Consider the following 140,865-nt stretch of genomic DNA (forward strand, 5'->3'; position numbering starts at 1 on the left):
AATGCTTCAGTCTTAAGTCAGGATTGGTCACTGGAATAATCAGAATTCCTGAAGTGATTTCTTCTGAGCTCCACCCAGAAAGGATGATCCGATTTAGGAAGGCCTACTCCTTAGAGGACTTGAAAAATTTACCTAAGTGAGAAGGGGCCTCCAAAGATAAACTACAAGAAAGGAGAAGAAATCAGCACATAAGCGATTATCAAAAGCCTCAAATGGACTTTCCTTCCTTAGCCTAGAAATAGATATCTTTGTTGGGACAGCTTCATTTAGGCAGCTAAGGATTTTAGCAGGAGCGTCTGTTGTTGCAACAGGAGGTTGACATTTCATGAATTTAATAAAAATATTAGTGAACTCTAATAACACCATAGAGGCTAGAATTTTAAAATGAACCAAGGAGATCAGATTTAAGATACACTGTTATTTTTGGTAACAATATTGCCTATGGTCTAAATAAGTTCATTTCCCATTGAGGAATTGAAATAGCCACTGAATACGTTTTGTATACTTGGCAACAGAAATATTATTCATCCTTTAGGGGAGAATAAGGGATAATCCTAAAGATATAGAGCAGCACTTCCTAACCCACCTCCAGCACCTCTGAATGTTATTTTGATTTCAGCATGGATATTCTTTACATCAAGAATAGCTTCTCATGATGACAAGTTTCTGTTTAACCTAGATGACAAAACTAGGGGCATAATTTTAAGCAATGATAACTTCAGAGAATTTGACTGAATCAGCATCTTGCATTTTTTCAAAAGCTGTTTAAATATACATTTGTTGGAGACATTTAATTTATGGTTCCTCATTATTCTTTGGGAAGAAGTGGACATAGATTAGAGGAATTTCTCTGTAAAAAAATTAAACAACCTGACCCATTATGCCCAGAATATTGGCTATGAATGGACAAAAGTACCTCCCAGGATTATTGTATAGATAAAATGAAATAATATTTGTAAAGCCCTTTGCAACCCTGAAAACACTTTTATTACTATTACAGTTGGTGCTGCTACTACTTTTACTACAAGCACTTGATGATACAGTGGATAATACACTGTATGATACTTGATGATACAGCTGGGCCTAAAGTCAGGAAGGCTTGAGCATAAATCTGGTCTCAGACACTAACCAGTTGCGTGACCCTAGGCAACTCACTTAACTTCTGTATGCCTCAGTTTCCTCAATTGTAAAATGGGGATAATAGCACCTACCTCCCAAGGTTGTGGTAAGGATCAGATGAGATATCTGTAAAACACTGAGCACTGTACCTGGCACACAGTAGGCACTATATAAATGCTTATTCCCTTTACTACCTGTGTGACCTTGGGTAAGTGACTTCACTTCTTTGGGCCTGTTTTCTCATTTTTTTTTTAACCTTAGTCACACAACTTTTATTTAATTTTTGTTCTGCTATTTTCTCAAATATAAAAAGTCAAAATTCTTACACCAATCTTCAAAAGAAAACCATGCAGAACAATTAAAAATGTTTACAGCCTTTTGTTTCCTTAGTTTGCTTCTTTATACTAGGTTATTGTCAACAGAACAGACTTTTCTTGAAAATTCCACACTGTTAGGTCAACTGTGGTCATGGTCCATCTACATGGCCCCAAGATGACTGCCTTAGTGGGCTGGGCACCCCAAGTTCTTAAGTGTTAACAAGCATGGCACTTACCAGTTGGGAAACTTCAACTGTAGTTTACAAAAGGGGCAGAAAAAAATCTTTCTCCTAATGTCAACAAGTCAAAATTACTAACGGTCTTATTCTGTTATCTTTGTTTTTAATCATAAGTAGGTATCTTGCCCACTCCAAGATAATTTAGGGTACAAGAAATCAAAGTCACTTGTGAACTTTCAAGGAAAAGGACCACAAGTAATGTTAACAATGAGTAACTGGCCTACTATCTGATGACAATGTTTAGAAAACAGGATTGAGTTCAGGGGATGGGAAAGAGAGAACACTTGGCCACTTCACTGAAGCTCATCTATTTGGGCTGAACGGGTCTTCAGTCTCCTTTCTACACAGACCTGTTTTCTCACTGTAAAAAGAAGAGGTGGGACTAGTGAGCTTTTCAAGTCCCTTCTGGCTCTAAATTCACAGTTCCATGCTTCTTACCTATCCATATAAAATTTTCACAAGTATTTTCATGCATTAGTCACAGGATCTGACCTTCTATTGCAGACATCTTTAAGATTCTACAATTGACTGAAAGATGTAGAGAATACAACCTCTACTGTACTTGCTGTTTGTGGACTATAAAAAAAGCATTTGATTTATTAGAGCTAAGCACTGCCTCCGAGAAGTGTATTTCAATGCTGCCTGACACTTTCCTCCAAGAAGTGGCCTCCTGTGCACATAAGGTCACACAGGATTTCTGAAAGATACAACAGAAGAACCATGTTCAATGACTCTCTGATCATTAATATCAGATAAGGCAGAAAATAGGAAAATGTCACTAGTCAAAAGATTTTACCATTGTTATGATCTAGGCCAGAGTTCGAGTTGAGAAGGGATTCTTTGTATAGAGTGAGGTCCTCCAGATGCTGCTGGTTTTAGATGACACTGCCTGGAACACTGCAGAGGGAGAGGTACATAACCACTCCAAAGAGGGTGGCCTAATTATCTAAGCAGGGAAAACCATGTGGATGAAGAATACCTATTGTCTGGGACAAGATATGTAGTTCAATGGACAACTTATGGAGCTTACCAGTTTATGTATTCTGAACAGATAACTGCAAACAGATGACATGATGGACCTAGAATAAACAAGAGAAGGAGTAGATTGCATTGTCTTATGGAAGTTGCAAAGTTCATTTCTTGATTACAAACTTCTCCCAAAAACAAAATCTCATCTACTTCACACTAATATTCTATGACTGTGAGACTTGGAATACTACAGTCTCCAAAAAACTGAAAATTATTATCACCCAGAAGGTAATGGAAAGGTACCTGGCATGAGTGAAAAAGACAGGATGGTCTCCTGTTAAGATGGAGGGATAACTAATGAACACCCTGTGTGCTCCAACGGTATCCTCATAACATCAAGAGAAAGCAAGGAAGTACTCTAGCATGTTAGGTAGCTCTCCTAAGGTAAACTTACAGGAGGGCATATATAAGACTGGCACAGAATAAACAGGGTTGGATAGGTTGTGACCTGCACTGTTGGAAATTCCCACACTGATGAAATCAGGCCTATTTTAGTGATCTGGTGGAAATTCCATTTAATGCAAAACTTTTTATTAAGAGAGTACTATGATATGTAGAGCCTATATCAGATTGTATGCTGCCTTGGGGATGGAGGTGGGAAGGGAAGGGGAGAAAATTTAAAACTCAAAAGCTTATGGAAGCGAATGTTGAAAACTAAAAATAAATTTTAAAAAAATGAGGAAAAAAAAAGAGAGTACGATGGGAAAAGCATTGTGACTTTAGTCAGGAAACCAGTGGTCTATGTGTGAGGTGACAAAGGTCTGGACAAGAGAATAAAAAGGTCATAAATAATTTTAGAGGAAGATGGATATGACCTGGTAATGGATATGGAGGGAAGGAGGAAGAGTACAAGACAGCCTCAGGATGTGTAATTTTACTTTTGAGGACTTCCTGTACTAATGCAAATCATAATCCTTCCCTAACTTCTCGTCATTTGTAATTACTGCTCATGCTTTATCACGAATTCTCCATAGTGTCCCAATATAAAAGAGGCTTTCCTCTGGTGCTTTAGTATTGTGAGAACATCAATATATTTCCTATTCAAGCTTTTCTTCTATTGTCTCTCATTCTTAATAAGTGACCACATCAAGTTTTCTGGTCATTCATATCCTTGATATTCTCCCTTAGACATTTTCTTGCAACACAATAACTAAGGACATTCTTTCCACTGTCCTATGGATTTAGTTGTAATTTTAATTCTTTCAAGATTGACACTCTCTGAATCAGTTATACAGTATGACTAGGGAAACAGAGGTGTTAAAGAGATGGACTTCTTCAAACGTCAGCAGTTTGAGATCAGTGAATGCACTGACTTCCCAAACAAAAGCAAGTTTTATCTCCCCCTTCCACTCAAGTCTATCCCCAGCTAATTCTCCACCTGCAAAAAAGCAAGCAACAAACACTTCTCAAAGATACACGTTTGACTGATTTAATTCAGTGAGCTTGCTACTGTTTCCATTCTATGATCTGAGCAATGAGGTTTTTTGTCCACTTAAAAGTTTTTCTTTTCTTTTCTTTTTTTTTTGGTGAGGCAATTGGGGTTAAGTGACTTGCCCAGGGTCACACAGCTAGTAAGTGTCAAGTGTCTGAGGCCAGATTTGAAGTCAGGTCCTCCTGACTCCAGGGCTGGTGCTCTATCCACTGTGCCACCTAGTTGCCTCCACTTAGTTTTTCTAATGTGGATGGTTGGATCATCCTTCATTGCATTACTATGGATTTTATTTTACTTAAGAGGTTCTGCTGTGTGTTCTGGGGGTTTGATTCAATGAGTACAATTCCATTTGCAAATACCAATATTTAGAAATCAATAAAAAGTCATTATTTTCTTTGGCCATTATGCAGAACATATTTTGCATATGTTGAGAAATAACCTTTAGTTAACATATATCTATCGTCTTTAGCATCCTCCTTGATGCCAATGCTCAGATTATATACATTTATCTCTTTTGTCATGTCTACCATGAAATTTTCTATAATTCTGAGTCACATGTGACATACCTTGAGGATAGTTTTCAAGACTGCATTTCAATCTCCCAAATGAAATGTTTTCTTAAAATGAACAACTAGAGGGAATTTATATTCCCTAATCAACCATGTGACCATAAAGCTATTATCTGCTATAAAAAATGATTTATGAATGTTTTCTCTTATGTTTTTGTTGATAATACCCTCAAAATTTTAATACACTAAGTAAATATGTAGGCCAGTAGTTGCCAGCATCTCCTATTTTTTCTGTTGATGGCATAAAAACAATATTTGTTTTATTTTCCACTAAAAAATTTCTCCTCCTTAAGATATCTTTAAAATTAATAACTGGTTCTTTCAAATATAAATGCTCTCTGGCACAGATTTTTCCCATATGTATTTGCTCAGAGTCAGTTGTTCTGTCTGCATTCATCTTAAAGGAAATGGAAAAATTATTAAAAAAAAAAATTACCATTTTGATGTTCTGTAGATTTCCCCCAACCTGCTGGAGCTCTTGACTTTGTCCATAGGGATCATTCAAACAGCTAGAACTCATAAAACCCCCTCCTCTATTTCCTGGCAGGAAAGGAACAGTTGGGAAAGGACAGTCCTTGTTCCAATGGCTAGGGTTGTTGAGATAGGGGAGGTGGGCAAAGATGCTTAAATTCTTAATTGACACTCTGAATGCATTTTTAAAATGTAGAAATGTTGTTATTCATGACTGTTAATAATCAACAATCATTTATTAAGTAACTACTATGTGACCAAGCACGTATTAGGTGCTGGGAATAAAAATATAAAACAGTCTCTGTCCTCAAGAAGCTTAAATTTTATATGGGGAGATAATATGCATATATAAAGCATATACAAGACATATAAAATATGTACAAGGCACTTTTTTGGTATGTGTGAGGGAGAGGTTCTATCCTCCTATTGTTGTTTAGTTATGTCCAACTCTCTGTGACCCCATTTGGGTTTTTTTTGGCAAAGTCACTGAAGTGGTTTGCCTTCCTTCTCCAGGTCATTTTACAGATGAAGAACTGAGACAAATGAGGTGAAGTGACTTGCCTAGGGTCACACACCTAGTAATTTTGTGAGGTCAGATTTGAACTCAGAAAGAGGAGTGTCCCTGACTCCAATCCCAGCACTGTCTACTTTACCACCTAGCTGCCCACCAATCCTCCTATTAGTATAGTAGTATTCTTGAGCTCAATGGATTTAAAGACTGGCCAGGAAACGTGACCACTGTATTGTTTTATGGGAAAATTAACTCAGGCATCTAAACAACCAATTTAGAGATGAACATTTGGAACACAACCTGTTTTTAAGGTATGGCCTTTGTGAATGTAAGACTCGATTCTTCGATTAAGTAAGCTCTAGAAGCAGCAGACAGCAAGATGGATAGAATGCTGAGCCTGGAGTCAGGAAAATCTGAGCTCAAATTCAATTTTAATTATGAGCTGAATGACCTTAGCAAGACAATTAACCTCAGTTTGCTTCAATTGTAAAATGGGGCTAATAATAGCACCTACTTTGTAGGGGTGTTGTGAGGATCAAATGTGATTAATATTTGTAAAAGCACTTAAGACAGTGCCTGGCACCTAGTAGGTGCTATATAAACGTTTATTCCCTTCCTATCTTAAGGATAGTGACAATACTATGTATTTCTTTTAAAAAAAATTTAAATTTTATTGATATATTTTTTTATTCATCAAAATTTCTCTTATCCCTCTCCCTTTTCCTCTTGCAGGGACTCATCATATATATATATATATATCAATATCAATCACGTTTCTTTGTATTTATCATAATAATTTCTTATTTCACAGTAATCATATAGCATAATTTGTTTAACCATTTTCCAGTCAATGGGCATGTACTTTGTCATTTATTTCTTTTGTATTTCTTAGAATCTCTACCACAGTGCTATGTGGTTAACAGAATATCAGGGGCCAGAGAGGGTTCTAGAAGGCCCCATTGGCCTCAAGGCCCCAGCTTCCCCACCCCTCGTCTAGGCAATCTATGACTAATCATCAATAGTTGAATTGATGTTTTAAGTTCTTTCTCCAGAAGTAACATTACTTACTTCACAGAGTTGGTATGAAAAATGTACTTTGAAATCAGAAAGCACTATATAAATGTGAGCTATAATATCATCTCTACTTCATCCATCCATACTCTTTTGATCTTCTCCTGCCTTCGATTTTTAATAACAGCAAGGGACATAGACAAAATGGCACTCAGCTAGTATTCAGCAAAGGCAGTTCTAACAGTAATTTGCTCAATGGTCCTTGGCATATCATTTAACCTTTTTGGTCCAGTTTAAATCAGAAATTTTTATTCAGGTAACTGAATGGGTACAGGTAGGTAACTCCAGGTACACAGGTCAGTAAATGTGAGCCGAGGTTTGGAGGTAATGCAGCCCTATTAAAAGCACCATTTGACTGGAACCTAGCAGCTAGAGTCATAGACCTTTTAGAGCTGTAAAGATCCATATATTCATATCTCAGTCCGGTCAATATTTCCTTAGCGCTATCAAATCATCAAATAATAATGAGGGGCAAATATTCTCATTCAAGTTAATACATTTTCACTATGCATCTATTACCTATGTAAGCCCAGATTTAGCATGTCACTATTACTCTGAGCTTCATTTTCCCTTTCTAAAAAATGAGGGTCTTGAACTACAACATCCCCAAGAATTCTCTCTGACCCTGACATTTTGTTAATCACATAGCACTGTGGTAGATATTCTAAGAGATACAAAAGAAATAAATGCAAAGTACATGCCCACTGATTGGGAAATGGTTAAACAAATTGTGGTCCATGAATGTAATGGAATATATTACTGTGAAATAAATTATTAATATGATGAATACAGAGAAACATGGAGTTACACAATCTGATGCAGAGTGAAGGAAGTCTATGCCAAAGATCCTTTCCCTGACTATGAAACTCTCCCTCATACTCATCTACGTCACCATATCTTTTCCATCTCCAAATCCCATCCTACCATGCCTTTTGGAATCCCCATTCTATTGTTAATTTACTCTTCACATTAGACATATGCCCTTCTTTTGGAAGTTACTTTGTATATTTTTTACATTTAATTTTTCAGTTACATGTTATTTATTTTCAATGGAATGTAAGCTCCTGGAGCTGTTTCTTTTTTTGTCTTTGTATTTCCAGCACCTAGCACATTATCTGGCGTATTTGTTCGGCTGTTTTTCAGTTTTGTCTGACTCTTCATGATCCCATGTGGGGTTTTCGTGGCAAAGATACTGGAATGGTTTGCCATTTCCTCCTCCAGCTCATTTTACAGATGAGGAAACTGAGGCAAATAGTGTTAAGTGATTTGCTCAGGGTTACACAGCTAGTAAGTGTCCCAGGCTGGATTTGAACTCAGGAGTCTTTCTGACTCCAGGACTGGCACTCTATCCCCTGCCACCTAGCTTTAGTAGGTACTTAATAAATACCTGTTGAGTTGAAATGGATGATGGTATTATCTTTGTATACCCTGGTAGGAGTCCTTAAAAACAAAACAAAACAAAACAACTAGCCATCAAGAGTTAAATAATTGGGCAGCTAGGTGGCACAGTAGATAGAGCACCAGCCCTGGAGTCAGGAGGACCTGACTTCAAATCCGGCCTCAGACCGAACACCTGACACTTACTAGCTGTGTGACCCTGGGCAAGTCACTTAACCCTAACTGTCTCACCAAAAACAAGCTGACTAGTTGTTTTAAGTTCTTTTTTTAAAATCAGTTTTTAAAAATTCTAAACTTACCAAATAAAATGAACATTTTTATATATATTGGGGAACAGGAGAGAGTTGTACACGAAACAGTGAATACTGAGAGCTATTTTCCAACAGATAAATGGTCAAAGGATTTGAAAAGATGTCAAAAGAAGAAAGGCATCGGTAAGTTCTTTCTTCAGAAGTAGCATTACCTAATTCACAGCTGGAATGAAAAATGTACTTTGTAAACTGTAAAGTACCATATTAACGTGAGCGATTGATTCATATCCTCCATTTTAGCTCTTCTCTGACACTTTATCAAGGTATGGAGGTTGTTACTTCTGAGTTTTCCAAGGCTCTTTTTTTTTAGACAAGTAAAAATTCTAGGAAAATAAACTTCCAAATATAAAATCTAAAAGTGCTTTCTGTGTGGGTCTTTCCTATGGAAAACAAGAGAGACTCCTCTCACCAGAAGAGAATTCCTTCGGGCCTTAGGAACTCTTTCGGACAATTTGCAAAGAGGCAGGAGGTGCTGTGACTGGCGGGGAGGCCGCCCACAGCGGGGAGAGTCTGGGTTCCCCGGAGTCTGTACACATTTTTCGTCCCCCCCCTTCTTTCCCCCCAATACCTACAGAGTCCTAGGCGGGAGAAAGGCGGCCTTCATCCCGGGGGCTCGTATCCCGGGGGCTCATCATCCCGGGGCTCATCCCGCCTGATTTGCTCCGGGCCCCGGGCAGGCTGCCTTTCCGGCAGGGGTGGGGGGCGCGGAGAGAAAAGTGAAATGTCCCGGAAGCCCAGCCGGAACCCCGGCCGCTTCCGCTCGCCTCTCTTCCCCCAGTTTCCGTAGGCCGGTCCCCGGCTTAGTTTATGGTCCTGGGAAAACGAACGTCACTTCCTGGTCATCCGGTCACCGCGGGGAGGCTGGACTTGCGCGCTCGGCCTCCTAGCTCCCCGACCCCGGGGCGCCCGAGATCTAGCAGCACACGTCCGGGTCCAAACACCTGCTGGCGGCCAGTACTGTGCGGGCCGTGCGGATGACATCACCGCGCCCGCGTCGCCGCGCGCCATGACGCCAGGCGCCGGCCGGGGCGGTCTGCAGGCAGGGCCCGGAGCTGGAGGGACGGTAACCCGCCCGCCGCGGCCCGGAGCGGGGACATGAGGAAGAGGCGGCGGAGGGAGGCAGACGGAGGCGGGGCCGCCCAGCGGCGGTAGCAGCGCCCCCGGGGGGGAGGGGCAGGTGTAGCTCCAGGGCAGGAGCGTCACCTCCTAGCCCCCCATTTCCAGTCAGTGGCCGCGTTCGGGGCTAGTGGCGGCGGCGCCTCCCTTAGTCCGCCACCATGTTCCGGAGGGCGCGACTCAGCGTAAAGCCCAACGTGAGACCCGGGGCTGGCGGCAGGGGCCCGGCTGCTCCCGAGCCCCCGCGCGGCCAGCAGGCTCCGAGAGAGCCCGAGCCGGTCGCGCCGCCGCCAGCGCCCGAAGCAGCCGAGACCCCGCCGGCGCCCCCGCTGGGTCCCGGGGGAGCCGAGCCCCGGGAGGTGGAGGCGGCCGAGTGTGGGTAAGAGCCGGCCGAGCCGCTTCTCTGATTCTTGCCGCCCCTCCCCGAACCCCCTCCCGCCGCTGCTCCAGACGCGGGGCGGGGGAAGGCCGGCACGAGTCCGGGAGCATTTAGTGAGCGCCGCGTGCAGGGGGTGAGCGGGGCAGAGCGCCGGGGTTACACCTGCCCTGGGGGCTCCCGGTGCAGTGTGGGGGGGATGGAGAGAGAGAGAGGCAGAGAGAGGAAACAGCTCTGTCTGCAAGAGAGTGACCCAAAAGGGGCAGTGCAGCTTTGAGCTATTATACCTCAAGACTTTTGGGACGCAATCTAGGATAAAATGGTGGTAATCATCCAAGGGAAGGATTGCGAATGACTTCTTTCGGAATGTGGGATTTTAACTGGGTGTTGAAGGGAGCCAGGAGGCAGTGAGGAGAGAATTTCAGGCGAGGAGTTGGGATGTGTAGTATCTTGTGGGAGGAACATCAGCTCCCCAGCATGTGGTGATTCACTCATCTCCTTATCCAGCCCTAACCTACTCCATACACGTCTTCAGCTGCCTGTTGGACATCTCCAGTGGAGGGCTCTTAGAATATCAGCATGCCCAGAACTGAACTCATCTTTCTCCCCAAAGCCTCCTCTCTTCCTAATTTATCTATTACTGTTGAGGGTACCGCTTGTCACCTAGACTCACAACTTAAGTGTCAACACAGCTCAGTGCCCCCTTATCTTCCCATCCCATCTGTTGCTAAATACTGTGGCTTTTACCTTCATAATACCTACTGTATATACCTGCTCTGCCACTGCTGCTGCCTTAGAGTAGGCCCCATCATCTCACACCTGGACAGTTGCAGTAGCACTGGATTATTGCAGTAGTAGCCTTCTGATTAGTCTCCTTGCCTTAGTCTTTCCCCACTCCAGTCTATCCACTTAGCTGTCAGATTAATGTTCACAAAGCAGGAGTCTGACCATGTCACCCTCCTCTTCCTCTGATTCCAGTGCCTTCTTATTAATTCCAGAATTCAATATAAAATTCTCAGTTTTGCTTTTAAAGCCTTTGGTAACCTGGTCCCATCCTACTTTTGCACTTTTCTGAAACTTTACTGTCCTCCATGTACTCTTACATCCAATGACACTGGCCTCGTTGCTGTTCATAGTGAAAGGCACTCCATCTCCATGTCTGGAATTCACTCTCTCCTCATTTCTACCTCCTGATTTCCCTGTCTTCCTTCAGGTCTCAACTAAAATTTCACCTGTGCCTTTTCTAATCCCACTTAATGCTAGTACCTTTCCTCTGCTGGCTGTCTCCAATTTATCAAGTATATAGCTTGTTTATACGCAGTTGTTTTCATGTCGTCTCACTCATTAGACTGTGAGCCCTTTGAGAGCAGGGCATGTTTTTTGTTTTTTTTTTTTGCCTTTGTATTCCCAGCACTTAGAGTGCCTGGTGAATAGTAGGCACATAAGAAGTACTTGTTGACTTAGGAACAACAAGGAGGCCAATGTCAGAAGAGTATGTGAAGGGAGAGTAAAGTGTCAGAAGACTGGAAAGGTAGAATGGTAGCTTTTGAGATGCTTTGACAACTAAACTGAAGCTTTTTAATTTTATCCCAATAGGGAGCCACTGGAATTCATTGGGTAGATCAGTGATGTGGACAGACTTGTGTTTGAAGATCAGTTTAACTGAGTACAGAATATATGGAAGTGGGGAGAAACTTGTGGCAGGAAGACCAACCAGTGTACTATTGCAGTAATCTAAGTGTTAGATGAAAAGGCCCTGCACTAGGGTAATGGTGGTGGTGATATATGGCAGGGACCATATAGAAGAGATATTACAAAGATGGAAATAACAGGACTTGACCTCTGATTGGATATTGGGGAGGGGAGAGGGTGAGGTGTCAAGGTTGACACCTACGTTGTAGGCCTGAGTGACTTAGAAGATGATATCATCAACAATAATAGTGAGGTAGGAAGAGGGGAATGTTTAGGGGAAAGATAATGTTCAGTTTTGGACATGCTGAGTTTAAGATACCATGGAATATCCATTTCAAGATGTCTAATAGGCAGTTGGATATTGAAGATTGTAGGACCAGTGAGAGGTTAGGGTTGGACAAATAGATCTGACAGTTACCTACATAGAGATGATAATTGAAACCAAGTGAAATAGTACAGAGGGAGAATAAGGCCCAGGACAGAGCCTTGGGTGACCCAAGCCAAGGAGATTGAGGAATAATAGATAGGTTGTGAAAACCTAGAGAAAAGTCAGATTCTCAAGGAAAAGAGGATGGTCAACAGTGTTAAAGGCTGTAGAAGGATGAGAATTGAGAAAAAAGCCATTAGAATTGAGTGTTAAGAGATCATTAGTAACTTGTGAGAGAGCAGTTTCATTTCAGTGATGAAGTTGGAAGCCACACTGCAAAGAGTTAAGAGAATGAGAGGAATGAAAATGGAGGCATCTTTTGTAAATGGCCTGCTCAATGAGTTTAGCCACAAAAGGTAGGAGAGATGAAAGGATGATAACTAGCACTGATGGATGATCAGATAAAAGTTCTTTTGAGGATGGAGTAGACGTGGTCATGTTTGTTGGCAGTAGATGAGCAGCCCATAGAGAACAAGTGAAGATTAGAGAGAAAGTAGGCCTAATAGAGGGGTGTTCTGCTTGAGGAGATGGTTATTTGTACATGTAGCAGGGTTTGCCTTGTTGAGGAGAAAGGCCATCTTTTCCTGTGAAACAGGGATATAGGATGGATGAGATAGTGGAAGAAGGCATCTCAGTGATATAAGATGAGGAATAGAGAGAAAAGGGAGTTCTTAGTGAGTGGCCTCAATTTTTTAGTGAAATATGAGGCAAAGTTCTCAGTTGAGGGGGTAGGTAGAGTAAGGGGAGCTTTAAGAGATTTGAAGATAAATTTAGAAATTTGGAACATCTGCTGTGGTGAGTGGGCTGATAAAAGATAATCTGACAAAAGAATTTTGGAATTCATTAACATGGAAGTGCAACACTTAGGGGTGATTAAGGTTAAGGGTATGACTGTTGTCTGTAGTTGAGGTGGAATGGAGGAGTAGGTCAGGTGAGTTGAATAGATTGAGGAACTGGTAAGTTAGGGTATTTTAGAGAGCCTTAGTATGTTGAAGTATTCTCATATGAGGGGAAATGAGGAAGAAAGACTGAGGTAGTGAGCTCACTGAGGAAGGGAAGACAATGTCCTGAAGGACAGGTAATAACCACAGAGATTCTGATGGGGAGGTAATTCTGTATGTCTTGAACCTCAAAGGAAGAGATGATGTTTGGTAAAGGAGAGCTGGAGGAAGTACTTTAAGGTTGACAGGTGCTTTCCACGTGTTATCTCTTTTGAGCTTCACAATACCCCTATGAAGTGGGTGCTGTTAATGTCATTTTATAGGTGGGAAAACTGAAGCAGGTAGAGGTTAAGAGATTTGCTCAGTTAGTAGATGTCTTGAGGCAGTATTTGGAATCAGGTCCAAGAGACTCCCAAGACTGAGTGACTCAAAGTCCAAGGGACCAGTGAGGGGTGGAGACAGAAAATTAAAGCAAAAAAATAACATTTATGCAATTCTAAGGTGCCTTAATTATCATTTATAGAAGAAACTCAAAATAACTTTATTAATTTCCAACTAATTAACATTAATTAATTAATATCCTGACTTGAACACTTGTGCTGTCTTAAAAAAGAGCAGCTCCCTGGTACATCTTAGATTGATGCAGAATTTACAGTTTTTTTAAATCTATTTTTTTTATTTTTTTTTTTTGCTTTTAGGCAATTGGGGTTAGGTGACTTGCCCAGGGTCACACAGCTAGTAAGTGTCAAGTGTTTGCTCTGAGGTCCGATTTGAACTCAGGTCCTCCTGACTTCTGGGCTGGTACTCTATCCACTGCGCCACCTAGCTGCCCCTCAGAATTTCCACTCTTGCTTGTTGTCCCATGGCTGCCTAGAAAAACATGATGAAATTCATTGAGAGTATAGCTCCTGAAGCACACAACAGATTATTCCTATACTTTCAAAAAGAATAGATCTTTTTTAACCAAACTTTAATGGAACCATTGCAGACATCCTTTGTCTTACTCAAATCTATGCCACACTTGCAAGGAAAAACTCCAGGTTCTAGAGAATGAATTCCAAGAACAGGCAAGATTCTTTGATGAACAGGATCAATTTCAGTTATTCCTGAGTCTCTGCCAAGGCTGGTAGAGCTTCAGCCTGCTCTATTCCCATCAACTATTGAAGCCACATCCACTGAGCCTTCATAATTAAGGTGACTTTGGAGCAAACTTAACACTAATCATACCCTCCATGCATTTAGTAGCACTTAGTAGCTCTCACAAGGCATTAGCTGTGGCTGGCTTAAAGGAGCTTCTACAAGAACCATGGCACCATAGGGCAGCCTCATTCTGAGTGCTGGACTTGTCCTTCAGTCTCTCTTAACTGGATTCTCACTGTGGCAAGGCAGTCTCTGCATACCCTTCTCATTGTTTCACCATCTCACTCATCACAGTAGCTTTTCTAAATCTTTTCTTTCCTCCTCAAACTTCCCTTGGCTTTCCCCCCATTACTTTCCTAGCTGAGCACCTTGTCTCATATTTTATTGGAAAATTGTGACTATTCACAGAGAGCTCCCTCTTCTTCTGTTCCTCATCTCACGTCACTTGGATGCCTTCAGCTACTATTTCCTCCTTCACTCCTATCTGACATGAAAAGGTGGCTCTTCTCTTTGCCAAGGCAGATAGACCCCTTTACATGCTGTACAGTGATCCCATTCTATCCTGTCTTCTCCAGCTAATTGCCCCCCTTCCTACTGCATCATCTCCACCCTGTCACTGGCTTCACTGACTTTCTCAAGCCTCAGCAAAAGGCCCACCTTTTTCATAAAACCTTTGCTGGCCCACCCTTTACAGCTAGCAAGTTACATCTGAGGTTCTCTCCAATTTCTCTTGTATATATCTTGTTTGTATATAATTGCTTGCATGTTGTCTCCCCCTTTAGTCTGTGAGAAGAGGGATTGTTTTTTGCCAGTGCTTGGCAGAAAAGCCTGGTACATAGTAGGTGTTTAATGAATGCCTATTGACTTGACAGCTGCTTCATTTGACATTATTGATTATCTCCTTCAGGATATCCTGTCTTCTCTGGGTTTTCATGACAGCTGTCTCCTGGTTTTCTACCTGTCTGTCCAGCTGCTTTGATCAGTTTCCTTTGTGGTTCTTCATCCATGTCAAAACTGTTAACTGTGGGCTTCTCCCACAGCTTTGTCCTGGGTCTTTTTGTATGCTCTATTATTTGGCTTGATGATTCATAAGCTTTCATTGGTTTCATTGTGATTTCTATACAGATGATTCCCAGGTGTCTGTTTCTAGCCCTAATCTCTCTTCTGAACTAATGGCATCTGAATGAGTAAGATTATACCACATTTATCTTAGTACTTGTTTGTAGTTTTAACTGAAATAAGTTTTAAAATTAGAAAATAAATGTTTGTGGTAAATATTTTAAGATAGCTCATGATACATTTTTTGATATTTCAACAGGGATGAAACGCCCGCTGGGAATGATGCTGGACAATCCAGTAAATCTTCACCGGCTGTTTTACAGAGAAGAAAGCGAATATCAACTGTGCCTAGTCCCACTAAACCTAGTGTCCCTGCTCCGTCAGTTCCCCAGGCCTTGTGCACTGTTCAACAGGAAGCACCTCAACTAAGTCACCTTCCAGCAAAAGAGAAACAGCCGTGCTCAGATCGTCACAGGATACTCAAAGCTCAAAAGCTGAGAGAAATGCTAAGAGACGAAATGACAAAAAGAAGGGTAAGGACCTCCATTAAGAATGGGATAGGGAGAAAGAGTGGAATTTTGATTCTATAATTCTTCTGGAATTCTGTTCAAGTGTCAGTAAACTATATCTTAGGAATTGTTACCTGGCAAAAAAAATCCATGGAGTCTTGGACCCATGCAAATATATCTCTCTTGATTCTTTTGTGGGAGACTGTAATGAAAGACAGCATGGTTTGTTATATAGATTCTGTTTCTTTTTGTAAAAGGCTTTTTTTCTTTTAAAAATGCTTTACTAGTTTTTTTTTTTTTTTTTAACTTCATTGTCACTTCTTGGTACTAATTTGTATAGAACCTTCCCTTGTAACAAATAGTACAACTAAGCAAATCAAACTTACTTGTTGATAATTTCTAAATGGATATACCTCATTTGATAATATACCACCCCTCCTCCATGAGGATTTATTAAACTAATTTGAATTCTTATAGCTTTTAAGCGTTGTTTTCCATTATACTATCATGGTAGTTGTGTCTATTGTTCTTTTGGTTCTGCTCGCTTCATTATGTATCATTTCAGACAACTTCCCAGGTTTCTTAGAATCCCTCATTTTTATCATTTCTTATGGCAAAATAATATTAAATTTATATGGTACAATTCAGTCACTTTCTAATAAACGTGAACCTACTTTGTTTCCAGGTTTTATTTTTTTGCTACCATAAAAAGTACTGCTATACATATTTTGGTACATGTAGGCTCTTTCCATCTGTCTTTATCCTACTTGGGGTATATGCCAGAAACTCTTGTTGCTGGATCAAAAGGGTATGAACTACTTAGTCACTTTTCTCTCATAGTTTCAAATTGTTTTCCATAATGATTGAAACAATTTGCAACTTTTATTAAGTTTAATTTGAAAGATTTTTGTATACTTTCATATGTAATACTTTGTTTTTAAAATATTAGGCCAAAGCAGTCATTTTCAAATAAAGATTTCCAAGTGATATGAGGATTTATTTAATTTAAGGAATATGTAGTGTTCTGTATGAGAAGCTGCTGTACTCTTGAGGGAATGAAAGATGATAAAACTCATTTTTCAGTGAGAGTAAAATTGATAAAATTGTGGGAATAGCAAATGTGTAGATGTTTAGGCTTTTAGGATGTGAGTGTATGGCAGATATTCTAATTTTAAAAGTAGTTGAATTCATACTTTTAATAGAAATTTTAAATGTTTTCTGTGGTATAGTGAGGATCTACTTAGAACTTCATCTGGGTGATAGTTTGTCTGGTTTATCGGATTTAATCTATGTTAATGAGAATATTATACCCCAGGCCCTTAGAGGATTCTGATTCTTAGGACTTGCACTAATGGTCACTGTAACACCTAGGAAGCTGAACCCTGTTAAATAAGCATTCAGTTTTGTTTGAAAAGTACTTAATGGGTACTGGTAAGCACATAGATTATGAAGGTTATTCTTATCTCTATATATACACATCTATCAAAAATAACTCTCTTATATTGACAATGGAATCTCTTACTTTTATTTTCGAATGGAAGATGGTAGCAAATAGATTACTTTTCCTAAGTACAGTTAGACTTACTCAGTCTTCACAACTCTTAGTGAAGAGAGGGGGAGAGAGAAAGAGAAAAAAAAAAAGACTGCTGGTTGCTACTTTATCCGTAGGAAGGATGGCAGTTGAGGATACCTCTTATCCTGCTGTCTACCAGGAAGAGAGCTAAAGCAATTTGTCCTTTGTGTACCAGAAAGAAGGAGGAGAGAATCAAGAGGCCCTTCCTGGAAAAAGCCTTTAAACAAAGTTCAACACTCATCTAGGCTAAAAACTGAGAAGTATGCATGGAGTGATTTTTTTTTTTCAATATTGGAAAATTATCTGTCAAAAACCAAAAATTAGCATTATATACAAAGTGCAAATGCTAGATACTTTCTCAATAAAGACTGGAGTAAAGATGCACCTTTTCCCCAGTATTATTTGACATGGTTTTAGAAATATTAGCAATAGGAATGAGATAAGAGAAAGAATAAAGGAATAAAATAAAGAGAAGACAGAACTATTACTCTTTGCTGATATTATAGTGGCTCGCTAAGAAAATCCTAGGGAATCAGAAAAGAAAGCAGTTGAGAAAATTAACAGTTCATTAAATTTGCAGGCAACAAAGTAAACCCACATCAACTGGCAGCATTTTTACATACTAATATAAAATCTAGGAGGCAATGTTAGGAAGGAATGTTCCATTCAGAGTAAATGTAAAATGTATCAGATATCTGGGAATCAGTCTGCTAAAGCACATTCAATACTTATGTAGATGTTATTATAAAACATGACTTAAAGAAATAAAGACCAGCTTAATAATTGGAGAAAAATTCTGTGTTCTTGAGTGGGTTGAGCTAACATAATAAAAATGACAATGCTACTAAAATTAATTTACAATTAGTTAATAAAGTTCTCTCTCATTCAGACAACTAAAGAGATACTTTACAGAGTAAGATATTATAACATTCATTTGTAGGAACAAAAGATTTGACATAGCTACAGAATTAATGAAAAGAGGTGGAAATGAATAAGAAAAGCACTTTCATATCTCAGACTATTATAAAGCAAAAATCACAAAAACAATTTGGTACTGGTTAAAAAAATAAAAAAGTATACTAATAGAATAGACAAGGAAGAATCAGAAATAATTGAACTCAGAAAACCAGTGTTTGATAAACTCTAAAACATAAATTGCCTAGGAAAGAGCTCACTTGAGAAGAACTACTAGAAAAACTGTAAAGTAGTTTGTTAGAAATTATATTTAGAACAACATTTTACACTATATCCCATAGCAAATTAAAAATGTGTTAATAACCTGAATATTAATGGTCATGCCATAAAAATTTAGAAGACATGATAAGCATCATAAACCTGCCACTGCTACTGCTAAAGGAGTGAATTCAGTATCAAACCAGGAATAGAGGCATTTAATTGGAAAGATTTTGCCTGAACAAAATTAATACAACTAAGATAAGGGAAGTGGTTGTCTAGGGAAAATCTATGAAATAACTCTGGTAAGGGTCTAATATCCAAAATTATATATAGACTACATACATATATAAAAGACCAAAAGCCATTCATTACTAGATAGTCAAAGGATTTAAGCAAACTGTTCTCAAAAGAATTGCAAACCAGTAACAACATTATGAAACAATGTTCCAAATTACTAATAATGAAAGAAATGCAAACCAAAGAAACTTAGTAGTTTCATTTCACACCCAGTAAATTGGTCAAGATGACAAAAGATGGGCTTAGTCCATGTTGGAGGGGTTGTAGAAAGATAGATACACTAGAAATGCTGAATATGGAGTGGTAGAGTTGTAGACTGTAGACTAGCTATTCTGGAAAGCAATTTAGACTTATGCAAAGTGACTAAAATGTCAATTTCCTTTGACCCAGAGATTGTACTTCAGTTCTACCCAAAGGAGATAAGAACAAATGGAAAGTCCTCATGTATGCCAAAAAATTTATAGCAACACTATTTATCATAGCAAAGGACTAGGCAATAGCTAAATAAATTGTGGTACATGAATGTAATAGAATATTACTATACTGTAAGAAATGATGACCATGATGTATTCAGAGGAACATGGAAAGACTAATATGAACTGATGCAAAGTCAAGCAAGCAGAACCAGGAAAACTATACGTACAGTGACTACATCAATGTAAATGGAAAGAACAGCAAAATGATCAAAACTTAATACTGTGAAATTATAATGAACAAGCTTGACCTCAAAGAAGAGACAAGAGAAGATGCCCCTCAATCCCCTGCTTCTCTGAAAGGGTTAGAGGTCGTATGGTTGTGGAGTGCTACATATCAGTCTTTTTTAATATGTTGGTTAGTTTTATGAAATTTTTTTTCCTTTTTTATTCATTATAAGGATGACTCTGGGAGGAGGGGTATGAGTGGGGTATATACTGTGGGAAATATAGGTGATGTGAAAGCAAGAAGTCACACTTTATCAGGTAGAACAAAAGGGATTGAAAAAGCCAAGAACTTTTGTTCATATACCCACTAGGAAAAGAGTGAAAAGGTAGAGCAGAAGGAAAACACCTCTACTCCCCTGTGTATTAGGTAGAGAAAGGGAACTACAGGACCTAGATTGTTGTTTCTCAGTTGAATAGGAAGAGAAAAAGAATCCAGAAAAAAGTTCCTCAAAAGACCTGGATCTTAAAAGTTCTGCCTAGTATTTGCGGTCAGTCTAGGTCACCAGTTCTTCCTCTTGAAGGTAGGAGGCAACACTGTACTTTTCTTTTTTTGAAGCCACTTCTTAATGTCAGAGATTCCCCCTTTTTAAGGAACAAATAATTTCTGGATCAAAGGACACCTGATTACGTGATTTTTATTCTAAGACCTTTTGTTCTGGTTTGGAGCCCAGTGAGAGGACGGGTAGATTTTTTTTGACTCCTGTGTTTTCCCCCTCCCCCACCCTCCATTCCATACAGCTAGAAAAGAAACCTGGTGTCAATTTATAGCTTGATTTTACTGAGAATGGGTGACCTGGCAAGCTCCTAAAATTTGAAGAATTCCTATCAGTGTTAAATGAGAAGTCGTTTGCTTTGTCACCCAAGTTAAATAACCTTAAAAATCTTAGGGACGGGATGCATTTTGAACAGATAGCGCAAAAATCACGATGTATTTTGCTTTGCTATAAGCGTATATGTACAAAATAAGAACAAATTTAATTCAATCAAGTTCAGATTTAAGTAGAAAATTTATCTTTGGAACCATGAAGATGTACCTGTGGGAATATTGTTATAAAGAGAGATTTCTTTTTCCTGTCAATAATATTCTTATATAGTCCTGAGTAGTGATATTTATCATGTTCAAGGATATAAACAGGTTGCTCACTCTTACTATAGGGGTAGAGATAGGTACCAGACCTGTAATTTCATTGATAACAAGGAACTCCTGAATGAGGAGCCCCTCTACAGTACATGTTGGCATCTTCAGGTTAGAGGCATGGAGAGTTGTTTAGAGCACTGAAAGGTTAATTTGCTTGTCCAGAATCAAACAGCCTGCAGATGTCAAAGGTAGATTTCTTGGCTGTAAGATCAACTTTCCATCCACTGCACAATGGCTGCCTTTTGAATTGTCATCGTGCTTTCAGAAAAGATTGCATCAGTTCAAAGTTTGATCAACCTTTTAATAGTGTGTCTGTTTCTATGTAGTCCTGATAGCATTGAATTTTATTGCTTTTAATTATCTTTGCCAATTTAAATGTCATATATTTCAAGATTTAATTTAATTTGAGAGGCAGCATGACATATTAAAAAGAGCATTCAAATTTAAGTTATCAAGGACCTGGGTTCAAATCTCAGCCCTACTGTTTCCTGCCTTGTTACCCTAGGCAAGCCACTCTCACCTCTCTCCTTCCTCACCTGAAAAATGAGGGGGTTGAACTAGGTGATCTCTAAGGTTGCTTTTAAATCTCAATTTATGAGCTATGAATTTCTCTGATTATTAGAGAACTTAAATAATTTCACAGTTAGATTTATGAGAAATGTATATAAAATAAAAAATTTCCCAGTTCTTTATTCTGGGTCCTTTGCTTATTCCTATGCACAGATTCTTTATTTTTTATTTAATTAAATCAGTCTGTTTTGGCTCCTTTAATTTTTAATATTTGAATATTTAAAAAACCTCTATAGTTATGCAATTATATAACATCTACCATCTTCTAAATTTTTTAATGGATTCTTAATATTTAGATTATTGATTCATTTTGAATTTATTATATATTATGTATAATGAATTGCAGCTCTTACCCCTGTTTCATTTTTTATTCAGTTTCTTTTCTGTAAAATGAGGACATTAATACTTGTAGTACTTCTCTCATAAGGCTGCTGTGAAGAAAGTACTTTGTAAATTGCAGTTTTGTTGAGTCATTTCAGTTGTGTCAACTCTTCATGACCCTCCTTGGGATTTTCTTGGCAAAAATACTGAAGTGGTTTGCTATTTCCTTCTCCAGCTCATTTTGCAAATGAGGAAACTGAGGCAAAAAGAATTAAGTGACTTGCTCAGGGTCACACACAGTAAGTGTCTGAGGCCAGATTTGAGCTCAAGAAGATGAGTCTTCCTGACTTCAGACTTGGTACTCTTATCTGTTGTGCCACCTAACTGCTCGATGCTACATGAAAATGAGCTGCTCTGACTCTAACTTGATTAACCCATAACTTCTTAGGTTTCATTTTTTTATATTCAGTATTGAAAATGCTTTCCTTAATATAAAATATAGGATGGGATATTACTAAGGAAATTGCAGTTGAAAAAGCAGTAGATAATGGGCTACTACATTTCTTATTTCAGCATGCCTTAGATTTGTATGTATAAAATAATATTAAATAATTATGTGTATGTGTAGAAGCAATGGAAAAGCAAATATGCTGGAAATGAAAGCCAAATGCCACCAGACCGTTCTAAAATGACTATGAGAGACTTGATATATTACCTGCCGGACAGCAATCCTATGAAGTAAGTCTAATTATGTGTTTTTATATTTTCATTGATTTGGTTTAATGATCTAAACATTATTTCTAAGAATTTATTTAAGGCTTCCCCAACTTAAGGACTCAAATTCCTTGGCATGTCTTTATAGCATGTTTAAGTTTTTTCATCTAGATTGTTATGAAGGAAAAAAAAAATTTGGTAATTAACTTTTGGGGGAGGCCTAACTGTAAAGGAAAGAATTATAGCACATCTTAATCTCTTTGAGATTAAAAGTGTCTGTTTGGTTTTATTAACTATCATGAGATACACTGTAAAACCAAGTTTGACACCATTCTTGAGTAACCAAAAGCCTAGTTTCTTCTTAACTAAAGGAAGGGATTATAGGGCAAATCCCTTAACTATTCCATGACTCACTTTAGTTATCTACAAAATGGTCGTATTAATACATGGACCTTGTGCATCACATAGTTGTGAGGAAAGCACTTCATAAATCATGAACCAGTACATAATGTGCACTGTAACTTTATTTTTAAGCTTGAATCTGAAATAATGGATACATCATTAAAACTGGCCCTGGAATAATTAAATGCAGTGATACTTCAAAGAACAGATCCTCTGGGAACAAAGTTCTTTTTAACAAAGTTGACCTGAGTGATATGATCTCAGTCTGAAACTTCTTGAACCAGGGTGTAGCTGAGAAGGAGACCATATTTTGGGGCATCAGAGAACCATGGCTTTGGTGGTCAGGAAGGATCACTCTAAGACAAAAGCATATGCAACCAGTACAAGACTGGCTTGCAGTGCATTAACAAGAATTTGGAGTACTTACTGAAAAGGCAAGGGAATCCCAACTTGCCTTGCAAACAGGGAAGGAAATACTAGGAGGGCGAGTTACTGCAACTCTCCTGGATCACACCTCTGTGCTTCCTACAGATTACTTTCTGTCTAATAACAAAGTATCTGAAAAAGCATGTCGTTGTGACTCATTCTCTTCATTGACAGAGGTATCACTGTATCTTTTTCATTGACAGATTTGAAAAGTAATTTAAAGTTGCTGTATTAAATGTCAGGTTTTTAAAGAAGAAATTAGAAGTAATAATTGTGTATTCAAATTTGTGTTGTGTTATATATTGTTTAATAGATCTTCTTTGGAACAAGAAGCAAAAACTGAAAAATCTACACCACCAGTGCAAACCAAAGAGTAAGCTTCTATTTCTAATTTTGAAAGCTTCTGTTGTGTATACTTTTCAGAAGAATTATTTTAGTACTATTAAAGTCAAGTATAGTTGGCTGGATTCATTGATAGAATCATTAACAAATATAATAATTCACTTAAATTGATACGGGAAAATCATTTGTATGTTTTTGTATTTAAAATTTAACTTACACTAAAGCTCTTATTTTAGGGTATTTTGGAAATTAAAAGATGGAGTATTGAGTGGTTAATGGCAATTTTTTTGGTGCAGGTTCATAGAGTGTTTTTCAAGATTTATCTTGTATTGGCTTTTTAGCCCTTATCTCTCCATTGACTTTTGGTAGCTAATTCCCAAACATTCATTCCAAAAGATAGAGCAGCAAGTCGTAGCATAAGACTTATTGGGTTCTGTTCATTCTTATACTTCCCTGTTTCAAGGGTCTATGATTTCAGCAGTTTGAATACTCCTTCCACTGACATAAATCACAACCTTTCCATAATTTGAAATAGAGCTTTTAAAAATTGTTGTGGCCAAAAGCATTCATCATCTGGGTGTGAGTCTGAACTTAGGGTAGTTTGGTCCTCAGATGATGGAAATAGTTTGTCACTGGGCTCGTACTTTTCTAGCATGTTAGTGTCTGCTATAGCTTATGGTCCACTGTCATAGACTTTAAAATTCTGTCATTGCTATAACATGATGAGGTTTTTAGGACTAATGGAGATCTTTTCATGTAAGCTGGGATAATTGTGGACTGAACCAGTGGAAGATCTTGTTTCTTTTTTTAATTTTATTTTAAAATTTGAAATTGCATGTCAGCAATCCCCATCATTTCCCTATACAACAGAACACAAAAAAGGATTGTATATGAAACTGTGCATCTCCATTTCATACTGTTTTTTTTTTTTAGTGTTTTCCACACATTACTTTCAAAACTGCCTCATTTGTGCTTTCTTCTGAACAGTCCTCTGTTCCCTTCAGTGCACTGTTAAAAATGTTTCAGTGGCCTCTTTTTTATTGGCATCCTCATTACTAATCACTCCTTTCTCCCTCCTTCCATCTAAAAATATGAGAGAAAGGAAAAAAACACTCTTAACAAATAAGCATGGTCAGGCAAAATAAACATACACAGTAACCATGTCCAAAAATGTATGTCTCTGCAGCTTTAGAATATATCTCTGTCAGGAGATGTGCTTCATCATGAATCATACTGGAATCATGTTGGTCATTGCATCGATCAGCGTTGAAAGCCTTTCAAAGTTGTTTGTCTTAAAGTTATTATTGTGTAAATTGTTTTCTGGTTTTGCTCACTTCACTCTGTATCAGTTTATACAAATCTCTGATTTCTTTGAATTGGCTATTTACCATTTCTTATGGCATAGTAGCAATTCCATTAATTTATATAACATAACTTTTTCAGCCGTTTCTCATTTGATGGACATCCCCTTGGTTTCCAGCTCTTTTCCACTACAGAAAGAACTGCAGAAAATATTTTTGTACATATAGGTCTTCTTGTTCTTTATTTGATTTCTTTGGGGTACTGTCTAGTAGTAGTGGTATTTCTGATTCCAAAGGTTAGCACAGTTTAGTGACTTTTAGGGCTGTGTTACAAATTGGTTTCTGGAACGGCTAGACCACTTCACAGTTCTGCCAATGGTGCATTATGTGTCTATTTTCCTGAAGCTCGTTCAACAAACTGTAATTTCCTGATATTCTGACGTCCTTAACATTCACGTACCACCCCTCATCCCTATTTAGAAAATCATCTTGTGTTAATTTCATAGTTACTAGGGTAATTCACAGTAGTACTTCTGTTAAGAGGGCACATAAAGAACAAATTGTCTTTTTGCACTGGAAAAACACTTGTTTAACTAAATTTAACCATAGTACAATGTGAGGGTATTTTATAAATCGTGTCCTTAGAAATATATTTCGTTTTTAATCTTTCTAGCAATGTCATCTAGAAGAAGACATTAGTAACAATTTTTTTTAAGTTCATACTGATAAGAAAATGCTATTTCCACAATTGAGTTAAACTATTTTTACTTTGGGGATATTTTAGTCAAGAAGTGAAAAATATTCCTGATGCCGAAGATGATGTTGAAGAAATGGAGGAAGAGAGCAACAATGGCCCTTTACTTGTTCCTCGTGTTAAAGTGGCAGAAGATGGCTCTATTATTCTGGATGAAGAAAGGTAAAGAAAGAGAAAAATTGGTGTACTTGGAACAGAGGAGAAATTCTACTCTGTTAGTCAAATCATTATGGGGCATTATCATTTAACCTTATTGTGTTCCAGCTTTTTCATCTGCATAATGTATAGTTTATACAAATGCTATTGGTATCAGTGAGGATATACTTATCTACCATTTTGATAATTTAACTGTGTTGTCTTTTATACATGGAGATGACATTAATTGGCCATCAGTTTTTTTTTCCTTAGTGTCATGGTGTTATATTTATGCTGAGCTGCTCACATTCTGTTTGGTCTTGTCATTAGGAAGGGAGATTTGCATGATTAGTTACTTCAGTGTTGGGGTGTGGTTTATGGCTGGGGAACAGAATATTTCTGTGTTTACTCGCCTGAAGGGGAGCTGAATTCATACACTTGACCTCATTGCCACTGTGTATCCAGTCAGTTGAGATGACTGACATTTTAAGAGATTCACTTTTAATAAACCTTACAAGTGAATGAGCATACACATTTTATGATTTTGGAGGGAAATTTTTTCAACAACTTTAATTTTTTTCTTGTTTGCACTCTTAAGTTTAACAATAACTTACTGTAATTTTGTCTTGAAATTTACCTTTTTTTTGGTTTATGGTGACATTTTGTTTGCCTTGCTATAGTAAAAAAAGAAAAACAGCAAATGAAATAAAAATGCAATGTAAGATCATAATACTTTGATAATTATTCACAGTGATAAATATTTGGCAATGCTGTTTTCTAAGAATTAGTATTTGAAGGGGTGCCAATAAATTTTAAAATAAACTTGAAAGTACAAATTAATTGACTACAAGGGTCTTGTACTACACTGTTGCTTTTTTAACTTCCATTGCTATGTGAACAGTGTTCCTACATTGTAGGATCTCAGTATATGTGTGTTTGTGTATGTGTGTGTAAAGAATGCTATGTTAAATGATAATGGATTCTTACAGTAGAATTTTTTCTTTTGACTGAACTGAAGTATTTAACAAATTATTCTTGTAGTTAATAATATAAACTATTGCGTTTCTTTTAACCATGTAAATGTAATCACCAAGTATTAAGTGCCTACTATGTACCAGATACTGTGGTAGACCCTAGATATACAAATACAAATTCAATGTATGAAGCAATCTTTACTCTTATAGACTACTAACAAATGAGACAACTTTGTCGTGTTAGGGTATGCATAATAACTATCAGGAGAATAAATATAAAAAATAAAAATTGCAGTCAGATTTAAGGAAACACAAATACTTTTATGCATGAATCTGTCATGGTAACTAAAAAAATGTAACCTCATTTTTAGGTATTGTAGTCTTCATGTCTTTCAAAATGCTTGTTTCTTTCAGTTTAACTGTAGAAGTTTTAAGGACAAAAGGCCCTTGTGTTGTTGAAGAAAATGATCCCATTTTTGAAAGAGGTTCCACTACTACGTACTCCAGCTTTAGGAAAAATTATTACTCTAAACCATGGTCAAATAAAGGTAATCATTGTTCCATTTCAGTTGACAGAGGCTTATATGAAAACATTTTTAATGTGATATCTATGATTATAAGAGTAATTAATAATGAGAATAAGGATAGGACTGCAGTGAACAGCTAACTCTTCCGTGGAATTTTTTGATGATCATTTGGTAAAATTACTGTTGTGTTTTCCTTGTAGTTTTATTTTTGATGGGCTTGTTTAAATTCTTCATATAAGTTCAACTCCCTGATCAAAATTTATACTTGTGGGTTAGAAATATCCTGTTTTCCATTTCACCATTGTTTATTATTGTAGAATGGAATAGCTTAAAATAAGCTAACATGTTTCAGGCACTAATGTACTCATTTTCCATTGATATACTGTTAGAATCCTAGAAATTACATTGTATGAATCTCTCAGACTAAAATTAATGATGTTTTTAAAGGAAAATAGTCATGGTGGAAGAATGTTACTCCGAAGTAAGTTATCTCAGGATAGATATAAAATTAGGGATTTTTTTTTCTTTATGGTTTTTTTTATTTTGTTTTGTTTTGTTGGTGAGGCAGTTGGGGTTAAGTGACTTGCCTAAGGTCACACAGCTAGTAAGTGTCGAGTGTCTGAGGTCAGATTTGAGCTCAGGTCCTTAAAATTTGGGTTTGTTTTTTTTTAAAGCAAAATAAAATTCTATTATATTTTTGGAGGTATTTCCTGGACTTTTTAAAATTAGCTGGGTTTCTACTAACAAAATATAGTTAATTCTTTAATTACTATTAACTACTTAATTCTTTTTTTGCCTCTTGCTCATACTGACTTACTTTATTTTATTTATTCATTTAAATTCAACTTTGTTTTATTTGCAAGCCAACATTCTCTCCTGCTTTCCCCATAGACCTCCATTTAGAAAGCAAGGAAAAGTTTATTATTTATTTTATCTTATTACTTTTTAACTTTATTACTTCTTAAATAAAATCTTTGAACTTAGTCTGTTGTTCCCTCACGAGAACACATCTTTGATTTTATCATGAAAGTTTTGTGAAAAAGTAAGAATTTCAGCCAGTTTTGCTAGAATATATATGCATACATACATATATGCACATATGATTATATGTGTGTATACCCATATGGGGAGAGAGAGAGAGAGAGAGCATGCAAAACCTTCTAGAACAGAGATGCTTAACCTGGAGTCCATATACTTACTTTGTTTTTTAAAAAAAATTTGATAACCATATTTCAGTATAACTTGGTTGCCTTTTGCGCTCTTTTGTATTATATTTTATGCATTTAAAAACATTCTGAGAAGAGTTCTAAAAGCTTGATCAGACTGTCAAAAGGAGTCTATGATACATAAAGATTAAGAACCCTTGCTCTCAAATAAACAATTTTATTGAAAAGTTCACTGGAACAAAAATTTCCATAGCCTGTTTTGTTTTATAATAGATTATCCTGTGTAATCTTTGATCTCTGCTCTCACTCATGTGGATATGTCCTCACCAGTGTAGATTACAGCCCAGTTGTGCCTTTCCTATGTAATTTACAGCCACACCCTCTGATAAATCTACTGGAGTGGATCAGTTCAACATAGTGAAAAAAGGACTTCCTCCCAACTTTTTGTAAAAAAACATTTTATGGTTATAGCAAGTAGTATGACCACATTAAATCCTCTCAGCAGATATTTATTGTTTGCTTGCTCTGTGCTAGACACCATGTCAGGCTTTAAGAGGACAAATTAAAAACAAAACTGTTGATCCAGGGGTGGAGGGGAACAAGGAATAAGCATTTATATAATGCATACTGTGCCACGCACTATGCTAAGCACTTTTTACAAATATTATGTTGTGAGATAATAGAGTTATAGATTTTGGGGTGGCAGAGACTTTACAGGACATTAAATCCAACCCTTTAACTTTACAGATGAGAAAACTGAAGCCAATAATTAAGTGACTCGCTTAGGATTATAAGGCTAGTAGGTGTCTTGAGGCAGGATTTGAACCCAGATCCTCCAACCCAAACTCGATTCTCTGTCCACTATAGCAAGCACAGATAAGTAGATTAAAAAATTATATATAAAGTATATTCAAAAGTGAAAAAATTTTTTGGAAGGGAGAGGCCTTATATCTGGGTGATCAGAGAAGGTCTTATATAAGAGAAGGCATTTAACCTGACCTTTGAAGGAAGAGACTTTAAAGAGACATGGATGAAGAAGAAGAACTCACCAGGCATAGTGCACACTTTGTATTTGAAGGTCACAGAGCTCTGTTCTTTTCAAGTTCTCAACAGTTCTCTCTGAAGTCCCCTATTTGTTGAATGTCCATCTCCTCCCTGGAAAGATTATGCTCAGTTTCTCTGGGTAGTCGATCTTAAGTTGTAATCAGACCTCCTTTGCCTTATGGAATATCGTACTCCACACCCTCAGATCTTTTAATGTAGAAGCTGCAAGTCTTGCATAACCTTGATTGTGGTTCCATGATATTTAAGTTGTTTCTTTCTTGCTGCTTGCAGGATTTTCTCTTTGATCTGGTAATTTTGGAATTTGGCTACAATATTTCTTGGCGTTTTCAATTTGGGATCTTTTTCAATGGCTAATTTACCCTCTGGTTCTAGGACCAAAGGGCAGTTTTCTTTGATGATTTCCTGAAGGATATTGTCCAGGCTCTTTTTTTCATCATGGTTTTCAGGTAGATCAGTAATTTTTAAATTGTCTCTCCTGGATCTGTTTTTCAGGTCAGTTGTTTTACCAGTGAGGTATTTTATGTTTTCTTGTATTTTTTCATTCTTTTGTTTCTGTTTGACTGATTCTTGTTCTCTCATAGAGTTATTAGCTTCCACTTGCCCCATTCTAATTTTTGAGGAGTTGTTTTCCTCTATTAGATTTTGTACTTCCTTTTCCATTTGGTCCATTTTACTTTTTAAAGAGTTCTCTTCAGTGAGTTTTTGTGCCTTCTTTTCCATTTGGCCAATTCTACTTTTTAAAAAAAGGACTTGTTTTCTACAGTTAATTTTTGTCCTTCCTTTTTCAAGCTATTGACTCTCTCTCGCATACCTGTTATTTCTTTTCCCAATTTTTCTTCTGCCTCTCTTATTTGACTTTTAAAATCCTTCTTGAGCTTTCCAAGAAGGCCTTTTGGGCTTGAGACCAATTTGTATTTCCTTTTGAGGTTTTGCATGTGGATATATTGGCAGTGTTGTCCTTTTCTGAAATTGTGCCTTGATCTTCCCTTTCCCCAAAATAAGAATCTGTGGTCATTTTCCATTTCTGCTTTTTGTTTGTGGTATTTGCCTATTTCCTGACTTAAAAAAAAATGTTGAGTTCTCCTGTTGGAGAGCAGGAGGCACTTACCCAGCTTCTTTTCCTGCTCACCATGGCCTTGCACTTGAATGTTTGGCTCCTGCTGGCCCAGGCCTTGCCCAGGGATGTTTGGTGGATATCTGTCAGCCTTGAGCTTTGTGTTCTAGAGTTGTGCTTCCCAGAGTTGTGTTGAAGCAGTGGGTGATTTCGCTGCTGGAGAACTTTGTCGCCCATGGTAGTTTTCTGAGGTGGTATTTACTGGGTTCCCCTGCCTGTGCTGAAGCATTGGGGTGTCCTGGTGTTGGTGTTTGCCTGTTCCATCACCCTGGGACTCAGGATCTCCTGCAGGTATGCTGAGGTGGGGCTTGCCACTGGCTTGCTGGGACGCCTCCAGTCCTGTACTGCTCCCCCTCCCCAGAGCAAGAGAGGCCTTTCCCGTTAATTTCCCAAGCTTCCTGGGGTACAACACTGCTGTACCCTGTCTTTTTGCTGTCTCAGGGTTTTTCCTGGGTCGATATTTTCTGGGCTTTCAGAGGTCAGTGAGGGAGGGTGAGAGTGACTTACTTCTTACTCCACTGTCTTGGCTCCCAGAAGTGGAAGTGCCATAGTACACACCTTGAGCAAAGATATTGATGAGGGAGATAGAATGTTGTGTGTGGAGAAGAATTGTTTATACGTAATTGTTTACGTATTATAGATACCAAATCCTTGTCAGAGAAATTCTCTACAAAGATCTTTCCCTTCCCTTATCATAGGTCTATTAATTTTAACCATGTAGAAGCTTTTTAGTTTCATATAAATAAAGATTTCTTATCTTTTGTAATTTCCTCTATCTCTTGTCTAAGAATTTATCTCTCATCAGAGATATATGATTCACTTTTCTTCTAATTTTTCTTATCTTTTACATTAAAGTCATGTATTGGGACAACTAGGTGGCACAATGGATAGAGTGCCAGGCCTGGAGTCAGGAAGACTCATCTTCCTGAATTCAAATCCAGCCTCAGACTCTTATTAGCTGTGTGATGCTGAACAAGTCATTTAACCGTTTGCCTCAGTTTCCTCATCTGTAAAATGAGCTGGAGAAGGAAATGGCAAACCACTCAGTGTCTTTGCCAAGAAAATCCTAAATGGGGTCATGAAGAGTTGGACTGACTGTAAGGACTGATCAACAGCAACCAAATACATTTAAAATGTATTGTGAAATGTAGTGTAAGGTGTTGGTTCTAGAAGTGTTTCTGCCAGACTTCTATTTTCTCATCTATTTATCATGTGTAGAGTTCTTTGCTAAATAATTTGTTTTTCAGTAGGTTACATAAGTGCTATTGTTTCTGATTCTCCCTTGACTACTCTATTTAGTCTTTTATTTGTTTTGGTAGGTTGGTCCTTAAATATTTCATACATTTTGTCACTTGGATTTTATTATTATCATGTAGAAATGCTGTTTATTTTAGAGCCTACAACTTTGCTGAAGCTATTTATTGTCTCAATTAGTATTTTTGCTGATTCCCTAGGATTTTCTAAGTAAATCATTAGATGATCAGCAAATAGGATAGTTTTATTTCCTGTTTGCCTATCTTTACTCCTTTAATTTCTTTCTCTATTCTTTCTCCTCATATTGCTCTTGTTAGCATTTTCAGAACTATCAAATAATAGGAGAGTGGGTATCCTTATTTTACTCCTGTATTTATTGGAAAAGGTTCTAATGTATCCCCATTGCATGTTATGCTTGTTTTTGGTTTTTAGATACTTTTTACGATATCGTTCTTGATATACATTTTACTTGATTTGTTTTGTCTGAGTAATTACTGGTTAATATGCTGCAGCCTACTCATATTTACCATGTATCTCCATGGCCCTTCAGGTCACTATAATATTGATTTTTTTTTTCTATATAGTTGTATTCTTGAATTTACATCCACCACTGGGAGAATATTGGTGTTAAAAAGATGGATTTTTGTGGTAGGAACATTTTAGGATTGTTGAAAGTGTGGTGCAGTTTCATCATTGTAATCCAGATGTGATTTAATTCTGGTCCTAGATCATTATTCATCTGCAGTGACTCGGGGGGTGTGTGTGTGTGTGTGTGTTAGTTATACATATACCAGTGAATTAATAACTTATTGTACTACCCAGGCAACTCTGTGTTATAATTCAGGCAGTGTACTTCACTTTGTGTCAGTTCATAGAAATCTTTACATTTATAATCATTATTTCTTACAGTGTAGTACTATTCCATTTTATTTACATACCACAGTTTGGTAGTCATTTCCCCCTTGCCCCATAATAGGCATTTGCTTCATTTCCCATTCTTTGCTGTGACAAAAAGTACTACTGTAAATATTTTGGTTGAAGTTGGGGTTTTTCAACCCTTTGGGCAATATGCCTATTTTTGGATATCTGGGTCAAAGCATGTCTTCTTTAAGCATAATTCCAAATTGCTGCCCAGAATTGTTGGCCCACTTAATAGGATTTGGAGATTTCTTGTTGTGATTTTTGATATTGTGGTTTTTTTCCCTATAATTGGCTCTTCATATCTTTTGACCACATTTTAATTGGAAAAATGACTTTTACTCTGATAAATTTGTGTTCATGTCTTGTAAATTTTGTGTGTTAGATGTTTATCACACTTATGCAGAGGTTTCCCCTTCTCCCCCCAATTTTGTTTCCAAGAAACTTCTGGATGAACTTCTTTTTGTTGTACAAACAGCTTTTTATTTGTGTGTGTGTGTGTGTGTGTGTGTGTGTTTGTATGTGTGTGTGTATGATCATTTCAGCAAATTTATTTCTTAGAACTTTTCAAGTCACAGTTTATTAATAATTTATCCATTTCCTCGTAAAGCGTATCGATATCCCTTGTCCTTTAATTTTTAAGAAATATTTCTATCATTGATCTATTTGTAATTGTGAGGTTTTTGCTATATCTAGATCACAAAACTCTGGCTAAATTATTATTCAGCCAAGTTTTTGGGGGGAACAAATGTTAGATTACTGTATGCACCTGGTTCTAGCTTAGTAAACAGTCAGCAAGTATTTATTAAGTGTCTGTTATATGCCAGGCACTGTGCTAAGTACTGGTGATACAAAGGAAGGTTAAAGACAGTCCATGTGTTGTCTATTGGAGGAACTTACAGTCTTACTATTTTCAACATGTTTCACTGATCTCTTTTTAAAAATCCCATAAAACCTAGTTTTGATAATTATGTCCTTATAGTATAATTTGAAATTTGGGAATGATTCTCCCTCCCATTTGGGTAAGATTTGCCCAGATCATGTTTTTATTCCTTTCTCTCCATTAATACTACAGCTTACTCTAGTTCAGGCTCTCTACCTGTTTAGTATCACTGCTGCCTATCTCTTCCCTCTCCAATCTAATTTCCACATAGCTGCTAAAATATTCCTAATGCACAAGTGTGACCATGTCACAGCTTTGCTTAGGAAGCTCCAGTGTCTCTCAATTTCCAATTTTGTCATTTTAAGTTCTTTATAATCTCACTCTAGCCAAAGTTTCAAGATTGACTTCTCATTACTCCCTACCATGTCTGTATATTTCTGCCAGTTTGGCTTACTTATTTTTTCCTGTCCAAGACATTTCATCCCTTATTTTCGTGCCTTTACACAGGCTTTATCCACTGCTTGTAATGCTCTCCTTTCTACTTTCACCTTTTAGCATCCCTGGCTTTATTTAAGATTTAGGTCATGTAACATGACCTACAAGAATCCTCCTGTAGGTCAGGAACAGTTTTTTGTTTTGTTTTGCTTTTTGTTTTAAATCCTTATATCCTGACACCTAGCACAGTTCTTTATTTTTACTAAGTCCTTGTTGGATTTTATTGTCTTTAATTTTTATCATATTGACTTTACTTAACTAAAGAATTGTTTAGTTCTTCCTTTATTTCTGGAAAAATTATCTTGTAGTTGACTTTATATTAAGTTCTTTATATTTCTTGTGTGCTTACTATCTTTAAGTTGTATTTAAACTAATTCCACTGTAGTGACATGTTGGAAATCTTTTTCATTTCTATGTAATCAGATTTTATGAATGTTCTCTAAAATGATATATACCTATATGTGATTTTTATTTTGTGTCAGCTACTTTCTGTGATCACTGATACTACAGACTTGAGGCAGAAAGCATTAAACAAAGCATTATCTAAATTTATGTAAATATACTAATATTGTATACATATTTATTATCTACAAGTTCTTTACTTTCAAATATTGAAGTTAATTTGAAATTTTTCTGAAACTTTGTTTTAACAGAAACAGACATGTTCTTTTTAGCCATCAGCATGGTAGGAACAGACTTTTCCATGATTGGCCAACTCTTTCCTCACAGAGCAAGAATAGAAATTAAGGTAAAAATAAAAGTAAACTGTTGGGGTTAATCAGGAAAGGGGCCGGGAAGTACTTAGCATGTCTTTCTATCAACCTTTGTTTTTTGTTGTTGTTTCATTTCATTACTTTCTTTTATATTTACTCTGTTAGATGAAAAGCATGTTTCTCAACCTTTAAAATATGTATTATGTAAACAGGTTTAGTTGACCATATATATATCATTATCACATAATAATATAACAGCTGGCATTGAGATGACACTTTAATTTTGTCTCATTTGTCACAACAGCCTTGTGAGCTAAGTACTGCCGTTATTCTTTCTACTTTTTTACATAGAAAACAATTTGATGACTTGTCCATAGCAACAAAATGAGAAAGTGACAAGTGGCATTCAAAGCCAAATTTCCTCATTCCATGTCCCCTTCAGTTTTCATTACCCCTCACTGTCTCTCAGCATGAATTTTATGTTTATGTTTTGCAGTAGATGAATAATTGAGACTACTTAAACCCTTTCCACCAGAATTCTGGGGCTTAATCCCCATTCCAGCCATCTTTACTGTTATCCATCATCCTAAGTCATTGAGGCTAATCATAGCATCACTTCCAGTTCTGGAGTAGAGAGCTAGTGCCCTTGTATCTGTTGTCACTACTATTTCTCTAAAGCCAGCATAGGATGTCATTGATATAACATTTATAGTAATTTTTTGGAAGATTCTAGCCTTTTGTGTTCACTGTTTGAATTCACCTGTATAAGAGGAAGGGTCTTTGAGGGTCACTTGTTTTTACAGTAACTGTTGGAAAGAACTAATACTAGATTGAGTTCTATCCTAAGCTCCATTTTGGCATGAGCTCGGCATTTTTGTGTGGGTGTTCTTTAATTTATTTACTAAACTATTTCTGAGTTTTCTATTTTTTAACAATTATTCTCCTATTTATTTTACTTAGTATTCATTGACTCCTCCCTCTCATTTTCTTCTCATCTTGCCACTTGTCAAGTCCTGTTAACTGTGTGTCCACAATAACTTTCTAAACCTCTGCTTCCTTTCTCTTCCTATTGTCACCACCCTAGTTCAGGCCTTTATTGTTGACCTATTGGCAATACTTCCTTTTGGGGGGGGGGGTGGTAGGGAGCAATTGGAGTTAAGTGACTCCCAGGGTCACATAGCTAGTAAGAGTCTGAGGCCAGACTTGAACTCAGGTCCTCCTGACTCCAGGGCTGGTGCTGTATCTGCTGTGCCACCTAGCTGACCTTCAGTACTTCCTACCTTAAGATCTCAACTCTTCAGGTTCATCTTTTCAGTTTTTCTCAAGCAAAGCTTTGCATATACTGTGCTCTAATTGAAAATCTTAAGTGTTAGTTTGTTGCCTATCAAATAAAGTATGAACTGTTTCACAGGTGAACACACAAGTAACACCATTTGTTGGGCAGGAGAACACAGGAGGCCCCTAACACTAACAGGTGTTCTAGCACAGGTTCACTTTTGATCTGATTAGACAGGAAGACAGCTTCAGAGAGGTTAAATTAGCTTACTTTATTCTAGTCTAGTCTTTTCAAGTGGGTCATTGATAATGGGAGCACCAACACCTATACCATTCCGTAATCACGCTCCTCACAGGGGCGGGTGAGAATAGGAATACAACTCTTCATCTCTTAAGCCTCCATGGGGACCAGTTGAAGCAAACACAGATTTCTCCCCAGCCCTTGATGAGGGCTGATCAAGGCTGATACATGCATTCCTGTATTCATTACCCAAATCCCCAAATGGGTTCACCCCAAGCCTTGATGGGGGCCAGTCAAGGCAAGCACAAATACTCATCTCTCATGGTCATTCCTCTTCCCCATTTACTGACCAGTGCCCACTTGCTTTACAGGACAACAGACAAAGAAGGCATCTTGCCAACATTAAGCTCACGGTTAACTTTAGCAATACCGTCATTCAGTACAAGCCTAGTAAATATTACTTATGTTATATCTGTATCTCACTGCAATGGTGCAGTAGAAGTTGTTTTCAACCATAATTCATGGGAAATATGATCTAGGATCCTGGCACTATTATCTAAACAGGAATAACAAAATCCTCCTTACACACACTAAAATCCACCTTCCTTACATGAACTCTACTCTCATAATCAAAGTGTTCTACGTTTTGGCCCCTACCTATGTTCCGTGTATTTTCTTTCCTGTTATTCTTCAGTGCTTCTAATAAACTGAACCCCTTGTCATTCCTTAAACATGCACTGCGTTTCCCACCTTTGCGTCACTGTCCGTGTTTTTACCTTGAGCTTGTGCTTCCCTTTTCTCCTCTGTCTCCGCCCGTCGCAATCTTGCACATTTTTCAAGCCCCATCTTAATTCTTACTTTTCTGATAAGGCTTCCCTCTCCTTGATCTTCCTCTTTTCCTTTAGATGGGATCTTTCTTTCCTTTGACCCTCCCTGGCACTTTCTACCTCTTAGTCTCCTAGATCTAGAGCTGTAAGGAACCTTTAAAGGTCCTCAAGTCCAAATACCCCCTCCTCCCCACCATTTTAACATTCTTTCTAGTGAAGGAAAATTATAGATGAAATTTTATTTTGTTTTATTGTTACAGAATAAATTTAAACGTGAGGAAAAAGCAAATGGGTGGAGAATTGACAAAGCATTCCGTAAGTATTCTCATTTCTAAAAAAAAATTCATGTTATTTGGAGAGCCCTTTTATAAGCCTTGTTTTTGTTCACTTTATTTCAGAGTAGACTTTTTTGATATTGTCATGCTTGGGAGATGTGGGCACTACTGGAATATAGCTGTCTAGGAGGGTCTAAGCCCAAAACTTACGGTGAACAAAAAAGTATCTGGCACGTGTTTCAGGCCTAGACAGAAAACAAATCATTTCAAATTAAGGCTGGTTGGAGTAGACAAATACCTTGAGTCTATGCAAACATGATTCAGATCTAAGGAGGTCTATGAACATATTTGGTGGAGTAGGCATGTACCATATGTAGGCTGATGGAGAATCCAAAGTCTAAGAGGATGAGAATCAGTAAAGACAACATTGATTGTGGAGCATACCAAGACTATTTGATTTCTTCCCTCTTCTGTACTGCTTGATGCATATAAGTGTCTGAGTACACACGTGTTAATCATTGGCATAAAAAGGTTAGTGGAATGGAGGTTATCTCCCCTTTGATTGAGGAACAAATGGTGATACTAAGATCACCAGGTCCTAATATCAGGTTTGTTTTTTTTCCTCGTATATGTGGATGTTTACTCTTTCTCTTATATGCTGTTTGATATTTAAGGTTAGTATCTGATTTGAGGGTTTATCTAGAATTTTTTTTCTCTTTGAAAGTGTACCATATGGGAAAATTACAAAGATGTTAAATATTTAAAGTTTATAATTTTACTCTAACCTTTAAGTTTTTAAAGTGTCCTTTATATCAAAGCAAATCACATTCATCAGGAATATATAATATCAATATTAAATGATTATTAAATAATGGTGTACAAATTCATTAAATTTGGAGTCTCACTGTACGTTCTTATAAATCAGGCCAGTAATGCATGAAGCAGTGGGCCATTATTGTAGAGTTAAGTTTAAGACCTAATATGAGACACTTGGGACAGGTACAATAATAGAAGTATACAAGTAGGGAGATCTGGAACCTTGATCATAACAATTTTCAGGCCATGGTAGGGGATGGAAGTGGGCAGGTCTTTTGGAGAGCTTGTCCTTGGACTTGAAACACTTAGGTTCACTAGCTGTCCGTTACTCGTCTTAGTTGGTGTGTATGATGGCCCTGTGTCTTCCATATCAGGGCAGCTGTGTAAGGGAGCAAACATATTTTAGAGGGAGGGAACAGATTTTTCACTCAGGCATACTTGATTGGTTTCCCATCTCTAATGTAACAGGCAAGGAAATGCCTGGACTTGGCCTATAATACACTTATTGTACAAGCGTGAGACATCAATGTTTCTAGTAGAGAGAATGGAAATTTTCAGAAAAGGGCATGGTTTGGGGTGTTAATTAAACAGGTAGAATGAAGGCAGGTTTTCAGAGCAGAGGCAACCTTAGGGGTCTCAGAGAGACCTGAGAAGCCTTTTGTATTATCAGAAACATTGATTAATGCTATTAGAAAAAAAATTTGCCAAGAAAAATCTTAAGGTGCTTTGAATTTGTGCTTAATTTAAGAAAAATTAATGTACATTGAGATAGATGAATAGGATACTTCTCCCTCCAACCAGGTCCTTTGGGAATTTATACTAGAATGTTGTCTAGGATGAGACCTAGACAGCATGGGCTAACTTGGCCCCACATTATTCCCATTTGAGAGCAGTGTTGCTAAACATCTTTGGGCTGTGAAGCAGTTCAGCAGGACCAAAGACCACTTTTTATGACCACTAGCTTCAAGTTGTGCAACATGTCTGCTAAACCATTAAGGAAATTACTGTCAATATGATCACTGACTTAGTAACAGTGGACTTTGAAAAATCATAGCAAAGAGGACAAGTACTACAGGATTAAAGATGAGTAAGTGAAATGTTCTCGTTTCCCCAAAGAAGAGCAGAAAGTTAATTTTTCACTCTAAAGACCTATGTGCTTTATTTCTATACCTGAAAATTTTTAGAATTGCTTTATTAAAGGAACACTTTGTGAGCTTTTAAAAAGGAAAACCGATCAGCCAGTCCTCATTTTAATTTTCTAAACTGGTTAAGAAGGGAAATGCTATAAATATAGTATCCCTGAATTTAGATCAGCATTTGATAATGTTTCATGATGTCTTTGTGGAAAAGATAGAGAGATAGGGGTTCATTGATAGTGCCTTTGGTGTGGAATATGTTAAATGACCATATCTGGAGAATTGTGTTTATGGATTTAGGTCAGGAATAAAGTTAGCCTCAGCAAAGTGTTCCAAGGATCAGTCCTTAGTGGCAGTTCTGAAAATTTTTATCAGTGACTTTAAAGACCTCAGTGCTATCTACGCTTATTTAATTTGAGATCCCACAAATCTGGAAAGAGTAGCATATTAGGTAGATAAGGGAAAGTATGTTGGATGAAGGAGCCCAGATCTCAAAAAGATCTCTAGGACAGATGGAACAAATCTAATTAGTTAAAATTTAATAGAGATAAGTGTAAGGCCTTTCCTTGTTGGAGTGTAAAATTAGCTGTATATTCAGGTTTGAGAAAGTAGGTAGCAGGTTGTGTTATTTGGGATATTAGTGGACTACAAATCCAATTTATTGAGTAACATGATAGAGCAGCCAAAAAACTGAACACAATACTATCTTAAGCTATCTTAGTCACAGCATATGTAGAATATCATGTTCAGTTCTGAGTGCCCTGTTTTGTGGTGGGAAATTTATAAGTCAGCATGTCTGTGGGAGGATAACCGGGAGGATAAAAGGGCTGGAGACTAAGCCATATCAGTGCAAAGAACTGGACATGTTAAGTTTGGAAGAGAGCAAGGACAACATTGTGGTTATATTCAATTGAAAAAGGTTGTCTTGTAGGGGTTGGCCTCGTTCTCAGAAAACACAGATATAAGAAATGAATGAAAATTTTGAGAGATGAAATTTTGGCTCAGTGTTCAGAAATATGCCCTTGTGGATTAAAGATACCCCAAAGTATAATAGACTGTTTTAGTAGGTAGTGAATTTCTTATTACTGGAGGTCTTCAGGCAGTGGCTAGATTTCCCTGTCAGGAATCTTATAGAGAGAAATTCTGTCTAGATTAGGCTAGGTAATATCAGGTCTGTTCCAACTTGGAGGTTTTGTGAAATTTGCCACAGTTGAAAAAAATGTGAATTTCGTACAGTGGAAAATGATGCATAAATATGAGGAATTAAGAGGACCATAGAAAGATTGATGTGAACTGATGCAAAATGAAATAAGGAGAACCAAAAGAATGATATGAAGCAGTCATTACAAAATGTAAGTGAAAAGATCAGTAAAAGGAAGTCAACCAGTGAATGATAGGACAGATAACAAATATATCTTTTCCCTCATGGCAGAAAGGTGGAAGACAAATATGACAGAATACTGTATGCATTGTCAGACCAAGTTTCCTTGTCAATTATTTTTGCTTAATTATTTTTCTTTATCATAAGGGATGTTTCTGTCAGGGGATAGTGTTGAAATGACTGTGATATGAAGAGAAAAGGTACCAGTAAGATATATTTTTAAGTTAATTTTTTTCTGCAGATTCAAATCTATAATAGAAAATCAACATTTTTAAACCTGCACATTTTCCTGTAACTTTTATTTTCCATCTGGTCCAATTTTCTTATTTTACAGGTAAGGAACTGGAAACCCACAGAGGTTGACATAAGGATATAGTAAATAGCAAAGTTGGAATTCAAATTCAGATCATCTGATTCAATCTAGTTTGCATCAGAGTGTGTCAGGAACTTTTGGAATAGACTCATAAGATTATAGATTTTAGGGATATTATAGGCTTAGTCCTAAGACTAATGTCCAGTATTGAAGACTTGATAAGGATGTAGGGTGGTAGTTGATTTCTTGAGGCACCAAGTTTTTTTTTTTTACATCAAATTCACTTTTCTAAGACTATCCTCTAACCAGACTACCCACAGTATTTAAATATATAAAGCATCAAAACTGAAACAGAATTTGGATCAGGGTATTTTGTTGCCCTTTCCAGATTTGCCTGTAAATCCTTGGAATTCTACCTATGATTTTTTTAATGCCACTGCTTTAAATGTATTCCTTGATGGTTTGTTGTTCCATTCATTTGTCTGCTATTCCCAGTGCTGCTGAAAGGGATATGATACTACTACTGCTACTACTACTGCTACTACTGCTGCTGCTACTGCTACTACTACTACTACTACTACTACTACTACTACTACTACTACTGATAGTAATTGTACTAGTAGTAATAATAAGCAATAATAAGTAGCATGTATACACTTTGTACCAGGCACTGTACTTTACAAATGGTATCTCATTTGATCTTCACAACAACATTGGGAGGTAGGTTCTGTTGTTATTAGCATTTTACAGATGAGGAAATTGAGGCAAACAGCTTAGGTGACTTGCTCAGGGTCATACAGTTAGTATGTGAAGCTGGATTTGAACTCGGGTCTTCCTGACTTCCAGCACTCTAACCACTCTGCCACCTAGCTGATTTTTGTCATTATCAGGTTGCATTTCCTATATATTATATCAGAGGGTGATAGTAGCAAGAGGACAGGGGTGGAGCTGGGTAGGCTTTTTGGCATGTCCTTAGGTCATTAGATAAAGTATTTATTCTAACTTTTAGGATATTTTGGAAATCATGACCAGAAACATTGTTTTTTACATTTTATTTTGGACAGAAGAGAAACGCCCCTTTGACTTCGATTTCTTTGCTCGTTTGCTTGAGAAGGTCCTTGCAGAAGAGGAGAAAAGAAAACAGAAAACTGTTAAAAATCAGAACACAAAAGAGAAGAAGTCTTCTAGACCTCGAAAAAAACAAAATGGTATTTATTATAAATGAGAGTATGAAATGATATTGATTTGATTGTGTTTTTATTCTTAATGATTGTTGAGGTTTTATAGGTGGTTCTGTAGGTTGGGAACATCAGGATCAGAGCATTCAACTAAAGGGTGATTGATTTTTCTTCAGCTTCATAGTTATTTATGACTAGTAGTCTGTATAGGAGCTGCTTCCTAAATAGTTTTTGGAGTACTGTATCAATGTTACATATATATAATAAGTAGTTGCATTCTAAAAAACATTGAGTATGATGGGTGGCATATCTAGTCTGTCTCTGTAGGCCTGTATAGTTAACACCATATCTTAATACTTCAGTACTGATTTCCAATGTAAAAGCAATCTTTAATTATTTTGTATTTGACTCTATTTATTTTTTTTAGTGGAAATCTAATTCTCTTTATTTTAGGAAATCTGTTTTATGCCATTAATGCATTTGAGTACTACTGGCATCTGAAAGGCAATTTCAGTTTTTGTTGGAAAATTATTTCTACATAAACTTCTTGGTCTATAAGCATAAATATTTAGATTTTCTTAACTGCATCCTTTAAATCCTCCTTACATAGTATATGCTACTAAATTAGGGGATCTTAGAGCTAGACTGTTATTTAATCATTTTACACCTGAGGAATTTGAGGCTGATGAGCTCAGGTGATTTCACCAAGGTCAAACCAGCTAGTCAGTGATGGAGTTAGGGCTAGATCCAAAGTTTTCTCAGGTGCTTCTTCCACTTTGTTGTCTCTGTCTTTGTGGAAATAGTATTGAGAAGATCATACTTCATTTCACAGTATATAATTCTTAGCCATTTTTCACTTGCTACGTATGCCAGATGGGAAAGAAGTAATATCAATTCTTCAATATTAAATTCTAAAATAATTCTATTAATTCTGATTTACTAAGTTGCTTTTAGAGCTTTCTCAGTTCATAGGATCATAGATCTAGATCTGGAAGAAACCTTAGTTCACTGCAACTTGTTTTATAACTATCAAGACTACTTCTAAGGACAGGAACAAGTTTCCAGAATGTTTAAACGATGTTTGTTGTTATGACATAGAGAATATCTGATTTAATTCTCCATTTGTCCTCTTTCCCCTTTCTGTGTTTTTATACTCTTCATTTTTATTTATGTTCATTTCATCATTTTGCCTTTATGTCTTAAAGTTGCCTATTAGTCTGTCTGGAAAAAATATAACCATTTAAAAGTGAAAATAGAAAATTTATAGATACTTCTGTTTTTAGTAAATAAAGTTGCCAGTGGTGAAGTGGATGATGATCCAGATGAGTCTCTCAATGCTAGAATTTCAGACATGGAAGGAACTGAAGTGGGTGCTGAGATTGTCGAGAAAGAGAATGACCAGTCTTTGAATATAGCAGGACAGACTATATTAGAGTCTGTTGTAAACAGAAAAAAACGGAAAAGGAAGAAAAAGGATGATACTGATGAGCAAGAAACAGAAAATCTTTCAAAAGAGGCCACTGACCGCTCAGACACTTCTAAAGGAGAAAAGCCAAATAAGAGTAAGTGATATTTTTTTAGCTGGAATCTATAGTAAAGTTAAAGATTATGCAATACTTATTGTACAACTGAACTTTTTGCTTATATTTTGCTTTTGAATAATCACTGTCAAATAATACCTATTAAGTGTTGATTTATTTATATTCATGGCACTGTGTCCAAGTTACTTATTGTTTTGACAGAGATGGATTGGCATTAGGAGATGGTTTTTATTGGAAGCATAATAACACTTATTAGAATTTACATGTTTTTGACCATTGGTTGTTGTGAGGTTGAAGTGGGAAGGTGAAAGTACTAGAAATAGAGCAGACATTATTTCTGCCCTCATGAGTTAAAAATTTTTATTGCTTAAGATGACAGATGAGTTAAAAGTAAGAGAAAAAGTAGTCACAGATTAGAAGAATTCCAAGTAATTTGGTTACTGATTTAACTATAGTTGGTCCATCAAGACACACACACAGAGTAAATGGGTATTGCCAGGTAAAATAATACTAATAGCTGAGAGTTATATGTCCTTTTTGGTTTGCAAAATGGTTGACATACACTCCCTGTTTATATACTTTGCCTCCTAACAAAGGTAGGTAGCCATATATCATTTTTATTTTACAGATAAGGAAATTGTAATGTAGAGATGTTAAGGGATTTACTGATGGTCATGCACTTAATAAATAGCAGAGCTGTAACTCAAAGTTGGGTTTTATGATAAGACAACTGATGCTCTTTCCACTGCACTGTACTATCTGCTTTCAGATTTTAAGGGAGTCTTGGTATGGTGGTTTACATGTAGATGATGATAATAAAAAAATTATTTATTGAATCAATCGTTGAATATTCAGTGTTTTCCAAATTACAGGCTTAGAAAAGATTTTTATACTCTTGATGACACCATCAGAAGATGCTTCTCTGTTAAAAAAAATTGGAAAAATTTTTCTCTTGCATTTTGAAAATAACATTGATTTGTTTGTTAATAGAGAAATGTCAGCTTTTGGTAACTGTAATAAATGAGGATGAATGTAATAAAGACTTGGAAGTTTCCAATTTAGAAAACCTAGATGAGATTGCTTGCATACCACCAAGTGAAAATGATGAGAATGAAAGTGAACACATCTCTTCAGCAAGGTAATTTTAATGCTTTTCAACAAGTTCACTGTCTTCCTAGTTCTCTTGGATTGTCAGACCTATGGACATAGTTTGTTATTTAAATCATTTAAAATAAGTGTATAGTAAAGTAAAATCTGATTATCTCAGCACACAGCCACCTGATTTGAAAAGCAGGAGTGATTTGCTTGCATTTTGTTTTCAATGAGTGGAGTTAGAACTGGAATGTAATTTTAGTACTGTGATTGTTAGCTCTATTCCTCCAAAATGTCTCCTAGTATTTTTTTTTTTTTTTTTGCTAGGCAGTGGGGTTAAGTGACTTGCCCAAGATCACACAACTAGTGAGTATTATGTGTCTGAGGCCAGATTTGAACTCAGGTCCTCCTGAATCCTGGGCCGATGCTCTATCCACTGTGCCACCTAGCTGCCCGTCTCCTAGTATTATTTAGAAGGGGATGTTACCTACCACCTGGAATTTCCTATCACTTACTACTCTTCTATATGTGTTACAACTAATGGCCACCAATGACCAATTCAGTAAATTCCTATTTCTTAGCCTTTTGGTTTGGGTCTCTTAAATTGAAAATTACACTGATTTTTGTTTGTTTGGCATGTTGGAACAACCATATTACTTTATAGTCACCCACTGCGCATTATACCAACAACTTAACCTTGAAAGGATAGCTTCAAATACTTTGTGTATGTAAATTTGTACCATCAATCTCATATAGGTAATGATTTTACATTTTGCTACTTCCTGTCTTGAGGAAGAGCTTTTCTTGAGCAGAGCTTGCTTGTGTTAACTTGTAGTAGCTTCTTACTCTGAAGAAGGATTTTTTTTTCAGAATATACTTAGATAAAGCAAGTTTTTCTTTGCAAATGAGTTTCAGGTGTACTTTTCATTTAAGCACATAATGCAGGTTGCCTTTAATAGCCTCAGTTTGGCTTATCTTAATAGCTAATTTAATTTTCTTTCTTTCCAATTGTGTGTAAAACCTATGTAAGTTTTTGATGGTGATAGACATTGTTATCCTGTTTTTTTGAAAGAATGTTAGTTAGAAAGTACTGTTAGGCACACTATAACAAATTGAATTAATTAGAAACAATTTTGAATGTTATTCACTGAAAACGCCCCACAAAGATGCTGTAGGAGCAATACAGTATCAAATTGAATTTCTTAAGTGTGAACTACATACTTCTTAGAATTTCCATGCTTTAAAGACCTCTGAATGTTTATGCATGTTAAAGGATAATACTATCACATCTCTTTGACCATGCTTTTCTTCTTCAGTAATCAGAATGCTAATGCCGCATCAGTAGCAGCAGTTGAATCCTCTGAACCAGAGGCTTTAGATTTGTCTCCTTCAAAAGCTAGAAGTAAAGAATTGACTCAGATTGTTCAAGTTGACAGCAACGTAGGAGGAAAAATTAGTGATACTAATATTAAACTCCTGTAAGTATCTTTTATAAATGAAATTGTAGGAAAAAGAGAAGTGGTGTGTTGAATGTTCATGACATTTCCAAGGGTTAGATTCAGTGTACGTTTCTTTTGCCATTAAGTGTATATGTTAATGACATGTGGCATTCTGCCATTAACTTTTTATCTTTAGATACTATAGAATAGGTATATGATTCCTAGTAAGTTACTGATTATAATAATGCCTCTATAAGAAATTAAGTCTTAAGTTTTTTCATGGGTTTTGTAGTACCGAGAATATCATCCGTGTGGTCTGTGCATATCATGATCTTTCGAGATCTTTTCATCTTTTTCTGTTTTTTATTGGTGCTTCATTGTTTCTCTAGCCAACATATTAGAGACCTTCCTCTTTTTTAATATCCCAGATATGCTGTTGTACTGTTTGGTCAGTCAGTTTTCTTTCTAACTAGATGAGCAGCCTACACCCTTTTCCACTCACATGAGACTATATTTTTTATGCCATTTCTTGCTTTCAAGTTGTTGTTGGTTATGTACATGGCACAACTTAGTTATGTCTATAATGCACCTTTCCATTTGCCAATTTAGGAATTTGTGATGTTCCATTTTTGTAGCCATATAACATCACTGGGGAAATGGTGGCAAAAAGGTGTAGTGGGAACACAATTTGAGATCCTTGAAAACCCTTTGCAATTTCCTGAATGTGGTTCATTCTCTTCTGCACTCTTGGGTCAAGCAGTATCTGTGTTGTTGTTGTGTGTGTTTGTATTAATTTGATGCACTTCTTGTCCACTTTTGATGCAATTAAATTTTTTTTTCTTTTGTGCATACATGGTTAGACTTTTCTTGTACTGCATAGATTTAACCAAAGAGGATTTGGGACTTGATGTCATTTAGATGTCTACTAATAGGAGATGTGGATAATCTGATATCGATGGGGACTTAAAGTTACCTTATTATCCATTCATCTGATTAAAAAGTAGAAGCTATGAATGATTGATTAAAGCAGCCCTCATGGAATATCTTTTATAGACTCTCTATGAGTTTAATCATCTAAAAGTCTTTAGAGCTATTTTTTTCATTCTAAATTTAATGAACACTAAAAAAGAGAACCTTTCCCATATAAAAAAATAGAACAGAAAAAGGGATTATATGTGAAACAGCAAATGCTTTTTTTTAAAAAAAAGTATATCATAAATTCAGTAGGCTACTGTCATGACTGTTCTGCTCGTTGGTTTCTCTCTGACCTTTTATTCCCTTCCGTGTGTTTTTTAAGGTGTTTGTTTCAATCATCCTTTTTTTTAAAAATTTATTTATTTTTTTACTATCACTAGCTACTAAATGCTTTTCTCACAATAACACTGAGACTGAGGTAGTGTAAGTATCATTATCCATTTTGTACCAATTAGAGAACGGAGGTTCAAGGATATCAAGTGATCTGACCTGAGTCTCGTAGCTAGTAAAGGTCAGATCAGGGACTCATTCTGCAATCTTGTGACTCTTTAAAACAAGACCATATTTCAGTAGGTGTCTCTTTTATAATAACTTTGTTTTTAAGCATTGTTTTCTGTAATTACATGTCTTTGACCATACACAAACTCTCTAGTTTGAACATAGTTTAAACTTTATGCTATTTTTTTTTTTTAGGGAAGCTGAAAAAGCTGATACTGGCAAACCCAAAGTGAGAGGGCGTCCCCTCAGGCCTAAACCCAACTTGTTAAGACCATTTGGAAAGAAAGTAGAATCTACTGAAAATAAAATTGAAGTAGAGAGCAAAAATTCATTTCCAGAACTTCCAGGAAATGTTGAAAAGGTATAGAATAGGAAGAGACTAAGTTGAAAATAAATTATAAATTTTTTTCCAGATGGTTGATTAAAATGCATGAGGTGTGACTATGAAGTAATATTATGTATTTTTAAACCGCTATGCTAGAATTTATAAATCCAAATGATAAAATTTTCCAAATGAATCACTATACTTATTCCAGTGTTATTGCTATTACTGAAGACATTTTTGAAACTTTCAATATCTATAATGTTAACAGATGTTTGTCTTGTGAGGATAAATATGATTTTTGGAAATATCGCAAAATAAATTTGACTGAAGTCTGAAAAACTTGAATAATATGGTTTTTGTGTAAAAATGAATTGTGATGGGATTAGACATCTCAAGTGGAGATGTGCCACTCTTAAAGGAAATATGATATTTATTATATATCTTGTGAACTTTTCCTGAAAGCATTTTTGAAAATGCACTTCCAAGAATGTTTTTGAGAAATGGCATTATCATTACCACCCAGCTTGGAGGATCACACAGACAACTTAAGGTCCAGTATCCCTGGTTATTTCCTGAAAATACTACCCTCGTTGAGACTACAAGTATTAAAATAATCTTCCACCTGCTGCTTTTCATTCAGCTATCCAACTTCCCTGTCCCTTTGTGACATAGGAGCTGCATAGGAGCAATCTATGCTACCAGTGCCCACCTTATCCTCTCTCATTCTCCTCTTCTTCAGCTCTCTTCCACCCACGTCCTCTGGATTTCCTCCTCCATAATGACCAAGCTTCCTTTTGTTTTGGATTTCTTCCTCTTATACTTCTGTTTTTTGATTCTTACCAAAATCTCTCTTCTCCAAGATGTCTCTAGATCCCTGGCCTTTGTCTCTAGCGCTGGCTAGATTTTCCTTCATACTTAGCACCCTCCAGGAATCTAAACAATCCTTGCTTGCTCACTGAAACTTTCAGACTTTACCTTTATCACCATCACTCAGCAGCCTGTTCTTTGAAATGGAGATGATTGAATAATTATTTTGCCTTGTATGATCATGGTGGCTGTTCTGTACTAACCATCAGGACATTCTTCTGCCTTTCTCCACCAATAATCTCTTTGTTGCCTGTTCTGTCAGTCAGTCTTTCCACAGTCTTTGTCCTTGTTGATCTCTCTAATGTATTTGATGCTGTTGACTACTCTCTCTTCCTGGATATTTTTTTCCTCTCTTGATTTTTGTGAAGCATCACTCTTCTTCTCTCTTCGGATTCATCATTCTTACCACACTCGCTAAAACTGTGTGTGTTTCCCCAAAACCCAGTTCTGTACCTACTTTTCCTTTTACCCCTTTTTGGGGTGCTCCCGTGGATTTAGTGATCATATCCATGAATTTGACTCCTAAGTCTGTATATCCAGTATAGTTTCTCCCCTGAACTTCAGTCTTTTACCTATTTGACATTTTAAACTGGATATCCTAGAGGCAACTCAGACTCAGTGTGTCCAAAGGAAAATTCATGATTTCCTCCCTTACTTCACCCCTCTTCCGGATTTCTTTGTTTTTGTCAAAGGCACCACCATTCTTCCAGTCTCCTAGCTTTACAATCTTGGGCTTATTTTCATCTTTTTGCTTTCCTTCACCCAAAATCATTTGCCAAATTTTGCTACTTCTCCCTCCACTAAATCTTGCGTACCCAGTCCATTCTCTCTTCTCACCCAAGTAATTGGTCCCCTCAAATTCACCTCTACCTCAGTTTGTCCTCCACATAGCTGCCAAAATGATTTTCTTAGGTGCAGATCTGGCCATGTATCACTCCCCTTCTCATTTAACTTCAGGGTTCCCTGTTGCTTCTGTTTGGCTTTTAAAGTCCTTTAAAATCTTCCCTCAACCTGTCTTTCTAGCCTCATTCTAAATTATTCCTCTTCCTTACATCCTGCAGGCTAGCCAAGCATCCTCTCTGTTCCTCAGTCAGGGCGTAACGTCTCTTGTCTTAGGACCTTTGTGCTGGTCTTCCCCTCTGCGTGGAATGCACTTCCTTCTCACTTTGACCTCATAGAGTGCCCTCACTTCAGTATTCATTTCAAACATCATCTTCTACATGTAACCTCATATGATTCCTCCAACTGTCAATGCCCTACCTCTTTGGCTATTTTGTATGTAATTATCTTGTATTCTGTTTATATTTATTTGACATATACTTATAGATATACTTATGTTTTGCTTCTTAGAGTGTACTTTTTGAGAGTGGGGATTGTTCTATTCTTTGAATTTGTGTCCTTAGCATCCAGTGCAGTGCCCAGAAACATGCCAAATGGTTAGTAAATGTTGATTGAGCAGTCCTTTTGTGATGCCTTAGAAGGACAGTTCCATTTGGATGTCTAAGTTCTGGTGTATTTGTTTAAAATAGTTGCTTTTTTTCTTTTTTCTTTTTTTAAGGCAGTTGGGGTTAAGTGACTTGCCCAGGGTCACACAGCTAGTAAGTGTCAAGTGTTTGGTCTGAGGCCGGATTTGAACTCAGGTCCTCCTGACTTCAGGGCCGGTGCTCTATCCGCTGCACCACCTAGCTGCCCCTGAAATAGTTGCTATTATCCTACATTATATGGTAGGTTTTTTGGTACATTGTATTTGGACTTACGGGATTTTCTTCTGTTCCTTAAATTCAGCCACTAAATTAAATTTCAAAAGCTTATTTTGCTATAACTCTTATGTGTAAATAGGTTAACATTTTACAATTTTCCAGAATCACGTGGAAAAAGATGAATGTGGCCCTCCTGATGTTACTGGAAAGGAAGTCACAGCAACAGAGAGTCAAGGACCTGAAACTGAATCTCAGTAAGTATCAGGAAAAATAATTTTTAAAATAGCATTTAGGAATGGTGGCAACATGCATGGAAGATGATTATGACTTCAGATTTTTTCATTTTATTTTGTTTTTCAACTAATATGTATTTCTTTTCTTCGCTTAATTTAGAAGTAAAAAAGATAAACAAAACCCTTGTAGCAAATATGTATAGTCAAGCAAAACAAATCACCATGTTATCCTTGTCTGAAAATGCATATCTTATTTCTGGCTTTTTTGTTTCCACTGGTTATATTTAAGGTCCATTTAAAGTGTAGCTATACCCAACTCAATTGAAATTTGACATGTACAGAAATGGTAGTTTATAGTAGTTATTTCTATAGGTTATGAAGCTCCTTTCTTACTACCATTGTCACAGGATACTAAACAAATCCATGTTTAATAAATGTAGAGTATAACAGCATGGGAATTTTATTGATTTATTAATTTTTAATTTAAAAATTTTTAATTTTTATTTTTAAGTTTTAAGTTCTCTTCCCCCTTCTACACCTTCCTTCACCCATTGAGAAGGCAAGAAATACAATACTTAGTATATATATAGGAAGTCATGCATACATTACTTCAGCATTAGCCATGTTGCTGAAAAAAAAAAAGAAAAATAAAGAGGAAAAAAGTATGCTTCAGTCTACATTCATGGTTCATCAAATGTCTCTGGAAGGAGATATCATTTTTCATCATGAGTCTTTTGGAATTGTTTTGGATCACTGTAGCTCAGAGTAGCTAGGTCTTTCACAGTTAATCATCATTACAATATTGCTGTTACTATGTACAATGTTGTGTCCTGACTTCCCAGGTTTTTCTGAAACCATTCTGAAACCATCTTGCTCATTATTTCTTATGGAACAATAGTATTCCATCACAATCATCTATCATAACTTGTTCAGTCATTCCTCAATCGATGGGCATCCCCTCAATATCCAGTTCTTTGCTACCACTAAAAGAGCTGCTATAAACATTTTTGTACATAGAGGTCCTTTTCTTTTCTTTGATCTCTTTGATCTCTCTGGGGCATAGACCTAATAGTAGGATCGCTAGGTTAAAGGGTCATGGTTTTATAGCTCATTGAGTGTAGTTCCAAATTGTTCTCTAGAATGGATGGACCATTTCAGAGTTCCACAACAAAGGCAGCATGGAAATTTTAGAAAGGAACATTTACTTTAAAAAAAAAGAGAGACAGAAAGGCATCTCTAGTATCATTCTTTCCAGTTATCGCCAGTAGAATTTGTTGTTTCCCAGCATTGGATTTGTTATTTATCACCCATGTGACCTAGCAACTCACTCCACCTTTCTGGGCTCCCTCATCTGTAAAATGAAGGATTGGACTAGATGACTTTCAGGGCCCTTCCAGCTCTAAATCTATGTTCCCTGTCATAAGAAAAAATGGTGCCACATTAATCAAAGGGAATCAAATAGTAGATGTTAAGTTGAGTGGGGAATAAGCATTTATGTAGTCCCTGCTATGTGCCAGACATTGTGCTAAGTGCTTTATAAATTCTCATTTGATCCTCACAGTGACCTTGTGAGATAGATGCTATTATTATCCACATTTTGCAGTTGAAAAAACTGAGACAGAGGTTAAATGACTTGCCCAGGGTCACACAACTAGCAAGTGTCTGAGGCATTTTTGGAACTCAGGTTCTGTTGACTCTAGGGCTAGTGCTCTATCCACTGTGCCACCCAGCTGCCCCAACATTCTTTTTTAAAACTTTTTGAGTTCCAAATTCTCTCCCTCATTCCTTCCCCTCCCCCCTCATTGAGAAGGCAAGCAATTTGTTTTGGTTATATATATGCAGTCATGCAAAACATATTTCTGTGTTAGTCATGTTGTGAAAGAAAACAGCAGAAAAAAACTCAAGAAAAATAAAGAAAAAAAGTGTGCTTCGATCTGCATTCAGGCTTTATCAGTTCTCTCTCTGGAGGTGAATAGCATTTTTCATCATGAGTCCTTTGGAATTGTCTTGGCTCATTGTATTGCTGAGAATAGTTAAGCCATTCACAGTTGATCATAGAACAATATTGCTGTCATTGTGTATACTGTTCTCCTGATTCTGGTCACTTCACTTTGCATCAGTTCATGTAAGTCTTTCCAGGTTTTTCTGAAACTATCTTGCTCATTATTTCTTATAGCACAATAGTATTCCATCATAATATGTTATCACAACTTGTTCAGCCATTTCCCCAGTTAATGGGCAACCCCTTAGTTTCCAATTCTTTGCCACGACAAAAAGAGCTGCTATAAATATTTTTGTACATGTAGATCATTTTCCTTTTTATTTTATTTTATTTTTTTTATCTTTTTGGGATACTGCTGGGTCAAAGGGTGTGCAGTTTTATAGCCCTCTGGGCAAAGTTCCAAATGGTCTGCAGATTGGTTGGCTTAGTTCACAACTCCACCAACAGTGCATTAGTGTCCTGGTTTTCTCACATCCCCTCCAAACATCCAACGTTTTTCTTTTCTGTCTTATTAGCCTATCTGATAGATGTGAGGTGGTACCTCAGGGTTGTTTTAATTTGCATTTCTCTAATCAGTAGTGATTTAGAGCAATTTTATATGCCTATAGATAGCTACAATTTATTCATCTGAAAACTGCTTGTTCATATACTTTGATCATTTATCAATTGGAGAATGACTTGTGTTCTTATAAATTATACTTAGTTTTCTATATAGTTGAAAAATGAGGCTTTTATCAGAGGAACTTTCAGCTGCTTTTGTTTTTGGTGACTATTTAGTTCATTCTTAACATATTCTAGGCAATATCATTTTTTTTTTTGTGAGGCAGTTGGGGTTAAGTGACTTGCCCAGAGTCACACAGCTAGTGAGTGTTATGTGTCTGAGGCAGGATTTGAACTCAGGTCCTCTTGACTCGGGGGCTAGTGCTCTATCCATTGTGCCACCTAGCCGCCCCTGGCAATATAATTCTTTTTCCACAGTCCTCCTACTCCTTTCCCCTTCTCCTACCCCCCCTTCCCTGTTTCCTTCTATTTTTGTTTTATAGAAGTTTAATGAAGTACCTAAAAGATAGGAATTATCAATTTGTGTACACATTTCTAACTTTACAATTGATAGTAATGAAAAATTTAATAAATTTACAAAGAATTTTAAAGAAAATGTTTCACAAAATGAGATATTCCAAATCGTCTTAGTTATTGTAAAATACAGTAAATAACAGATCATATGTTAGGAAGAAGACATCCCTTATTTTACCCCCCCCCTTTTTTTTTCAGTGAAAAACATGGTTTACCAGAAACTAATAAGGCAAGTACTTTCAGACCACCGAGGTTAATGAGGGGTCGAATGCAGAGGCCAAAGCCACATATCGGGAGAACAACTGGCCCGAAAGAAGTATTAGCAGCAGAAGACAAAACTGGAACTAAGGAAGAGGAGGAAAGTGAGTCCAGTGTCACCAAAGGTGTAAGTATTGTCTTTTTTTTTTTAAATTCAAAACAAAACAAAACAAAACCTTAGATCCAAGATCAAATCTAATCATTTGTTAATCTTATAACACAAACAAGCCAAAATCCTATGGTTAGGAGAACAGATTTCCCAAGTGTTAAAATAAAAGAAGAGTGAACCCTAATTTACCTGAATTTTGAAGAGACCTACTTTATACATAGTCTGTAGCCAGTCTTTAATTCCAGAAAGATCTCCCATGACCTCTCCTATAACCTCTCATTTAAATAACCCTTGCTTTCCAGTTGATCCTTTCTACCCCTACCTCAGCAGTAGTTGTTTGCTTAGGAAATGAAAAGTAATTTTTAATATTGACCTCAATAAAATATTATTTAAAAAGGTAAATACTTTTCCCTTTTTGGAATGCATTATAAATTTTGTTTTTTGGCATAACTAACATTTTTCTTTACTAAATGGCAAATATAAAATAATCCATATCAGCCTATTATGTTTGTGAAGTTTATTATGAAGACTTTGGGATGTAATTTTAGATTTATTTTGAATGGTAAAACCTTTCAATAAATTTGAAACTAGGTATTTTATATATAGTGTACAAAAGTCTTAGTGCAGTTTTAAGCTGTAATAACTTCAGTTAGTACTACAGACTTACAAAAAATGACATTGGAAAGGTTAATTAAAATTTTAAAATATTTATGTTTCTGATTAAAATTCAAAATAAGTTTTGTGCTGTAGTCATTTTTAAAATTTTATAAGAACTTTCATCAGCTGCTTCTCGGTGACTGAAAGCATTGCATTTGTAACCCTATCCTTAATTAACATCATGCAAAAATGAGGTTTTGATACCTACGTGACAGTTTTGATGTGACCCCGCAACAAAAAGTCTAATGGATATAGATCAGATAACTGTGGTAGCCAAGCAGGAAGAGTTATTAAATTATTAAACTGTGCTAAGACTTTTGGGACACACTGTGTACTGATTGTGTAGATTTTGTTCAGCTGTCAGTATAGGTGTCTTCCATGGCATCTGGAGCACTGACAGTTTGGAAAAAAAAGAGTAGGGGACTAAACAAGTTAGGTCATTTCCTAAGTTGGTCAGTAGAAAAGACTATAAGTAATATTTGTTGTCTAAAATGTTATGTTCCCTGATGTTATTTTTAAAAGCTGGTAGAATTCAGATTTTTAAAAATTGAATTATATTTCCTGTATGTGTAATCAAATTAATTTTTCTCTGATGGTCCCTGATAGATTCTTTACTTTTGATATTATTCAGTCTTTTTTTCTTGCTCATAGCATCTATTATTCTCTTTAATATACAGTGAGCATTCAATAAGTGCCATTGACTGACGCAAACAGTCTGACATCAAACTTTGAAATGATAACTGTGGGACCTGTATACAAATGTCATGTCTGCATTTTGTTGATTTCATTATAGTGGTCAGTCAACAAAATTCTGGTTAAATACAGTGGTCATTGTTAGTACCATACTATCAAAGTTAAGGGACAAATCCTTCCATTTGTTAACAAGTAAAACATAATTGTGCTTAATATACTTTGTAATCATGTTTTAGGGAATACCTTTTTATTAAAACCAGTCATGTCAGTATATTTAAAGTAATAAATGAAAGGGAACCAATATAACTGCCTTGTAACAGATTTATATATCTTTGGTTTTTCAGGCTGCCATTTGAAGTATTGTAATAATTGCTTATGGCTCACGTGATTCCTAGTGATATAATAGCAATAATTGACCATATATATACATTATCACATTTGATCCCCATTTGACTAATATATTGAAGGAAGGATACTGAATGAAGAAGTATTTGGAAAGATAATTTTGAGGGTCATGATTTGGAGGGATGACATTCTGGCAACTTCTTGTGTGTTAATAAAAAGGGAGAAAGAATGAGTTCTTAGAGATGTGAAAATAAGAGGAAAGAGTAAATGGAGGCATATGACATGTTATTAGCTATTTAAGAGGAGTATTCAAAGGACAAAATTTAAAGAATTATGTTGGCATTTTATTTGTGAATAGGATACTATAACTTTTTTTCCTCTAGAAGTACAATAGCCTGGATTTTCAAATGAAGTTCCTTTCTTCATTGGGTATATTTTTTCCTCCACTGAAGGCCTACTCTTGATGCTTTTTGTGATGTAGAGTTGATCTATTCTCAAAGGCTGGCCCAGTAGATTACAAGTACTAACAGATTCTTCTAAAATCGAAAGGCTTCTATTACAAGCCTAGTAACATGTTTTGCTTGGCATATGAACATCAGCATAGCTAAATTCAGAAAGCTTCATAATCAGAAGGTTCATCTTCAGGCAGTAGAGTTTTTTGGTCACAGAAACTCATGAAGCTTACTATTGTGTGGAGGTATCATTAAGAGAGGAATTACCCACACCAATAAAAACTTTTGAATTATTAAAATAACATGTGCATTTCTTAGCATCATTGTGAAATGTATAAGATGTTTGCCATTTTTTTATTCTTAAGGCCCAAGTACAAACAGAAGATCAATCATTTAACAAGTTAGATGTTGGGAATAGTTCGCAGAGTGAAAAAGAAGATGTAATTTCTCAGAAGTCAAAAACAGATGAGCTTGAGACTGTTAAGGAAAATCAGAGGTAAGTGCATCAGGAGGAACCGATTCAGTTTTTTTGTCTTTGTACTCCTAGCACACAGTATGTGCTTAATAAATGCTTGTAGGTTAATTGATTGGTTTGTAATTGAAAATTTTATGTTTACACATGATAATTTTTCCAAAGTTTAGCTGAAACGACCTATCAATTTCTTAGAACATCTATGGTCAGTTATAGGGAAGACATAGGAAATTCTTTATACTCACTCATGAGAAAACTTGGAAACCTGCTATTTTAAATTTTTGGACATTTGAAAGCATTGCATTTAAAAAAAAATTTCTTAGTTTCTTACCCTTTGTATGACTAGTTTTGCTAAAATTATTGTTTCTATAAGGTTTCTTTCTTGTACCTTGTAGAATATAAGATGTAGAACTGTGGTGAAAATTCTGCTTTAGCCTTTCCCATAAGCATTTTAAAGACAAGATCTAGAATTTTTGGTATTTACTGTTTTCTTGTAAGATGAAGTATTTCTTCTCTTTTCCTTTCTGAGGTTTCTGTGTATTCTAGCACAAGTCTCCAACTACTATAGCTTTACTAAAAGATTAAAGAACCTATTTGTGATTTTGCGTTGTTTTTGATAGTCTGCAAGATGGCGGTAAATCAAATACACTCAAACGAGGACCAGTATTGAGAACACGATTTCAGAAGCCAAGACCTAACATAGGAAGAGCAACTGGAAGAGGCGAAATTAACACAGGGGAAAAGGCACCCAGGGAAATAAGTGTTACTGGAAAACTAGAAGCAAGTTTGCCTCAAACTGATGAAGAATTTAGTTCTCTTCCCCTCCCAGATGTAAGTTTTATGCATTTTTGTTTATTAAAAATATTCTTAGTTTTTTTTAGAGAGAGTTATTAGTAAATTCTTATTATGAACATTGCCTTACACCTAATGAAATTCGAAATCTTTGAAAGTGGTGATGGTTATATGTAGATTCTCGAAGGAGGAACATTATTTGTTAAGTACTAAATTCATTGTGAAGATCCATAATATGGTCATTAAGTACTGTGCTATAGCTGAAATAATTTTATAAATTACCTTGGATAAGTCAGTTTCTTTCCAGGTCCTAGTTTTTTCATCTGTAAGCTGAGAAAGTTGGTCTAAGACAGTGTCTGAAAGGCTCTAAACATTCAGGATTTTATCATACCTCAAGGTCATCTCTTCTGTGAATTATCATTTTATAGTATTGTAGATATAGGAGGTATAGGAAATTAGAATTAGAATGAATCTACTGATTATAGAATATTCCTGAGGATTTATTTTTAAACTGACACTAACTCACTACTGAGTTCTTTGATGTTTAAAAAACAAATTCTCTTTATTTGAGGGTTCTGGTTCTATTAGTTGAAGTTTCCGTTGTCCTTAAAACATTTTGTTAATGAATGCTTTCTAATATATCTTATCTGTTAGATGATTGGGTTTTAAGAAGGTAGCCTAAGGAATGGAAGCATGCTTAACATAAAAGTAGCTAGGAAGAATTCACAACTTCAGAATTCTTTTTTATCTGGGATAAAGATTTGGCATGACTTCTTAAAAAATATTGGTTATAGAGTGACTTAGGAACGTTTTAGACACTTGAGATCATGCTTGTGCATTAGTTGATCATTATAGATGTCATTTCCAGATTATAAGCTGTGGAGTGCCACCCCCTGTTGAAGCGTTTGAAAAAGAAGCACCTTCTCAAAAGGGAATCTCAAGTCCAGTAATTCTTCTGAAGCCTTCTTGCATGTCACCTGTAGAAGGGTGTGAAGAAGATGAAGAAACACAATCTACAACTGATCTGGAGCAAGTCTCAGATATTATCAAAAGGTATCTGAGTGGATATATTTATTTGTAAGAGAAAATAAAATTTAAATTCATAGTTGATAGTAAATTAGGTAGGATTTCCGATACTTGGAAGACAGAAACAAAATTTGAGACTACCAAAATAAAAGGGGAAACAAGAAAATATGCTGAAATTTTTATGTGATGATCTTAGATCAAATGATTCAGCAGTAAGACAATAATTTTATTAATTTAGAGTTTAGCTCAGCTCTTAGTGAAAAGAAATATCTGCACAGTTAGGGACACAAGAACAAAGAGAGGGAGGAATAAATTAAAAACATTTAATAAATACTTAACCATGTTAAGCATAAAATACCTACTGTATTCAGAGCATTGAGCTAAGCACTGTAGGAAATAAGACAAGACATTTCCTTATAGAAGAGCTTATAGTCTAGTAGGGGCATGTGACATACATACAGATGACACTGATACAAAGTATTACATGGTAAGTGTGTTAGAGGGGTACAAAAGTGCTGAGATCTCAGATGAGAAAAGTCACCATATGCCTTCTCCTTTGCTATTTACATAACCAAGTTCACTAGGTCCATTACAAATTTATGTTCTCTAACCACAACTAGATCCTCATTGCAGCAAGGCAGTCTTTTTTTTCCTTCTTAATTTAAATTCCATATATCACTTCCCACAGAAACTTCCAGAACTTCTCTTCTCTCCTCAAACCTTCCCACAGTTAAAACTAAAGAATTTTACTCTTAAATATTTACTTAGAAAATGGAGTCCATTTGCTGGTAGCAAGTTCTTCTCTTTTTCTCTTCATCTTAAAACCCCGTATTGTCATTCCTCACTCTCTTCTCTTTTCCTCCAGTTTCTGATAATAAGGTAGCCCTTCTCCTTGCCAAAATAATTCGTCTACTTGTGCCCTTGATCGCATCTGCTCCCATCTTTTTCAGCAGATTGCCCTTACTATCTTTCTCTCTTTCTTCCCCCTTCCGACCCTTCTGTCCTTCTCCCTCTTTCTTCCTCATCTACGATGTCTCTCCTGGCGTCTTCAAACTTGCCCATCACTTCCCCATCTTTCAAAAACCTTTACTAAACCCTCTTATCCCTTCAAGCTCTCGTCCTCTATCTCTCTTTCCTTTTTCAGACACACTCCTAGAAAACCTGTCTATTCCCATCTGCTTCCACTCAACCCTCAATCCTTTGTTGAAGTCTGTCTTCTGTTACTCAAATGAAACTGCTTTCTCCATAGTTATCAAGGATTTTTTCATTGCCCAATCTGGTGGTCTTTTCCCTGTCCACTTTGATTTGTATAGACTGAAAAAATTTAATAGAGTGATCTTTAAAGAATAAGGATTGTAGAACCACAGTAGTAAAATAAAAAAGGAAGCAAAGAAGCAGAAATAAGCAGCTTCCCTAGGCACAAGGATAATCTTGTAGAATTTGTTAGTTCTGGTAGAAGAAGGAGCCAGAGAGTGAGGCAAAGCTTATTAGGTGTGAGAAAAATACTCCAAGTACTTCATTAAGTAATGCAAGTTTTATTTCATTGATGAGTAGATTCTCATGATACATGGTTGTATAATTCCTAGCTTAAAACCCCAGCTTCTTGACATAGCAGTACTGTTTTGCATCTTTAAGTGTTCTCTCCATATTGTAACCTTTTGCCACAAGTATTAATAATTTGGTGCTTAAATGGCCATTTTTTTTTAACCAGAGCTCCTTTCTAACTATAGGTAGAAAAGAATTTGCTTTTAAGTTTCTATTGTAGCATTAACTACTGTCTTATGTTTAATATTTTTCTTCTCAAAAGCAAATGTTCTCAAGATGAAAAGCTCTCTGTAATTAAAAAAACACCTTTTGTGAGAAGTCGATTCAAGAGACCAAGACCAAACTTAGGAAGAGCAGTTGGAAAAAGTGGTGTTCCAGGAGCAGAAAAATGTGAATTAATGGAGAAAATGGAAACAGGAAAATTGGAGATTATGATACAACATGATCATAAACAAGATGCCATCTCCCCTCCTCAAGATGATGCCTTTCTCCTTCAAGAAAATGTTTCCACCTTTCAAGTTAATTCTTCCCCCTGTCAAGATGATTCCTTCCCACCTCAAGTCACTGCCTCTTCTCCCCAAGTTGCTGCCTCATCCCCTAAAAATGATTCTGTTCTTCCTCAAGGTGATTCCATGGCCCCTCAAGTCCGTACCTCCCCCTCTCAACTCGATACCTTCCCACATCAAGACAGTGCTTCTCCTCCTCAAGTCAATGTCTTTCCTCTTCAAGATATTTCCTCCCTTCAAGATGATGCCTCCCCCCTTCAAGGGGCAGCCTTCCCTCTTCAAGGGGAAGCTACCTCCCTTCAAGGTAATGTCTCCCCCCTTCAAGGTGAAGCCTCTGCCCTTCAAGGTGAAGCCTTCCCCCTTCAAGGTGAAGCCTTCCCACTTCAAAACAGTGCTTCTCCCCTTCAAGGTGAAGCCTCCCCCCTTCAAGGTGAAGCCTCCCCCCTTCAAGACAGTGCTTCTCCCCTTCAAGGTGATGCCTGCCCCTTTCAAGGTGATGCCTCCCCCCTTCAAGGCCATGCCTCCCCACTTCAAGTTAAAGCTTTCCCCATTCAAGATGATGCTTCCCTCCTTCAAGATAAGGCCTCCCCCCTTCAAGATGAAGGCTCCCCCCTTCAAGATAAGGCTTCCCTTCTTCAAGGCAATGCCTCCCCTCTTCAAGGCGATGCCTCCCCCCTTCAAGTTGATGCCTTCCTTCTTCAAGGTGGTGCTTCCCCGCTTCAAGATGATGCTTCCCCCCTTCAAGATGATGCCTCCTCACTTAAAGGCAATGCCTCCTCCCTTCAAGATGAGGCCTCCTCTCTTCAAGGTGATGTCTCCCCTCTTCAAGATGAAGTCTCCGCACTTAAAGGCAGAGTCTCCCTACTTCAAAGCGAAGCCTCCTGTCTTCAAGGTGATGTCTCTTCTGAAGACAGTACCTCACCCCCTCAAGTTGGTGCTTTTCCTGCTCAAGTCTATGTTTCCCCCCCTCAATTAGCTGCCTCCTCCCTTCAAGTTGTTGGCTCCCCACATCAAGATGATGCCTCTGTCCCTCAGGATGATGTCTCTCTCCCTCAAAATAATGCCTCTCCCCCTCAAATGGCTGCCGCCCCCACTAAAAAGGATGCCTCGCCTTTTCAAGTTGATGTCTCCGCCCTTCAATACAATACCTCCCCCCTTCAAGTTGCTGCCTCCTCCCTTCAAGTCAGTGCCTCCCCCACTCAAGTCGTTACCTTCTCCCCTGAAGATGATGCCCATGTCACTGCTTCCTGCCCTCAAGGTGCTGCACTTCCCATTCAGGACATCATCCACCCTTGTCAGAATGTAAGTGGTGCTATTTAATATTAAGTATTTTTTGAAACTTTTAGTCATAAGTATGGCTAATTATGACTAGCTATGGCTAGTTATACCCTTGGAATTAGTTGTTTAAAGATTTCTGTACTTGGTTTCCTATCTCCCAGTACTCTTTCAGGCACACCACGTAGCTTAAGATACAAACGCTTAGGGAATCATAATCATGGACATAGTCATGGACAAAACTGTGGAAAGAGCTTGTCATGAAATCAGCAAGCCTAGGTTCTTAACTAGCCTCTATCACTAATACTACGTTGATATGGCATTTACATCTCTCTGACTCAGTTCTTCATCTGAACATGGTAATAATAGTATCGTAAACTGTCTCCACTGGTTTGTTGGATAATGATGTGAGATGGAGGTAGTGAAAATGCTCTGAAAAGTTAAGAACTATCCCTATTTGTTACATTGTTGGTTATTTTAAACACTTAGCTTATCTTTCATGAGTTAGTGTAGAACCACATTATTTCCTGTGATATAGGGTCACATGCTTGATGTAAAGTGAAATCCACGATTCACACTGATGAGTATTTGAGCATTTTGTACAGATAACTTTTTTCAGCTAAAAATAATTTGACAGCTTGTTTTAAAGTACCTTAATGCTTTTCTATTAATAGTGTTTATGGTTGCCTTCTTGGTGTTTAAAATAATTAATTCATTAGTGCAATGTGCCTTTTAGGATGCAACTGAATGTTCTCGAAAGACAGTAGTTAAATATGAAAAACCAGTTCCAGCAAAGGGGGAAGCAGACCTGCCGTTAAGTGAACAGACTCCAAAGAAGCATTTAGATTCAGTGAGTTGTGCACCTGAAGAGATGTCTTTGTTTATAGAAGCCCAGGAAAGTGATGGTGCTGTTTCTACGGGGTAAATAGTTTTACTTTTTGTTGTTGTTTGGTAGAATGGGGGAAAGGGAATATAAGATAGACTTTAAAAATTCCATTCATTTTTATAGCTATGTAAAACATATTTGAAAACCATTTTATCTTTTGGTTTAGTTAATACCAAAAATACCAAAGTAAACATTTATAGTTAAGCAGTTTTTAATGAACATTTCATCATTACATTTTGTAAATTGAGAAATTTGTATACGTATTTTCATTAAGCTGAGTGGTAGTATGTTTCCCTTCATTGGTTATATTGTAGAGGTGATTCGTAGTTAGTAACAAATGGGATTAGATGGCCTCCGAAGTGACTTCTAGCTCTTAAGATTGCACAGTTCTCTAACACTAAGTTATAGTTAATGGATGGGAAATATGTAACCTAGTTTTTTCCTTAAAAATGAATGAAAAGGCATTTTAGTGCTTATTATATGCTAATCACTGGTTAAATTCTGGGGCTATAAACTAGAAAAACAAGATAGTACCTGCTTCCAAGGAGCTCACGTTCTGTTAGGGGGAGACACATTTTAAAAAAATTTATGTTCATTAATAATTTGTTAATAATAAGTATATTAAATTTAATCTAACAGACTTCTGATAACATATGAGGAAGTCATTTATGAATTTAAGCTGCTGTAATTTATTATAATTCAGAGGTTCACATAAGCTTTGTGTAATGATAACTTTGTTTTTTCCCCTCCATCCCCTTTACTCTTAGCATCAAGAATTCTGAGCAAAAAATTAAGAAAAATGACATCCAACCTGCACAACGAGTGAGGGGCCGATTTAAGAAGCCTAGGCCAAACATAAGCAAAGCGGAACGGAGAGGATCCAGGACAGCAGGAAAATGGATTATTGAAGGAAAAGATAAGGAAGAAGGAATAATACAGCATAAGAATGAATCTGAAAGTGAATTCTTCGCCTTTGTAAGTTAGTCTTTTGTAATTTTATTGAATTATGTCAGGAATGTTGATGGAAATGTATGAAGTGGTAATGCAGAAGTAATCCCAGGGACAAATTAGGGAATTTGCTTATAAGACAAGCATCTATAACATTTATAGTAAGCCTCTCCAAGACTCCATGGGTCTCCTGTTTTGCTGGTACTTAGCTGTATGACTAAAGCAATGCATGTCATCTAGCTCTAGTTTTTCAGTCCTACCTCCCCTCATACTGGATTAAAAATCATTTGGTCTTTCTTAATTTGAGCTAAAAAAAAAATTTGTGCTTTTAAACCTTTGTTTTCATGTCAGGGGGCTATTATATCTTTAAAGCAAATTATTGCTGGGTTAATACTTGATGCAGTCTGTGAACTGGGTATTTTTAATTAGTGTAACAAATCGATGAGAAGGCCACATGGCATAGTGGTAAGAGGCTGTTGGCTTAGTAGTCTAGAACCTTGAGTTCAAGTCCTAACTTTGTATTGCTAAATACTTAGTGCCTCAGGCAACTTTTTCAGATGATAAGTTTATAGATAAGATACCAATTTGCATTGGTAGAGGAAGTTTCTTACCAGATCTCAGATGAAATTGCAGGTCCAGTTAAAAAAAATGCATCTTGAAGTTTACATACAGATTGAAATGAATCCTTTTATTCTTTCTGTTCTATTATTTGATTGTTAGTAGGTATTTAACAAATGGTTGCTGATTGATTGTTTATGTCATAATCTTTTAAAGAAATTTAAACCAGCAGATATTATATATAACATACAAAGACTGCATAATTTTAGTCCTCGTTATTATAGTTCAGATAATTCCTAGGTATTTTCTGCTTTTTGAAAAAGGAAATCTTACATGTTTATTTTTCTTTTATTATATAACATGACCTAACTTTGTTTTTTAGTCAAATTCTAAAATTGAAAGTGATGTTGTACCTTCTGAAGTCCATAGTATGTGTGGAAGCAAGAATCAAGGGGTATCAGAACAAAACTTGCAAATTAGCAGAACTGAAATTTTAAATGAACAAATAAGGTGAGTTTGACCTGGACATCATCACAGAAAGTTTAACTTTTAAAATATGAATGGCTAATTTTTTGTAATTAATTTTGGCGTGTATAGGATGTGTTTCATATACCTGCTTTTGTATAGTCAATTTATAGAAAAACTTTTCATGATTGAGTAATTTTGTTCCAAAAATATTTGCTATAAGTAATTACTACTGGCACTAATTGCGCTCTGCTATTTTTTATTTTTAATTTTAAGCAAAGATAAACATAAGCCTCATGCTGTCAGCCCAGCACAGTTGAGAAGGAGCCGATTCCAAACAGCTAAGCCAAATTTGGGGAGGGTGTACAGAAGGAAAGAAGAACCTGGAACCGAAAAGATTGTTCCAAATACAAATGACACAAGAAAAGTAGAAGATAAGTTGTTACAGCAAGGAGATTCTGATACCCACCAGTCTCTAAAAGTGAGATTTTTTTTTTACCTGTAACGACAGATTGATTTCATATCTTTAAAAAAAGATGTAGCTATAATGTTTCAATAGATACTGAAAAATCTTAGTTTAAGACTCCTTCTTTTGTTTTGATACTTTTTAAAATTAAAAGTACCTTGTCAAATTATGTGTTCAGAAGCACCTCATACTTTAATTTACCTTTGTTCATGGCAATTATCTTAAGTGGTTTCATAATTTTTAGTATTTGCTCTTTGTAAGACTATGCCTTTTAGAAAAACCTAAGCTTTTTAAAGCCATCTCGCTCTAGGAGAGCATACCTTTTAGAGTTTTCTGCTTCTCTTCCTGGGAATTTAGGAACTTCTAGTGTTAAAAAGATTCATGAATTCATTATTCGTGTTTTTGAACAAGTTTAGAGTAAGGATGTCATGCTAAAATATAGAAACAAACCACATTGTGATACTTAAAAACATTTTTTAAATTTCATATTTAAGGATAAAACAGAGCTATTGTCATCCCTGGGGATTGCAGCAAGAAAAGAATGTGTGGATTCAAGAGACTCTGCCTTGCCCAAAGAATATAGTCACTCAGAAAAACTGCATTCCTTTGACAGACAATTGGACTATGCTGGTCACAGTGGTCCAGGAGCTACTTCCTCATCTGTAGGTGTTGAAGAGCAGTTTCTAAATAAATCAACAAGGTACAGTTTCATAACAGAATATTAAAAATAATAATAACAGTAGTAATAATAATAGCATTTATATAAGCAGGAGTGGGGAACCTGTGGCCTTGAGGCCACCCACGTGTGGCCCTCTGGGTCCTCAAGTGCGGCCCTCTGACTGAATCCAGACTTTACAGAACAAATCCTCTTAATAAAAGGATTTGTTCTGTAAAACTTGGACTCAGTCAAAAGGCTGTACCCGAAGACCTAGTGGGCCACATGTGGCCACCAGGCTGCAGTTTTCCCACCCCTAATATAGTGCTTTAATGGTTTACAAAGAACTTTATAACTATCATCTCATTTGATCTTCAGCACAACTCTTGAGGTAGGGGGCTATTATTATTCCCATTTTACAGATGAGGAAACACAGTTAAGTGACTTGTCCAGGATCACATGGTTAGTAAGTATCTGAGGCAGGATTTGAACTCGAGCCTTCCCAACTCCAGGTCCAATGCTCTATGTAGTATGCCAACCTAGTTAGTTCTAGTTTAATGTAATGTAGCTTCTCTGATTAGAAAATTAAACATACCTCCTGTCTTCTATGAGTGCCTTTTATTTGCTCCATTCATAAAGGAAAAGGGTTCCTTATTCATGTAAATTTCTTTTCTAAATTTTGATTATTCTTGTCCTTTTGCATTACGTTCTCCTTTTTCAAAAAGAGTTTTCTCCCTTATCGATGAACGAATATAAAATTCTTTATTTCTCCATTCCAGGTTAAATCCTTAGTGTAGGGTGCATCTCATACATTGATGGAACCTGACCAGGCAGGAAATGTCCCCACTGACTAAAAGTGAAACTAGGGAGAATAGGTAGTATTGGGATGAGGATGGGGGAAATGGAAAAAAAGTATCCCAGGTGCATTCTCCTGCCACATTCTAATGAGTGAAGCTGGAAGCCATTCACTCAGAATGTATCTCTGCCAGTGTTTTAGCTTCTTTTACCCTCTTCTGTTAACGGAGATTAGATTGGAATAGACCCCTTATGAATTTTTTTAAAAAGTACAGTCTTTCTGTTCTCAAGTTCCTTAAGATTAATGCCTCTTTACCTTTATTTTTCTTCTTTTTTTCAAATAATTGTCTGTTCCATTTTCCGATTGGATGGAAAGGAGAATATAGCTTAGGATTAAAGCTTTGCTATGGGTTGTCACATGTGGTTGATCAAAAATTGAATTTACTGCTAAATATGGAATAATAATAGGAAGTTCTGACCAACTGAATTATAATTCTTCCAGGAAATAACCCATTCAAATGGGTGGTGATAATTTTTTTTGTAATGACTTAAACTTATACTTTATGTTAGTGGCCTTTATTGTTAATGAAACTTCCCTAAAAAGTTGTTTATGTCTGGTGACCACAATATTTTTTCAAATGATCATTTAGATATACACAACAATCAAAAGAACCAGGTTGTCTGAAAAATCCTCTGGGTCGAAAAATAGTTACTTCCTCAGCCTCTGAATGTGACATGGATAATACTGACAGGAGAATGCAGCGAAAATCTAAACAAAATTTCACCAAAGGACGTGGATCCAAACGCGTCCGTGGCAGAATTTCCAAGAAGGAACCTAAGACCTCAAAGGCAGTGTTAGTGACACTCCGAGCTTCTCAGGAAGAGGATGAAGAAGATATAGAAGACCTTGAGTCTGAATATGAGGAAGAAAACTACCACCTTGCACCAGAAGAAGTCAACAAGGCACCAGTGTTTGTACCTGTAGGACTCCGGTCACCGGAACCTGTTTCTGCCCAAATTGAGGAAACCATGGAAGAGGTAGGCAAAGTTTTTGATTCCCTGACCTTGTGTTACTGCTTGGTTTTGTTTTGTTTTGTTTTTATGTAACATTTTCTTCTTTTGGTCATAGGATTTAAAAAACTTTAAGTTGCCTCAGGCTAATTAAATCCATATAAGTAAGAAAGAAAGTGTGCACTCTTGGGTGCACCGCTCAGCTCTGTGAGCCAAGCACAATAATAATAATAGCAATGGACTGTGAAAAGAGCGGGGAGTAGAAACAGCTGTTTATACCTGGGCATCAGAGCTCTCCAGTGTAGCTGTGTTATGTGAAATACCTACGTGGGTGATGGTCATCATTGTTTAGAGCCCCTGGGTTGGGCCGTAGCTGGGCCCACCCAGTATGATCGTATTTTTCTGGCTCCTTCAGTAAACGTGGGCCACAATGCTTTGTCTTCTTTAGCTCGCCGCAGATGTTTCAGGACCCAGGGGCTGGAGTGAGGAGTCTCTGAGCCACTGAGTTTAATGACTGTCGGCCGAAGAAAACATGGCCAGGTTTTGATGGTAGTAGTGACAATGTTATAAACTGGGGTCAGTTAGTCCCAGGGCCTGATCAGGAGTAAAGGAATAGCTCAAGAGACCAGTTTCCATTTATGTCCGTAAGAGTAACAGTGCAGCATACCTTCACTGGTCATTAGCAGAAATGATTAGTCTCAAAGGTTCCCTAGAAAGTTAAAGCACAGAAGCTTGAAAATGGCTAGAGAGTAATTAGGAAGAAGGCTGAAGCTAATTAGGAAGAAGATTAAAGTGGTTATTGATGCTAAAATAAAAGAATCTTTTTGAGTGCTGCCAAAAATTCAGAGGACACAGTAAAGCTGGCAAAGAAGATTCATACTGAGAGGTAAAAAACAAAAAACTTAGTTATATTTTGGCAAAATTAATTTTTGTGTAACACCATATGGGAATTCATCAGATACACATTCTGCACTCGGGCTTATTTTTGAGAGAACAACAACGGTAAATGAAAACTAGTTACCTGATAACAGAAAAACAAGCTTTAGGGTATGTATGCCCTGGGGACTGTGTAGAATTATTCTGATGTCCTAGGATGTGAATAGCAATTCATCATGGTGATTGTCCTTAAAGAAAGGTTTCATTTGTGTTTCGTTTGCTAGGGCATACAAATGTGTAATATATTTTAGCTAATTCATCAAAAAGGGTTGAAACAAACAAATAAAAAAACTAACCTTTAGTTATTCAGAATACCCTTTTCACCAAACATCATGTGTAACTGGTGTTACTATGCTTTGTGTTTTATAAAACGCTTAATTTTAAAAAAAAATACCTTCACTTTTTATTTCATTTTAGCTTCAAAACCGCATTGTTAAGAGAATAGCAAAGGGTTACCCCCATTTTCTAGGCGAGGATACTGAGGCACAGAGCATTTATATGACTTGTTTAGGTCTAGCACTTGATTCACTAGGCTGATACTTTTACTTTTAATTATTAGGTCACATGGTCTATAAAGACATCAGGTTAATTGGAAGAGAACATCCAAGGTAGACCCCCGAGGAATCTTGTTTCTGTTCCACATTCCTAATACAGCTGCCATCTAAAAGGTCACACACAGTTTGTAGAGAAATTGAGGAGAAAAAGTGGTTAGAGAGTAGGGCTAGAAAATTATGACAAAAGAGAATAAGGAGTAATTGTATTCAGTATGTAAAAAAATACCTCTAGTTATGTTTTTGAAAAAAAAATCTTTACATTATTTCATGTAAGTTTTTAGCATTTTTCTTTATAGTCCTCAAATTTGAACTTCTTTATGGTGATATAACTCCGTTACCTTGATATCCCACAGTTTGTTCAGCCATTCCCCACACTAGCTGTTTCCGGTTTTTCCTTGGATAATGAAATAGAACAGCAGTAAACACCTTTAAGCAGAGAAAAAAAAGAGAGAATAAAGTGTCAGGGACTTAAGTTTAGGTAAGATTATTGGTAATCCTAAGGAAAGGTTTTTATTGGCCAGTGTACTATCACTAATACTAAGTAAGGATTATAATCTTTCAGTCCTTTAATTATGAGTATGGCACATTGATTTAGGTTGGCAAACTTTTATTTTCTGTATGTGTTGCATCCCCCTACCAAACTATGAACTTTAAAAAGAAATGTTTTATTGATATTTGTTTTTTGGGTTTTGTTTTTGTTTTTATACCACATTTTTCAAAAAATATTCCCCACCTTCTACCTCTCCTTTGTAACTAATCACCCTAATTAGAGATCATATTTAACAATATATGAATCATAATGCACCCATAATCCTCTTAATCTCTGATCAGAGAAGAAAAGTGTGTTTTGTCATCTGGCCTCTGTGACCAAGATGGGTCATCCCATTCATCTGTGTTTGATATTATTTTTATTTACATTATTAAAGTCATTTTGTATAGTATTCTCATGGTTCTGCTTTCTCCATTCTTTATCAGTGAGTCCATATTTTTCTGATTCGAGTCATCATTTCTTAGAGTGCAGTAATATTCCATTATATACATATACCACAATTTATTCAGTTGATGCCCATTCAGTAGATCTATCCAGTAGTGGCATTGAAAGGGTTTGAACAGGTTAGTGACTTTTCTTGCACAATTCCAAGTTTTTTCCAGAATTGTTAGAACACTAAACAGTTTTGCCAATGGTATATTCATATGATTTTCTTCCCACAGCCCCCGTAAACCCCTTCCTGAAACCTGTTTCTGCCTTTTTTTTTTTCTTATTGAGGCAGTGGGGTTAAGTGACTTGCCCAGGGTTACACAGTAGTGAGTGTTATGTGTCTGAGGCCGAATTTGAGCTCAGGTCCTCCTGAATCCAGGGTCAGTGCTCTATCCACCGTGCCACCTAGCTGCCCTTGTTTCTGTCTTTTATCATTTTGACTAATTTAGTGGTCTGTAAGGTGCTATTTGAGAGTTTTTAAAATTTGCATTTCTTTTATTACTAGAGATTGTGATTATTTTTTTCATATGGTTGTTGGTAGTTTACATTCCTTCTTTTGAAAACTGTTCAGATCCTTTGACCATTTATCTGTTGGGCAATTGCTCTTAGTGTTATATTTGTCAATTCCTTATATATGTTGGTTATCAGACTTTTAATCAGATTTATCTGATAAAAGGTTTCTTTTTCCTGCTTTACAGTTTCTCCTTCCATTACCTTGATTTTGTTTGTACGAAAGTTTTAAACTTTATTTAATCAAAATTATCTGTTTTATCTTTTGTGATGTCTTTTGTCCCTCATTTGGTTATAAATTCTCTCACAGCTATAATTCTGAAAGGTTCTTGTTCCACTGTCCTTTAATTAATTAATTTAATTTCTTAAAATATGATCCCTTTACATTCATATCACTTACCCATTTGTAGTTTATAGTGGTATATGGTGCCCTAAGCTCTTTTATATCCTTAGATCCTTTCTATCACCCCCAGCACCTAAGCAAGTACTTGAAAAGAGTTTAAATTAAATTCTCAAGTTGAACATGAAGTTTTCAAGTTTAATATTGCTAAATTTTTATAGACTTCCAAATAATAAAATGTTTTCATTTCTATAGCTTGAAATTTCTGTGAATGTCCCAGATGTACCATGTATTGCTGTTACTGAACATCTCCTTCCTAATGTAAATGTGTCAAATGAAGGATTGAATCGGGAACAGCATTTGAATGCCTCGGTTGTAAGTATACACTTCAGTTTGTTACCTTTAAGTCATGTATAGGTACTTAAAAATAACTGGAGCAGTATTGTCATAGATAATCTACACATAAATAATAATTAATGACATGTAAAATTGAGACTAGTAGTACCAGTGAAAATTAGGTATGTTATGAGTAGGTTTCTTTGTAAACCCACTGTGGTACTCACCTGACCAGTGCTAATGCAAGTTGTATTGCTTGTATTCATCATGCTGATCTATTTTAAACGAGGCTCCCTTTCCCCAATATTTCAGTAATCCCTTAATCCTTTGTATTGAATTAACATTAATTTTAAATTATTCAGAATATATTTATTTCCAGGTCTTTTGGAAGTCACATTAATTGCTTTACTTTCTTTATTTATTCATTCATTTATTTATTTATTTGCTGAGGCAATTGGAGTTAAGTGACCTACCCAGCATCACACAGGTAGTAAGTGTCAAGTGTCTGGGGCCAGATTTGAACTGAGGTCCTCCTGACTCCAAGGCTGGAGCTCTATACACTGCGCCACCTAGCTGCCCCAACATTATTTATTAAAGACTTGGAGTTATTGGTTTTTGTATTTCTAGACTTTGTAACTTTCATTTTGTATTTATATGTGTCAACATATCTGTCCTTTCAAAAGGGACATTTTCAGACTTACTTTTATTTAAGTTGTAGCTGACAGGAAAGATGTCCTAAGAGACTTATGATGATGAAGAAGGAAAGACACAAATGATAAAGGGTGTAAAGAGGTTTTACCTGTGGCCATAGCTAGGACAAGGATACGAAGAAAGTGGAAAAATAGGAATAGTGAATAGTTTTGCTTTTTTCTACTTGTAATTTCATGAATAATGATAAACAAAAATGAAAATTAAGTTTTAGAATTATCAGAAGGCAGCTAAATGCCACATTGTACCATAAGTAAGGTGCTGAACTAATACTTAGGAAGATAATTTAGTTCACATTTTTTCCTCTTTTTTAGGAAATTACTACAATTGAATATCCTGAAAAAGAAACAGGTAACTTTTAATAGGGAAACTATTTAAGTAACCGTTGATAAACTCAGTGATTGAATGATGGTGGTAGCTGATGAAGGACTCGCTAGAGGATTGAACCAAAGGACCATATTGATGAGTAAATTCTTTTTCTTTTAGAAGATAGTCAAATGGGTAACGTACTACATACCCAGAATGTTTTTAACATGGATGAAAGGTTATTGTCATACCGGATAGTCATTTGATACTATCAAGAGATTTCTTTTCAAAGGAGTATAATGGCTTTTTTAGTGATGGATCAAACTGATCAGATAATTCAGGGTCTGATTTTGATATTTCTACTGTTTCTTTGTAAGATATTGACAGTAGTATAATAAAGAAGAGAGAGAGTATCTTCAAGTAGATTCTTAAAAAAGTAAATTTAAATAAACTTTGTTTTCTACAATGACTCTTTTATTCAAAGTTGGGTAAATTGGTTTATAGGTATCAATGATGGAAGCACAGAAGCTGCCATAGCTTTACTTACAATGGGAAATCAGATGTTGCAGTCAGAGACGAGTACTGAAGGTAAGAACAAGATATGTTTTTGGAAGAAAAAGAAAGAAAGAAAGAACTTCCTCAAAAAAACCTATTCCGCCATTTTAACAGAAGGTGAAATTGTAGTCTTTCACATATCAAAATCATTTTTACCGCTAAGACATTATCAATAGCATGCATTTTGGGTTGTTTTTCTACTAGTAATATATGGCAGTTTTTCGGTACAATATACCTCCTGTAAAATTACTAGCTAGAGGTATTGACCATCAACCATGTAATAGTAGCACTTCTTTTGAATGTGACGTCTGCCCCTACTGGAAAGAGGCTGTTTCTACACTTGACACATCTTTGCTCAGATCTTTTAGACAGCAGCAACTGTTCAGCATCTGTCACAGAAGTAAATCTGTCATAATCACCTTGGTCCAGTTCCATGCCATTCTTTTTGCCATTATTAATAATTAAGTACCCACAAGGTATGTATAACCACAATATACCTACATACTTGGATGCGCTTACTTCCCTTAGTTAATGAATTTCACAGAAGTAGAGAATACCACAGAGATCATCTAAGCTAACCTGATCTTAGAGATGTGGATCTCAGGCCCAAAGAGGTTAAGGTATTTGCACAAGATCACACAACCAGTGTTAGAGTTGGGATGAAAACCTAAATTTTTTGACTCCTGGACAATGTGCTTTTCATTGTAAGGTCTCAGGATGTTTGTTCATTTTTAAAAATGCTAATTTAAATAAAGATGCATTATTTTTTTCTTACAAATTTATTGTAATACTTCCTAGATTCATTAAGAGCGTATAAAGGCTGAGTTCTTCACAGATTCATTAAATTAACATAGCATTAGGTTAGTCTCATGCAATTATACAGTCTACCATAGTAATCACATTTGTTATTTAAATAAATATCCATCTTGAAATCCATCTAAATAGGATTTTGTTATGGGCAGCACAAAGGATTCCTTAGAAACCAGTCTCACCAAAGTATGTATTTGTTCTGCTAATACCCAGGCCATATTAGAGTAAAGCTTCATTATATAAAAATTGTTAAGGTTACATCTTTAAATAATTAATTCTTCATTATAGATCACTAATAGATCATATGGAATTTTTGCTTTATTTGTTATGAATAAATTAATTCATTTGAAAATCTCTTTGTCGCTCTCATTTCTTCTTCTGTTTTCATACAACAGGAGTAGTGCGTACGCTTCCTGAAGATGACTTAAGGAGCCATATTTCCACTTCTAACCCAGAGACCTCTGACCACAGGGTACTTCTTGAACATCAAGCACTTTCTTCACCAGTCCCTAGTACATTGCTTACAACATTGGATGAAAATAAGAGTATATTAGAGGAGCAAAACACTGGAAAAGAAATGAACATACCTGGGCAAATAAAGGAAAATTCTACATCTTTCAGGTTAATTTCATGGGTTTTTCTTTATAGATCTAGTTTCTTTTGACTGGTGGTATAAAATAAATGTAAATTACATTGTCATTTAACGACACAATTTAAATTAACTGCTTTAATATACCAGGTTATGTTGAGGCATATTTAATCATAAAATTCAAATCAGAATGAGTGTTGATAATACTAGTTTTTTAATTTTGAAAAAAAATTGTTGGTTTCTTGCTCTTAACATTTCACATTGATAATGTATCATAGTATATTTGAGCCTGTACTGAAATTTATTTAAACTTACCTAAAGTAGTTAGAATATTTTATGAACATTGAACCAAACTTTCTTCCTTACCAGTTACTCCTTGCTGGTAAGTTTGACCTTTGGAAACTGTTTTAGACTAATAAGATTAATGTGCTTATAGTGCAGTAAGATATAGGGGCATTTATGAGAGATCTGTAGTTAATGGGTGTTTTTCTTCCCCCTTTCTATAGTGATCTATCTTCTAAAAAGACAAGTTCATTGAGAACAAGAAGCAGATTTCCTAAACCTAAGCCAAACCTCAGTAAAATCCTTGGAAAAGATAGACATGTTTGTCGGAAAGTTACTAGTCTTCCTGCAACTGTGGATCAGCAGGTTGACATTCAGACTGGTGAGTGTTGTGGTTCTTTTGTAGGGGATGGAGGTGTTTTTGGCCCCACGTTTAAAGTTATGGCATATCAGCATTTGAAATAGAATATTCTATCTGGTGGGAATCTTGCTTCTCTAACTTTCTGCCCATTGGCTTTAGTTTAGCTTCAGAGCTTTCATTTACAGGCTTTCTCATATTTAAAGGCAGCATTTGTTTTTTCCTAAATCTTTTTGGGGGGCTAGCAATCCTCAGTTCCTTAATTCTTGTTTGACCTTGTTTCTAGTTTCATCCTCATCCTGGTCACATTCCCCTGGACACATGTCTTTGCTAAAATATTGTATCCAGAATACTGTAATATTCCCGATGTGATTTGACCAGTACCGAATTTCGTGGGGCTATCTCTTCTTTCTGTTAATGTAGCCTGAGATGACATTAGCTTCTCTGGCAACTACTTCAGCTTATTCACTCATAAAGTTTGCAGTTCACAGACCCCAAGATCCTTTTCATATAGTCACATCTCCCACATAGACTATTTGTTTCTTTGAATCCTAGGTATATTAAGAGAAACATAGATGGTGTCCAGAATGAGGACAATAATAGATATCTGTTGACATGGAGAATACTTTGTTCAATTCTGGGTACCACATTTAAGGCTGGACCTTAGTAAGCTAGAGCAGAAGAGGGGATCCAGAATGATGAGAGGACTGGAGAATATGCCACATGAGGGTCAGTTAAATGAACTTGGGACATTTGCCTTAGGAAAAAAGAGAACTTCAGGGGGAAGTTGGTAGCAGTATTCCCTATTCATATGTATAAAGAAAGGCTGTCATGTGGAAAAGAGCCATATATTGTATTCCTTTCAGTCTTGGTTTGTTCTCCATGTCTTTGGAGGCTCTGAACTCAGGAGCAGTAGATAGAAGTTGCATAGAAGCAACTGTAGGTTTCATTTCAAGAAACACTTAATAATTAGAGCTGTACAAAAGTAGAATGTCCTTCGTTGAAAGGTAATGAGCCCCTTTAACAAGCCGAGGTTAGATGGCCACTTGTTACCAATATCATAAAAGTTTTAAAAAATTTTACCTTTTATTGATAAATCTTTTGATTTTATATCACCTTAATTTCTAAGTATATCCTTCTCTTCACCCCTTATCAAGCAAGCCTTCCTTAACAACAATTTTAAAAGAAAAACAGAAAAAAGAAGTTTGAGCAAAACATACCAACACATCAGCTTTATCTGACGGTGTATGTGGTGTTGTACATCCTTAGTCACCCAGTTGCTCTGTAAAGTAGGGAAGGAGGTGTATTTTTTCCACTTTTGTTTAGGACCAAGTGATTATTATAATTGCGTAGCATTCGGTTTTTTCTTTTATCTTTCTATTTATATTGTTGTAGTTATGTGTATTCTTTTCTTGGTTCTTCTTGCTTCATCTTGCATCAGTTCACATAGATCTTCCTTTGAATTCTCTGAAAGGGATTCTTGGTCAGATACCATTTCAAATTGGTGGTGCCAGAAATCCCTGCTAACTTTTAAGTTCTGTGGCTTTGCATTTATCGCTATTAAATTTCATCTTATTTTCTTTAGCCTGAGAGGCAACTGGAAGGGGATCTAATCCTGAGCTTGGAATCAGGAGGAATTGAGTTCAGATCGTTCCTCAGACACTTACTAGTTTTGTGCTGTTGCCTGCTACTTGGTCTGCCTTCTACAATTCTCTGCTCACTCCAGTCCATCCTCCACTCAGTTGTCAAAGTGATCTTCCTAAAGCACTGACCATATTACTCTTCTATCCCCCTTCCCCTTCTCCTCATCCTGCCACCTCAGTAAACTCCTTTGGTTCCCTATCACCTTTAGGTTTAAGTATAAAATTACTTATAAAATAATATAAAAAATAAACAGAAAATCCTCTGGTATTCAGAGTTGGTCATAACCTGCCTTCCTCTCCTCATCTTATATCTTGCCCCTTCCGCGTTGTGCAGATTCTTATTCAAAGGCATTCCACTTCCTGATTGGCATTTTTGCTAGCAGTCCCCAATGCCTGGAATGCTCTCCTTCCCTGCCTCCTGGCTTCCTGGGCCTCCTTCGGGTCCTAACTGAATCCCATCTTTGACACGAAGTCCTTAATTCTAGTGCCTTCCTTCTGTTCATTATTTCCAGTTTATTTTATTTAAGGCTTGTTTGTATATAGTTGTTTTCATGTTGTCTCCTCCATTAGAAAATGACCTCCTTGAGGGAAGGGACTGTCTTTTGACTTTCTTTGTATCCCTAGTGGTATCTGCAAAATAGTGGGTGCTTAATAAATGTTTATTGACTGCCTCTTTAAATAGTTCCTTTATTTGTTCCTCCTCTGAATCATTTTTGTTTGTGTTGTCACCATTTTATTTTTAAATGCATCTCATCTCTTTTGAGCCATCCTCCTTTGTTGAAATAATTAGGTCATCACATCTTACCCATCCATTCTCTGAGTTCTTTGAAATTTGTTTTTCCGTCTTCATTTTTTAAGACGTCTTGGTCACTTCCTCCTGAGGTTATGGTTAATTTCTACTTTGCCAGCAATTTCCTTCTTATTGTTCAGTGTCATGTCCAAAATAGCAGTTCTGCCCTTAGCACTTTTACCTTCTAAAGGATGGGATTTTCAACAAGGCAAAGATGATTTGTGAGGAAAACCATTTAATTACAGTTTTAAGAGTGTAAATAAAAATAGATGTCTAGATATTATTTTCTTTTGATGTGTCAAGTAGTGGAGATCTTGCTGGAGTCATTTTATCTTTTAAGAGGGTAGTGTGGTCAAGAGGGCTCTGGAGGTGGAATAGTGCTAGACTTGGAATAAGTCTCTAAGCCTTAGTTTATTAACCTGTAAATGGGGACAATAGTACTTGCATGTCATAGAGTTATTGTAAAGATCATATGAATAAATGTATATTAAGTGACTTATAAACTCACTAAAAGTAATATAGACAAATGTAAAATTTTATCTTTTAAACATGGTTTTCAGTGTTGCTTACAGGGTGGCCTTCTCATGTAGTTTTTTAAAATGAAATTGTTTAAACTAGGTTGGGGTTACCAGTAAGACACTGTTTAGTAAGCAATATATCACAATATATTAATTAGATTTAGAGTTCAATAATCTGATTACCTGTTGTCATTCTTTTTCACCTTTGTGGATAATACATCAGTATTTCTTGTTTAGGAATTGTTTAAAAGAGCTACGGATTGAGTAAGTTATTTTGGTAGGAGTTTAATCAAAAATGTGGTTTTAGTGTAAGCCATCTTATCTTGCACAATTTGTTGAATGATTTGTTGTGTTTTTTAAAGAAACAGGATGTATAGCTTCCAAAGGAGCAGTATTGGAAAATATAAACCTAGAATCAAAGATTATGGCAGATGGCTTGATGCGGGCTAGCATGTTGACAGAGTTACATAGCTTCGAAGGCACCGATGATGGCAAAGAAGTCAAACAAATAGAAAGGTAAACAAAAGGAGGGAATTCCATTTATATGGTATAGGCTGCTGAAAGGTACAGGAGATAGAGCACTGAACCTAGTGAGGAAGACCTAAGTTCAAAACTAGCCTCAAACACCTACTAGCTGGGTGACTCTGGGCAAGTCACTTAGCCTCTGTCTGACTGAGTTTCCTTAACTGTAAAATGGGAATGACAATAGCACCTGCCTTCCAGCATGAGGATCAAATGCAAATTTGAAAGTACTAAATAAATGCTAGCTAGCTGTTATTAATAATATTTGTAAAATGGAATAAGTTTTCCAAGCTGCAGTATTGATGAAAATACTGTTTTTATAGCCTAAAAATAAATAATTGGGTGTTCTGTGAAAATAATCGATTATCTATTATATAGCAGAAATGTCATTGTACTGTGAGTAAAAGAACCCCAGTTGTAATTCTGGCTTTGCCACTCAGTGGCTGTCTGACCTTGGGAAAATAATTTTTCTCAACATTTTTCTCAACAGTTTAAAATATGAGAATTAAACTAGATTACTCAAGGCCTTTATGGCAATAAAATTCCGTGATTTTATACCTATTCTTCCACAAATTTTTTACTTTCAGAGAAGAAAACCAGGACAAGGAATCTCAAGAGTCTCAAGTGGTGTCTCCCTCTCCACTAGCCAAGACCATTTCAGATGACATCAGCGGTAGTCTCACTACGACTCCAACTGGAGAATTTCCTAGTCATAGTGATGATGGACAGAACTTATTAATGACTCATTTTGCCCAGGTAGAAGAATATTTAGGCTCTCCTTTAATCCTGAACTCCTTTCAAACTCTAGATTATTGTACTATGATGAAATTTTGTTAAAATATGAGCATATTTCCTCTTTTTTAGTCCTAGAAATGAAATAGCAGATGTTCAGTCAGTTCTAGTAATTTGTTTTATGTTGAAGTGCTTTGAATCTGGTAATGGCAGAATGGAGGTACCATACACTTCTGTTTTAAACACTTACATCTGAAGTTAATTTTTGGCTTTGCTAGATTGTTTGAGAGAGATTTTAGTTTGTTTAAAGGTAAGCATGGATGAGAAGGAGTTGAAAGGTAGTTGTTAAAAAGAACAAATAGACAAAGTGCTCAAATTGTCTTTCCCCCACCTTCATTCTGAACTTTACACAATCAGTTCCTGTTAAGTTGATTATTAAATGCGTGGAGATTTGCTGAAGGTTGCACAGGATTATTCATTTTATGCTTTTAAAAAAATAATAACCCTATAGCCAATTCTTTGTATTAATGGGTCCACTTAACTGAATTTGGAAATCTCTATGTAAAACACGTCTTTGTAATGATATTCATTGTAATGAGATTTTACTCAGTTTGGGTAATTGGGGTAATTACAGCCTATCGACCTTTGGAAGTGCTTAGATTATAATGTGCCAGTTGATAGAAAACATACACATTATGACATGTTCACACACATAGTAAGTTCGTATAAATTCTTGTCTCTGTCTCTGGATTTGTGCTGATTTTTTTTTCTAACTCCCTATATGTTTGGGGAGAACCTGAACCTCGTTTCTCTCATACCTTATCCATGACACAGTTCCCAGCAGTCACAGATTGATAAGGACCTCTGTGGCAGATTGATTTGTCACTTTTTCTGTCCAGTTTTACTCCCTCTTGCACCCAGAGCATTCTTTGTGTCTACTAATTGAAGTGTTTAATAATGTGACTGTTGTCAAAGGCTAATGGCCATATTCCAGAGACTGGATGAGAGTTAAGCTTCTTTGTCTGCATAACATTTTTCTCTGTCAAGTTGGTACTTGCTGTGTAGAGGAGAGAAGGTTTAGGACCACTATCTCAATTACTTCATTGGATAGAAATCATTTGGGTAGTTTAGTCAGCATACTTAGAGTAAAAATACCCCTGTTTTTACTCCTAGGTGTCTTTATGTGTATGCACATATATACACAATTAAATAAATGGAAAACATTGGCAAAACAGAAGATTTTTAAATTTTTTTTAACATTTTAAAATATTTTGGGTTCAAATAACTCCATGAATCCAAATCTAGTGGCTGTTCATTGTGTCATATTGTCCTAAAATAATTTTGCATTTTGCATTTTTATAGCAGTGTACATTGAATAATGGTACAGAAGTTGAGCAACAGAATGTAAGCATCCCAGATGACATAGCAGGTATGGCATACTATTTCTAGAAAATGATTTTTTTTGTTGTTGTTGTTAAGTTGTTTCAGTTGCGTCCAACTCTTTGTGAAACAATTTGGTGTTTGTTTTTTTTGATGAAGATAAAGGAGTGGTTTGCCATTTCCTCCTCCAGCTCATTTCACAGATGAGGAAACTGAGGCAGACAGGGTTAAGTGACTTGCGCAGGGTCACACAGATAGTAGGTGTCTGAGTTTGTATTTGAACTCAGTTCTTCCTGACTCCAGGCCCACTCTATCTGTTGTGCCACCTAGCTACCTACGTATAAAGTTATATATTACCCATATTTATACCTTGATATTTTATCTTTATTTGGGCCCATTAAAAACAAATATTTTTTCGTTCATAAGAACTATTCTTTTGTAAATGATGAAGTGAGTTTTAAATCAGGAGTCTTAAATTTCCCTCATCTTAGTGAATCATCTTTCTTTTAATATTTTCTTCCCCAATTATGTGTAAAAACAATTTTTAACATTCATTTTTAAAAAATTGAGTTCCAAATTCTTTCTCTCCCTCCCTCATTGAGAAGGCAGGCAGTTTGATATAGATTATACATGTGCAGTCATGCGAAACATTTCCATGTTAGTTATGTTGTCAAAGAAAACAGAGACAAAAAAAGCCCAAGAAAAATGAAGAAAATAAAAAAGTATGCTTCAATTTGCATTCAGACTCTATCTGTTCTTTCGTATTTTTTTGAGTGAGACAGTTGGGGTTAAGTGACTTGCCTGGGGTCACACATCTATTAAGTGTCAAGTGTCTGAGGCTGGATTTGAATTCAGGTCCTCCTAACTCCAGGGCTGGTGCTCTTTTCACTGTGCCACCTGGCTGCCCCTCTGTTTCTTCTGGGGATGGATAACATTTTTTTTACCATAAGTTCTTCAGAATTGTCTTCGATCATTGTAATTGCTAAGAATAACTGAGTCATTCACAGTTGATCATCCTACAATATTCTTATTATTGTGTACAGTGTTCTGGTTCTTCTCATTTCACTTTGCATTATTTCATGTAAGTCTTTCCAGGTTTTTCTGAGAGCATCCTGCTCATCATTTCTTATTGCACAGTAGTCTGTCATCACAATCATATACAACAGCTTATTCAGCCATTCCCTGATTGATGGACATCCCTTCAATTTCCAGTTCTTTGCCACTACAAAAAGAGCTACTATAAATATTTTCGTACATATAGCATATAGGACCTTTCCTTTTTTTTTTTTTAATCACTTTGGAATACAGACTTAGTAGTGATGTTGCTTAGTTAAAGGGTATGCATGGTTTTGTAGCCCTTTGGGCATAGTTCCAAATTGCTCTACAGAATGGTTAAATCAGTACAGAACTTCTCCAACAGTGCATTAGTGTTTCAGTTTTCCCACATCCGCTCCAGCATTTGTCATTTTCCTTTTCTGTCACATTAGCCAATCTGATATGTATGGAGTGGTAGCTCAGAGTTGGTTTTATCTGCATTCTCTAATCAGTAGTGATTGAGTATTTTTTCACATGACTATTGGTAGATTTGAGTATTTCTCTTGCTGCCTGTTCATATCCTTTGATCTATCAATTGAGGAATGGCTCTTATTTCTATAAAGTTGACTCAGTTCTCCATATATTTGAGAAGTGAGGTCTTTATTAGAGAAACTTGATGTAAATTTTTTTTCACAGTTATGATTACTGTATATTTCCCTCCATTCTATTTTCTCCATTTATCCTTCTCTCTCTTTCTCTCTCCCTCATCCCTCCTTCCTTCCTTTCATGCTATCTGTTCTCAAAAGTGTTTTGCTTCTGATTACTGTTTCCCCCAATCCACCCTCCCTTCTATCAGCCCTCCCCCCCAAACATATACACTCTCTTATCCCATTCCCCTCCAATTTTCCTGTATATAGGTTTCTTTTTTTCTTTTCTTTTCTCTTTTCTTTTCTTTTTTTGTTTTTAAGGCAATTGGGGTTAAGTGACTTGCCCAGGGTCACACAGCTAGTAAGTGTCAATTGTTTGGTCTGAGGCTGGATTTGAACTCAGGTCCTCCTGACTTCAGGGCCAGTGCTTTACAGGTTTCTATACCCACCTGAGTGTGTATGTTATTCCCTTTTGGAGCCAGTTCCAGTCATCTTTCTTTTTGAAATGCTGCCATTTGTACTTTGTGTGAACCTTTTTGCTAAGGCTAATTTGAATTACGAGAAAATTGCTAATACATCCTAGCTCAGATTTTCATTACTGACTGTTCAACTTTGATAGTGAATATGGTTGCTGATGAACATCAAGGAGAAGAGGAGCAGACATTCATTTTAACACTGGTGGAAATCCCAACAGACTCAGTAGAACAATTTGCTGGTTTGTCGGATTCATTAACTTCTGGACCTCTACTGCCAGCACCCATATTGGTCAAACCAATGAATAAAGAACAAAGGGGAGACCTGAGGTAAATTATGAGAAACTCTGTTTTCGCTGAGTTTTTTGGGAAGAAATTAACAAATATATTTTAAAAATTAAATAAGCTTAGTTGAAATTTTATTTGTAGTTATCTTAAATATTTTACTTTAGCTTTTGGATGGACAACTGAAGAGGAGATGTATTATGACCATTCTTATGTTTGTTTAAAAAAAAAAATTTGGGTGTTGATGTTTTCTTTTTTTTTTTAATAATTTTTTTTGGTTTATTTTTTGTCTAGGCAATGGGGTTAAGTGATTTGCCCAGGGTCACACAGCTAGTAAGTGTTATGTGTCTGAGGTTGGATTTGAGCTCAGGTCCTCTTGAATCCAGTGCTCTATCCACTTCGCCACCTAGCTGCCCCTAACAAGACAGACTCTTTTTTTTTTTTTTTTTTTTTTAAGGCAATTGGGGTTAAATGACTTGCCCAGGGTGTCACACAGCTAGTAAGTGTCAAGTGTTTGGTCTGAGGCCAGATATGAACTCAGGTCCTTCTGACTTCAGGGCCGGTAGTCTATCCACTGTGCCACCTACCTGCCCTAGATATCTTTTTTTCTTTTTGGCTAGGCAATGGGGTTTAGTGACTTGCCCAGGGTCACACAGCTAGTAAGTGTTATGTGTCTGAAGCTGAGTTTGAACTCAGGTCCTCCTGAAATCCAGGGCCAGTGCTCTATCCACTGCGCCACCTAGCTGTCCCTTGGGTGTTGATGTTTTCTTATACATCCCTTATTCTAATTTCTTCTGAAAAGTGTTAGATTTTCCTCTAACCTACATAGGATGTCCCAGAAGTCTTAGGGAAATTTTAACCTTGAAGCTTAGAGTTATTAAAAGCTACTTTTAAGCTACTAAAGCTTAAAACTGCACCAAGATTTTTGGGACTTTTTTATATAGTCTTTGACAAATGATATTAGAAATCAAAATGTCAGAGATGGGAGAGAATTTGGAGATATTTAAGTCAAATTTTCTTCATTTTGAAGATATTAAACATTTCAGATTTGAATCTAATACATAAGAATTCAAGTTTAGGTCATGCCTTAAATTTGAATATAATTAGAAAGTAGAATTTTGTGGTAGTCTGCATAATTTTTAATCATTTTTCATTGGAATGACACTTAGCACATTACAAAATTATAAAATCCAATTTATTTTAACTGCAGCTTGAATTTCCCAGTTTGTAACATTGTTCCACATATTTTTCTAGTTATGGGAACAGTATGCAGCCATCCTCTGAAAAGCCTCCAACTGATTTGGATCTGACATTTAATGAAACATTTGATCACAGCCTTGAAGAAAGCACTAGCCTGGTTGCTGCTACAAATCTTAATGTTTCTACTTTAGGAGAAGATTGTCAGAAAATCACCTCTGAGGTAAGAGAACCATTAAGGACCTGAGGTAACTGTATTCTGTCATTTCTTTTTCTGTTTGGATTTTGAAATCTACTAAATACATGGAGAGACAAAAGTAAACAGTAGATATTACAGCTATTAAGCACTCTCCAAACCTCATAGTACCATATGTCAGCTTTTATTATTAGATGTTCTTACATGTGGAGAAAAATAATGCAAAAGGAACCTGCTCAAAGGGAAGGTTGAAAAGCAATAATCTCTCTCTAGTAGAAGACAAATTAAGATAGTATTTGGGCTCCTCTGAAAGGTAAATTGAATAATAAAGCAGTGAATAAAGCTCATGTTTTTCCCTGCACAGTTGTATTAAGGGTTGCATCTACAGTGTTTATTGGTTTGTGTACTAGTGTGTATAATCAGAACTAATCAAGGCAATACATAAGAGAAAAAGAAAATGGTTTGGCTGTGTGGTAAGCCTGAGGGAAGGGTGGTGGATCAGTTGTGCGGTGGACTTAGGGAGGACGTGGACAGGAGTCCCATAGAATTGGCCGGTACAAATGAGTTGAGTATGCATCGCTGGGAACTCCCTTCTCATTGAGATCGCAGATCCATTTGAGTGTCTGAGTATTATTACGTGATGTTTCTTAAACTAGTGAGAGAACATTCTGAACATTCAGAGAACCAAAAAACAGTGGGGAGGAATTAATTTGAGGAGGAAATGTGAAGATACTAAATACAGATGGCTTGCTTTGCTAAATTTCAGAGTTATATGGAATGAGATAAGCCTTGAGACATACCCTTGGAGTGCCCAGACTTACATATCAATCTCCTTTTCTCATTGTGTATTCCTTCTTAGAACATGTTAGGGGAAGCAATAGAAGTAAATTTCCTTTGTTGGTTCACTTTGGATACATTTCTTTGTTTGCAAAAGATCCAAAGCAAAACTTTATGTTCTTGGGCTCCCCAGAGTATAACCAACAGAGAGGCAGCATGGTAAAGCAAGAGGGAAAGTGCTCTCCATTTAAAGTTAGAGCAAATGAGCTCGCATCTCCGCTTTGTCACTTATTTTACCTCTGTGACCATAAGCAAGTCATTTAACCTCTCTGGGCCTCAATTTCTTCATCTATAGACTGAGGAAGTTTGTCTAGATGACTTGAGGTTCCTTCTAGCTGTAAGTATGAGAATATGAGATACATCTGTAAGTCCAGATGATTATGAATTACTGTATTTTTTTTTCAAGAACACTGTATTATTCCGTGCTCTTTATTTCATATCTTTTTTTTTTTTTTTGGCTAGGCAATGGGGTTAAGTGACTTGCCCACGGTTACACAGCTAGTAAGTGTTATGTGTCTGAGGCCGGATTTGAACTCAGGTCCTCCTAACTCCAGGGCTGGTTCTCTATCCACTGCGCCACCTAGCTGCCCCTATTTCATATCTTAATGAGTTAAACCTGCAATTTCATGGAAGTTCCTAAGCTTGTATTTATTTTATCAGTAAGAAGTTTTCTTTTATGATTTATAAAATGTACTCTTTGTACATGAAAGTGGCACTATTGAACCACCACTATAGGCCAAGAGATTTGGTTAGTTTTCTAGTAGCAATGTATGTATTGTTATGTAAACAGTAACATCCATTTGTAAGATGACTGACCTGAGCTAGGGTAAATTCTTTAAATTCATGGAGCACAGTTCCAATTTGGAATTGAACCTGTAGCCTTGATTATCAGCATTATACTCTAGTCATCTGAGCTGGTTTTTTTAGAAGATATTTTGTCATCTCATTTAAATTAATGAACTAAGGAGAAAATAATACATTTCTAACTTTAATAAAATTTATTTAAAACAGGTGTCCTCAGAAGAATCCACCAGTGTGTACAGGAATGCTGCAGGTAAGGGATTTGATGTTTACATTTTACTTACCATCATGAATGACCTTAATCTAACTGGATATTTCACAAACTTGAGTTAGTCCTTTGAAAAAAGTCATGGTGATGTAGTTGTTAGCCAGCCTTAGCCATTGTGGTACAAATGAGGCCTTTGCCTGGTAATACTGTGATCAATGATTAATATTATTAATATCTTCTGACTTTCCTTCTTGGGATCTTAGCAACATTTTTCTGTTCTTTCCTTTACATTGGGATTAAGAGTGCTTCTGTTGCCTTCCACAAAGCAGTTTGCTAGTATTAACGTCTTGTGTTAGCCCCAAACCAAATAATTATCGGGCTTTTTTTTTTTTTTTTTTGCTCTGAAGCCAAATTTATGCTGAATGGTCCTGGTCCATACTCCCAATTTTAAAGGGTTTTCTTTATTCCCTGGAATCATACTGAAGATTCATGTTGCAACTCGTAAAAAGCATTTGGGCTTGACTTTCTCCTAAAGAATTTTTGGTTCCAATATCTTTACAACAATTCTTTGGGAAATCTATATCAAATTGGCATTTGATTCCTTTCCCATCCCCCTCTATATGTACCTCTTTCCTTTTCATACTTCTTTCTTTTTCTCCCTTTCCCTTTTTCCTTTCTTTTTCTAATCTTTTCCTTCTTTCTCTGTCTAATCTTGGGCTATCAGTTGTACCTGAAGTCATTGCTTAATAATGTTTGAAATATTTAGAACCAAGGAAGTTGGCATTTTTTTTAAAAATGTGAATAAAGTGGTGTGGTGAAGACTTGGATAGCTAGTGATACGTCTGATTTTCCAAGGCCTGTTTCCATTTTTGCTTGACCTTCATTCTAAAAATTCAGCTGTATTCAAATCCCAGAGCTAGAATGACTTGTCAATGATTGGAAAGTCCTAATACTATACAAATGCCAAGGCTTTTTTTTTTATTTGCCCTACGAACAAATACACACTCGTTTTTAGCTAAAATAGAAATATTACATAGTATCAGTCACCACTTTATAACCAGATCACTTGCAACATAGGTTTTCTAGTAACCTTTGTCTCTATTTTTATGGAACTTTAGTATTACTTGCCTATAAAATTTTCATTATGTTACTGGTTTATGGTACATATTCAATCAGAAATTGTCATGGGAAGGAAAGAACTTTTTAAATTATGTTAAGTTCCATTACGTAAGGATGAACCAATGTGTCTCTTTATCTTGCTTATACTTCAACTAATTTAGTTGAGAAAGATGTTGGAATCATTGGCTGAATGGAGCTTTTGATACTCTGAGAATTTCAGTGATCTATAACATTTCTACTCTTAACGACTATCAAATTGTTAAAAATTACGAAATTTGGGAATAGTCAATGTTGGAAGGGCTATGGTAAGGTAGGCTCATTCATCAGTGTACTAGTGTGGATCTATCAATTGTCACAATTATTCTGGAAAACAGTTTGGAATTGTACTGATAAAATGATGAAAATGTGACCAGGTTGTTTGACCTAGAGATTGCACTGTAAGACCTATACTTCCAAGGAGGGCAAGACAGAAGAGCTCACATTCTAGTGAGACAGACAGTGTGTAAATTACAAAGTACATACAAGATGTACTGAGAAGATTAAAATTGATCTTCTATCATTTTCTTATTGATCCTATTTATAAGTAATTTATTTTGCCCTGTAACTGCTCAAGTCATGGTTCTTTGTCTTTGAACTTAGTTCAGAACTTCAGCTAGCCTACAATGGGTTAAGTTTTAAAATCTAGTTTCTTGCCTCAAGGAATTTAGCTCACCTTGGTGACTATGTGAGAAAGCAAGGAAATTTGGGCCTGAAATTTTTGTGCCACCAAATTGTCCTTCAAGGATGTCTTGTGTGCTATCCAAAAATCTGGGCTGCTATCTTGCACCTGGATTCAAACAATGAGCACTTCTTAGTCTCATGAGAAAAGAAGTGGGGTTTTTGCTAGCCCCCATTACCAAACTTCTAACCAATCATGTTTTTCCCTGAACCTCAGCTCTGTAATCAGTCATGTTGCCCTTCATCCCATGATTTCGTCTTCTTTGCTCTGTAGTCTCTGAAAACCTATATGAAGGTAAATGTCCTTTTGCTTGGGGGTCTTTGGCATTAGTGGAGGCAATCCATTGACTTATTTATTAGCCTCTGCTAATAAATGTTATCTTGCATGGAGATTTGCCTCAGTTTACCCTTTTGTTAAGATCCAGTCATGACAGTATGCAGAGTAAATGGAAGGCAATCTTAGGGAGGATGCACAAGGATCAGGAAGTATCAGGATAAGCCTCCTGCAGAAGGTAGGATTTGAGCTGAGTCTTGAAGGAAGCTGGGGAAGCTTAAGAGGCAGAGGTGAGGAGGGAGAGGATTCTGGGTATGGGGATAGGGCCGGAAGAAAGGTGTAGTCTGGAGATGGAGAATTGTGGGCTAGATCTAGCACCTCGGCCAGTTTAGCTGAAGAGCAAAGAGTGACTAGATAGAAAAAGAAGAAGGGGCCAGATTGTGAAGGGCTTTAAATGCCTGAGGCCTTTCTACTAGATCCTAGAGGTGATAGGGAATCACTGCATTTTGTTGAGTAAAGAGGTGACATGGTTAGATGTGCCTTTTACGAAAATCACTTTGGCAGCAGAACAGAGAATGCAGCAGAGAGGGGAGAGACTTGAGGCAAGATTGTAGTAATCCTGATGAGGTCTGTACTGAGGACAAGGAGTGGGAAGAGTGGCTGAATGAGTGGAGAGGAGGGGATGGAGGCAAGAGATATTTTGAAAGTAAAAACAAGATTTAACAACAGATTGGGTAAGTGGGGTGAATGAGAGTGTGCAGTTAAGGATACTGTAACTAAGGCTTTAAGCCTGAGTGACTGGGAGGATGGTGGTACCCCTTCAACAGTAGTTAGACAGTTGGGAAGATGGCGGATGAAAAGAAAGATAAAGAGCTTTGTTTTGGATATGTTGAGTTTGAGATGCCTGTGCAACATCCATTTCGCGATGTCCCAAAGGCAGTTGGTGGTGCAGGACTGTAGCTTAGGAGAGAGACTAGGGCTGGATCTTAGAAGCATCTCCCTAGATGGGGGAATGATTAAATTAATTGTGGTACATGAACATAATAGAATATTTCTGCAGTCTGAAAAATGGTAATTGTGAATAAATGTAGAGAAACATGAGAAGACTTAGATAAACTGATACAAAGTGAGGTAAGCACAACCAGGAAAACTTCGTGCATAATGGCCACAACAGTGTAAATGAAAACAACAAAACAAAACTGAATAGTGTGTCATTATAATGACCAAAGCTTGGTTCCAAAGAACAGTGTTTCTCTAAATGTTTTTGCATATATGAGACCTTTCCCTCTGTCTTGGACCTGAGTCAGAGGGTAGGCACATCGTTTACTTTCATTGTGGTGTGATGCCTTTTTTTTTTTTTTTTTTTTGCACAGAAACTTTAACCATTTTCCATTTTAATCATTTCAGCTTATTCTGATTGAACTTTTAAAATGTTCCACAATAATTCATTGTAGCTTATAGTGAACTAGATATATGAGGATTCTTGATATCAATTGCTGATAATATTTTTAAAGCATTTCAGATCATTTCAATAAATACATTTCCTGAGTAACTTGCTTCATTGTTTGTACTGGTTTTTTTGTGTCTGCTGAAGGAGAGTCTTATGAAAAGCAGACAGTTGTCCCTGTCTTGGGAAGCACATGTACAATTGCAGAACCTCAGAAGACAGAGAAAGAGCAGTCAGAACCCGCTGTTCAGGCTTCAGGACCTGAATCTTGTGAGGAGGTGACATGTACTCAAAAAGAAGAGAATGTTCCTCATTTACCTCCAGAAGAGAGTGTGATGTCTGACAAGCAGGAAAGGAGTGGGGCTACCCATCAATTAGAACAGAGAAGCAAGTCCTTGTTTTCCAGGTATTGTGAAGAAATTTCTTAATTGTAATAACTGTTTCCTTTCTCTTTTAATTTTATCAAACAAATGTATCCTTGAAACAGATTAAATGTTACTGTGAATGATAGTTGGCAACTTTCAACTCTCTTCTTGACCTGAAATAAAGGAGTTCCAGGCATATAAACAAGATAGTCATTTTATCTTTCTTTCCAGGCCTGGCCGAAGACCCCTGGGATTTTTATCTTTGATATGTTCAAAGAATAATTTGGAATCTGAAGAAGCCACACCAATGAATAGTCAAAAGCGTTTGAAACCTATTATACCTGTCTCAAGGCATAATTTTAGAAGACCGGCTCAACTAAATGAAAGCAAGAGAAAAAAGCAAGACCCTTGTCCCTTACCACCCACCAGTGCTGAGTCTCCTTCTGAAGCCAGTACTGTTAGCAGCTCAACACCTCAGGTATGGATAGTTACTTCTATGTTTTATTGCTTCTGTGTGACATGTACTCAATTAAGAATGAACATAATGATTAACAATGATGGATCTTTTTATGTGAATATTAGCAAAGGCTACAAAATAAAACTCTGAGAAAGGAGAGGAAACGTTTTGTTTTTTTAATTAGGGAGTTAGTCTTGCAGAGATTTCTGGGTCAAAGCCACTGAGCTAACCAAAATTAGGAGCTTTAATGTGTTTTCTTTAATACTCAGAAGCAGTAAAAGAAGAAAGCGGTGTCTGACTTTGTTAATCTGAGGGAACAGAAGAGGAAAGAGTAATTATGGCCCTGTCAGCTCATGTATATTCTATTGTTTAAAACTTGCATGTGCCTTCCAACTAAATGTTTACTCAATTTCTATTACTGAAATATTTTTATAATGCAATACCATCATTCATTTTTAGAGGCACTTTCTATATATCTGAAAATGTCCTTGCCACTTTAAATGCCAGTAGCTGGCACTCTTGATTTTTCTGGGGGGCACTGTACTTGATTTAAGTATAGTATATGTAGTTTATATGTTATGCCTTTAACATGGTAGAATAATTTCATTGAATGCCTCCCCAGATTGTAATCTGTTTTGTTCTAAGTTCTTGTATATAGTCCTAAGAACTTTCATCTGCACTATGAAGAGAAGATAAAGATAGTAAATCTCAAAAATGCAGAATTCAAACAATTTGCCTTAGCCCACACAGCCTAACTAGTATATAGTCAAGAAAAAGCTCTAAGAAAATTCAGGTTTTGTAAGAAGTAAAGAGTTATTCCAAGAAAACAGTAACTTTGTGCTTTAGTGTTGTATGATATTCTTTTTTTTTTTTTTAGGCAGTTGGGGTTAAGTGATTTGCCCAGGGTCACACAGCTAGTAACTGTCTGAGGCCGGATTTGAACTCAGGTCCTCCTGACTTCAGGGCCAGTGCTCTCTCCGCTGCTCCACCTAGCTGCTCCTGATATTCTTTTTTAAAAATTTATTTTTATTGCCATATTGTCTATGTTGCCTCTGTTGCTAAATAAATTTCCCATGCCCCCAGTTAACTTTCTTTTATACTAAAGATTTTAAAAGAAAGCAATTGAAGTGGTCTGGCAAAACTTGTCAGCACGTGAACTGACAATATTCTGTAATGTAATACTTTTCAATATTTATTTTCTTACATTATTAGGTTTCCTGTGATCAATCATTTGAGGAAGAAAAGTGTAAAAGTGACCAAAAGATGGAAACTGAAGAGGAACCAACCAAAGTCACTGAATATTTCTTTAGTGATATTTTCATGGAAGTGGATGAAGCAGAGCAAAACTGAAGCTTTTTACAAAGCTGGGGATTTTAATTCTTAATTACGGCAACAAAGGCAGTGTTTAGCTAAAGGATCACTGTTGATTTTTCTTGGGTTTGTTTTGTATTTGATGAACTTGGTCTGGAAGCTTTTAAAATCACTGGAGTACATTATGGATATTTCCCTTAAATTAGTTGAGTCAAGCAGTTAAGACTGGTTTATCAAACAAATATTGACTCTTGTTTACACTTTGACCCTCCTCCTGTTCTGGCCACATGTGGACACTTTGTGGTGTCACAGATAAATGCCTTTTCAATCATAGGCCTAAAATCTTTGGAGGTTGATTGTATATAACATTTAGTGAACACTTCTTTTTGTGAAGTAATTTCTTGGTAGGGGCCTTTTAATTTGCCTCTGTAAGTGGATGGAAGCAGATTGTGAAACTTTAGAAAATGGCAAAGAAACAGCCACTTTCTATTATCAGCTATTTCTCTGACTATAAATATGTATTTTTGTAATAAAAGAATCCATATTGATGTAAGATTGATGGTTCAAATTGAAAAGTAAATATTTAACTTCAGTATTTGTACAGAGGTGAAACATCAAAGAGCTTATTTATTTATTTTTTATTTATTTATAAGAATGCTGTTTTGTTTTAGTCTTTTCACCTGACAGACTTGTGGGTAAGGTAGAAATGAATGTATATATCCAATTAGGAATCTCTTCCTTAATTTTGAAGCCATTGACCATGATTATTATAATGGATTATGTTTGATCTCTTGGGAGTTGTGAAGCAGGAAGATTTTCTTCATATCTTACTTGACTGACTTGGCTCTCAGTGGTATTTTAGATGGACTTTTTAAAAAAAAATTCAGGATAAGCACATTCTTTCCAACGTGAAAAAATCTTGCATTTTATTTCTAGCTGATTAGGCAAAATTCCTTCCACAAGTTAGTGATTGTAAATTATAAGTCTTTTTTGCTGCTTCTTTCTTCCTCCACCAGATTCTACATAAACAGTTTGACTTGTGATTTAAAAAAATTTCTAATAGATATCAATTAGACAATTGAAATGAAGTCGTAAGCTCTGTTTTCAGTGTAAATTCTTGGTCAATTATTACACTTAAGAGTTGTAATTTCAAGGTCTAGTGATTCATCTTCATAATCTAGAAATTACCTCAATTCTTCTCCCTCCCCCCTCTCCCCCCCCTGCAATTCTGATGAAACCTTCCAAAGGCTATTTCTGGTTTTGTTAGAATAGCTTGTTTTTTAGTCTTCCATTAATTATTTTGTGTTTGAACTCATGAATCTTTCCTGAAAGTAAAACTCTTCAGAATGTAAACTGAAACTGCTTTTCACATAGAAAAAAAAGAATTTCCAAATCTGCTACCACCTACAGAAATGTCCTTACTCTTTACATCTGGCTAACAGTTAATAATGAAACATGTTACTTTGCAGTAAGGAGAAAAGTTGTATGTAGAAAAATAATTATATAAAGTTCTTATGTAAGATATACATTTACTGTGAAAATTGTGTAATTGTGGGAGGGGACCAGAATGCAGAATCTGGAACTACTCCAGTCTAGAGGAGGAGTCCTAGAACCTGTAGAAAAGACATCCAAGCACCATTAAGAAATGTATATTCTTGAGTTCAGGTTGGGAGAGAGGAGGAGGGCTGGTGGGACTGATTACAAGATTCCTAACTTGACTTCCTCTTTCTCCTCTCACGCTAAAGGCAAGGCAATCAAAAACCAGTAAAACTAATCATAGGCCACATTTAGGTTTTGTATAAGCCAGATTTGGGGGGAAAATGATTTTGATTCAAATTAAATTCCCAAGAAAATTTTTCTTCTTTAGTGACTACTGCTTCATATGACCCATAAAAAATGGAAGAGTAAGCCTAAAGTCCGTAAGATAGGATCACAGTTAGAGGAGAGACCTGCAAGTCAGAGTGAAGATTCCCTCCACTCAGGCATGCATGCATAGTTTTTTCATGCAAATAAGCATCAGATACAGAAAAATCATGATAGTTATCACATTGCTTTTCTACTGTGGTATTTTTTAAAAAATCTTAAGCTAAATTTCTTTCTCTCTGAATTTGTTTTCAGGATTAGATTGTATGATGGAACAGTAGTGTAATTTACCCCTTGTAGACTTATTTTTATGAACATGAACTTTGCCTCTTACAAATTTCACTTGTGAACAGCAGCTTTTGGGGAAATGTTATGTTTTACTATGTATGCAGTGGGTTTATCTGATTGTTTTAAAGAATCAAGTCAGTTGGTTAAATGACCTTATGAGAAAAAGTGATCTCAGAGAAAGAGACATTAAAGAAAATTTAGTGCTACCATGAAAATGAAAAGATTTATTCACAAATATTTTAGACCTCAGCCAGATTCAAAGGGTTTCAATTTTATATTTTAAAAAATGTTAATTACAGAAAATAGATTAAGTGTCTTTATCATTCCTTATGGAATACAAAGACTTTTTTTTTTCCTAACTGCCACATAGGTCAGACTGTATGTCCTATCTCAAGATGCATTTCTAAAAATAGGAAGTGATTACTCTAAAGAAAAAAGTTCAGGAATGATCAGTGCAGAAACATAATTTTTTTCTGTCAACACCTACTAGTTGCATACTTCTGATTTGAGATAGAAGTGATCATCTATACTATGCTGCCTAACAGTTTATTGATAAAAAATGGAAAAAATGCTCATTTGTAAACTTTCTTGTTTCAAAGAAAGTGATGATCTTTCATAAATGTAAATTATGTGAATAATAAAGTAATTTTATACCACTCATTCTCTATCCTTTCAATCTTAATTTTAAAAAGACTAAATAGACTTGTTTATCTACAATAAACCACAAATGGAGGGCTGCTGATATTTTCACAGCTACAGTGCATGGTCATTTTCCTTCCACCATGAGAAAAGTCAGACAGGAAGAATTTTGTATTTAAAGTTAATCACAAATTGATATGGAGGAATTAAAGCCACCTTGTACAGCTTTTTTTTTTCCTGGGTTTAGATTCCATTTCTGAAGCCAGTTGTATAACTATGAGCAACTCAACCTCCCAGTTTCACTCTCCTCGTTTGTAAAATGGTGTTAAAAATACCTGTAGTGCCTCCCTTAACAGGTTGTTTGTGAGGATCAGATGAGATTATATATGTGAAGTACTTTGCAAACTTTAAAACACTACATAAAGTCAATTTTCTTTTGAAAGCATGAGGTATATATTCCTTATTTTCTTTTGGGCTGTTTTCTGCTTATTTTGAAGAAAAATGGATGTGAAGTTTCAAATATAAAATGTAACTCCTCATTAGGGGCAGGCTTAGTGCCAATACCCTATTCAAGCTGGATGTTCAGATGAAATGAGGCACTCACATCATTGTACAGGTAAAAGAAAGTTTACTTTGTTCTATGACAACAAGGATAGAGTGACTTAGCTTCTCTGTATTGGAAACATGAATGGTCAACAGCAGAGTATGGTGACTCAGCGGTCTTCAAAAATCCACCAAATCAAAGGGCCCCCAACTCCACATGATGGGGACTTTTCATGGCCTTCAGTGGCTAGGAGGCTGTCAAAGGAGGCAAGCATCAATCAAGTTCCAGGGACAATTGTGTTGTCTTTTAGGGAACACTAATTCCAGTTACAAAGAAGTGGGGTCCTATCATAACCCTTCCAGACACAAGAACCCAATTATAATTTTGGATGTGTCTCTTAAATCTCTCCTCGTGCACTCACCCAGAGAAATGCTGGGAACTTAGGCATGTGGTTCGTTTTGTTCTCCAAGATGTTTCCAGAGCAATTCAGGCTAACCATGGCATTAAACATAGTAGATGTTTTATTTGTACAAAGCACAGAAAAGACTTGTGCCTGTGTCCTTAGACAGTGAAGAAAAACTTCCTGCTTATGGTGGCAATAGAAAGGACTTAGAGCATGCAGACAACTGGCAGAATTCTCCCACTTCTCTCAAGGGCCTGTACAATCCTATTGCATCATAGAATGGCCTTATGGTATGGGATCAATAGAATGTGTCTGCTCTCCACAGTACGAACAAAATGTAAAGTACATTTTTTTTTCCTTTACATCATCTGTGTGTTATTCTTCAATTCTAGATCCTCCTAGGGGCCTTGGTTCTGTGGTTCCCTGCCATTCTGATCATTTCCTCCCTTTTTGGCACTCAGTCGTGATTCTGCTAGTTCAGCATTCTTGTCTGGTCCTAGCTTCTCCTCTCTGGGGCCAGGCTTCATTCAGCACAGGTTTTTCCAGGTCCATGTATGGCTCAAGTGTCCCATGTGGTGCCAGTTCCTCCTCTCTAGGGGCACAGGCATCTCTCAGATCAACAAGCTGCCTTTTGGTCTACACTGTCAAACACTGTTTCTCTCATGACCCATGTGATCTCTTCTATACAGAAACTTTAGCATGCATCCCATGAGTCTTCCACAGTTGAAGTATCAGGGGCTTACCTGACTAGTTGGCATATATCAGCTACAAAAATAAAGGCAGCTTTTGTATGAATTTGAGTTCGAATAAATTTATAAAAAGTAATCCCTCTACAGTAAAACATTTTCCATCTGTGCTTCTGGTAAAGGTGGTCACCATCACAAATTGTGGTATGATTTGAATGGAAATACAGTAATGGTCCGTTGAACAATTTTTACTTTTTTTTTTTGCCAAGTTTTATAATATAACCTTTCTTTAGCAGAACAGATGTTTTAGGGAAGTAGGAAAATAGAAAGAAACCTTTTGGCAAGTTGATTAAGGGTACATACTGAATTTTAAGTTGACTAACATTGTGCAGACATTTTCAAGGAATTGACAATATAGATGTTTTCTGCTTTCTAGCTGTAAAAATATATTGGGCAAAGAAAACAAAATGACACCAAATCTGAGATCCCTTGACCCCGGAGAAGACAAGTTGCAAACAGTAACTGAACACCAGAGAGAAAAAAGGGCAGAAGTGGCAAGAGTTTTGTAGACCTCACAAATCATTAATGAGTGTCACTAAAAATAATAGCACTTAGGGAGTGCTTTAAGATTTGCAAAGCAAACACATATCTCATTTTTATCCTCACAACCCTGGGAAGTAGGTGTTATTTTCATCCTCATATAGATGAGGAAATTGAGGTAAACGGAAGTTAAGTGATTTATTTGCGCATGATCACACAGCTAGTAAGTTCCTGAGGCAGGATTGGAACTCAAGATTTCCCAACTCCAGGTCCAGCACTCTGTGCACTTGCTGCTCCAACAGCTAATTAGAAACTATGAATGTACAAAAATGTAAGTGAAGGTCACCATTCAGAAGGTGAAAAGGCTGGTGGAACCACTCTCTGTTCTAGCTTGTCAAGGATAATAATGTGTTTGTTGAGAAAGTGGAACTGATTCTTAAAAGGAAGACTTCTATATTGAAGAGCTGATTGTAGACCATCTCTCATGAGCACCATGCTCTTTTCCGTTCCACATATCAATTTTTCTCCTCTTTTGCTCTAGGTTTTAACAAAGAGGAGGTCCTCCCTGCCAAGGTTAATCCTTCCATTTGTGCTCTTATCACCTCCCTCCACTTCTCATCGATCTCTCCTTTTCTACTGGTTTCTTCCCTGCAAGCTTACCATCAGGTCAGATCTCATATCACCACTGTCATTCTTCTTCTCCCCACCCTCTCACACACATTCAATCTTCAGAGGTTCCCCATTGCCTTCTAAGATAAGATACAGACTCTTCAGCCTGACATTCAAAACCCTCTACAATCTGGCTCTTCTCTATCTTTTCATTCTAAGTTTTATATGTTTCTAATACCCTTTGGGCAAATCAGGAGTATCTGCCAGATGCTCCCTATCCATGACATTCTATCTTCTACCTTTGTGCCTTCACACAAGTGCTTCCGCAGGTCAAGAATGCACTCTGTTAGAACTGGCGAGCTCTGAATGTAGATTGAAAGCAGACTTTTTTACTTTTTCTTTTTTTGTCTGTTTTCTTTTTCAATATTTACAGATACAGAAATATGTTTTGTTTGACTTCATGCTATAATCTATATCAAATTTCTTGCCTTCTCAAGGAAGGGAGAGGGAGAGAATTTGGAAGTCAAAAATTTTTTTAAATGAATATTTAAAGATATTTTTTAACATGTAGTTGAGAAATATTTAATGAAATAAAATGTGTTGGGGAAAAAAACCGTATTCCATTTCTTATATGAAGCCTTTCCTTGGATATCGCCAGTTATTAGGACTCTCATCCTCTTGAAATCATGTTGTATTACTTGGTGTATTATTTGGATTTACTTGTGCACAAATTGTACTCCCCCCAGTATAATTGTAAACTACTTGAGGGAAGGTCTACTGTTTAGTTTTTCTATACATAGTACTTAGCACAGTGCATTGCACAGAGTATATACAATAAATATTGAATTGAATCTTTGATTTCATCAACGTGGGTCCTGCCTCCAAGAATACAGATCATAACCAGATGACAGCCAATTTGTTCTTGCCCATCCTGTGTGACTGTGTTCTTCCACAAATTCTTTGAATTAAGTATACCCAACCTTCTGGGGTCCTTTCTCTTGTTCTCTTGACTTTGCAGGCTATGAATGGAGCACCTGGGTTATCCATAGGTTACTCCGACCTCACCACATGACACCTGACTTTTTGTCCATTTTTTATATCCCTCTGATGATATCTGTCTTTATCAGGATGATAACAGCATATGGAAATACGTTGTGCATAACTTCACATGTATAATGGATCATATTGCTTGCCTTCTTGATGGGTGAGGGAGGGGTTAGAGGGAGGGAAAGAATTTGAAACGCAATATAAAAAAAAGGAATGCTAAAAATAAATAAAGAGAGAATAAGAGAAGAAAAACTGGAAGCAAAGGAAAATCCAAACATTATCCACTACAGAATGATTAGAACAGAATGCAGCACCTTAAAACCACTGCTGTAATATACTGGAAGGCTGTGGTAAGCAAGTTTCACAGTACTGCTAATTAGCCATTTTATATTTCATGTTAATGGACACTAATCACTTGTCTGCTGGTAAAATGGTTCAGGCTTGGTAGCTTTCCTCTTAGTCGGTGATCTCTGTAATGCAGACGCTTACCGTACAGTCACCCTTTTCAGCTCTGGGGACAGAGCAGCAGCTACCTTGCAAGCATCGTAGGACATTCAGACTTTTCAGAACTTACAAAGTCACCACCAGTTCTGGACACAGGAGATACTTGTTTGTCAAATATTTTGCGCACTTCTAGCAATTTTAAGGTGATGAGGTGATACTAAGCTCTCATTCAGCCGTCTTGTTAGAATTCCTCTGCCTGTCCTTTTCATCGAAGAATTTCACTACTTATTTTTCTTTCAGAAATTTTGGCCAGTGTTCCTAAAATGCTATAATTATGGATACCACAATAGTTTCCACTTTGTCTGGTTGAAATTTGGTTTAGTTTTTGGCTATTTAAAATGTTATTTCATTCAATTCCACATTTCACATATTACAAAGTATGATCTGGAGCTCATCACACTAATGAGTTGGGTCTCCAGATCATGGCTATTATATCCCCTCAGAACTCTATCTTATATAAACTTATTTATTAGATTTTCCTTGAGCTTTGTTTATATTAGGAGAAGAGGCACTGATGTGCTTTTTAGGAGAATTACAGGTGCCCTGAGCAAGAGAGATGGTATCTGGTAGTGGCTAGTATATTGGACCTGGAGGTATGAAAGTGTAGTTTAAATCCTACCTCTTACCTTTACTAGCTATGTGAACATGGGCAATTCACTTAACCTCAATGACTCTTAGTCTCTCATCTATAAAAATTGAAATACCTGAATTACCTTCCTCATAGGGTTACTATGAAGTTCACTTGAGAGAATAAAGGATTTTGCAGACCTGCTATATAAGTGGCAGCCTATGTAAGCCAATTCAGCTCTTCTTGCCTCATTTTCCCCATTTCTATATTTATTTATCCATATAAGTTATTCTTGAAAGATAGTGTAGTCAGCTGAACAAGTATGACATATGAATGTGATGGAATACTTTAAGAATTATGGTAAGAAATGATGAAAGAGATGGTTTCATTAAAAACCTTGGAAAACTTAACTGAACTGATGCAGAATGAAGTGAGTAGTTTACACAATAATAACAATGTTGCAAAGATGATAATCAATTTTTAAAAGACTTAGTAACTCTTATCAACACAACGATCAACAATTCCAAGGAACTCCTGAGAAACATGCTATCCACTTCCAGGAGAATTGATAGACCCAGAATATAGACTGGAGTATGTTTTCTTCTATTTCTTTTTCTTTTTCTTTTTCAGCATGTCTAGTACAGAAATTTGTTTTGCATGTATATACATATTTGTAATGGGTTTTATTTTTCATGTCATCTCAATGAGTGGGGTAGGAGGAGAGAAAGGAAGAGAATTTGGATCTGAAAATAAAATTGAATTTAGCTTTTTTTTTTTTTTTAAAGAAAGGTAGTATGATGCTATGGATAGAGATAAACTCTTGAAAGCAAGAGGACTCATAGGAATTGTAAGTCATAACCTCTCAGTACCCAGGCAAATTGCAACCTGCTGTTCAGGCCTGAATAATTTGCATAAGATTCTCCTCAGTGAAGGAGAGGATGAGGACTTAATTCTGTGTGCCTTCGTGAAGTGCAGAGTTGACATAAGAGCTTGGGAAATGCTCCAGGACTTCTTTGGGAGAAATACAGAGAGAAAGAGAATGGACTTTGGGAGGCAACATGTAGAGGAAATCTGGGTACCCAAGAAGCCCCTGATTTTCAGTTTACCTTCCTAGGAACTTCAAAGAATTTCCCTTTAAGTGAGATAGGAGACTTGATGAAGCTGAACTATCTCATTCCTGCTGGAAGAACTCATTTACTCTTTGTATTGTCTGGAATATTCTAATCTGTATTATTTCTCCTATTTCTGTTTGCTCTCTGCTTGGATAAATGGATTTATCCATAATTCATTATTTGTTATGGTTTTTTTTTAATATAACTAGCATTTGGTTGGAAGGAACCAACCCTTTGGACAGAAGCTTCACCCCTTTCTTCTTTATGGGTTAATGACTTGGAAATGCAGCATCAACCTAGTAACAAAATTAATTTCCCTAGATTAGCAACGTTTTGGGGGACAGGTAGATATGACTCCAGTCTGATACTCCTCTTTTTGAGAAGAGAAGAGAGGTCAGCCTTGTGCTCCCTTCTTTGGTTCCTCTCCAAAGGGATTCTTCCAATGCAAGAATCAAAGTCTCCCTTGAAGAAGGGTGAGCAAGATTTCAAAGGTTCACACCTCCATGTAAGCCTCACTTAGAGAACTCATATGAACACACACAACCTATATGGGCAACAAACATACCCCTTACACTATAAATTGCAGAAGAATTGGTCATCTGTATCAATGGAGTGAGTTTCCATATGAGAAGTTTCTCTGATTCTATCACAGTTGTGGAACAATCTCTCTCTACCATTCCAGTTGTGCTCATTCCTATTCCTGCTCCTTTCTTCCTCTTCTTTCCCTTGTCCAGAATGCCTTTTAGTCCTCTTTGCTGAGATAAATCCTATCCAACCTGCAAAGTCCAACTCAATCCTAACTATTATGTGAAGCCCACCTTGAGTCCAACTAGCCCAAGCACTCTTTTTCTTAGAGACTGAACTACTTTTGTCCTCATTGTCTATACCTCAGAATAAAGTACTTAATTCTTTTTCCCACTTAAAAAAATAATTCTCTGAATTTTCATGTGTAAGTCTTATCCTCTCCCTTATCCAGTATGACAAAGACTTTGCTTTTTGAGAGTAGGAACAACATAATCTTATTCTTTCCATCCTCTTGCTTTTCCTTCTCTGCACATCCCCCCTCCTCCCAACACAGTGGCTGGCACACAGTAGGTTCTCAGTAAGTACTTTGTGCCTTGGCTTGACTGAAACTGAAACTGGAACTACATGTTTGAAGTTAGTGTGGTTATAGGCTGTCTCACAAAGCATATGTGCACATACTTTTTAACTCAACCATTAAACAATGAAATTAACTTAAATGCTAGTTAATGTCATTAGTGGAAGAATGAGAGCTGCTCTCTTGGACCTATTTAAAGACAAGAAGTCAATTTGGAAGTCTTGAAAGCATCACAGAATGAGGCTTTTGCCATTGCCTTGACCAATCCCTTCTATTAGCTCCATGTACTTCATTGTGATGAGACAGATTTGAAGACATCCTTGAAATAAATCCAGCTATATTTATTTCTGTACCTTTAGTGAGATGTCAGTGTGACATCCAGATTCAGGGGTGGTACATAGGGTTCAGAAACTTAGGAAGCTAGCTTCTGGCTGCCCATCTTCCTCATACATCTCCTGGAATAAGTCCAGTGTGGAGATTCTGTGTTAATCAAGATTTTACTTTGCTTTTGCCAAGTTTGAAGATGTTGCTGCCGACCATCTTGTTAGGCTGTATGTATGTTGAAAAGGTTGCACCTTGCTCCCAACATACAGAAACACATGATCCTTTTATGCTTTCTTAGAGGGACATGGAAACTAGTTAACAATTATAATAGCTACAAGCTCATAGTGTCCTGTGTACAAAATGACTAATTTTAGGCCTTGATTCTTGCCCTCTGATAATTTTGGGGCACACAGTACACATCCATCAATTGCTTCATAAATACTTGAGTGAATGCATGAATACAGTTGTATTGGTTACATTCCATGGTCTGGGTGTAGGTGATGAGAGAGAGAGACAGACAGACAGAGAGACAGAGATGTGAAGAGAGAGAAAAGAGACAGGGAAAGAAGGGAGAGAGGAATGAGAGAGACACATAGACAGAGAGATAAGGAGAGACAGAGAGAGACAGAGAGAAAGACAGAGAGATTGAGAGACACAGAGAGAGAGAGAGAGAGAGAGAGAGAGAGAGAGAGAGAGAGAGAAAGATTGAGAGACAGAGAGGAAGATAAAGACAGAGAGAGAGACAGAGAGATGTGGGGAGAGAGACAGAGAGAGAGAAAGACAGACAGAGAGACTGAGAGACAGTGAGAGACAGAGACAGAGGGAGACAGAGATTGACAGAGACAGACAGAGACAGAGAGAGAGACAGAGAGATACAAAGACAGAGACAGAGAGATAGAGACAGAGACAGAGTTTCCTTAGTTTCCTCATCTATAAAATGAAGGGGTTGAACTATTCTAAGTTCCTTTCCTGTTCTAAATCCATGATTTTGTGAACCTCCCTTGGCATTAAATCTTAAGCTGTACTCTGTAATAAAGACACTGATGAAAAGGGTAAAACACTCAGAGATGGCACCCCTGTTTTATCCAAACTTTGCCACTGCTTTCCAGACCTTAAGGCTGACTTTACAGTTTGTTGTGTGACTCGTTATCATTGTACCAACTCTCTGTTTAGTTTTCTATTACCATCTTTCTTTCCTTTGTTTAAAAAGTTTTATTGTTGCCCCCTCATCTGTTTTTCACCAGGTTCATTTTGCTTTAAATAACCCTCAACTCCAATTGAAACAATAAACAAAACAAAACAAAACAAGAAGAAAGAGAATTTTAAAAATTAAAAAAACAAAGTCTCTGTGCTTAAAAAAAAAAGTCCATATAAAACTTAAAAAAAACCCAACAACCCCAGAATGATTGGAGGCAAGAACCACATCTGACAGTATATACTGCACATCATATCCATAGTCCCTCTACTGTTTACTGTGAAGAGGAAGATGTATTTCCCTATAGATTTTCCAGATTGTTCATTATATTTCATAATGATTCAATTGTTTTTTAGAATTCTTTTGTTTTACCTTATTGTAGCTATTATGCATATTGTTCTATAGGTTTTACTTTGTTTACTCCTTATCAAGTCATACCAATCTTCCCATGTATCTTTGAATTGCTTATATTCCTTATGATACAATAACATCCAATTACATTTATACACCACAATTCCCTAATTGATGGGCATTTTGTCCCTCCCTCCTTTTTATTTTCTTTCTTGCTACCACAAAGAGTGCTATTTTGAATATTTTGTTATATGTAGGACTTTTTTTCTTGGACATTTTTTGGGGAAGGCTTATGTGAATTTCTTTTTCATTTTCACCAATTAACATTTATTGAACACTTACTGTCTGCAAGCTCTTGTAACATATAGACCTTAAAATATAGACCATTTAGATTTATAATTTCATAAAATTTCTGAATTAGCTGGGAACTCAGATAATGTCTAGTCCAACCTAACACTGTTTGGAATCTCATCTTCAGCATTTCTGGTTATCCAGCATTTGCTTGAATAATTTCAGTGATGGAAAACTTATTACCTTACAATATAGCACATTACATTTAGGGTCAGCTCTGTTTTTTAAAGTTTGTTTTTTAAAGTTCTTTCTTATGTCAAATATGCCATCCCATAGAGCATGCTTAGAGAAGCTTCCTGGCTCTGATTGACCACATTGGAGCTTTGGGATTTGCTTTTGACCATGTAGTGACCCAATGCTAAAAGCACTTAGCATTTTAATATGATGTGGCAAACCCCTAGTGGTCCCTTAGTCCTTTCCTGCCATTGACAGATATGGGGTGGGTGTGGGGGGTGAGGGATCAGTTAAAAGAGATAGCTCTTAGCCAGTGCTCTCTTGCATCATTCAGTACCCCAGGTGGCATCATGTATTTTTAAGATTTGCAGTGAAAGGTAGAGAAGGGGTGGTCCTGTCTACCTTAGTATCATAGTAACCTCACCCAATGTGGCAGCTAGTGCAGGGGAAGTTGATTAGATTTCCAAATAGACTCTTGTCTGTCTTTTCTGCTTTTGTGTTCTTTCTTCCATCCATCTTGGATGGATGAGCATCTATTCTGACATGAATGAGTCCAAGACTGAAGGCAAACTTGTAAGTTCAAGAGTGCTTAGCACCGAGTCCTGTCTAGCTGGAGCTGAATGGCAGCAGGAGACAAATAGAGATTCCATTGCTCTTAGAGAGGATGGCCATCTATAATTGGAATGATCCATGCCTAGCCATTTCACCAACCATTCCACCAGGAGTTGTTTGAATAGTGCAGTGCTAAGGTGAAATATAGAACACCTATTTGGCTGTCCTGACAACTGTTTTATGTTCTGATGAGATTTAAATCTCAATCTCCTAGCACATTGTAGCACTAGTCACAAGTTAAATTACTAAATGTTATTTTAAATTGTTTTGTTAATGTGTATCATGGGTCTCATGTTTAGCATTTCTTTTGTGTTGTAGGAATAGATTGCCTGCCCCATACCTAATATTGTATGTTGAGTAGCTTAAAAAAAAAACCCTTCCTACTTTTGGGGAAACTCTAGTAATCTCTGCTATAAATAAAATTTGTCCCCATGTGCTTGGCTGGGGGTTTTATGAACTGAAGAGTATGAGAAAAGGAAACCTAATCCCTGTAATTGGAGACTTGAATTTAAATTCAGCCTCAGATACCTATTAGCTATGTGACCCTAGGTTAGTCACTTAAACTTTGCCTCAGTTTCCTTAACTGTAAAATGAAAATGATAAAAGCACCTATTTCACAAGGTGGTTGTGAGGATCATATGTGCTCAGCACTTAGCACAGTGCCTGGCACAGAGTAGGTGCTATATAAATCCTTATTCCTTTCCCTTTAACCTTCAGATATGTGAGGACAGCTATTATGACCCCCTTTCTCAAGGGTAAACTTTCCTCAGGTTTTTCAGTAATTCCTCATATCAGAGTTTCTAGACCTTCCATGTCCCAGATTGCCCTCCTTGGGAACATTCTAATTAGAAACGTCCCATGAACAGTTCCAGACTCTACGTATGCAGCCTCTGATTACATTAGCTTTATTTTTTTTGGCAGTTGGGTCCAATTCTTAACACCCATATTGAGTCATATCTTAGGGTCATGCTATTTAGAGCTGGAAGGGACTTTAGAGATTATCTAGTCTGCTTCCCTTATTTTATAAATGGGGAAACCAAAGGCCGTATGAGAAAGGTAACTTTCCCAAGGTAATACAACTTAGTCAATTAAAAACCCTAGATCCTTTTTTCCTTGACACAAACTGCCTTTGAGCTAAGTCTCCTGTATCCTTCTGCAATTTTTTAACTAAAAGCAAGAATTTACATTAACTCTTATTTCATTTTCTTAGTCTATTGTTCCAACTTATTGATATTTTTTTGAATCTTGATTCTGTCAAGCCTACAGAGGTGAAATGACTTCCCAAAGTCATATAGCTAATAAACTGGTAGCATAACTAAGAGTAGAACCCAGCCGTTCTAGCTTATGGTCCAGTGTCCTTTCTGTTCAAGCACACGTTCCTCTTCCCTCAATGCTCACTGCTTAATGATTAAAGCACCTTCTGTTTATTCAGACTATTAGAGAATTGGGATGTTCTGATTAATTGTCTATTCTGATTTATTGAAGAGTTATTTTACCATATACCAGGTATAACTTACATTTGTATTAAAATCATATCCTGAGCCCCAATTCAGTACAACACCCTCCTTTAGTACACCATGAAAGATACCAATCTAATTGCAAAAAGCACTTAAGATGTCAGAGCAATGAAAATACTCAAATAGTAGAGTCATTCTCTGTCCTCATACACAAATGGGTGCCATTTCCCACACCTTCCCAGAAGAGGAATGTAGTAGAAATGTCACAGGGACAAATTTACAAAGGAATAAGGAACCAGTCAATTAGTTTCTCTGTGTCCTTTCAGCAGCTAGCATGAAGGTATGTTAACTTATAGGGGCAGTCTATAATCTGCTGCCTCTTCTCAGCGTGGCTCTGAAGTCATCAGGGTTTGGGGAGGCCACATTAGCACCATCCCACCTTCTTCCCTTACTTCTGCCTACAGCTTGCCTCTCTATCTCATGACACCTCCGGACACTGAACCCAGTTGCTTGTCCATTTCTCTTCTCTATCTCCTACTTCTTTCTTTTCTTCCCTATAACTCCCTGTTTCCACGCAGTTTCTTCACTCTTCCTTTTTAAAAAAAGTTTCACACTCTTTTCACAAAGAGGCCTTGGTTCAGGACTCATATGAACCAAGTTCAACCCTGGGGGATCTTGACCCCAAAAAGAAGGGATCAGGCTTTTCTCAAACTCCATAGCTCATTATATCTCTATCCTGAGATAAACTCTCTTAAACTAAGCTTAGTTTTGCCTCATGTTTAGGGTTTCTCTAAAAGGAATTAACAGGGTTTCTTTTAGAAAAATGACTCATTATGTAAAACTGTAAATATTAGGTATTGTCTACCACACACACACACACACACACACACACACACACAGAGTAAAGACTTCTCCCAGAAAACTTGTAAGAATACTGATCAGAAATATTTTTTAAAAATTTTATTTATTTAATTTTTAATATATGCAAAAAAACCCCATTTCCATGACATAGTATGATAAAAAAAGATGATTTTACCTGAAACTGCAAATTATGTACCACTTACTATTCCCTTTAAATACATAATAAAGTTATCATGTATATTTCTTTTTTTTCTTTTTTCCCCTCCACCCATGCCCTAGAGATGGCTACCATTAGACAGAAATACATGTATATATATATGTATATATATATATATAAAATCATTCTATACATAATTCTATTTATCAGTTCTTTCTATGGATGCAGATAGCATCTTCCTTCATATGAGACACTGTATATTTACTTTAGAGTAGTACTTACTATCTGAGTAGCAACTCAAGGTCCATATCTTCTAGCCAACATAGCGTGTGTGACTTATGTTTCTGGTAATAGTCATCTCGTCCAAGAAGGGAACAGTTATTTTAGCACTCTTAAGGTCACAAGGTATCTACCATGGCCAGAAACATATATTCTAAGATCACTATGTTGTCACCTGTACTTAGGAAAAGAAATATAAAGCGGCAAAGGTAGAAAGGGATTTGAAGTCAAGTGTCAGGCCCACCTGGGCAAGCAGGTATTTTCACTGCCATTTGTGTGTAGTCACCATTGCTGCTCTTCGGCATAGGGAAGAGAGATACATTTTTCCTCTTCACATATCACTCACTACTGGAATGAAGCCTGAGAGAAAGCAGATATTGGCTGTGTCCCAATGAAGAGGCCAGCTCAAAAAAGAGAGGAAGATTTCTCTTTACTTCCTAATCTAGCTTACTGAAGAGATCTTCCCAGCCCAGGAACTAATTGTCTTTGATTTTAATCTTTGAAACTAAATTGTCTTCTTCCATTATAGGAACTAGGAGACCAACGAGGAGGCTCTGGTCATGCATGTCTTTTAACAAGGTAATAGGAAGTGTTTAAATCCAACTCCCTGCTATAGGTTTGAACTATCTAATGCACTATCCAAGTCTAGGGGAGAAGGCCTCCCAGGAATCCAATCTTACTCCAATGATCAATTTTCTCTCAGTGCATTCCTCTATCACCCCTTAATTTTATTTATTTATTTAAAAAATTTTTTTTGATGAGGCAATTGGGGTTAAGTGACTTGCCCAAGGTCACACAGCTAGTGAGTATTATGTGTCTGAGGCTGGATTTGAACTCAGGTCCTCCTGACTTCAGGGCCAGTGCTCTATCCACTGTGCCACCTAGCTCCCCCTTAATTTTATTTTTTAAATATTATCCCTTCATATTGAACTCACACCTGTGCCCTCTATCTATATATATATACCCCTTCTAAATACCCTAATAATGCAAAAGGTCTTATGAGTTACAAATATCATCTTCTCATGTAGGAATGTAAAGTTTAACCTTATTAAGTCCCTTACGATTTCCCTTTTCTGTTTACCTTTTTATGCTTCTCTTGAGTCTTGGATTTGAAAGTCAAATTTTCTATTCAGCTCTGGTCTTTGCATAACGAATGCTTCAAAGTCCTCAATCTCATTGAATATCCATTTTTCCCTCTGAAGGATTATACTCAGTTTTGCTGGGCAGGTGGTTCTTGGTTGTAATCCTAGCTCCTTTGCCCTCCAGAATAGCATATTCCAAGCCCGCTGAGCCTTTCATGTAGAACCTGCTAAATCTTGTGTTATCCTGACTGTGGCTTCATGATACTTGGCTTGTTTCTTTCTAGTTGCTTGCAATATTTTCTTCTTGACCTGGGGACTCTGGGATTTGGCTATAATATTCGTGGCAGTTTTCATTTTGGAATCTCTTTCAGGAGGTGATTGGTGGACTCTTTGAATTTCTATTTTACCCTCTGGTTCTAGAATATTAGGGCAGTTTTCCTTGATAATTTCTTGAAAGATGATGTCTAGGCTCTTTTTTTGATCATGGGTTTCAGGTAGTCCAATAATTTTTAAATTATGTCTCCTGGATCTATTTTCCAGGTCAGTTGTTTTCCCAATGATATATTTAACATTTTCTTCTATTTTTTTCATTCTTTTGGTTTTGTTTTATTGTTTCTTGATTTCTCATAAAATCATTAGCTTCCATTTTCTCCATTCTAATTTTTAAGGAATTATTTTCTTCAGTGAGCTTTTGGGCCTTCTTTTCCATTTGGCCAATTCTGCATTTTAAGGCATTCTTCTCCTCATTGGCTTTTTGGAACCTTTTACCATTTGGCCTAGTCTGTTTTTAAAGGTGTTATTTTCTTCAGGTTTTTTTTTTTCTGTGTGTGTGTTTCCTTTACCAAGCTGTGGACTAATTTTTCAGGATTTTCTTGTATCACTCTCATTTTTCTTCCCAATTTTTCCTCTACTTCTCTTACTTGCTTTTCAAAATCCTTTTTGAGCTCTTCCATGGCCTGGGACCAATTGATACTTTTCTTGGAGGCTTTGGATGTAGGAGCTTTGACTTTGTTGTCTTCTTATGAGTGTATGTTTTGATCTTCCTTGTCACCAGAGTAACTTTCTATAGTCAGAGGTTTTTTTTCCCCCCTGTTGTTTACTCATTTTCCAGCCTATTATTTGACTTTTATTTATTTATTTATTTTAATTTGAATTTTTTCATTATTAATTAATTTATTTTGAATTATCAACCATCACTTCCATTCTCAGCCCATGCTGCTTTATTGCTAAAAACCAAAAACAAACCTCAAAAGTTTTATACATAGTTGCAGAGTTTCCAACTTAGGTTTTTAAAAACAGTTCCTCTTTACGACCATCAAAAGAATAAATCTCTCCTTCAAACCCTAAAGATGCATAGATATAACAGCAAGCTGCCTTTTCCAAAATTTCAGGTATGAAGTTTTAACAATATTACCTTGTAAAATAGAATAACTGCAATGGAGTAGAGAGATTACAGTGCTGTATGTGCATACATTAAGTAAACAATCTTTCCTGCACTAAAGACAACATAAGAGTATGTGAAGTGAGCTCTTCAGCATTGTGTCTTTCTGATCTAGTGCCAAATTATTTATTTTACATAGAAGAGTTGAACAATTTAAAAGCAGCTTCAGGAATAGTATAGTTACTTAGGATGGAAGATTACCATGCACTGCTCTAGTTTCTTTTTATTTATTTTGGATATTTCTCCTCACTACTGGAAAAAAACAAAACAACCCAACATCTCAGCAATGCCACAGCACATATAAGCCTTTGTTTTCCAGGGAGATCTCATTTAGAAGAAAGGCCTTCTGTTTATGAGCTTTTGCTTTTAAAGAGTATTTCTGAAAGTTTAAGAGTTTCTTGATAAATTTTAAGATAAAAGAAGTGGGTTAATGAAGGTTGATGGTTACTGTATTCTTAAGCCAAAATCAATAAACATTTAATTTTCCAACTTGATTTCACAGATATTCTATCAATAAGTGGCTAAGAGAAAAACTGTACAGAGGCTTGCTAAAGCTTTATCTTCCCAATGGGTACTGGGAATAAACTTGCTAAATATGAACTGAGCGGTTCAATTCTGAACCATTTGAAGGTTACTTTTATCCTTTAACTTGGAAGATGGAGTTTTCCCAACAATGTCAAGATAAGCCCTAAAGTGAGGTTATGCTAATTTAAGAGGGAAAACCTTTGTGGGAAGAATTACAAGTTTACTGTCACCTCTTTAGCTTACAGGAGATGATTCTTATCTTGTTTGCTATTATCACATATGCTTCTAGGGGTTACACCAATAGCCCCAAAAGAATCTTTATTAACCAACATTCTGAAGTGTTAAAATTGAAGAGCATCTAATTTTTTTCTCCCTACATAAAGAAGTTAGTGGAAAATCTATTTAATGAAATGAGGATGTATAAATTCACCTTGAAGGGCAAGAGTTCTTTATGGAGCTTAATTGGACTGACTGATCAGACCATTAAGGGTAAATAATTTTGTGTCTCTGACTCTAAAAATCTATTTCAAGTCACATATATTAAAAAATACATCAATATAACAACTAAAGAGAAATAAAATCACAGACATAACAATATTTTCAGGTCAATTCCTGCAAAGTGGAAGTCTCCTTGGCTGCAGGGAGCCATTATTGCTGGTTGACACCAGTACAATTCAGTACAGCTGCCTAAGTGGCTAAAATTACCTAAAAATGCAGTATTAAAAAGCTACTGAACACCTGAAATGTGTGCACTGTGCTTATTGATTTTATTCACCTCCAAAGACTGTTTTACTGGGCTTACATTCAGGCCACTTTTGACGTGTTTAAGAGACCCAGTTATTACTTTCTATAGTACAGTTGGGCCTCACTTACCCTTATTCTTTCTGAAACTCTGCACCTTTCTGATTGCTACAGTTGAGGCAACTAAGAAATCATTCAATGACACAACATGCTTCTTAGTGCATGCCCTGTTATTTTTAAAAAAACCCTGCTTAGGGGACTAGTATAAACCAGGTAAGAGGTTAAAACGAAAGGCGAGTTCTGCTACTCCCTCTTCCAAACAGCCCTAGTGTCATGCGGCTGTCCCTGTTTTCCTATCTAACCTCCCTTTATTGATGGAGGCAAACCATCTTTTTCAGAGAAACAAGAACTGAGGTTTCAAGCAGTAAATTCAAGCTATTCATTTAAAAGTTACTATTGCTTTGTTGTATATAAATGCATATATCAGTTTTCTAGTAATTAATATGACACTAGACCTTTTCAATCATGCATAATTAGGACTCTAGCTCTACAGGACTAGGATTGTGGGCTTTGTGCTACTATTGCTTATATGATCAGCATGCATTTTTACCTAAGGCCTCTCAATCAGACCCAAGTTCATGCAAAACAAAACCTCTTGATGCAGAGGGATTATGGGGCTTAGCTAGGGTACATGCAATTTATTTTCATTGAAATATTGCAACTGAAAGGGAGAAAACTTGGAAACTTTTAGAAAAAAAGATATGACTATTTTAATTAAGTTCTTCACATCTATTCCTATGATGCTTTTGAATGGAAGTACAAAACCAGCAAATAAAAAAAGTAAAATTTAGGATCATTTCACACTGACACAGGGGAGACAGGTATGCAAATCTGTTAAGGGTGGGAATGATATGGTAGCAGAAATAAAAGCCATTATTAAGAAAAGCAAATATACAGCCTTATTTATTATGGATTTTTCTGGCCAACTTTGTGACGGGTACACCATGAAAAGACAAAGGTGGTATGTTGTGAAGACCCTATTGAGTAAAGTGGTTTCTTTTACTAACACTGAAGAAAATTACCTATACATCCCTCCTTACCCTCTCACCCCACACATACCCTGGAAAAATTTATTAATAGCATAGCTAGTACAATGTAAATTAGTTAAATCTTCAATGCCTTAAAATTTGGTGTTGCCCTCTGCTAAAAAATGTTGTGACAAGTGATTCTTTGGGCCAAGATTATTCTAACAGCCAAGCATGTTCTAAACAAATTAGAGGCCATTTGCCTTTACCAGCAGCACCAAGAAAATGTAAACTCCTCGAGGGCAAAGACCCCACCCTACTTTTCATAGTGCCTAGCATTCTGTAAGTGTACACTTCATATTTAATAAGAGCTCATCCAACAGTGTGAAACCTACACAAAAGGATGATGCCTACACCCTTGCATATAATAAGCCTATCTGGATACCATCCATGCACTGGATGCATCAATTTTAGCATTTAGATCTATATTTAGTGTGGGTGCTCTACAAAGTCCTTTATATGGCATAAATGTACACCTGTGACCAAGGCAGATATCTCAAAATTACTTGGCTATTCCAATGTGTCTAATGGTGACACTGTGGTACACACTGAAGAGAGACCAAAAGGAACCTAATATAGTGCATACCCTTTGGTGAGTTGAGGGACGGTTGGTTATTCTATAAATACAGTCTTCTTATCTTTTAGGATCACCAAATAAGCGTATTATGTTCAAAGGCATGACTTTTTTGGCTCTGCCCTATCTACCTTGTATTTTATCTCCTGGGTTCACATATAGGCATATAATTGAACATCATGAACCAAGGGAATTTACGACTAGCTTATGTGGAGATGTACTTATTTTCCAGGCACTAGATGGCCAGGATGAATTATCCACATGTACAGGTGGTATGAGACAATAGAAAAATTGTCTCGGTTCCCACTGCTCTGTCTTGGCTCCTAAACTGGGACAGTGTGCTAGGAGGTGGAATGGTTTTCTATATTGGAGGATACAGCTGTCAAAGGCCATGGCTCTGGCCACTCCTCCATTGAAAATATGGTCAAAAACAAAAAAAGAGAAATTCACATACATAGTCTTTCTCAGAAGTGTTACCAAGAGCTTTCTTAACTACGAATACAGAAAATGCAAACGCCAAATTTAAGCTTTTTTCTTAATCCTAAAAAAAGAATGAATTTAGGAAACAAAAGGAGAAAGAAAAAAAAATCTCTATTATGGAGGAGCTGTCCTCAAAGTAAAGTCTCAAGTAGAAAATCTACTTGGAATGCATTGGTGAGACTTCAATTTGTCTCCCAGAAAGAGTTTACTTCAACAGCTCTCTCCTGCTAACTGGGAAAACAAATGGGGCTTTCAGCCTCACATATCGAAATGTCTCTCTCTCCCTCTTTCCAAAACACACACACACACACCCCTTCTCAAAGGAAGGAAAAGAGCATCTTTTATGTATATCATCTACCTAAAACATGTTTCCTTTCATGCATCTCTATCAAGAACTGAGCACCACGCACAACAAACTTGAGTGGTAACTTACTTTACTATACATGTTTGCTAATTCAAGTTAGTTACTATTACATACAAAACAGTTATTGCTACTAAAGCTTTATCTTTTAAAAATTATTAAATCATTCCTTTTTTGCATTCCTGTTTCAGAGGTTTTTTTTTCTTCTTCTTTTTTTTTTTTTCCAGAAACGGATTCTTCTAAGCACTGTACTATTTGAATCAAAAGTATAACTACTTGAGTCTAGACTAAGAGAACCTGAACCTGGTCCCTAGAGAACTGCTACAGAAGGGTCTCCTACTTACTCCAAGCTGTTTGCTCATGCAGCGTCGTGCGCTCTCACATTATTTACTATTTGTAGAGTCTGTGTTTTATAAAACCTGGATTAGCTGAGTCTTGGACCCTTAAATCACTTCAGAAAAACCACCTTGTCCAATTCCTCAAGGACGCCATTTACAGACAGGAATTGCTTTACCAGAGAAAGATGAACTATCCTGCGAGTGACAAAACTGTTTACTTCTTCTGGGAAGGCAGGGAAAAGGGGACATGTACAAGTCTGAAAGATATAGCTTTAAACTGCATACTGCCAACATAAGCAAATGCTTTCTTTTACCTCTTACTAATGTGGCAACCTATCAAGGTTCTATCTACCTAGAAATCCAATTCTCAAAATGTAAATCAAGCAAAAGTAATAGCAAGAAAACCACATTAAAAAACCAAACCAAACCAAACCCCACAGATGATTAAGAAGTGGGGACAGCCTTAAACAAATACTTTGATTCTCTCTAACGTTTACAAGGGTTTCTTGACACAACGCCGAGACAGTGACCTGCAGACAGGAAATGTAAAACAGTCTACAGACTACCCTTGAGTTAACAGAGCACTTCGTGTGAGGCTGACGAGAGTATCCAATTAAGATATTTAAATTGTACCGTGGTTCCCTGATGCAGAGAATGTTTACATACAGAAATGAAACAGGATTAAGCTATAAGACATACCCATACAAGGACGCAGGAAGAATAATTTCACTTCACACAAGAAACACAATACAGGAGCACTACCTTGGAGGGAGTGTGGGTGGGGGGTGGTTGTCCGTAGTTTAGTTTGTGGTTTAGATTGGACATAGTCACATTAGGTGTAGAATACTACAACATTATATGAAATCAAAACATACCCAAGCATATTCTTCAAGGCCCAAAATAATTCTATTTCTAAACTAGCCCTTTTAGTCTGTCACTTTTCCCCAGGGAGAAGATACAGGTTCAGAGTTTTAAGAGAAAAGGAAATTTTTATATTTTCCATTTTTTGTTATACTATTGGTTATTATTATAAAGAATTCATTTTTAATTCTAAAATTACTACTAGGCTCATGCACTGGCCCCTAACATGGCACTACATTTTGCTACAAAGCATTCAGGCTTATGAAACTATACATATTATCAAAATGGAAGACACTGGTGATTTTGTTGCTCTCAAACAACTCGTAACATTATTTTGTCCACAAGTATTAAAATATATATGTGTAATTATTGCACATATCCCTTGTTTATTTGTTTTAACTTTTCAAAAAGGAAAATTTCCAACCAGCAAGGAGGACTGGAAGAAGAGAAGGTTTAGCAATAGGCCATAGAGGGTGCTGCCTAAAACTACAGCCAGGAAGGAAACTGCAGAAAGACAGGCAGAAAAGAAATAAAGAGGGTGTCTTAAGAAAGCATAAGGCTGAAACAACTGATCATGACCAAATTTTAGTTGTAATGAGATTTTGTGACAGTTGTAAATAAGGCTATTTATTCCCTATTTAAGGGAAACATTAAACAGTTAACTTATTGGCTATGAATTCAGAGAACTCTAGAGGATCTAAAAAAGTAGATCTGATGCCCGAAGCACCAATGGGCCAGAATGGATCTGTTGCAAGTTTGACAGAAGAGGTAAGCAGAATAGGATGGCCCTGCTGCCTGCCAGAAAGGCTACCAATAATAAGACATTAAAGGGAATGGCAGAGAAACAAGATTTAAAATCTTTCTCAACATCTTGGTGGCACCTGTAGTGACCCCTTTAGTAAGGAGTTTCCCCAACAACACTGATCTTTATCTTTACAGAGTAGTAGTAACAAATGAAAAAATAAACAAATGACTGGGAGGTCTGCCTAAATGAAGTGAAAGATTTCTAACTACTATAAACATACAACTTTCAAAAGACATGACTAACTTATACAGGGTATCCCAAAAGTCTTAGAGGAGCTTTAAGCTATTAAAACTTAAAACTGCACCAAAACTTTGAGAATGGTGTATTTTACTACTAGCCAATCTTAACTATTACCCTTTTAAAATCATGCTTTATCTAAATCTTCTTTCCCCCTAAAAGACACTTTGATTTAGATTTCAATTCCCATTGGCTAAGACCTACTATTCATCAAAGGATAACATTCCATTCTGGCAATTCTTGTCTTTAACAAAATTCTACCTGGGCAGAGCAGTCTGAATCCAGGCTCTTTACTCCAGTATCATACCAGGGCTCTGGATGTGCATATTCCCAAAAACACAAAGATGTAACATATGGTCTTAATATTTGATAAGTTTTACACTGACTTCTCTAGTAATGTAAGATAACAAATAAAAGAGGGCAGATGTTCTCCGGGGACAGAATATAGTTGCTAAATTTCTTCTAGATCTAAGTTCATCCTGCCTCAAGCCAAGGTTGGTGGACATTATATTGAGGCTCACTCTCTGGTGAGATGCTTCAGTTTCACCGATGGATATCACTCTCACAGCCATCTTGAATTGAAGGATAATGTTCCCATGACACTGCAAGGGATGAAGATACAGAATGTCATGCAAATATGTCAGTCCAATTGAGCTGCACAAAGTATTTCTGCTTTTTGTCTCTCAGGTTGAAGTTGTATGGGAAAAAAAAATTTTCTGTCCTACTCCCACTCTTTTTCCATTCTGCTATATTCATAGCCAACTATAGTTTTGATCTGGTATTCTGAGTATCCAATGGCAGATGCCTTATTTTAGTTCACTCTTAGTCACAGCAGTATGAAAAGCCAACTCCAGAATGTCCCATAACACTCCACAAGGAAAAAAAGGTGACATCAAGCCATATATATGCACAAGAGAGCCCCCATTCTTGGTAAGATCAAAACTTTTTGTTCTTTGTTTAGTCAAAAGTCAATGAAAACTGTTTTTCAATGGACCCAGGAATGCATTCATGAGGTCTGCTTCTGTACAGCCTGCTCCTTTCTTGTGAAAATGGAAAAACATCTTAAAATGGTATGAAGCAACCAAGTGTTACCAGGGGAAAAGACAAGGCAGCCAGGCTTTGTTCTTGGAAGAAATCTTTCTTCTCACTGACAAATGTGGATATACCCATGCAGAAATATCTTTGTTCAAAGAACATGTTTTCTTCATACACATAAAAAATGCAGGGACATCATACAGTACATAAACTGCTTTACTTACCACATCCCTGGAGTATCTACAAAGTTGGTGTTCTGGACTGAGAAATCTATGTAATGGAATTAATTAGGATTCAGATCTGAAATGTACTTTCTTGTATTGAAATACAAGATTTCTTGCTGTAATTATGCAGATGTGTAATTTTATGCTAGTTCCAACAGGATACAAGTAGCCCCTGCAGACATTTTTACTTCTTACTGTGTATTCTTGTAAAGCATAAAGGGCAAAGAACTCACAAATGCCACCATCTAAACACCTGACAGCAATCTAAATATTATGCTTATATTTGAAAAAAAAATCCTTTCTCTCCTCTAAGCAAATAGCTGCTGAGTACCAACATAAATTGCTTCTTTTTCCCTGGAAGAACTGGCATGATGCCAGCCAGATGGCGCCAAGGAGGAAGTCACCTAACAAGCTAAATGTGCTGTATTTGAGAAGTGAAACATGAAGTGAAGAAATTTTTTCCATTCTGGTCCATGGAGTTAAAGTAGACAGGAGATAGATCCACATGTCAAGACCTAGGACTGCAGTTACATAAAAGAAGCAGGATCACCTGAGAAAACAGTGAAGGATCTACTAAATCCTGAGCTATGGATTCTGTTTTCCATTTAAGATGAGGACAACATAAACACTGTAGGAAAATTGTTGTGTCTAGAATAAGAAAGCTGAGCTGTCAAGACTAGCCGACAGCTGACTGGGGCTGGACAACCCCAGCCACCGCGGGTTCCTCACTCCGCCATCTTCCTCTCCTTTTCTTCCATAAACTTTTAAGTTTTAAATATTTCTTTGCCCCCTCCCCCCCTCCCGGCACACAATCTGATATAAGCTATACATATACATTCCTATTATTTTTACATTAGTGATGCTGTAAGTAAGAATTAGAACCAATAGGAGGAAATACCAGAAAGAGGAAACAAAACACAACAGAAGAAAAAATATAGCAAATAGTATGCTTCAATCTGCATTCAAACTCCATAGTTCTTTCCTTTTATGTGGATAGCATTTTCCATCATGAAGCCTTTGTCTTAGATCCTTGTATTACTGAGAACGGTTAAGTCATCCCACAACAGGGCTGTTACTGTGTACAGTGTTCTCCTGGCTCTGCTTACTTTACTCAGCATCAGACCATACAAGTCTTTCCAGGTTTTTCTGAAGTTAGCTTGTTCATAATTTCTTATAGCACAATAGTATTCCATTACATTGACATACTACAACTTGTTCAGCCATTTCCCAATTGATGGGCATCCTCTCAATTTCCAATTGTTTGCCACCACAAAAAGAGCTGCTATAAATATGTTTGTACATGTGGGTCCTTTTCCCATTTGTATGATCTCTCTAGGATATAGCCCTAGAAGTGATATTGCTGGGTCAGAGGGTTATTATTTGACTTTTAACTCTTTGTTAAAAGAGTTAAAAGGGCTCTCCTTCCAGGGTGAAGGGTTCACTGTCCCAAGCTTCAGAGGTTTTGTGCAGCTGTTTTCAGAGATACTTCTATGGACCTGTAAGTTTTCAGTTCTTCCAAGACGGTATGATCTAAGGAGAGGTGTTTACTCCTCTCCTGGCCTATGCTGTGGTCTGAAAGTGATCATAAGAACTCTTTTCTGTCCTGGAACTGTGAAGAGGGTCTCCCCTCCACTGTGGCCACCAACTCTGCTGTACTAGTGCTCCTCCTCCTCACCCTGGGACTGTCACCCAGGACTGTGACCTGGATCCCAACATGGGCAAAGCAACAGAGTCTTGCTTCAGTGCTAGCAAAAAGACCCCTGTAATCATCTTCTGATTAGTTGTTTGATCCCCTTACCATCTGTGGGCTGAGAGCTCCAGAAGCAGCTGCTGCTGTCACTGCTGATTCAGTCACCCAGTGGCCTGCTCCTGATTTGCTGGGGCCACGCAAGCCTTGGCATGGCTTGCACCAAACTGCGCTCCTCTGTTACCCTGGTGCTTTCCTTTCCTGCTAACCTTCTAAGTTGTCTTTGGCAATCTGTGGGCTGAGAGGTCTGGAAACCACCATTGCTACCAGTTTGAATCACCCCAAGGCCCAGGTTTGCTGGGGCCAAGTCTATGCTGGTGTAGCTTACACTGGATTGTATTCCTTTCTTATCCTGGTGCAACAGACCTTTCCTGCCAACTTTTCAAGCTGTCTTATGCTGGAAATTTCTTTCACTCTGTCTTTTTGTGGGTTCTGTTGCTCTAGAATTTGTTTAGAGTCATTTTTAAAAGGCATTTGGAGAGGTTTCAGGGAGAGATCAGGCAAATCCCTGCCTTTACTCTGTCATCTTGACTCCTCCTCTCCCTGAACATCAACTCCTCTATCTCTTATGAGACTGAAGCTGGAGTAGAGATTTCTAAGTGTGCCAATTCCTGCCATATCATACATACACTAATGAATAGTTTTCAGAGAACAAAAATAGCACAAAATACACTTAAAACAAAAACTTATTAAGCTAGTACTAATTGACACTCAAATCCAAGAACATATTCCTCCAATATTTTTCCCAAATCTATCCCTCCTCCAAACTTCCCATTTTTTGTTGGCAGCCCAACCAACAACAGTCATTTGTGTTCATAACCTTTGACTCATTCTTGCTTTTCCCTTTCCCTCAAATCCCATACCCAATTAGTTGTTGATTCTTCTTTACTATACCTCCACAAAAGAGATGCCTTTTCACAAATTGTCCCCCACTTGTGGAATGTACTCCTTCCTCACCTCAGTCTTGTAGAATTCCTAGCTTCCATAGTATGGCCTAGTTAGCAATTCCTACATGAAGTCTTTCCTGATCCCTAGTTATTAGTATTCTTTCCTTCTTGAAATCACCTTGAATTACTTTGTAACTTGAGCAGTATTTAGTGGACTTTCCAAGACTCTGGGGACTTTGATTCTCCATTTTAAATTTATCCTCAGATTTAAATTCAATCAAATGAAGATGCACTTGGAGTTAAAAGACTCAGAAGACCTGAATTCCAATTTTGACATTTATTAGCTGCATGCACGATCGTTTCGAATAACTTTCTCCACTTTGACCCTCAGTTTCCTCATTTATAAAATTAGGGCTCTGGACTACTTGAAATTTTCCTTAATATTCTCCCCAACTTGGCTACCAAACCATCCGTTTGCTTGATCTTGTGTTCTGTGTATGAATTTTGTCTTCCCGCTATCTTACGCTCCATGGTAGTGTCTTAGTCATCTTTAAATCTCCTCCAGATCTAGCAAAGTGCTCTGTATACTCCACCTTCCAGGGACAGACACTGAAAATTGTTCCAGGAGATTTACTTGTGCACATATTTTTTGTTTCTTAGTAACTAACGCCTCCTCCCTCCCTTTTTTTTTTTGGTGGGGAGGAAGTTCTTTTTGGATCTTCCCTAGATCTAGCAAAATGTACACTCCATTTTCCAAAGACATTTTTTCCAGAATGTTTACCTGCGTACACACTTTTTTATTACTTAGTAAATCCTCTTTCTTTTTTTGGGGGAAGTGTCTCTCAGACTGCAGTTTTGCTGCCAATTTAATACCTAAACTCACAGGAGGCGCAAACATTTTGTCAAAGCTAGAGTAAAGTCCCACATTGTTAGAAAGCTAAGAAAGGATCTACGCGCATCTCGCGACTGCAGGCCAACACTTGAGCCTCAGAGAGGCGGCGGCGTTTAGGACTAGTTTACCCGATAGGAAGCGAGGTAAAACTAGTCATTGGCTGTGGTGGAGGGGAGGGCGGGGCCGTGCCGACCAATCCGTGACTGTGCATGTGGCCACGCCCCTCACGGGCCGGAGTGGGCGGGGCTGCGCTCCGAGGCTCTGGCTGTTTCTCCTCTCCGCCCTCCTTCCCCGCGATGCTGTCCGCCCTGAATTTTGGCGTCCGAGCCCTGCTCCTAGGCCGCGCCGCGGCCCCGAGGCTGCGCTCCTACCACGGGGACGCGGTGGCCGCGCTGGGCTCCCACGTCGACACGGGCTCCGAGCTCTACCAGGTAGGCCGGGCGGGGCAGAGCGAGGCTGCGCCCCGGGGGCCGGCGGCCTCTCCCTCCCTCTCGTGTCGGGCCTCCGGGCTCCCCCGGTCTGCCTCGCGGTGTGGGACTCCCAGCCTCGGCTCAGCGCGCACATGCGCGGTTCCCCGTGGGCGCTTCTGAGATTTACTCCCGGGGAACCCCACAGGAACGAGCAGTGAAAAGCCAGCCCCCAACACGTCACCTTCCCGGGAAGAGATCGCAGGTCGGCTGCTCTGCACAGCCAGGGTGGCAGTGCACGGGCAGTCCCTGCGCGTCTCTACCCCTCTCCTCCCCTCCCCCTTCCTGATCTTTGCAAAGTGCACCGGGATTCCGGGCCGAAGCACTGAATGTTACAGCTTCCCTTGCAGGTCTGTCTCTCTCTGTCTGTCTCTCTTTTATCTCTTTGTTTTTATGTTTCTCTCCTATCATCTTTTTCTCTCTCAATCTCTAGCTCTCTTTATCTTTCTCTGTTTCTTTTTCTTTCTCTCTTCCCCCCTCTCTTAATCTCTATTAACTCTTTCTTTTCTCTCTCTGTCCTTTGGCTCTCATTTTATCTTTTTTTTTTTTTTTAAGGCAATTGGGGTTAAGTGCCTTGCCCAAGGTCACACAGCTAGTGTCAAGTGTTTGGTCTGAGGCCAGATTTGAACTCAGGTCCACCTGACATCAGGGCTGGTGATAAAATCCACTGCACCACCTAGCTGCCCCCTTCACTCTATCTCTTTTTAGCTTTTTCTATCTCTTTTTCTTTCTTAGTCTCTCTCTTATCTCTTTCTCTTTTGTCTTCCTTTTTATATCTTCTCTTCTCTTCTCTTGAAGAAACAGACCTTGAAGTGAATTGCTTATAGTCACATAGCTATTAAGTAGCACAGCACGATTCAGATTTCAAATGTAGGATTCTTCATACATATATTATACCATGGATTAACTTCAGGTCCTATAATAGTGTCACATATTCGTCAGCCTATCCCCCTGTAATGCTTACTCCACTGATTTGCATAGGTAATAAATACCAGCTCTTATTTAAAAAGTCCTTTTTTGATATGCAAATCAGTGCAAATCACTGCTAGTTTTCTTAGTATGTAAAGATGAATATGAATCACAGATAGAATTGTGGACCCTATACCTGAAAAGGACCTGTGATGTAATGGAAAGAGTCAGGGTTTGGAAAACCTGGGCACGAATCTCTGCCACTTATTAACCAATCACTAATATGGAGTTTAGAGTCAAAGGTGGTAGGATATATGCATAGATAAATATGATTTTGGTCATAGGGTTTTAGAGTTGGAAAGACCTTAGAGGTCTTCTAGCCTCTCTTTTTTTCTAGTCTCAATGTCATTTTATGGTTGAGGAAACTGATGCTTCAAGACCTAGGCCCTTCCCAGCTGGTAAAGTTATCTTTCCCTGTTCAAAATATCTTCTGCCACTTTCTTTGGACTTTGTCCTTGTATTGTGGTTATTTGTGTTTTCTTTGAGATGGGATTGTTACTTCTGTGACACAGTGTTTATGACATATGACACACATGTATCTCATGAATAGTACCTTGCATATGGTAGATATTTAAATATTTGTGAAATGACTATAGGAATGAATAAATGAAAGAAGTGAACACTGTTGCCCAAGGTTACAAAGGCAAGAAGTAACTGGAGAGCCAGGATAGAAACCTAGGTCATTGGATTCCAAATCCATTTCTCTGTCCAAATTAGAATAAGTGCACAAGAATATAAAGTGCTATGGGATCAAATGAGGGAGAAATTGCTTCAGGCCAAGTGATCAGGGAAAACTTCATGGAGGAGATGGCATTTCAATTGAACCTTAAAGGATGGAGAGGATGTCATCAAACTGAGCATTCTAAGTATAGTAGTAACCATTTAAGCCTTTGAGGGGGTGAAGTAACCACTTCATCTTAAAACTTGTGCTAGAGAAGGAAATGAAAGCCAGAAATAATCTGATATATACCCTAAATTTGGAGAGACCATATTTCCAAGGCTCAAAGAAGGATGGGTAGGATACCATGGGCTGAAGGTCTATAGGAGAAGTCAACCCAGGAGCAATGGAAAGGTCTCAAGAGTAAAATTCTGAATGCAAAGAGAAGCAGTGCAGATAAGGAAGAAAATGGGAGTTGTCTTGTGAATGTCCAGATAACTCATTGATAAACAAGATTTTTATAAAGATACGTACAGAAGATAGAAGTAAGGGCAGTTAACAAGATGAATGCAAGAGTGTGGCATGGTCATGCAAGAATCATCTCTGGAATACCCTAGCTTACCCCACAGTATATTTGCACATTATATGGTTTATATGTTGGAATAGATCTTTTTGTAGCCTACTGTCCAGAATTCTTAGCCAAGAGTATTGCTAGCCCCATGAAAATAACCTATTTTCTTATAATGGACCATTGCCCCAACTACGTTTAGCTCACTTTTACATTTTTTTTTTTTTTTTTAGTGAGGCAGTTGGAGTTAAGTGACTTGCCCAGAATCACACAGCTAGGAAATATTACATATCTGAGGCCGGATTTGAACTCAGGTTCTCCTGACTCCAGGGCTAGTGCTCTATCCACTGCTCCACCTGTTAGCTCATTTTTTAGATGCTCTTCCACCCAGAGTTGGAGCACTGGCAAAAACAGAATAAGCCTTCCTGAGCTTGTTTCATGGGGCTAGTAATACACTTGGCTGGGAATTCTGGACAGTGGGGCTACAGAAGGATCTATTCTATCCTATGTTATGAATAGACTATGGGGTAAGCTGATTACCAGTTTCTCAGGTACTTACTATTAAGGAAAATAATGGCTTTGAGTTTTGGATGGATACAGGTGCTCCCCTACCCCCAGGCTTTTATTTCTTGCTAGATGAAGTAGTCACAATTCTCATAAACAGATTTATTACTTTGGAATTAAGGTAATAAATTCAAGGTAATCTGGTCATGAGTACAACCACATTGTGGCAGATATCAGATTTCTCCTTCGTTTTGTATGTTAATCAAGCTTAGATTGTTTGTGGACCTGAGAGATTCAGTGGTCCCTTAACTATGTTGATCTTACTAAGATACATTGGATGCTTTATAAAAGTAGTTAAACATGCTTACTAAGTCCACATCTTCTAGGACCTTACAGTTTAAAACAAATAACACTGATCCATACAGATTTGTAATACGGTAAAAAAGGATGATGCAATAGATATGTAAGCATATGTGAGTTTTGTTCTTTCTGGTCTTGCTGTAGAAAATAGAAATGAATGAATGAGCATTTATTAAGTGTTTACTTTGTGAAAAGCATGTAATAAGGGTTCCATGTAATTATTGGAATCTGAGATATTCACACAAAAAAGAATTTGTTGATTCTGCAGACACAGTGGTAACCAATAGAGATGGTTTTTGAAAATTTTTTCTGAGCAAGGTGTAGTGGAAAGAGCATTGAATTTATATGCAGAGTAAAAGGATTCTAATCTTGTTTGAAATATTGGCAAAGTCTCAAGCTTGCTCTTGCTTTGGTTTTTAAATTTCTCAATTTTTTTCCTGCTGTAAATTCTTCTTCCCTGTTGATCTTCCTTCCTCATTCCCCCTAGCTCCACATAGATCCCATACTCCAAAGTACTTGAAAATACCTGGAAATAAGTGCTAATATATTTGGGCTGCTTTGAATGTGTAATTTTCTATTTTTGAGCCTTTTATAAGCTAGATGTTAAAGTTAGCTGCATATCAACTTTTATTAAATTCCTATTATGCATACAGTACAGAAGCTCTACATTCTGATTATGTGCCAGAAACTGATGGAAATAAAACCTCTGCCCTTGAGGAGTTTGCATTTCTGTAGAACACAACATTTCAAGATTTTTGTGTTCTTTAATAGTTGTTTATTTTTCTCCAGATTTGATGCTCTTCTCTCAGATTAAAAATAATTTAGTATTGAGGGTAGAGGTGGGATAATGGCTAAAAAAAAAGCTAGACAGACTTTTATTTGTTCTTTAGATTAAAAATGCAAATTGAAGATGGGTTGTAAGGATGGAAAAGATTCCAGAACTTTTGGGAGAAGTTAAGCAATCTCTGTCCTGTTTCTTTTGCAATGTTATGGAACCAGTGACTAGACCTGCTGGTTTGAGAACTCCCTGTATATGGGATTGTTGAGAAATTTCCCTCCTACTCCAAGCTTTTCTTGTTTAAAACAGAGGAAACAAAGGTTATTCTTAACGCAATAACAACAACAACAACAACAACAACAATAATAATAATAATAATACATGTTAACCTTTCCTGCAATTTGCTGATTTTGTAGAAGTTCTTGCTTACAGCACCTTGGAGTGAGAAAGAGGAAAACTGGTTTGAGAACTCACTGTCTTGTCCATATCTATCTTTTTCACAAGAATAGTATGAGCTATTTTATTAAATGCTATACTGGGTAAATAGAGTTTTTAGCATTTTCCTGATCTACCAGGTTAGAAATCCTTTAAAAAAAGAAATGAATTAATGAAATATGAATGTGTGAAATAAATGATATAATGAATGAAATAAATTTAGTTTGAAATGATATATAAATGAAATATCATTTTAATTGACCTCTTTTGTTGTTATATCACCTACAAAGGACCTCTCTCCTTTCTTAGTCAAAGAACCATCCATCATAACAAAGATTGAAAAACAAGAGTAAAAAGCAATTAGGCAAAATCAATATATCAATCCTGCCTGACAGTATTTGCAGTATTCTATACCCATAGTCACCACCTCCTTAAAGAGGGGAGTTGATTTTTTCAATTCTTACAGGACAATACTTAGTCATTGTTTTTGTTTTTTTTTTTTAAAGGTAATTTAAAAAATTTTTTTGTTTTCAACATTTACTTCCACAAGGTTTTGAGTTCCAAATTTTCACCCCATCTCGCCCTTCCCCCCACCCCAAGATGGCATGCATTCTGAATACCCCTTCCCCCAGTCTGCCTTCCCTTCTATCTCTCCCCCCCTTCTCTTATCCTCTTCCCCTTCAATTTTCCTGTAGGGTAGGATGGATTTCTGTACCCCATTTCCTGTATTTCTTATTTCCCAGTTGCATGTGAAAACATTTTTTTTAAACATGTGTTTTTAAAACTTTGGGTTCCAAATTTTCTTCCTTCCTCCCTCCCCACCTACCCTCATTGATAAGGCAAGCAACTAAATATAGGTTATAGATGTGCAGTTATGCAAAACACTTCCATGGTAGACATGCTGTGAAAAACTAACTCTATTTCCCTTAATTCTATCCTGCCCCCCCATTTATTCTATTCTTTCTTTTGACCCTGTCTCTCCTCAGAAGTATTTGCTTCTGATTACCCCCTTTCCCAATCTGCCCTCCTCTATATCATCCCCCTACTCTCTTGGCCTCTTCCCCCAGCTATTTTCCTGTAGGGTAAGACAGATTTCCATATTCAATTGAGTGTGTTATGTTATTCCCTCCTTAAGCAAAATCTAATGAGAATAAGATTCACTCATTCCCTCTCACCTTCCCATTTCCCCTCCACTGTAAGAGCCTTTTCTTTTCTTTTTTTTGTGAGATAATTTACTCCGTTCTGTATTTCCCTTTCTCCTTCTCTTAGTATAATCCTCTCTCACTCCTTAATTTTATTCTCCAGATATGACCCCTTCATCTTCAACTCACCCTATGCCCTCTATCTATCTATCTATCTATCTATCTAGCTATCTATTTATCTATCTGTATCTGTATATACGTGCATATAATTTTTCCCCTCCAATTACCCTAATACTAACAAAGGTCTCATGAGTTACAAATATCATCTTTCCATGCAGGAATGTAAACAGTTCAACCTTAATAAGTCTCTTATGATTTTCTCTTTCCTGTTTACCTCTTCATGTTCCACTTGAGTCTTGTATTTGAAAGTCAGATTTTCTATTCAGCTCTGGTCTTTTCATCACAAATGCTTGAAAAGTCCTCTATTTCACTGAATGACCACTTTTCCCCCTGTAGGATTATACTTACTTTTGCTGGGTAGGTGATTTTTGGTTGTAATCCTATCTCCTTTGCCCTCTGGAATATTATATTTCATGCCCTGCGGTCCCTTAATGTAGAAGCAGCTAAATCTTGTGTTATCCTGATTATGTTTCCACAATACTTGAATTGTTTCTTTCTGGCTGCTTGTAATATTTTCTCCTTGACCTGGGAACTCTGGAATTTGGCTACAATATTCCTAGGAGTTTTCCTTTGGGGATCTCTTTCAGGAGGAGATCAGTGGATTCTTTCAATTTCTATTTTGCCCTCTGGTTCTAAAATATTAGGGCAGTTGTCCTTGATCATTTCTTGAAAGATGATGTCTAGGCTCTTTTTTTTGATCATGGCTTTCAGATAGTCCAATAATTTTTAAATTATCTCTCCTAGGATCTATTTTCCAGGTCAGTTTTTCCAGTGAGATATTTCACATTGTTTTCTAATTTTTCATTCTTTTGGATTTGTTTTACAGTGTCTTGATTTCTCATAAAGTCACTAGCTTCCAATTGCTCTATTCTAATTTTTAAGGAAGCATTTTCTTCAGTAATCTTTTGGACTTCCTTTTCTGTTTGGCCAGTTTTGCTTTTTAGGGCATTCTTCTCCTCATTGGCTTTTTGGACCTCTTTTGCCATTTGGGTTAGGCTATTTTTTAAGGTGTTATTTTCTTCAGTATTTTTTTGGGTCTCCTTTAGCAAGCTGTTGACTTGTTTTTCATGATTTTTTTGCATCACTCTCAGTTTTTCCTCTACTTCTCTTACTTGCTTCTTAAAATCCCTTTTGAGCTCTTCCAAGGCCTGGGACTGATTCATATTTTTCTTGAAGGCTTTGGATGTAGGAGCTTTGGCTTTGTTGTCTTCTTCTGGTTGTATTTTTAGATCTTCTTTGTCACCAAAGTAAGATAATATAGTCTGACTTTTTTTGTGCTGCTTTCTCATGATCCCGGCCAATTACTTGAGTTTTAAACTCTTTGTTAAGGTCAAAGTCTGCTTCCAATGTGGAGAATATACTGTCCCAAGCTTCAGGGGTTTGTACAGCTGTTTTCAGAGATAGTTCTAGGGATCTGAAAATTTTCACTTCTTCCAAGGTGCTATGATAAGGAGTGAGGAGTTTTCTCTCCACCACCACATCAAGCTCCACAACACCAGCGTTCTTCCTCACTCCAGGACCGCCCCTCAGAACTGTGATCCAGATTCAAGCACCGGTAAAGCAAGAGGTTTCTGCCTCAGCGCTGGCAAAGAGAACCCTGCAGTCCCCTTCTGATAAGCCACTTGATTCCCCCTCAGTCTGTGGGCGGGAAGCTCAGGAAACAGCCGCAGCCCCAGGCCGCACTCGAGACTTGCGGCTGAGATCTAGCTCCTCTCTCACTGCAGTCACAGACTTTTCCCACTGACTTTCCAAGTTGTCTTTGGTGTTCCTGGGTTGAGAAGTCTGGAAACTGCCACAGCTGCCTGCAATTCAGTCCTCTGAGGCCTGCTCCAGGGTTGCTGTGGCCTGCGTGCCCATGCCAAACTGCTCTCCTCTCCCCACCCGGCATGTTATACCTTTCTGATCAATCATCCAGGCTCTCTTTGACTGGAAATTTGTTTCACTGTGTCTTTTTGTGGGTTTTACTGCTTTAGAATTTGTTTAGAGCCATTTTTTATAGGTATTTGGAGGGGTTTTGGGGGAGAGCTCAAGCAAGGCACTGCTTTCCCTCCACCATGTTGGCTCCTCCCCAATCCCAGCCCATACTTAGTCATTGTAATTACACAGTATTTACTTTCTTTTTTCTTTGTTTTTACATTTACATTGTTATAGCATTGTATACATTGTTCTTCTGGGTCTTCCTATTTTCTTCACTCTGTTAGGCATTTAAGTTCCCATGCTTTTTTGAATTCTTCATATTATTTGTTTCTTAGGACTATGTAATATTTACATTCATGTACAATAATGTATTTAGTCATTCTTTTTTACTTGATGGGATCTACTTTGTTTTCAGTTCTTTGATGCCATATTTGGTATGTATGGGACTTTTTCTTTATGTGTTTGACTTTCTTGGGTTATATTACCAACAGTGGAATCTGGATGTAATAGTATGGACATTTTAGCTTCTTTATTAGCTACTAATCCCTCTTTTATTAATCTTTGCCAATTGACTGAGTATAAGGTGGAACTTCAGAGTTGTTTTGATGAGACTCATTTATTAGGGCAAATTTGCTTTTAATTTTGATTCCACATCCTGTTTGTTTGACTTCATAAGCATTAAGATGGAATCAGATTGGTGACTGGGTCTTTTTGATGCTAGAAAAAGCAAAAGAGTAGCTGTGACAGACTGAAGCACTACTCATAGAATCATAAAATTATATTAAATTTTGAGGAGTTTCATTGCCTTGATTTTGAGGTAGCTTCAAATTATTTACAAAATATAACAGTCTTAAAAATACAGCTTAAAAATGTCTTAAAAAATTCTATGCAACCTCTCTTGATGATACATTCCATTGCTTTACAAAAACTAAAGATTAGTTGGTTAGTTGAAAAAATATTAGTTGGACAAATAGCTGATTATTTCAGAGATCATAATAATTAGAGTTTTAGACCTAGAATGAGCCTAAAAAGCTATTTAACTGCAATCCTCTCATTTTATGATTGTCTCATGGAAGTTAAGTGATTTGCCCAAGGTCAGGTTTCTTAAGAATCAAAATATCTCCTTAAGTGAAAGAAGCTGTTTTCCCCCTTTTCTTTATTGAAAAGGGTGAAATGAGCACGTGTAGCAAATAAGATACTTTCCCCAATTTTCTCCTTGCATATCACTCTTGTCTTAGTAGACAGGCAAATGTTTGGGTCTTTTGTGGGACTATTAAACTGATAATGGAAATGCTGTTTACCTTTACCCTTGATTCATACTTTTGACCATCTGGGCTTATTCTCACTCAAGAACGAGTTTATTTAATCTGTAATTGGAACATACTTCCCACCCCTGAACCTTCTAGACCTTCTGGCCTCTTGTCCGATTTGGATTGTTTTCTAGTTTCCTGACTACTATGTACAATTTTTTGGCTCTCTCAACCCGTAGGTATTGATCTTTGCCTTTCTGTGCCCTTGGAAAAATATTTCTGACCTTTTCTCCCACCCCTATCAACCTCTTACCTTGTCCTTCTGGTACCTTCCAGGAGGCGCTGTGGTTTGATGTCAAGAGTGATGGTCAGAAGACTTAAGTTTAAGTCCTACATCTGATACTTACTGGTTGTGACTAGTTGAATTACCTTGACAAAACTGTTTAAATTTTTTTACCTGTTTGTTATATGTAAAATGAGGGTAACTGTTGGACAAGTAAAAACACCGACTATGCCATTTCTTAAGAAGGAGACACAGGAGGGCTTCTAGCACCTCTATCACTAGCAGGTTCGCTTTTGATCCGGTCTGATGGGAAGATAGGAATGGAGTCATAATAAGGGGTTAAATAAGCTTACTTTATTCTAGTCTAGTATTCTCAAACGGAGTTTGCTGATAAGAGGAGCTCCGACTCCTATAGCATTCCCTAACAACCCATTCTTGTAGGGGTTGGCGTGAAGTGGGGGGCAACTACCCCTCCATCTCAATGGGGTCAGTCGAGACCAGCACAACTTGTGCTCTCCCCTAAATCCCTTCAAGCCTCAGTGGGGGCCATTTGAGGCAAACACATAGATTCCCCCTCCTAAGCCTTGATGGGGGCCGATCAAGGCACGTACGCACAGCATTCAGCCTGCACGTTCACTCCTATGGGGGTCCCCAGTCACTGATCTGTGCCCACTTGCTTAATTTGTAGGGCAGTGGATAAAGAAGGCATATTGCCAGCAGTAGCCTCACAATTTTACATCACTTCATCCGTATATCTACCGAGACCACAAAGTATAAACTGTTTTGAACCATGATTGTGAGAACTCATATCTAACACCTGGGAAGTAAAGATTGTTATGGCTATGGATCCTGGGAAGAAAACTAAGAAAGAATAACAAGAAGGCCCCCTTGCACACACTAAAATTCACCTTCCTTACAGTAACATATCAGCTACCTCAGAGTGTATGTGTGAGGAAAATGTTTTGTTAACCTTAAATCACTTTGTAAACTACAGCATGTTTAGCAAAGGCTTTTATTTTATAACTAAGTAATAATTTATCTTGGTATAATAGTAACAGAATGAAAGGGAGTTATGTTTCAGGGAAGAAAGAAGTGACATGGCTCTTTTGATTTGCATTTTACTTATTAGTGATTTGGAGAATTTTTTCATATGGTTGTTATATATGGTAGGCTGTAATTCTTTTAATTAGTGTTTCTTTAGGTAGGTGGAATGGAAATAGCACCAGACTTGGAGTCAGACCTGAGTTCAAATCCTGCCCCAGATAGTTCCTGGTTGTATAACCTTAGTAAATCATTTAAGCTTTTTCAGCTTCAGTTTCGTCATCTGTAAGATGGGCATAATAATAATGCCTACCTCAGAGAGTTGTTATAAGGATCAAATGAATTAACATGTGAAGAACTTTGCAAACCTATGATGATGCTGATGGTGATGATGACATCTGCTGCTACTACTACCACTACTACTAGTGTTACTACTATTATATCCTGTGAGCATTTATCTATTTTCCATAACTTTTTAATTTGTTTTTAATCTGTTCTAGGAAAACTATGAACGAATGAAAGCTCTAGTAACTGAACTACATGAGCGAGCAGAGCGTATCAGGCTAGGTAAATATAGTGACATTTATTTTATTTTAAAATTTAATTTTGTGCCTTTATAATTAATCCTGTGAAGAGTTGCCAAAGTGATATTCCTGAAGCACAAATCTGACCATGGTTCTCTTCTGCACAAAAGTTGTAGTGACTTCCTGTTGTCCCTAGGATGAAATTCCTTTGTTTGGCATTTAAAGCCCTTTACAATTTCTGCCAAGATTTTCTTTCCAAATTTATTATGCTGTATTCCCCTTTACAATCTCTATCTTAACCCAGTTGGCCTCCTTGTTCTTCCACACATGTAACACTCTTTCTCTGTGCCGTTGGCCTGGTTTCAGTGTGCATAAGTACTCCTAACCTTTGCTTTTTATAATCTTCAGCTTCCTTAAAAGCTCAGATAAAGTGCCACTTACTATATAATGCCATTCTTGATTTCCCCCAGTTACTAATATTTCTGTCCTCCCCAAAAATAACTTGTACTTTTTATATGTTTTGTAATCATATGGTTACGTGTTGTTTCTGTCAATAGAATGTAAGCTGTTTGTGGGCAGAAACTATTTTTGATTTTTTTTTTATCCCCAGTGTTTTACTTACAGTGCCTGGCATACTGTATCAATCTGTCAGTTAATCAATAAGCATTTAAGTACCTACTGTATGCCAGGTACTGTGCTAGATGTTTGGGATACAAATACAATTAGTGAAACAGTCTTTATTCCAAAGAAATTTACTTTCTAATGGGTACTTGATAAATGCTTGTTGATTAGTTTATTGGTCAGAAAAGAAATTATAATTTTTTTAAAAGCTGGGCTATTCCTAGGTAGAGTAAGAGGTGTATTTCATGATATAATTTGAGGGGGTGTCTGTCTGTCTCTTTAGTTTGCTAGGTTCTTCAACAGCATCATAAAAGTCCTTATAAGCATTGTGTTGCACTAGAAAGAATGCTATTGGAGTTGGAGGATCTGGGGTTTAATTATTTGTGTTCCTTTGGGCAAATCATTCCTCTCCAGGTCTCTATTCTGTCATGTATAAAATGAGAGTGTTAGACTAGATAACCTCTAAGGGAACTTCTAGCTCAGATGCTATACTTTTATAATCTATTGTTTGGAATAAGTCATGGTCTCCAAAAAAACCCTGTTAGTTATTTAGAATGGGTTACTAACCCATTAACCTGTTCATAGTTTTGCCTTGTTATTTGGTCTTTTGGGCAGGAGCATGGAGGATTTGTGGGGAGAGCACACCTAGGTATGACAAAGATGGGTGAGGAATTCTGCAGTACTAGATGAGAATGGTATTGGTTGCTTGCCAGGTGGACACCAAAAGAGGAAAGAGAGATATATTTTACCAACTTTACAATTTTGCGTATTGCTAGTATGGTTACTGGCCTTAGAATAGTTCTGATTTGTCAAATTTTTTTGGGGGGGGTGGTAGGGTTGTGGGGTTCCTACTATGTTCCTAGCATTTTGTATTTTACTTTGTGTTTTCTTTGTATACACACTTAGAATGAGAGATGAGAGTGTAATTTGTTTTGGCCCTCCCCCCCTTTTCGATTATTGCAGTGCGTGAGTTTTCTAATTTCAAAGTAAAACACTTTTCCTTTTAATTTTTTCCTAAGAAAATAAAGAAGAATTAGAAATATCAGAATTTCAAGGTGTCACTTTAGAATAATGAAATAAAGTGTTTTTGTTGATAGGAAGGCTTGTTAAGTGAAAAGGATTGTGAAGAATAGCTAACTTTCCCTCACCTTTTGTTCCCTTCCTCTCTCTCCTTTACTTCTCCTCCCCTAATTGTGTCATTTCTGCCTTTGTTTCAGATTTCCTTTGAATTTTACAGTCTTCAAGTTCTCTTATGTTTCAGCCTTTAATATTGCTTTTTGAAGACTTAGTCATTTGTTTGGGAAGAAAGGAACTGTAGTTTTATTATTAATAAAACCTTAAATAGTGGAACTAAACATGCTATTTAATTTCATTTACTGAAGTGCTGCACATATATTAATGCTTATTGAATGCTGAATTACTATTTTATGTATCAGTAGTATAGTTGTAGGTAGACCAAAAAAATTCTGGTTATCTTCTGAAAGAGGATCTTTTTTTAGTGGACTCTAGCCATACCATATACTTTGACCTTTATGAAGTTCACAGTTTAAGAAGGCTAGTGATTCTTTAGATCTGCTACCTATTTCCATTGAAGAAAGTTTAGGCTTAAAAGGAGTACTTCTGCCCAGTCGTTCAGTCAGCAAACATTTATTAAGCATCACCTTCACAGAGTCCCATCATAATACCTCCATGGTATGGAGGTGACCTAGGGTTCTCAAAGATTATGCCCACAGAATGCAGATTTTGGCATTTTTTACAATGCTAACAAAACTTTTGAGTGTGTCCCTAATAACAGACTATGTCTGCTTTCTGAGGACCAGTCTATGTTAAATATAGAGTCTTATCACTTGTAGGTTGGCTCCTTAACAGTGAATTCTTATGATCTCAAAAAAAATGTGTTCATTCAATAAGCATTTAGCAAAAATGCCTACCATATGTGAGGCATTGTGCTCTCTCAAGGAGTTTATGTTCTTTTGGAGAAAAACCTTGTTTACGTAGATCAACCAGTACAAAATATGTACAAACAAATAGGGGAGTGGACGTAAGGCCCTGAAAATGTGAAGGGATCAGGAAAGACACTCGTATAGGAGGTGGCCCTTGAGCTGAGCTTCAGAGGAATGGAAGGATTCTTGGAGGTTGGGCTGAGGAGGGAAGACTTCTAGGAATGGTGGACGGTCCTGTATTCCAGTAGCACAGACAAGAGGGATGGAATTTCAGGTCCTGCCAATAGCACATAGGCCTGTTGAACTGGACAGTATACAGTGTATGGAATAATGGGCAATATATCTAAAAAGGAGAGGCTGAGAGCCTTTTATAGAAGGCTTTCATGCCAGATGGAGGAGATTATGTTGGATCTTACAGGCATGAGAGAACAGCTGAAGCTTTTTGGGAGTGATATGGATCTATTCTTTCGGAATATTGCTTTGGTAGTTGGATAGAGGGGGGATGAGATTTGAGGCATGAAACTTTTTTATAATAGTCCAGGTGAGAGGGGATGAGAATCTGAAATTGGGTGGTATCTGTGAGTGGAGAAAAGGGGATGGATACAAGAGATGTTATGGTGGTAGAGTCAACAAGACTTAACAAATGATTGGCTATGGGAGGTGAGAGTGTCTGAGGTTGTGAAGCTTGGTGTTGGAAGAATGATAGTGCCCTTGATAATAAATTCTTTGATCACAAAGAAAATTTGTTCATTTAATAAGCATCTAGTAAAAAACGCCTACTGTGTGTAAGGAATTGTGCTTATATATATTTAATACTCTGTGATTTCAGTGCAAAGGTATATAGGAGAAGGTAAAAAATATGTTGGAAAACATGATTTTTTCCATGCAGTGGAGATATTACAGTTAATTTTCAGAAGTCAGTAGCTTATAATCAAAAGAAATAGTTGCAAGGATCAACTGCTTCCTTAAGTGATAATCTTAAGCTTTTAAAAAGAGTCAATAGGCTTTTATCTAAAGTAGTAACCTGTTTATTTAGTACTACATTAAATATAGATAGTAGCCTGCAGTATCTGCTTTGCTGTAGGACTAGGCAGCAGAGAAGCTCAAGGGGTAGGATGTTGGACTTGGCACCAGGAAGATTTGGGTTCCATTTCCGTCTGACTCTGGCTGTGTTACCATGGGCAAATCACTTTAAAATCTTTAAGCTTCACCTCATTATTCTCATTTGTAAAAAGAGGGTATTACCTGTAGTACTTATTTCATACAGGAGTGATGAGAGTCCAATGAAAATATATATTGAATGTTTTGCATACCTTAAAGAACTATATAAATGACAGTTATTATTGTGATGCTAATGAAATAATTTAATTGTCATAGGAGGTAGTGAGAAGGCACGGAAACTTCACACATCAAGAGGAAAACTGCTGCCTAGAGAAAGAATTGACAGACTCTTAGATCCAGGGTTAGTATACTTTTAAGTGCCAATGCAGAACACCTCTCCTCATTCATATTGTTATTAGAATGGGTAGCCTTGTGGAGTAATTGAGAGCAAGGACTGTCTTTTGCCATTCTCTGTATCCTCAGCACTAAGTACATTTCCTAGCACACAATTGGCACTTAATAAATGTTCGTTTACCTGACTAATTATAGTGGGATTTCATTTCTTACAATTGTTTTTTAATCAATAAATTTGCAATTCTTGATTTTCATTTGGAAATTTCTTCATAACGTACTAAAGGCATACATTTGAAGATTAGCAATAAAGAAAAAATACCTTTTATGTTGAGAAACTTTTTTTAATGTGTTACTTTGTTTAGTTTTGTTTAATGACAGTAATTTACATACTATCTTTTTCCTCTCTGCAGATCTCCATTCCTGGAGTTTTCCCAGTTTGCAGGTTACCAGTTGTACCCTAATGAAGAGGTCCCAGCAGGGGGAATTATTACAGGCATTGGCCGAGTGTCAGGGTAAGGACCTTACGTGTCTTCTGCTGGGCAGTTCATCATGGAAAAAGACTTTTCATGGGGCCAAGATGTCTAGGACTTTGCTTTCTGTGTTAGATTTGCAGAATTTATGTTGATTAGAGATTCTTTGTAGGGAGGATTTAATTTAATCCATCTAAATTCTTTCAGGGTAGTCTCTATCTCCAAATTCCTGTTTCCTTTCTATGTAGTCTGAATTAGCAGTGAAAGACCAGATATATTCAACCTCTGCATTCAGCCTCTCACCTCTCCAGTCTATCCTGCACAGCTGCCAAATTGCTGTTCCTGAAATACAGGACTTGATGAGGTCACTCTGCTGCTCAGGAATCTTCAGTGGCTCCTTGTCTCCTTTAGGATAAAATGCAAACCCCTGTACCATCTGCTTTCATTCTTTAGTTCTAGGATGATTACACATTATTCCTGTTCACACTTCCATGCCTGAGGTAAACTGGCCTACTTCCTGTTCCCCATATGTGACATTCTATCTTCTGCTACTACCATGCCTAGAATGTTCTCCTTTTTTTACCGCTACCATTTGGAACCCCTGGCTCCCTTCAGGGCTCTGGTCAAGTGCCACCTTATTAAAGAGGACACTCCTGAGTCCCCTTAGTTGTTAATCTCTACCATAGCATAATCACTGCTTATTTTGTGTAGATTTTGTGTTTACATAGCTGCAAATAGGTTGTATCCCCCAATAGGAATGTAAGCTCCTTGAGGGCATTAACTATCTTAATTTGGTGTTTATATCCCAGCACTCGGTATAGTGTCCTGGCACATAGTAGCCACTTAAAGAACCCTCACTAGAGCTAAACTCCTAGATCTCTCCTCCCTTTCATAGCCACCTTCTGGGAAAACTGTCTACCTTCATTGTTTCCACTTTCTCTTCTCTCATCCCTTCTCAGTCTGGCTTCCAACTTCATCACTCAATAGAAACTGCTTTCTCCAAAGTCACCAGTGATCTCTTAATTGCCACATCTGATGGGTGATCAGATTCCAGTCTTTCTCTAGGTCACTGCAGCATTTGATGCATTGCACTATCCTCTCTTCCTGGATACTCCTCTTTCAATTTTTGTGGTGCTGTTCTTTCTTGGTTCTCTTCCTCACTGTCTGTGGGTTCCTTTTCAGTCTTGTTTGCTATTTCATAATTCATGTAATCACCCCCACACCTCCCTGTAGGTGTACCTCAAGGCTCTCCTCTGGGCCTTTTTTTCTCTTTATACTCTTTTACTTGGTAGCCTTGTCAGTTCCCATGGATTTCATTATCATTTCTATGCAGATAACTCCAAGATCTACATATAATTCAACATTAGTCTCTCATAAGCTCTAGTCTCATATAAGAAATGAGAGAAATTATTATTTTACTATTATTTTAATAACCAATTATTAAATTGAGATCTAGACTTTTTCCCTTTATTTCCTCATTAAGGCCCAGCTCCTGTAAAAAGTCAGTGTCTGAGGAACATGACTGATTGATGAGATTGCCCCCAGCCATCAAAGAAACATGCTCTTCAATCTTGGATGGGATCCCAACCAACTAGGAGACCTAACTTCTACTTAGAGTGTAAATAGAATCCAGTCTGGGTGAAGACAGGGGAAAGGAGCCCCTGTCCTTATACCTCTCCATTTGAGTTTAGGGTGACTCAGCTCACGAAGAAGAAAACCAGTCAGAGAGGTCTGGATGAAAATGGTTTCCTCCGCCCAGATTGTTGGAGGCAGCTGATTCTCATAATCAAGCCATGGTCTCAGCAGGAGGAGCTGAAGACTTCTAGCCCACTCCCTCATTAAATGTCCACCCATCAGGGCTGATTTCCACTTGTCAGGGGCATTCCTTTTCAAAAAGTATTTAAGGCTTTCAGGCCCTCCATTGGTCATCTTTGGTTCCTGAAAGAAACCACTGACCATCAATCTATTGATTGCCAGCTGGCCTAATTGATAAATCAGTTACCCAAAAACTCTGAGCTAGATGTTGGTGATACACATACCAAGAAGGAAACAACCCCTGTTGTCAAGGAGCTTCTGTTCTGTTGGAGGAGATACGTATCTCTATAACTGTAAATACAATAAATATGCCTTTACAGGTCGAGGAGGGGAGCACAGGGGTTGGGGTTGCTGTGCAGAGGCACTTCATAACATAATTATTGAATTGAAATAGACAGCTGTGGCAGGATGATTTGTAATGATAAAGTGAAATTGGCCTTTAATTTTACAGAAACCTTTCACATTACATTCACATTATGCTTTTCAGAGTGGAATGCGTAATTGTTGCCAATGATGCAACTGTCAAAGGTGGGACCTATTACCCAGTGACAGTGAAAAAACACTTACGGGCCCAGGAAATTGCCTTGGAAAATAGGCTCCCCTGCTTGTATTTAGGTAAGTCAGCAAAAGCGATATCATTTATATAATACTCAGAAATATAAATAAAAAAAGGTTCTGTTGAAAGAGCCCATGTACCTGCATGATGACCTAGGGGATTTCTGAAGCAGTGGCCCTTGGCAGTGTGGGGCTTGCTGAATCTGTTCCTCCACAAAGACTTCTCAGATTTCTTCCTTCCCCCACTCTCAGCTGAAAGTAATTTGACTTTCCTTTGCTCTAACATAGCATCCTTTATTCCACTTCTATATTATTTTATAGTTATTTGTGTACATTTCTTATCTCCCCTCTGAGGCTTCATGAAGGCAGGGAGTTGGGTGATATTTTTCTTTATATTCCTAACAGAATCTAGCACAGTGCCTTGCACATGGTACATACTCATTCAGTGATTTTTGGGTGAATGAATGAAGTCATTGACCTTCTAATAGCTAGTGTTCTTAAAGGCCTAATGAGACTTTTGCTAATAGTCTACTTAGATTATTGAAAATGCACACTGTTAAAATCCAGATCAGGTGTTCTGTGGATCCCTTCTCAGAAAATTGTTTTAAAATACATAGTATTACAAAGGAAACCAATTGTATTGAAATATAATTACCAAAATATTAAAAAAAGGTCATGGATCCCAGGTTAAGAAATGCTGATCTGAATGCTTGACCAGCCTAAGATTTTAGTATTAAAACTTGATTAAACAATATGTTTAGTTTGGCCATATCATTTATTTCATCATCAGAAGGTATTTGCATAATGATCTCATTCTTTTTTTCTTAACCTTAAATTGTATTTTTTTCCAAAGGTCTGCCTTATCTTCCATCTCACATCCTTGGCCCTTCTACCCACTCCCCTCCCATTGAGAAAGTGAGAAAAACAGACATCTCTGTTACAAACATGTATCATCAAACAAAACAAATTTCTGGACTGGCCACGTCCTTGAAAAATGTGCCTCAATCTGCACCATGTCTATTACCTCTCTATGATGATCCCATTTCTGAATCCTGATTTCTAATAAGGTGCTAGAAAGTAAGAAAGTAAGAACTTCATTTATTTATTAAGTGCCTACTATGTGCCAAATCCTTTACAAATATTATCTTGTTTGCTCCTCACAACAGCCCTGGAAAATTGCATATCCATTTTACATTTGAGAAAACTGAGGCAAACAAAGGTTAAGTGACTTGCCCAGGATCACACAGCTAATAAGTATTTGAGGTCAGATTTGAGCTCAGATCTTCCTTACTCTAGGCCCAGCACTCAGAGACAGACATTTGCTCATTATCATAAGGTTAGATGATTAATATTACCAAGGTTGGAGGGAATGGCATTTCAAATATCCATGTTGAGAAGCCTATAGTTAGTACCTGTGTATATGTATAAACAAAAATAAACATCCCCACAAAATGGCTAGTCTTAGATCAACTGTCCTTTAGCATCAGGGTTATTTTCTAGGATGATGGTTTAATCAAGTGAAACAAGTTGTCCAGTTATTTCCATACTTCAGTACCTTGAAGTTTCTCACAGCTATGTGAGCAGAGGTAGAAAGTTTGGAGATAAAAGGACAGTGGAGTCATTGGAGCATAGACTTTAGAGCTGGAAGAGATCCTAGGAACCATTTGGTCTACTCTGTATTTGTGGGTATGGAAACTGAGGCCCAGTAAAGTTAAGTGATTTGTCTAAGATCTTATGGGTACTGTGAGTATCAGGATTTGAACCTTGGTCCTTTCATTCCAAATCCAGTGCTCTTTCCCTTGCATCCTGATAATAATAACTGGCACTTAAATAGTGTTTTAATGTTTCTCTCTGCATCAGTTACACTATGCATACTTTTAAAAAATCAGTTTTTTTTTCCTTTTTTTTGGGGGGGGGGGTTAGGCAATGGGGTTAAATGACTTGCCC

General features: G+C 37.0%; 2 protein-coding genes across 3 annotated transcripts in view; both read left to right on the forward strand.

Moving 5' to 3' along the window:
• Positions 1-9,609: 9,609 nt before the first annotated feature.
• Positions 9,610-94,800, forward strand: BDP1 (B double prime 1, subunit of RNA polymerase III transcription initiation factor IIIB). 2 transcript variants are annotated; one of them, XM_027864175.1, is made up of 39 exons: positions 9,610-9,962; positions 15,478-15,751; positions 22,132-22,241; positions 23,359-23,418; positions 25,473-25,604; positions 26,966-27,099; positions 34,627-34,721; positions 37,290-37,344; positions 42,015-42,158; positions 43,412-43,690; positions 44,660-44,807; positions 46,078-46,239; positions 47,869-48,034; positions 50,728-50,819; positions 54,073-54,259; positions 56,754-56,884; positions 57,481-57,691; positions 58,521-58,705; positions 60,486-62,031; positions 62,741-62,925; positions 63,658-63,865; positions 64,779-64,906; positions 65,138-65,342; positions 65,822-66,027; positions 67,428-67,815; positions 71,363-71,482; positions 72,466-72,502; positions 72,962-73,045; positions 74,218-74,443; positions 74,918-75,075; positions 78,365-78,518; positions 79,112-79,280; positions 80,619-80,685; positions 82,938-83,121; positions 84,331-84,496; positions 86,318-86,360; positions 90,020-90,278; positions 90,469-90,715; positions 91,907-94,800. In XM_027864175.1, the coding sequence occupies exons 1-39, from the start codon at positions 9,745-9,747 to the stop codon at positions 92,042-92,044; spliced, it is 7,701 nt and encodes a 2,566-aa protein (XP_027719976.1). In that variant the 5' UTR covers positions 9,610-9,744; the 3' UTR covers positions 92,045-94,800. The 2 variants fall into 2 exon arrangements, with proteins under 2 accessions (XP_027719976.1, XP_027719977.1); XM_027864176.1 differs by having other exon boundaries at positions 80,622-80,685.
• Positions 94,801-121,279: 26,479 nt separating this feature from the next.
• The window catches only part of MCCC2 (methylcrotonoyl-CoA carboxylase 2), an 83,319-nt gene continuing 63,733 nt past the window's right edge, over positions 121,280-140,865 (forward strand). Inside the window, exons 1-5 of the mRNA XM_027864322.1 lie at positions 121,280-121,414; positions 132,036-132,102; positions 136,001-136,085; positions 136,489-136,590; positions 138,851-138,978. Coding sequence (XP_027720123.1) covers positions 121,280-121,414; positions 132,036-132,102; positions 136,001-136,085; positions 136,489-136,590; positions 138,851-138,978 — 517 coding nt within the window. The remainder of the gene's footprint in view (positions 121,415-132,035; positions 132,103-136,000; positions 136,086-136,488; positions 136,591-138,850; positions 138,979-140,865) is intronic.

Source organism: Vombatus ursinus, unplaced genomic scaffold (assembly GCF_900497805.2).
Source record: "Vombatus ursinus unplaced genomic scaffold, bare-nosed wombat genome assembly UNPS02014774.1, whole genome shotgun sequence".
Classification (NCBI taxonomy): Eukaryota; Metazoa; Chordata; class Mammalia; order Diprotodontia; family Vombatidae; genus Vombatus; species Vombatus ursinus.

Coding starts and splice junctions, on each gene's coding strand:
- BDP1 (XM_027864175.1), top strand. CDS start 9,745: ATGTTCCGGAGGGCGCGACTCAGCGTAAAGCCCAACGTGAGACCCGGG. Junction 34,722..37,289: donor GAGCAAGAATAGAAATTAAG/GTAAAAATAAAA, acceptor TTATTGTTACAG/AATAAATTTAAACGTGAGGA. Junction 43,691..44,659: donor AGGAGAAAAGCCAAATAAGA/GTAAGTGATATT, acceptor GTTTGTTAATAG/AGAAATGTCAGCTTTTGGTA.